The 144,179-nt window shown below is 43.0% G+C and overlaps 4 protein-coding genes across 6 annotated transcripts; 2 read left to right on the top strand and 2 right to left on the bottom strand.

Annotated features, from left to right (window-relative positions):
- The first annotated feature begins 40,268 nt into the window (after positions 1-40,268).
- On the top strand, positions 40,269-62,316 carry LDHB (lactate dehydrogenase B). Of its 2 annotated transcripts, XM_087872984.1 has the most exons (9): positions 40,269-40,345; positions 44,610-44,782; positions 50,370-50,501; positions 53,204-53,321; positions 54,136-54,309; positions 56,628-56,801; positions 58,943-59,060; positions 60,573-60,696; positions 61,949-62,316. In XM_087872984.1, exons 2-9 carry the CDS (start codon positions 44,684-44,686, stop codon positions 62,114-62,116), a joined length of 1,107 nt encoding a protein of 368 aa, XP_087729110.1. In that variant the 5' UTR covers positions 40,269-40,345; positions 44,610-44,683; the 3' UTR covers positions 62,117-62,316. The 2 variants fall into 2 exon arrangements, with proteins under 2 accessions (XP_087729110.1, XP_034298027.1); XM_034442136.3 differs by lacking the exon at positions 44,610-44,782.
- A 7,646-nt stretch (positions 62,317-69,962) lies between these two features.
- Positions 69,963-80,003, bottom strand: LOC148112766 (uncharacterized). The gene is made up of 3 exons (XM_087872982.1): positions 79,920-80,003; positions 72,305-72,438; positions 69,963-71,128 (listed from the first exon to the last, which is right to left on the bottom strand). The coding sequence occupies exons 2-3, from the start codon at positions 72,414-72,416 to the stop codon at positions 70,800-70,802; spliced, it is 441 nt and encodes a 146-aa protein (XP_087729108.1). The 5' UTR covers positions 72,417-72,438; positions 79,920-80,003; the 3' UTR covers positions 69,963-70,799.
- Positions 80,004-84,238: 4,235 nt separating this feature from the next.
- GYS2 (glycogen synthase 2) lies at positions 84,239-126,445 on the top strand. Its single transcript, XM_034442135.3, has 16 exons — positions 84,239-84,705; positions 93,112-93,293; positions 101,814-102,005; positions 103,882-104,067; positions 106,669-106,813; positions 112,466-112,583; positions 114,752-114,872; positions 115,023-115,129; positions 115,666-115,725; positions 117,774-117,852; positions 119,277-119,390; positions 120,261-120,387; positions 121,159-121,254; positions 123,095-123,258; positions 124,513-124,593; positions 125,616-126,445. Exons 1-16 carry the CDS (start codon positions 84,585-84,587, stop codon positions 125,832-125,834), a joined length of 2,112 nt encoding a protein of 703 aa, XP_034298026.2. The 5' UTR covers positions 84,239-84,584; the 3' UTR covers positions 125,835-126,445.
- Positions 126,446-132,136: 5,691 nt separating this feature from the next.
- On the bottom strand, positions 132,137-142,075 carry SPX (spexin hormone). Of its 2 annotated transcripts, XM_034442103.3 has the most exons (6): positions 141,967-142,075; positions 139,257-139,337; positions 138,041-138,098; positions 136,569-136,631; positions 133,959-134,045; positions 132,137-132,400 (listed from the first exon to the last, which is right to left on the bottom strand). In XM_034442103.3, the coding sequence occupies exons 1-6, from the start codon at positions 141,970-141,972 to the stop codon at positions 132,339-132,341; spliced, it is 357 nt and encodes a 118-aa protein (XP_034297994.2). In that variant the 5' UTR covers positions 141,973-142,075; the 3' UTR covers positions 132,137-132,338. The 2 variants fall into 2 exon arrangements, with proteins under 2 accessions (XP_034297994.2, XP_034297996.2); XM_034442105.3 differs by lacking the exon at positions 139,257-139,337 and having other exon boundaries at positions 141,967-142,072.
- Positions 142,076-144,179: the final 2,104 nt, after the last annotated feature.

The following is a 144,179-nucleotide window of genomic DNA, read 5'->3' as shown; positions in this document are numbered from 1 at the left end:
TTGGTTTTAATGTTTGATACTGATTTTTAATTGATATGTTTTAAATTATGGGCCAAATTTCATTAATTAGTTTTAATAATTATTTTAATTTTTGTGTACAAATGTTTTTATTCTGACTGTTCACCGTCCTGAGTCCGAAAGGAGAAGGGCGGAATACAAATTTGATTAATAAATAAATAAATAATTCCCACAACACTGTCAAATAATTTACTAAGACTGTATTACTATTATTCTTCTCTTCCTTACTAGTATCTATCTCTTCCCACTTATGACTATAACCATGTCGCTTGTATCTTTCAATTATATTGTTTTTTGTTTGTTTACTAGTACGATTTGATAGCTTATTAGTAACCTTGACTATCACTAAGTGTTGTATCTTTTTATTCTTGATGAATGTATTTTATTCTCCTTATGTACACGGAGACCATATACACCTAAGACAAATTCCTTGTGTGTCCAATCACACTTGGCCAATAAAGAATTCTCTTCTCTTCTCTTCTCTTCTCTTCTCTTCTCTTCTCTTCTCTTCTCTTCTCTTCTCTTCTCTTCTCTTCTCTTTTTGCCACCAAAAAAGGCACCAGGTCTTATTATTGGGGACGATGTCATCCACTGACTTAACTCACTTGCGCGTGCCTCCCTTTTCACTGTCAGAGGCCTTCAGGAAAGCCTTGCCAGCTTTGCCAGCTGCAGAAGAAATGGGCCAGCAAAGCAGGTGTCGGGGTGTGAGAGGCTTGGCTACAACTATCTGAAGGTAAGTAGTAGAGCAGCTCCACCTCCCCAGCCTCACCCTAGCTTAATTTTTACCTGTGTACCCTGGAGTGGGCAGGTTTTAATTAGGGATTATTTTGGGGTAACCTTGACTATCACTAAGTGTTGTATCTTTTTATTCTTTAGTTTTTTTGCTAAAAAGTGCAAGGTGGAATCAGACCTTAAAACAGCAGCTGCCTAAAACTGAAAGTTATAATTTTACAGAGAGGATTCTGGTTTTACAATTTTAACATGGAGTGTATGGTTTTTAATCATCCCCATCATAATTCAGAAGGAATCCATAACTCCGTTACAGATCTTTTGTTGAATCCTGCTATTTCTTTCCTCACAGAGTAAGAAATGGGATTTTGTATATATCTACTGCCACCAAGTGGCAACCTGTTAAGTCAACTTTTAATTACTGTTGGTATTATAGAAAAGCAAAGATAACTTTGCAAAGTAAAACAGTGTGATTTCGTGGCAAAATTTATGTTCCACTTTGTCCTTCTGTTCTTCTTCAGGTTCTACTCTTTCTCCACCACAGATGCCATCTAAAATTGTTCTTCTTGTCCTTTACCACACAAACCAACTGAGACCCAGATTCTAGTCCCCTTCCACCACAGAAGCCTTCTGAGACACAGGATCTACTCTCCCTCCCACACAGAATCCATCTGAGACCTGAGTTCAAGTTTCCCTCCATCAAGGAAGCCATCTGAGACCCAGGTTCCAATTGTCCTCCACCACAGAAGTCATCTGAGAACCGAGTTCCCCTCCAACACAGAAGCCACCTGAGACCCAGGTTCTATTCTTCCTTCACCACAGATACCATCTAAAATTGTTCTAGTCATCCTTTACCACAGAAACCAACTGAGATCCAGGTTCTAGTCCCCTTCTACCACTGAAGCCTTCTGAGACCCAGATTCTCTTCTCCCTCCATCACAGAAGCCATCCAGAGAACTTTGGACCTGTTCTTTTCTCACAGACCAACCTATTTCACACAGAAGTTATTGGGGGATAAAATTGGAGTAACACAAATTCTTCCTTGAACTCAGTGAAAAAAAGGCAGGATACAAATCAATAATTTTAGGAAAAAGAAGATGGGAGCCCAAACTGTCAAAAGAACTAGAGGATAGAAGCAACACAAATCATTGCCAATGAGAGATGTGTTATCTGCCATAATCACCAATCATATATATATATATATATATATATATAACATGAAGCCGAAGACACCAGCGTGAAAATGACGAGTGGGACCTCATCGAAACGTCACCAAGATATTCTCAATCTTACACAGGAAAAGACCCGAATACACCAAAACTTGCATACCTCTACCTGTGAAAATCTACGAAAACAAATGTGTGTGTGTGTGTGTGTGTGTGTGTTTACCAAGATACCTGGTCTACCCCAACATGTGGGAGGGGGCATTCTGTTCCCTTTTGCCTTTCAGCTCCAATCCAGGAGCTCTCAAGCAGTCGCATTCACAACAAACCATTTTATACCAAATTTATATTTTGCTGATAAAGAAATAAAGGGAGACTAGTATAGATCTATTTCAAGCTTTTTAGCTTTCATCAGCTAGCCATACCCTTACTTGGATTTGAACTTGGGCTTCCTGCATGTTAGGCAGTTGAATTAACCTTCTGAGCCACAAGTTCTCCTCCCTTCATCAGCTTGAGCCAGGGGAAAGATTAAATGTTTACCGAGACACCTGGTCTACCCCAACATGTGGGAGGGGGCATTCTGCTCAAGCTGATTTTATATATATATCAGCAAAATATAAATTATATATATATATATATATATGTGTGTGTGTGTGTGTGTGTGTGTGTGTGTGTGTGTGTGTGTGTAGGTCTTTGGTTATTCGGGTCTTCTCCCACGTAAAATTGGAAGTGTCTTGGCGACGTTTCGACGAAGTCTCATTCGTCATCTTCAGGCTGGTGTTCTCGGCTTCGTGCTCCTGGAAGCACGAAGCCGAGAACACCAGCCTGAAGATGACGAATGAGACTTCGTTGAAACGTCGCCAAGACACTTCCAATTTTACATGGGAGAAGACCCGAATAACCAAAGACCTACATACAAACACCCGCGAAAACCTGAGAAAACATATATATATATATATATATATATATATATATATATATATATATATATATATATATATATATATATATATTCCTTTTAATTCATAGGTATAAATGTGTGATATTTTTGCAATCAGGGTTTTTTCCTATGTTGAAAAGATGTTAAATGGCCATGGTGGGATGAAATCTCTAATCATCGCTTTCAGGCCTGTCAGACATTTTATGTTGTTTCTTCTGAGACTTATGGGAGACTGGGATAGCACTATTTCGGCCTTCTTGGACCTCTTCAGCCAGACACACCCATATTTTATGACTCCTCCCTGACATTCTACTCCCCCTCCCAACCTGAAAAGAACTCTGTCCCAACTGCCAGTTGCCTTATATTAACACGCTCTGATGCTACCCCTTCGCTAAACCAGGCATGGGTGTGGCCAGCGCGTGACTCATCCAGCCTGCAGCCTGGGACATTCTACTCTCACTCCCCCTCAGTTCCAACTGCCAGTTGCCTTATATTAACACGCTCTGATGCTATGGAGTTACACATTTTACATTAAGTTTCAGGCTTTAAGTGTCAATTTATCATGGCCAATCACATAGTTTTGTAGCGAAGCACGGGAGTCCAACTAGTATATCATACAAGATTTGAGATCTTCCTTAAAATGAGTACCATTTATGTCTGGGTCTTCAGGTTATCCTTTTCTGAGGAAATGTCACTCATTTTACCATTCTCTCAAAACTGAGGTGGATGAAAGACTTATAGATGAATACAAATACTTAATGTTCACCACTAGAGGGTGTGATTGTGCAAACATATCTAAGTGCGATCAACTGTATAACAGAAATTTCTCTTTAAGAAAAGTTTTACCTGTTGCTGTTGGTTTTTCCATATTGTGGTTGTTAGTACTACTGAATACTATTTTATACTGGTACAGAGGTAGTCCTCGACTTACAACAGTTCACTTAATAACCATTCGAAGTTACAAAGGCACTGAAAAAAGTGACTTATGACCATTTTTCACACTTATGACCATTACAGCATCCCCATGGTCACGTGATTTATATTTGCATGCTCAACAACTGATTCACATTTATGACGGTTGCAGTGTCCAGGGGTCATCATCTGACCATCTTTTGCAACTTTCCGACAAGCAAAGGCAACGGGGAAACCAGACTCACTTAACAACTGTGTTACTAATTTAACAACTGAAGTGATTCACTTAACAACTGCGGCAAGAAAAGTTGCAAAATGGGGCAAAACTCACTTAACAAATTTCCCACTTAGCAACATCAATTTTGGGCTCAATTGTGGTCCTAAGTTGAGGACTACCTGCATTAACTGTTCATAAGTAACGTTGAACAAGTGAACGTGCAGCAAAGTTTGTTGCATGCAAAGATAGACTCATTTACAAGATGAATGTGCTATTGATGCAAAGCACAGGTAGTCCTCGACTTATAATGGTCCATTTAGTGACTGCTCAAAGTTACAACAACACCGAAAAGGTGACTTATGACCAGGGGAGGGTTCTACTTACCTTTACTACTGGTTTGTAATGGGGCCGCGCGCAAGCGCAGAAGCTTCATGACATCAGGGTCAGTGGGTGGAGCCTCCCACCAGTTTTACTACCGGTTCTATAGAACCGATGCGAACCGGGAACAACTCACCACTGCTTATGACCGTTTTTCACAGTTACGACCTTTGCAGCATCCCTAATATCGCCTTATCAAAATCCAGATGGTTGGGCGACAGCTCGCGTGCCTGGAAAGATAGCTCTCTGTGCCACCTCAGGCACGCGTGCCATAGGTTCACTATCACGGACCTATGGCAACATATCTGAAGTCTCCCAAAATCAAGAAATTGCTTAATCATTTTTAGGTATGCGTATTAAAAATATATTACAAAACCTACAGAGCTAAGAGGCCTAAAGTCTAGTTTAGTACAGCTAAAGTATCATTATTGCATACATAAACAGTATTCTATTATATTTAAAGCAAGGTTCCAGCAATCTAAATCCTGGAGAAATATACTGATTCTCTTCTGATGCCTAAAAGATCTTTTTTTAAAAAAATAACACCTTCTACTTGTCGGAAGATAAAAGACAAACATATATGCCAGGCAGCTATCAAACAGTGAGCCCATTTGAAAATATTAAGGGTGGAATTTTTACATTAAGCTCTAAAAAGAGCCTGAGTGGTGTAGGAGGCTAATGCCTCCTACTAAGGCAGCATTTAACATCCAGCTGCCTGCAATTACTGCGAGTTCAATTCTCACGAGGCTCAAGGTCGACTCAGCCTTCCATCCTTTCTAAGGTGGGTAAAATGAGGACCCAGTTTGTGGGGGCAATAAGCTGACTTTGTATAAAAATATACAAAAGTATGAAGGCTATTGCTTAATGCATTGTAAGCCGCCCTGAGTCTCCGGAGAAGGGCGGCATATATATATATATATATATATATAAAATGCAAATTAAACTGGAAAACTTCTCTTTGAAACTGGAAAAAAAAAATCTACCCTATTTCAAATCTGGGGCGAGTTCCTAAAAACTCCAAGAGATTTTTTTTTTTTAAAGTGTGATGGATCATCCCATCGTTCATCAATGTTTGAAAACGACCTCTTGTAAACGTTCCCATTGTTCCTCCAGATTGTTTTCCACATAAAAGATGGTTTAAGATGATTCATCTGGGATTGTTTGTGGCCCTTTCTTCAGTCCCTCCTTTCCTACAATGGCTTGATTAGAATGGCATATACGTACAAACGAGAGAGTGATCGTCCTAAGAAAACAATGGTCAGTGACCGAAGCAACATAAAATCCCAACTACTATACAGGATTATCTATGTCATGATGAGTTAGACACCTCACTCTTCACCAGGCAGCTTGACTGGATGACACACAAAACGTTGTCACCAGCCCATATCTCTACTGTCCATTTTCGGACTGCTTGCGTAAGTTCTGTTCATGAGGCAACCTCAAAGACACGCATAAACACACACACACACCTTCCCTACCACAATCTCACACATCAGGACGTGTCAAGAATCCATTCAGTCGTTGGAGGCGAGGTAGGGGCTTTTTTTAAACAAATAATTAAATCAAACAAATTGGTCCCAATGTTCATCCAAGCAATAGTAAAACTATATCTTCATGGTTTGCATGCTTCCTGGCTCTAGCCACAAATATATCCAAACAGGGATTTCCAGAAATACAATATAGATTTCACTTTTCTTGCAACTGAGAGTGATGGCCTGGTAGTCAAGCGCATGGGGAATAGAATAGAATAACAGAGTTGGTAGGGACCTTGGAGGTCTTCTAGTCCAACCCCCTGCTTAGGAAGGAAACGCTACACCACCTCACACAAATGGTTATCCAATCTCTTCTTAAAAACTTCCAGTGTTGGAACATTTACAATTTCTGGAGGCAAGTTTGTTCCACTGATTCATTGTTCTAACTGTCAGGAAATTTCTCCTTAGTTCTAAGTTGCTTCTCTCCTTGATTAGTTTCCACCCATTGCTTCTTGCCCTACCCTCAGGTGCTTTGGAGAATAGCTTGACTTTCTCTTCTTTGTGGCAGGCCCTGAGATACTGGAACACTGCTATCATGTCTCCCCTGGTCCTTCTTTTCATTAAACTAGACATATCCAGTTCCTGCAACCGTTCTTCATATGTTTTAGCCTCCAGTCCCCTAATCATCTTTGTTGCTCTTCTCTACACTCTTTCTAGAGTCTCAACATCCATTTTACATTGTGGTGACCAAAACTGGATGCAGTATTCCAAGTGTGGCCTTACTAAGGCATTATAAAGTGGTATTACTACTTCACGTGATCTTGATTCTATCCCTCTGTTTATGCACCCTAGAACTGTGTTGGCTTTTTTGGCAGCTGCTGCACACGGCTGGCTCATATTTAACTGGTTGTCCACTAATACTCCAAGATCCCTCTCACAGTTACTACTATTGAGCGAGGTACCACATATACTGTACCTGTGCATTATGTTTTTCTTGCCTAAATGTAGAACCTTATTTTTTTTCACCATTGAATTTCATTTTGTTAGATAGTGCCCAATGTTCAAGTCTGTCAAGATCCTTCTGTATCTTTTTTTTTTTAACAAAAAAGTTTTTATTTTCTGATCAAACAAGTATACCATATAAACAATCATTCAAACTATCATCAAGAAAAAGAAAAAGAAAATCAATCCTTGGTAAACTCAATCTTCAACCCCTCCTCACCACCCCCCACCCCCGACTTCCCAGAACAGAAAACAGGGCATAGGTTTCACCAAACATTCACTGAAATAAACTAGCTAACTGTAAGATTTAATAACTCCCAATACCCCTTAACTCCCCTTTTACAATTTCATCAACCTCCCTTTTTATAGACTCAAAGTAGCGTATAATCCAATAACTCTAAGAGTTTTAAAGCCATTAACAAATATTAAACATTCAAACCTTAAAAATTCTCTTAATATATCAGTAAAGTATTCAATTCATTTGCAAAAACATTTTTCCCCCTCCTACTTTTCTCAAAGTTCAGATATTTTAAAATCTCATAACAAAAAATAAACCTTAGATATTCAGTAGTTAAATTTCTACATTTTTTAAGGTTCCTAAATTTTCCCCCTTCATTATTCCTCCCTCCAACTTTTAGAATTTTAAAAGATAATCATCAATATAATTAACCATGAATACATAAACTAGAAAACCAAAAAGGATTAATCTTACATTCAACCATTAATGCATCATATTTAAAAATCAATATTTAACTTTATGCTTTTCCCCCCTCAGTAGTTATAACACCTAAAACATAATCATTTTTAACCATGAGTAGAACAACTGCAAAGCCAAAAGAAAAGGTTAATCTTCCATTCTTGCTTTCTTTTTATATTTTTTCCAGTCTTTCTGCATCCCTCCTACTTCTATTTTGAGGAGGTTTTTCATTTTAATTTGAGGTTGATGTAACTGCGAAGATTGTCCCCTTTTTAAGAAAATTTCCTCTGATTTAGAGCCCCCAAATCGCCTCTTCTTGCTTATATAAATCAGTTCATTCCTTCGTCTGTAGGACCAAAGTTTGTCAAGAGTTTGTGAAAAAAAGTTCAGTTGTTTCTTTTTTATTAAATGTGTAAATGCCACTAGCAAATCTCCTTCATCTTCTAAAACTTCGAAAGTCTGATCATTTACTACTTTTTTCCAAACCAAGTCGTAATTTTGAAAGATTCTATCAATTTTTTCAAAAAGAGCAGAGAATAAGCTCGAAAATTCTTGAGAAGATTCTTCCACCTTCTCTGCTGCAATCAGAATATCTCCTGAGTTGTCATCATGCTCCGTACTTGTTTTTGTCTCCTCAGTCATTTCTGTTGTTATCCCTTTAAGAATTGCTATTTGATTACTTATAGCTGCAGTATGATTATTCATGGCTTCTTTTATAAATTCTGTAAATTCTGCATCAAAATCCTTATAGCTCTGTAAATCAGACAACTGTTCCATTTCTGACACCTCCAAATAGCTTCCAGCACTTTCAGGATCTCCTTTCTTAGAAGCCATTTTATTTTTAAAAAAGATTTTCTTTCTTCCCACAACCATAAAATCATAAAGTCAAAGCCATCCTTTTAAGATCCTTCTGTATCTTAAGCAGCGGTGGGATTCAGCCAGTTCGCACCACTTCGGGAGAACCGGTTGTTAACTTTCTGAGCAGTTTGGCAAACTGGTTGTTGGAAGAAATCATTAGGGCACAAAACCGGTTGTTAAATTACTTGTATCCCACCACTGATCTTAAGCCTTATCTTCTGGAGTGTCGGCTATTCCTGCCAGTTTGGTGTTATCTGCAAATTTGATGAGTTGCCCATCTATCCCCTCGTCCAAGTCATTGATGAAGATGTTGAAGAGTACTGGGCCTAAAACAGAGCCTTAGGGTACTCCACTGCATACTTCCCTCCACGTAGATGCAGTTCCAACCAAAAGATGCTTGATTGAAGAAAGATGTACCTTGGTACTCATTGTTTAATGGTTCCAAAACGTTTGAATGCAGTTGCATGCAAAACTGGTCAGAATATATGTTTCAGTGAAGACTTTTGTGAACAGAAGTTGGCTCAGCCTCTGTTTCTCAACCTTGGCAACTTTAGGATGTCTGGATTTCAGCTCCCAGAATTCTCCAGCTAACCATGCTGGCTGGTTCCAAAAGGTGCATTGAGTACCAAAAATGATGAGTGCAAAAAAAAAAATTCCCATAAAGAATAACATAGTGAATCACAGAGCAGCCGACACTGATAAGTTCTCGCTAGTGCATCAAGTACCAAACAAACAATGAGTACCGGGCCAAATTTTCACATTAAAATGCGTTGAGTACCATATTCAAAGCAATTGAAAGCCAAGGCATCACTGTAATAGCATATCTGAGAGAAGACGTTATATGGTGAAAATTGGACATATTTATATTCTATGTTCAGTGTAGTAGACATAGTATAGAACTCTTAGTGCAACAGAATTTTCTGATTGCTTCCTGTATTTATAAGCTAAGATTCCCTCCTTGGTAAGTTTACTCCTTTACCATTAGAAAAGGCACGTTTGAATCAGGGGTGGGCTGCTATGGGTTCACCAGGTTCGGGAGAACCCGTAGCTAATGTTATGGCCGGTTCGGAGAACCTCCAAATCCCACCCCTGACTGGCCCCGCCCACCCCAACCCCCCCAGCCCTCCCCTCCCAGGACTCTCCTTGCGGCCCATTTTGGATGCGAAGTAAGTGCAGGGCCCGTACAGAGGCTCAGGGAGGAGGGAAAATGGGCCTCCGGGAAGTTCCAGAGCCCGGGGGAGGCAGTTTTCACCCTCCCAGAGGCTCGAGGAAAGCCTCCGGTGCCTGGGGAAGGCGAAAACGCCCCCACCTCTGCCGTGGTGCAGGAGGCAATTAGGCCACACCCACCATGGCCACACCCACACAGCAACCGGGCAGAGAACCCGTTGCTGAAATTTTTGAAGCCCACTCCTGGTTTGAATGCAGTTGTTGCATGCAAAACTGGTGAGGATATATGTTTCAATGAAGGCTTTGTCAACAGAAGTTGGCTCAGCCTCTGTTTTTCTCAACCTTGGCAACTTTATGATGTGTGGACTTCAGCTAGCTGAGGAGTTCTTGGGAGTTGAAGTTCACATATCTCAAATCTGTCAAGAGAGTGCAGGGTTTCTCAACCTGGACAATTTTAAGATGTGTAGTCCTCAGCATGTTGGCTAGAGATTTCTGGGAGTTGAAGTCCCAGAAGTAGCCAAGAAACAATTTAGAGAAACACAGGCCTAGACCTTACCACAGATTTAAGATGTACAGTAGTAAATCTTCAGTTATCCTAAAATGAACTGAGCTAATGAGGAATTTCTGTAGCGCGATGGATGAATTAATAGAGGACCAAAAAAAATGTATTAACACTTCTGAATGGCTCTGGATGAACCTATTTAATGATCCTAATCATTCCTGGGACAGTGAATCACAGCAAATGATTAGAAAAAGTGTAGTTTAGGGGACTAATTTAGCTCCCCTAATGTATATAAAAAAATAAACTCTGTAGTTGTAACATTACGGACATGGAAAATATTGATAGAGACAAGTTGGCTCTCCTTGTTTTTTTTCAGTGTCAGAACTCAGGGTCAACTAGTGGAGCTTAAAAGCAGAGAAAATCAGAGGGTTATGCCCAACTCTGAAATTTACTATAACCAGACTTAGTAATATTCACCAATTTAGAGGATTTTAAGAGGATCTAGACAAATGTGTGCAGGATAGAGCTATTAACAGCCATTAGTCTTGATGGTGGAATCGGCCTCAGAATCCCTCCATACTAACTGTAGGTGAGTAACCATGTCCGTATACACCTTCTCAGATACTGTCTGATCCAGAAAGCTGGACTGGGTGAGGTCTTGGCTGACTCCAGTAAAGGCTCATCCTGAAGTTTCCTTCTTATGTCTGATCCTTCTTATGTACTGCATCCAGTTTTGGTCACCACACTATAAAAAAGATGTTGAGACTCTAGAAAAAGTGCAGAGGAGAGCAACCAGGATGATTAGGGGACTGGAGACTAAAACATACGATGAACGGTTGCAGGAACTGGGCATGGCTAGTCTAGTGAAGAGAAGGACCAGGGGAGACATGACAGCAGTCTTCCAATATTTGAGGGGCTGCCACAGAGAGGAGGGGGTCAAGCTATTCTCCAAAGCACCTGAAGGCCAGACAAAGAATAATGGTTGGAAACTGACCAACGAGAGATTCAACCTAGAAATGAGGAGCTTTCTGACAGTGAGAACAATCACACTGCAGTTGGGTACGGCCTGCAAAGGAAAGGTTGAATGGCTTTGTGGAGGGTATATAATTGTCCTGTAAAATACGTTTCTATTATTTCTATTGAACAGGGTCATGGAGGAAGTGTTACTAGAGTTGTTGCAAGCTAGTTTGGCAAGACCAGGCAATCAGTTTCCTAAGTTCCCTGAAACCACAATCGGCAGCCATTTGTCAATCATTCTAGATTTCCTCTGCAGGAAATATATGAGATTTATTTCTACATACTTTGAGTTATGACCAGCAATTCAACTCAAGCATGCCTATAAGCCGCCAAAGCAATCCAATGTTTGCAGAACACTTAAAGAGTCCCCACAATTGAACATTAAAGCTATAAATGGCTTCTTGATGGACAATCTAATGGCACGACAACGAAGTAGGAAAACTCATCTGTCCTCTCTTAAAACAATAACCCCTCTAAGCGAAGACAGTAGCACCAGAAAGCTTGTTTGAGCAACCTGCCAGAGCAGCGGAGCATGTCAAGAACAGCTGCTAGACTCAGGATAATCCTTCTGAAAAGAAGGTTTTTTTTCTCAGATCAAACCAGAAGATCCACTAGGGAAAGAGATGATAAAACACAGCTGCATAATGGATGGACTTAGAATCATAGGGTTCAGTGGTGGGTTTCTACTGGTTCACCCCGGTTCTGGTGAACTGGTAGCGGCGGTTTTTTTTTTTTTTTAATTGCCAGGCCCTATCAATTGTGGAGCCGACCAGTGAGAGGGAGCTGCAACAGAGGAATGAAAGAGCCACATGCGGCTCCAGAGTCGCGGATTGCTGACTCCTGGCCTAGAGGACTCTGCAAACACATATATTTTGTTATTGTTTTGTTTAACATAAAAATCAGAGATGAGAATGTTGGGTAGAATAACTAGACGGGAAAGGAAGTGTATTACTATTGTCCTTTCCTATTCTTTATCCATTGGAAAACTCTCCCAACTCTTAGGAATAAAAGAATGGCATAGGTCAGTGATGGCTAACCTTTTTGCCATCGCGTGCCAGGAAGGGGGTGTGAGGGGGAGGTTCGCGTGTGAGCATGCCCACACCCATAATTCTACGTGCCCCGCCCCATGCATGAGCGCAGAACCCCCCCTCCCCCCCGCTCCTGGCACGCGATGTCCCGGTAGGCCCGTTTTTCTGTCTCACCTGGCTCCAGATCCTCTCTAGGCGTCTGGGGAGGGCAAAAACAGCCTTCCCCACCCCACCCCCAGGCTCTCCGGAGGCAGGAAACAGCCTATTTCCCTACTTCTGGTGGGCCCAGAAGGCCCAAAAATTAGCTGGCCGGCGCATGCATGTGCGCCCTAGCTGAGCTGGCGTGCCAGGCGACATGGCTCCATGTGCCACCTGTGGCACGCATGCCATAGGTTCGCCATCACGGGCATAGGTCATTCTTGCATCTTGAATCCTAATCTAGTTACCTCTGATCATGTGTTACCTTAAAATTGAAAAGAACATTGGATGTAATCTGACATAATTCAATCAAAAGTTGATTGTTGTTTTTACTTCTATCATTTATTTAGTTTTGGCCTCACATACCTCCAAAATACTTAATACCTTATCCTGCCTTGTGGCTCTTTTGTTCAGGTAAAATGTCACTGTGGCAAACCTTAATGACGCATCTTCTAATCTCACAATGACTTGTTGTCATTATAAAGGTGCACTGCATTAGCTGCCTGCATTAAATCTGAAATTCTCACTTGGAGGGGGCCTGTGTGACCTGAATTGGATGGAAAGCTATTAGGATCAATAAAATCTAATGTTGATTATGTTGAAAAGTGAGGTAACATTAAAAAAAATAGAGAGCAAACAGAAGCTTCTCCTGTGAGGAAATTTCTCTGATGAAAAAGTTGGAGGGACTTACTTGCAAAAAAAACAAAACAAAAAACCTAAATTTGGAGAGAAAAGGTAGCCTAATGAATAAGCAGGTGAACGAATCTATCCTGTTCTATTCTGTTTTTATACTATTCTATTCTATTTTGTTTCTATTCTATTCTGTTCTATTCTATTCCTTATTCTATTCTATTCTAATTCTATTCCCTATTCTATTCTTTATTGTATTCTATTCTACTCTACGCTACTCTATTCCTTATTCTATTCTATTCTAATTCTATTCCCTATTCTATTCTTTATTGTATTCTATTCTATTCTACTCTACGCTACTCTATTCCTTATTCTATTCTATTCCTTATTCTATTCTATTCCTTATTCTATTCTACTCTACTCTACTCTACTCTATTCCTTATTCTATTCTATTCTATTCTATTCTATTCTATTCTATTCTATTCTATTCTATTCTATTCTACTCTACTCTACTCTACTCTACTCTACTCTACTCTATTTCTAATTCTATTCCAGTGATGGCTAACCTTTTTGCCATCGCATACCAGGAGCATGGGGGGGGGGGAGTCACTCCTCTCCCCCCCCCATGCTCTCCCCCCCATGAGGAGCCCTCCCCAGACTCCTAGAAAGGCTCTGGAGGCTGGGGAGAGAGAGAAACGGGTCTTCCCCACCACCCCGAGGCCCTCCGGAGGCAGGAAACAGCCTGTTTCCCTACTTCTTGTGGGCCCAGAAGGCCCGAAAATCAGCTGGCCGGCACATGCGCGCCAGAGTTGAGATTGCGTGCCCATTAATATGGCTATACATGCCACCTGCGCCACGCGTGCCATAGGTTTGCCATTACGGTTCTATTCTATTCCTATTAATTCTTTTTCCAATTTATACAGCTGCATATATGTAATCTCCAGAGGTGGGTTCTACTTACCTTTGCTACCGGTTCACAATGGGATTGTGAGCGAGCGCTTATTTCTGCATGCGCAGATCACTTTTGATGACGTCAGGGTCAGTGGGTGGAGCCTCCCACCGGTTTTACTACCGGTTCTATAGAATCTGTCCGAACCGGGAGCAACCCACCACCGGTAATCTCTCAGGAAATAGTCCATGAATGCACTTGGGGTTGACTAAAGGAAGCTTTAGATTTTAGCATTGCAGGTCGTCCTCAAATTATGACCAAAAATTCAGCCCAACATTCCTGTTGCTAAGGGAGACCGTTTTTAGATGAATTTTGCGACCTTTCCACCGTTATTAACTGAATCACTGCAATTGTTAAGTTAGTCACACGGTTGTTAAGTGAATCTGGCTTCCCTATTGACTCTGCTTCTCAGAAGGTCACAAAAGGTGATCACATGACCCTGGGACACTGCAATCATCATTAATATGAGTCAGTTGCCAAACACCTGAATTTTGATCACATGATGATGGGGACGCTGGAAAGGACTTAACTGTGAAAAACAGTCATCAGTCACTTTTTTCAGTGATGTTATAACTTCGAACGGTCACTAAACGAACTGTTGTAGATCGAGGACTATCTGTATTTGCAAGTGTATTTGTAACATTTGAGTGTCCCGGCCTACCCTGAAATAAACACTTTGGATTCTCGGCCTATTGCATCTCTTGGGAAGGTCATCCACTTAGCCATTAATTGACCGAAAAAACTCCCCCCCCCCCATATTTGTTGAATCTGAATTGCCATAATGAGGAATATTAGCGCCAGAGAGAAGCGTCAACCCCAGATACAAATGAGCTGCTGTAGGAAATGTTAAAATGACCAGAATGGTTGCATTAGCTAATGTTTGGATTTTATTTAAGGCAAAATGAATCGGACAGAATGGCACAAAGGATCTTCAGTGCTGAGGTTTTAGTAACCTGTCTACAGCTTCTGCTTAATGGATTTATTCCCAGGGCCCTGAAAGGCAGACAGATAATTAAGCAAAGGGCATTGAAAATCTCTGAAAGCTCAGTGCTATAGCAACCCCGGCTTACATCAGGCTAATTTCAAATAATACCGTCTTAGGGACCGTCTGGTAGAACGATAGATTTAGCTTCCATTATACGAGCGGATCTGACGTTTTGCACCAAAATGCATAACGCACAGAAGGAAGTTATTTTCCTTTTTTTTTTTTTTTTTGGAAGAATAAGTACAGATAGTCCTCGACTTATAAGTTTGTTTAATGTCCAAAGTTAACAACGGCACTGAAAAAAGTGACTTATGGCCCCTTTTCAGACTTACAACCATTGCAGCATTCCCGTGGTCACGTGATCAGAATTCAGACATCTGGCAACCAACTCATATTTATGACGGCTGCAGCAGGGGTGAAATGCAGCAGGTTCTGACAGGTTCTGTAGAACCGGTAGCGGAAATTTTGAGCAGTTTGGAGAACTGGCAAATACCACCTCTGGCTGGCCCCGGTGTGGGGTAGGAATGGAGCTTTTGCAATATCCTTCCCCCAGGAGTGGGGTGGGAATGGAAATTTTGCAGCATCCTTCCCCTGCCACGCCCACCAAGCCACGCCCACCAAGCCACACCACACCCATCAAGCCACGCCTACAGAACCAGTAGTAAAAAAAAAATTGGATTTCACCACTGGGCTGCAGTGTCTTTGGGGGGGATCATCTGATCCCCTTTTGCGGCCTTCTGACAAGCCAAGTCAATGGGGAACCCAGATTCAATTAACAACCGTGTTACTAAGTGAACAACTGCAGGGGTTCACTTAACAACCGTAGCAAGAACGGTCGTAAAATGGGGCAAAACTTTTTGGGCTCAATTGGTTCCATTTCCTGATGACATCACATCTATGTATTTTTCTTGGCAAGTACAGAAGGTAGGCTAAAATAGGAAAACAAAATTATAAATGCTAATACTATTTTTATTGCAAGGATTACAATAAGAGAATCCCGCAAGTTTGATGTGCTTCCCTTTTCCTTCCCATTACCTTTACGACAATTGGGGGGGGGGGGTGTTGTCTTACCGAGGAATCTGTCTCAGATTCCTGTAGGTGGTCCTCAACTTACGACAATTCGGACCAGAATTTCAGCTGCTAAGCAAGACAATAGTTAAGTGAGTTGTGCCTAATTTTGTGATTATTATTATTTTTTGCCAGTTGTTAAGCAAATCATTGCAGTTGTTAAGTGAGTCACGTGGTCATTAAGGGAATCTGGCTTCTCCAGATTCCCTTAATGTTAGTTAAGGGAATCTGGAGAAGCCAGTTCAGTTAGTTGAAAGAGGAGTTAAAGAGCAAGAGCGAGTTTGGAGACCACAGAAAGTTAGCTTATTTTAGTTTATGTTTGTTATGCTATACCCTGTTTTTGCTCTGGGAAGTCCGGGAGGGTGGGTGGCTGGGGGGAGGGGAGTTGGAGGGAGAGGGGGGATGGGGGGTGGGAGAGGGGAAAATTGCTGTAATGATTGTTAAAACTTTTTAAATAAAAAAAAAGGGAATCTGGCTTCTCCTATTGACTTTTGTCAATTGGGAAGGTTGCAAAATAGTGATCACATGATACAGGATGCTGCAACTGTGATAAATGCATGCCAGTTACTAAGCACCTGAATTTTTATCATGTGACTGTGGGGAATGCTGTGAGAGTTGTAAATGTAAGGACAAGTTGTACATCCTGTTTGAAGTTGCCATTGTAACTTCAAACAGTCTTAAAATGACTGGTTTTAAACTGAGGGCCACCTGTAGTAGTTTTTCTTCCTTTTTCTTAAGGTTATTCCATCTCCCTGTTGCAAGAAAGGTACCCACAACCTTCTTCCAGAATAGTATAGACTGGGGATCTCCCTGTGGTCTCCCATCCAACAACCAAACAAAGCTGACAATTCTAACTTTCTAAGCACTGGCTTTAGGTGTTTTAGGAGAAAGTTTGGAATCTGAAACAATCTTTTTTTACTTTAAGATTATCAGCTGGATTTATAGGGAGGCAACAAGAATTGTTTTTTGGGATAAAATGGAAGAGAAATCCTAGTGCTCTGGCTTCCAAATCAAAATGAAAAACAGCAGGAAAACACCGTAAATATAAAATTCATTGTAACTTTCGTTAACAGTTATGGCTTTTTGCAGATCCTTTCATTCCCCCCCCCCCCCCGTATGACTCATATGGGAGTTTTTAAGAATACAGCGCAAAATGATTAACGACAAAAGTGTGGATTTTCCCCGTTGAATCTTTGGTAACTGAAAATCTGCATGATGCATACTCATTTCAGATTTAATTCTGAGTCATCCTTAGAATTTCTCATCAAAGTCGCAAAGAAGCAGAAATCACTCTGGTAAAAGTTTTTTTTTCCCTCCATCACTTCTGTCTCTCTGTCTTTGTCTCCCTCCCTCTCTCTCTTCCTTCCCTTTCTTTTTTCTCATTTTTATTGGCCTGGAACTCCTGTGGAATATAATATCATTAATACCATTAATACATTTAGTGGGGAGAAATGAATGAATGAATGAACGATTATGGCCCCCTTCCAATTCTGAATTATCAAGAACTGTAAAAAGAGATTCCTGAAATGGTTGAACGAGTTGAACAGGTTCAGCCTGGCAGATTTTTTATTTGTTCTGGAGATTATTAACTGCAGATTCCTCTGATCAACAACTGAGGAATATCTGAACGCAGTTGTTGAATGAGATCATCCTCACGAAAGAAGACTTATATTAATATATTATATATTAATATAAGCGACGGGGCGCTCCCATGAGACTCCTCTCCTGCGCGAGCTGCATTGGCTTCCGGTGGACTTCCGGGTGCGCTTCAAGGTGTTGGTGATCACCTTTAAAGCGCTCCATGGCTTAGGGCCAGGGTACTTACGGGACCGCCTTCTGCCACCAATAGCCTCCCACCGGCCGGTTCGCTCAGAGAGGGCCTCCTCAGGGTGCCGTCGGCCAGACAATGTCGGCTGGCGACCCCCAGGGGGAGAGCCTTCTCTGTGGTGGCACCTACCCTATGGAACAATCTACCCCCAGAGATACGAGTGATCTCCGACCTCCGGACTTTTCGTCGGGCCCTAAAAACTTATTTTTTTCAGTTAGCCGGTCTGTCTTGATTTTAGGGTTAGTTTTAAAATTTTAATATTGATTTTAAATTGACAAGTTTTAAATTACGGGCCAAATTTATAAATTATTTTAACTCTATTTTTAACTGTAATGTTTATGTATAGATGTTTTTATTTTGGCTGTTCACCGCCCTGAGTCCGAAAGGAGAAGGGCGGTATAGAAATTTGAATAATAAATAAATAAATTAATTAATTAATGTCTGGGCACAAAAGAAAGCAGCAAAAATATGTTCTGAGATTACAAGTAGACTTACAACAAGGATGGAAGGCTGAGTCAACCTAAGTCAACCTTGAGCCTGGCAAGATTCGAACTTACTTTAATTGCAGACAGCTGATGTTAAATTACAGTGCCTTTGTCTGCAGAGCTATCCAGGCTCCTTGGTAACTAGTTCCTTTTTATGACCGTTGTAGTGTCCCGGGGTCACCTGATCCCTTTTTGCAACCTCTGACAAGCAAAGTCAATGGGGAAACCAGATTCACTTAACAACCAGGTTACTAATTAGTAATGGTAATGATTCACTTAACAACCGTGGCAAGAAAAGTCGTAAAATGGGGCAAAACTCCATTTGCTAAGTAACAAATGTTTCACTTGGCAAAATACATTTTGGGTTCAATTGTGGTCGTAACTCGAGGACTACCTATATTCAAATCAACTCCAGGTCTTCTTATAAAGGGAGCTAAGCTTTAGTAAGCTGTTCTGCCCCAGCTACAGACCCCAAAGAACACAGCACACACAAAGTCCATTCAAACCTTAGTTTACTAAATAAACCAGTTTTTTTACAACAACGGCTGTTAATTAACTGCATTACCAGCCGCCAAGAATTCAAAGAATAATACTGAAAGCTTACTGTGGCTGGCAGAATGCCCAGAAACAATTTGCAGGAAGCTGATAAGATAAGCAAGACACAAAGGTATGTGAACGGAGTTGTTCCCTGCAAATTGCTTCAGTCGGCATTCCTCCTTAAATAGGCTAAGGGAGTGGCCAATTAGCCCCAAGCCTTACTCTCAAGGGGACCTCCTCCTAAGGAGCCACTCCTGCCTTTTGGCAGCTCTGCGCGCCCATGCATCGAGAAGAGGCTCCTCCTCTTCTTCCTCTTCACTTAAAGGAGCTTCTGGAGGTTCTGAAGACCCTGGCTGAATCCTCGCCTCTGGCCCACATCTTCTCCAGCCTCCTCATTGCCCGACTTGAGTGCCAGCTGCACAGGCTGCTGGAGCAGCACACCAGCCTCCTCGCTGTCGGAATCAGCTACTAGCTGCACCGGCCGCTGATGGGCCACAACATAAGCATGGAAAATCAATGCAACATCTCATTGCTTGGTGTCTATGGAGATTCTCAACCTAACAGGTCATGGTTGTCTCAAAGGTGCTTTTTCCAAAAGGCAACTGTACTTTTTTTTTTCTCTTTGAAAACATTATGCTTCTCATCCAAGAAGCTTCTGTTAAGAACTGAAGAAGCTTCTTGGATGAGAAGCGAAAAGTTTTCAAGGAAAAATAAAAAACAAAGGAAGTCCAGTTGTCTTTTGAACAGCACCCTGGGGATCTCATTGCTTGGAAAACTGGGGTGCACCCAAGAATGAAATGGGGAGGGGGTGTCATAATGCACATATAGGCTCCCAATTTTGTGAAAGGTCTAGCAAGAACGCAAAACCTAATTTTGCGAAGTTTCTTCTCTGGTAATATTGGTATTGCTAACTTCAAAACCTTTGCCAGACCAATTCTTGAATACAGCTCGTCCGCCTGGAACCCACAGTGTATTTCGGACATTAACATGATTGAGAGGGTTCAGAGGTATTTCACGAGAAGAGTACTCCACTCCTCTACTCACAACAGAATCCCTTATGCCACCAGGCTTAAAATTTTGGGCTTGGACAATCTGGAATTGCACCGCCTGCAGTCCGATTTAAGCCTAGTACACAAAATTATCTGCTACAAAGTCTTACCTGTCAACGATTTCTTCAGCTTCAACCTCAATAATACACGGGCAAACAATCGATACAAACTCAAGGTAAACCGCTTCAAACTCGATTGCAGAAAATACGATTTCAGCAAGAGTGGTCAACGCCTGGAATGCTCTACCTGATTCCATTGTTACAACCTCAAACTCCTCGGTTTCAAGTTCATGTTGTTTACCGTCGACCTCACTCCCTTAACAGGTCCGTAAAGGGGGTGTGCATAAGCGCATCAGTGTGCTTACCATCCCTGTCTTACTCTCCCCATTTATTTGTATTTACTTCCTTTGTTTACGTTTATGTTCATACCAAGGGTGAAATCCAGCAGGTTCTGGAGAACCGGTAGCGGAAATTTTGAGCAGTTCGGAGAAAGCGGCAAATGCCACTTCTGGCTGGCCCCAGAGTGGGGTAGGAATGGGGATTTTGCAGTATCCTTCCCCTGCCACACCCACCAAGCCATACCACGCCCACCATGCCACACCCACAGACTTGGTAGTAAATTTGGATTTCACCACTGGTTCATACCTACACTTGCTATTTTGTACATGTTTGACAAACCAACAAACAAATGAACGAATGAACAAACAAACAAACAAACAAATAAATAAATATTAGAAAACATGAAGGAAGAATCAAGGACTGCAACAGACATCCACCTGACTTTAGAAGGCTATTACTACCGTAGTTAAATGGAATTGGCTCATTGTACGACTTTTGCTTTTTGGGGAATTCATTTTCTGGTGAGCATGGAGCTATTTTGGATGCCACTGGTGACATTGTGAAGAGGTTATCTTTCCACAGCCAAGAATTCAGATTCATTCCTTCCAGCCGCAAGCTGGCAATGCTGTAAAGATTGTGGCTGAGGCTCCGAAGGCTTGGACGGTCTCCAAATTCAGCATCAGATAGCTTTGTCCTCTAGGAAGGTGTAATGGGAGGGAGGGGAGAAAAACAGGAAGGAGAGAAAGAAAACAAGAGAGAGAGAAGCTAGGGATGTTTTCACCCCCAAATGATTCTAAGGTTACAATTAGTCTTTCAACTTAGAATAGAATAAGAAAGTTGGAAGGGTTCTTGTAGATCATCTAGTCTAACCCCCTGCTCAGGAAGGAGACTTTGGTTGGCTGGGAAGACTGCAAATAACAATCACATGATCCTGAAAAGCTTCGTCTGTCGTAAGTACATGCCAGTTGCCGAGAGCCTGAATTTTGATCATGTGACCGTGGGAATACCGTGACAGTCATAAATATAAGGGAAGGTCATAAGTCACTTTCATTGACGTTGTTAACTTCAAATGGTCACTAAAGGAATAGCTGCAATTCAAGGACCACATACACTAGATTTTGGTTGCCAGCAACGATGATCTATGAAAAAACTACAGAAAACTGCAGCAAAGAACTCCAGAAAAATCTTTGCTGCCGTCTAATTGTTATCCAGATGTTTGCAGCCCAGATCTGATAGCCCAGGTGAAAATACAAAGGCTAGCCATAAATGGCACACATCATTCTGTCTTTTAATTTAATTCAGTTTTCCCTACCCTCAAAGGATGGGGCCTGAGCTGGCTACTTGGTAGTTTCTACTGTTCTGTTTCTAACAAAGTTAAAAAACAACTCGGCTGCAGACCCACCAAATAAGGTTACAGTGATCTTTGTGATCACACTCACACACACAAGCCCAGAGGACGCCCTTTCTTGTCTCTTCTCAGAAAGACACAAGAATTTGCTGACAAGCAACTGTGCTCCATCACTAAGCTCAACACTTCTGAAGTTATTCTTTCACTGATCTGCAGTGCGTAGACACCATCCTCGCGTCCAATGGCAGTGTGCCCTCCGGCCATCTCCCAAGGGTGTCGTCCAATCCAATTCCAAGGATAAATTCCCCACTACAGTATTTATAGCAGTATTTCTGTATCCTGATGACAAGAGCGTCAAGCATGTAAAATGTTTGTGCAACCAACATCCACAGGAGGGCAAGAATGGAACCGGTATCTAAGGGGGCCAGGATAGAGCCTGCTTTTGGGATTGAGAGGTTCTGATGGAACGTGAAATCAAGGTTATGTGCTGTCCACTCATTTGCAATTGTGAGTGTGTGTTGTGGTCCCAATGGCGGCCGTTGCCGAGATGCTTCATTAGAAAACTCCAGATGGTCGAAATACAAAATGGCGGTGAAGCAGCTTCCTCACTTTGCTGCTCAGAAGCATTTAAGCATCTCAATTGCACACTAGCAACTGCTTTCTCAGATAATAATAATAATTTTATTGTCATTGTACGTGTATACACAGTACACCCATACAACAAAATTCACTTAACACCCAAAGACCAGGTCCAACACACATAACAATCCCCAATCCCCACCACAAATTCCCCACCCCTAAACCACCCAACCATCCACACAACAAACCAAGTAATGCTGTCTAACAGCTCACTGATGGTGGCCCTTTAGTTCATTGTTGAGTGCAATTATAACTCTGAGATAAAAACTATTCAGAAAACGTGTGGTCCAAGTTTTAATTGTTCTGTATCTTCTGCCAGAAGGCAACAGTCCAAAAAGATTGTAAGCAGGATGGGAAGAGTCTCTGAGAATGTTATGCAATTTCCTCAAACAGCGAGATTCGAAGATGTCATCCAGGGTTGGTAGCTGGAGCCCGATGATATTCTGGGCAGTTTTTATTATTCTCTGTAGAGTTTTTCTGTCCGCTACAGAGCTGCTCCCATATCATGCAAGAATGCCATATGTCAGGACACTCTCAATGGTGCTGCGACAGTAGGACAGAAGTAGATGCTGAGATAGATTTACCTTCCTGAGTATTCTCAGGAAGTACAGCCTCTTCTGTGCCTTCTTCACAAACATGTTAACATTCATCGTCCATGAGAGGTCCTTCGAGATATAAATGCAGGGGTGAAATCCAGCAGGTTCTGACAGGTTCTGGAGAACCGGTAGCGGAAATTTTGAGCAGTTCGGAGAACCTGCAGCGAAAATTTTGAGTAGTTTGGAGAACCGGCAAATGCCACCTCTGGCTGGCGCCAGAGTGGGGTGCAGGGTGAATAAAAATCAATGATTTTTTTAAAAAAAATCAAAAAAATCAGATTTTTTTATTTTAATCGGATTTTTTTGATTTTTATCGAATTTATTTTAATAAAAAACTTTTGGGGTAAAAATCTATTGTAAGATAGTTTTCTATTTAAGATACATAAATAATTTAGTTTATTCAGCATGAAATGGAGCTTAGTTATGTAGCATGAGGCTGTATATTCTGCAACACCGGGACTATCGGTGAGTCAACAGTGGGTCAAAGGAGTAGCAGAGATGACAGTTGCTCTTTAAAAATTATGATTTAAATCGAGTTGGTTAAAATCAAGCCTTTTTACTAGTGATTTAAATCATGATTTAAATTGTGATTTAAATCAACTCGATTTAAATCAAATCCACCCTGGTGGGGTGGGAATGGGGATTTTGCAATATCCTTCCCGCAGGAGCGGGGAGGGAATGGTGATTTTGCAATATCCTTCCCCAGCCACACCAAGCCCACAGAACCGGTAGTAAAAAAATTTGGATTTCATCACTTATAAATGCCCAGAAATTTAAAACTACCCACCCTCTCCACCTCCTCACCATTTATGTACAATAGTAAATGTACATCTCTCTTCCTCCTGAACTCAATTATAAGTTCTTTAGTTTTTTTGTTGTTAAGTGTAAGATTATTTTCTTTACACCACAATGTCAGCAGATTCGTTGTTCTTATTAATGAATTATTCTGCCCCTGCAGCTTTCTCAAAACATCACAAACAGATGGGTCTTCCTTGCCAGCGGTCCTCAACCTTGGAAGGCGCTTAAACGAAGGGCAATTGTGCTCACGCGCGAAGCTCCACTCATGTGAGCGGAGGGCACATGCGTGCAAAGCTCCATTCACACAAATGGAGATTTCCGCATGAGTGCAATCGCCCTCTGCTCACACGTGTAGAGCTTCACATGCAAGCACAAGTGCCTGCCGCACTTCACACACGAAGTGGAGCTTCACGCACGCGTGCTTGCCCATTTCTCCTATAGCCCGGTTTCGAACAGGCCGCGGCCCGGTAGTGGGCTGCAGCTCAGGGGTAGGGGAATCCTATTCCTTGCAAATAGCAATCTATAGACAAAGAATAAGGGAAAGGTTCCCTTTGCACATATGTGCTAGTCGTTCCCAACTCTAGGGGGCAGTGCTCATCTCCGTTTCAAAGCCAAAGAGCCAGCGCTGTCCGACGACGTCTCCGTGGTCATGTGGCCGGCATCACTCAACGCCAAAGGCGCACGGAACGCTGTTACCTTCCCACCAAAGGTGGTTCCTATTTTTCTACTTGCATTTTTTACGTGCTTTCGAACTGCTATGTTGGCAGAAGTGACAAAGAATATAAACCAATTTTATCTGGTGCTTTATGGCTGAAGAATTCCAGCACACATCTGGACAGACACATCAGGACATGGGGAAGGCTAATGCAGAGCACTGGAACTAAATGCCACCGGCATCATTTCAGAGTACAGATAATCCTCAGCTTACAACCATTTGTTTAGTGACCATTCAAAGTTACAATAGCACTGAAAAAAATGACTTATGACCGGGGTTTTTTGCACTTACGACCATTGCAGTATCCCCATGGTCATGTGATCAAAATTCAGACACTTGGCAACTGATACCGGTTGACGTATCCCTGGGTCTTGCAATCACCTTTTGCAGCCTGACAAGAAAAGTCAATGGGGAATCTCGATTCATTTAACCACTAACTTAAGATCTGCTGTGATTCACTTAACAACTGTGGCAAGAAAGGTCATAAAACGGGGGCAAAACTCACTTCACAACTGTCCTGCTCAGCAACAAACTTTTGGCTCCACTGTGGTCATAAGTCAAGGACAATCTGTAATAAACTTAATAAATGCCATTCCCTCTGTGTGTGTTCCTTTACAAGGAGGAAGTGACTCCCTGGGATCTGATAAATGAGCATTATTTATTGCAATCTATTCCATCTGCGGGAAGGAAATGATTCAGCTAATTTTTAAAAATGACACAAACTTCTCTATAATTAACACAATTCTATGCAAGTTTAACCCGGGATCAACCTTTAGAAACAGAAACCAGAGTTTAGAGTCACCCATCAGACTTTTATAATTTAACCATGATTGGTAAAGATTGGTAAATGGCAGTAGCAGTGGTGGGTTCCTCCCGGTTCGGCTGAGCCGGTAGTGCTGACGATATGACGTCATCGAACCGATTCTCTTTGTTCGGGAGGTGGGCCCTCCCATCCCCCCCCCGCATTATTCTTACCTTTTATTTGGCCCCGCCCCCAATCTATTCGCTGCCTCCCAAGTCCCAGCTGATCGGCTAGAAGGAAAAATACTGTTTAAACTCTTGCCGCGGGGCTTCAAAGGGCCGCCCTACAGCTGATCAGTGTTAAAAGGCAGTGTGGCGGTAGACCGGTGCCTCCAAAAACAAATGAGTAGATTGGTGCCTCCAAAAACAAATGAGTAGACCGGTACCTCCAAAAACAAATGGGTAGACCGGTACAATTCTGCAAGCAGTTAAAAGCCTGGTAGACAAGTACCTCTACTAAATCCTAAATAATTGTCACTTGACCGTCAAGCCACGCCCACAAAATAAGCCACGCCCACAGAACCGGTAGTAAAAAAATTTAGAACCCACCCCTGGGCAGTAGGGCTTAAAACCATGCTTTAGGAAACATTACAGCTGGGCTGAGAAAGCACTTGTCAATACTGAACATTCTGGGATAATGTTCTAGGTCAGTGTTTTTCAACCTAGGGGCATTTTAAGGTGCATGGACTTCAACTCCCAGAATTCCCCAGCCAGCCTGGCTAGGAGAGACATATCTGATCTAATACATATAATAAAATATAATAAACATTTGATCTAATTGACCATTATGTCATGCTTTATCAGATTGATGAATGTTGATAATAGCAAATTGACTCACACAAGTCTCTCCTCTTTTATCATTTTCCCCACTGTACCTGCTGTTCTCACTTTTGCTGACCAACTCGTTCTATTTTGTTGTCATGGTTTGCTTACCTGCCTTAGAAAGCAGCTTGAACACGTCACCTGCTTGGCCTTTAAAGGAACCACACCAAGAGCAAATAATTCTGCCACAGAAGAACTACTAAGATATGAAATACCGAGGCCTAACTGAGCCTTTAAATTTACAAGGATCCTTCCAGATGCCGTATTTCAACACAACCTAAGTCATAAAAATCTGCAGAATCGTGAAACTGGAAAGAACCATAACTTTTATTGAATTTAACCCTCTGTGATCTGCAGAAAAAGTAATTCAACTATTCTCCAAAGCACCTGAGGGTAGGACATTGTCCTATGGGTAGGACAATGGGTGGAAACTAATCAAGGAGAGAAGCAATTTAGAACTAAGGAGAAATTTCCTGACAGTTAGAACAATTAATCAGTGGAACCACTTGCCTCCAGAAGTGGTGAATGCTCCAACACTGGAACTTTTTAAGAAGAGGTTGGATAACCATTTGTCTGAAGTGGTGTAGGGGGGCAGGGGGTTGGACTAGAAGACCTCCAAGGTCCCTTCCAACTCTGTATTTCTATTTCTATTCTCAGGATCACTGGTCTTCAAACTTAGCAACTTTAAGCATGGTTGGCTGGGCAACTCTGGGAGTTGAAGTCCACAAGTCTTAAAAGTTGTCAAGTTTAGAGACTCTTGCTCAAAATGAAGCCTCTTCTTACAAACCTCAAGAGAATGGGAAGCCATAATCTCCTGTAGGAAGTTAGCACCCACCCCTTTCCTAGAAGAATGAAATATTTTAGGAAATATTAAAAAGGCAGAATATTATATTTCCCTGGATGAGAAATGGAGAAACATGTTTTAAAGACAAAGCAGCTCCCACCTTCCTGCCCCCCCCTTTGTCAATGGACCATCATCTGCAACACAATAGGACCCATCTAGCAACAGAAACTAACACAATAGGACCCATCTAGCAGCACCACATGGCACCTGGGAAGATTACATCAGCCAGCAAGACTAGCTAAGACCACCACCACCCCCCGGGAGTCTGACAACCAATCAGGATACTCTTTCGGGGGCCCAGGAAGTTCAAAGCCAGAGAGGGCATAAAACCCAGGGACTCGCTGCATCTCACCCCTTTTCTGTTCAGGAACTCAAACCATGTGATCCTGTCCACCATTAAACCATCTTCCCAAGCAGTCTCCATGTTTCCAGTGTCTTTTTCCCCACTTGAAGCTGAACCCAGAAGGATATTTCTTCTAACACTCCATAAGTTGACTACAGGTAGTCCTCAATTTATGATTGGCCACTTGGTGATCATTCAATTTTGACGCTCCAACAATCAACCCCTTCCCAGTCACATGACTACATTTTAGATGCTCTGAAACTGGACGTTTATAGTCGTTTGCAGTGCCCTGCACTGCAGTCACATGACTATATCTAATGATGGTTTTACCAAAAACCATTTACTGTGTCATGGAATCAAAGATACAGATGTGTAGTGTGTCCGTGTCTCTGATTTTCATTTGGACAGCTCCTACGCAATTCCGTGACAAAGTAAATGCTGGTTTTTGGTAAAACCATTGTAAGACGTGTGTATACACCCACAAACAAACAATTCAATTTAATTATTTAAAATAGTTTAAAAAATATTTTAACTTTTATCATTCACATTTAATTTTGTCCCTCCTTTGGTATCGTTTCTTTAATGATTCCATTCCACTATTTCTTCAACATTAGTGTAACTAACTCAGAGGGACGCAGTGGCTCAGTGTATAAGACCCTGTGCTTGTCAATCAAAAGGTTGACAGTTCAGCGGTTTGAATCCCTAATGCCGCATAACGGGGTGAGCTCCCGTTACTTGTCCCAGCTTCTGCCAATCTAGCAGTTCGAAAGCAGGTAAAAAATGCAAGTAGAAAAATAGGGACCACCTTTGGTGGGAAGGTAACAACGTTCTGTGCGCCTTTGGCATTGAGTCATGCTGGCCACATGACCACGGAGACGTCTTCGGACAGCGCTGGCTCTTCGGCTTTGAAACGGAGATGAGCACCGCCCCCTAGAGTCGGGAACGACTAGCACATATGTGTGAGGGGAACCTTTACCTTTACCTTTAGTGTAACTCTTGTCCTGTGAGGCGAGTTGTCCCATGGCAACATGGCCATGGCGAATTGTCCCATGATGAGTTAGCCACAGCACGTTAGCTCTGGCGAGTTGTTATATATAGATATACAGTATACTGTATATATAATGTTTAAACTTACAACAGTCTTTGTTATCATCCAGAGAAAAGGATAGTCTCTCCCAAGGGGTCTACGACAACTCGTCATAGCCAACTCATCATGGGACAATTCACCATGGCCAAGTTGCCACGGGACAACTCGCCCCATAGGACAAGAGTTATACTAATATTGAAGAAATAGTGGGATAGAATCATTAAAGAAAGGATGCGAAAGGAGGGACAAAATGAAATGTGAATGACAAAATGTTAAGATAATTTTTTAAACTGTTTTAAATAATTGAATTGTTGAATTCTCCTGCAGGGAGTTGTCCCATGGTGAGTTGGCTTAATCCACTCCCAAGATAGTCAGGAGCTCAGGAACATCATGAGATAAATCATGAGGTAAATTGAACAGTATACAGAACGCACAGAAAAAAAAAGGAGGGGAAAAAGGGAACCTTTGTTCTTATGGCAACCAATCACAGCGTAGATTGCCTCAGGCATGAGTCAGCACTCTCTAACTAATCAACTACAACTGTGTGTTCTGGCCTATTGTACACTTTACTATTCCAGCTACTAAATTCAATATCTTGACATACTTCCAGTTTTTGATGAAACTATGCCCCTAGCAAACTACTGGTTTGCTTAATGACCACGTATTTGCTTAACGATTCAGATCTTTATTGTCAGTGCACAACATACCATATTTTTCGGAGTATAAGACGCACCGGACTATAAGACGCGCCTACCTTTTTTGGTGAGGAAAAGAAGAAAAAGAAATCTGCCTCTGAGCAATTTTGCCTCGTTACAGCAAACAGCCTGCTTTAGTTTCATTTTCGTTTTCATCATAGTTTGATTAGCACAAGGGGAAAAAAATCTGCTGCAGCAATTTACCTCTTTGCAGCAAGCAGCAGAGGCCGTGGCAAAACAGCTGAGAGCAAAACAGCTGAGGGTCGGGAGGCTGATCCAATCAACTTGTGCTAATTAGGCTGTGCTGAAGCTGAAAGGAGCTGTTTCTTCTTGCTGTTTGCTGTAAGGAGGTAACTGCTGGGAAGCAGAGGCCAAAGGATGGGGACCAGTGGGTGGGCGGGGCTACATTCGGTGTATAAGACGCACCTAAATTTTCACCCCCTTTTAGGGGGGAAAAAGGTGCGTCTTACACTCCGAAAAATACAGTATGTACAATGAGATTGGTTGAGCTCCCTCAGTGCATCCCCCCACCAACACAATACAACTCACAGTAAAAACAGAAAATCCCCAACTCATTAAATCATATGAACAAAACACCCAGTCATATTGCACCAGTGTGGACATGTTACACATTGCGCCGGCCCTGCAGTCCGTCATACTACATAGTTATGTTATTATTTCGCATTCGGGAGTCTGACAGCCCATGGATAAAAATTGTTCTTCAGCCTGTTTGTGCGGCTGGCTATACTTCTATATCTCCTTCCCGATGGTAGGAGGGTAAAGAAGTGATGACCAAGGTAAGAGTCATCCCTGAGGATTTTCCTCACTCTTCTAAGGTAGCGAGCCCTAGAGATTTAATCAAGTGGTATCTGGGGACAGCCACAATGTTTTGTGCTGTGCTCACCACTCTCTGTAACATTTTTCTATCCGCGGCTGTCAGACCGGCATGCCATACCGTGATACAATAAGTGAGGATGCTTTCTATTGTGGACCAGTAAAAGGAGGTCATCAGTTGTTGTTCCACCCTATTTTTACACAAGACCCTAAGGAAAATCACCACAAAAAGGTTGCAATATCATTTTTTTTGGAAATTTTTTTTATTTTTAAACAAAACTTAAAACATAAAACAATTATCATCCATTACAATTACAGAAGTGTATTGATCGGTTACAAATCTTTTGTGCTTAATCCTCTATCCAACATTTTCTTATTTAACAGTTTATTACATTATTATTCTTATTTACCAATTATTTAACAGTAAATTGTCCTCTATAAGGGGGAAAAAAAACCCCTTTATATGTTTTATTATCTTATCCATTTCATATTTCATTTCCATTCTTTCTTGTCTAACCATTGATAAAATAAATCCCATATCAAATAATATTGTTGATCTTCTTGTTCCTTAATTTCAAATGTCAATTTACTCATTTCAGCACATTCCAAAATTTTCTTGATAACATCGTCATCCATGGGTATCTTCTCACCTTTCCAGTTTCTAGCAAATACAATTCTAGCCGCCGTTAAAACATTCACAATTAAATATCTCATTTCTCTATTGTATATTTCTGGTAAAATCCCCAATAAAAATATCTCTGGTTTAAAATCAATATGTTTCTTTGTCATTTTTTCCAACCATTTGTGGATTTTAGTCCAATATCTTTTAGCTTCTGCACATGTCCACCACATATGGTAATATGAGCCCGGAGTCTGATGACACTTCCAACATTTCTCCAATTTATTCTTGTACATTCTGGCTATTCTCGCCGGGGGGTAAATGCCACCTGTAAAACATCTTATACAGATTTTCCTTATATGCTGTTGACATTGTCATTTTATAATTCTGCAACCATAATTTTTCCCATTTCTCTAAGTCAATCCCATGACCCACATTTTTCCCCCATGCAATCATTGTTTCTTTAACTTGTTCTTCTGCCAATTTTACTTCTAATAAATGACTGTACAATTGTTTAATTACATGGTCATCAGAACCTGTTAAGATTTTATCTAAGTTTGTCAAGTTACTATAAAAACCCTCCTTTTTAGAATCTTCATCATATCTAGTCTGTATTTGCATATATGAAAACCAATCCATTTCAAGCTCTTGTTCTTCTAGTTCTTGCTTGGACTTAAGTTCACTCCTTTCATTTAATAATTCACCATATCTAACAATTCCTTCCTAAATGTTATGGTTGCAATATCATTTTATGACTGTCATGAGTTAAGACCAGGATATCCTATTGTTATATGGATCTTAGATCCAAAAAATTTTTTTCTCCATTGTTTAATATCATGTCTGTAGAAGACTTCCAGAGGATTCTGGAAACTTGCACACTATTTTAAGACATTGAGTCAGTGTAGGGAAAGATACAGGTAGCCTTCCTTTAACTTGTTCAGAGACTGTTTGAAGTTACAACACTGAGCAAGGGATACTTATGGCAGGTCCTGGTAGTTGCAGCCATCAGTGATCCTGCAGTCATGTAATTGCAATTCAGTTGCTTGGCAACAACTTCACAATTATGACATTGCAGCATCCCACACTCACATGATCACCATTTGTGACCTTCACCGTTGTCTTCTGACAAGCAAAGCCAATGGGAAGCCATCAGGATTTTGCAAATGATGACTACAGGACATTGCAACCATGTGATATTCTCCTAACAATGGCATATCGTAAACTGGTGTTCCATGTGATGTTCCATATCATGAGCACATCACTTAGTGATGAAGTTCACGGTCTGCCAGTAAGTGAGGACTGACTACCTGTACTCTTTCCATTTCCCAATCCTGCAAAAACTGCCCTCTTGTGTCACCTTCACAACAGCAATAACAAGGAGCTAAGTATCCCTGCCATATCTAAAGTTGCTGCAAATCCTGGAAAAGAAAATAATTCCTCACCTCCACTTATGACAAAAAGAGAAAAATGCTTATGTATATGCAGATGTGCATACTAACACACATCAATCTACATCTTCACTTTCTATCAATGTGATCAGATACAGAAAAAAAAATCAGAGCAGTTCCAATGAGGTGGAGCTGAAAAGCCGCCATAGCACCATTCCTTTAAAAGCCCTTCTTAAACCTGGAGCTGGGAGATGAGATTAGGTAGCAGATCCTAGAAACTGATAAAACCCTAAAGACTTGCAGCCTTTCAAACAAAATACTATTTTCCTTATGGATTCAAATACACCGCAAAATAAGTTAGAAATGACTTCTTTCAGCTCTCAAACAAAGTCATCACATGAAATCAAAAGTCTAGAGATGCTCTTGAACTTATGAAGATTCCTCATGTGTATAGAAGAGCCATAATTTCTAGACAAAGACTTCTTTAAACTCATCTGGCAAATTAGGGATGATTTAGGAGAATATCACGGTAGAAGATGAGTAACCATTACTGCTGAAGCTTGACTATTCTTTCATTCTTCTTGGCGGTTACCATTTGTTTTCAATTCAAAGAAGGGCTCTTATATCAGGTTGAGCCTTGAAACAACTCATGCTTTAAGTTTAGCCATTATGATGTGATAAGACAGTGGTCATACCTTCTGTGCATCATAAAGCAACTCAAGGACCAGCTGTCAACAGGTTGGCTTAGTGCAAAGGAAAGCAGGAGGAAGAGAGGAGAGAGAAGAAGAGGGAGAGGGCAAAGAGAAAAAAAAACAATAAAAAAGAGGTAAATTAATTAACAGGTAGGATAAAATTAACCTAGGTGGCTTGAAGATCTCTGCTTCATTTGGAGATTACAGAAGGCTATGAGATAAGAGATGTTTTGTTTAGGCTACGAGTTAGGTTTCTGTTGACTTTTCTGGTTGACTTTTCTTTCACTGCCAATATGAACTTAAACAGAGTCCTGTTGGATCAGGTTGTAGGTCTACTTAGTTCACCCTTGTAGACTCTGGGTGATCAACCAGATGCATCTAGAATGGTCACCAGCATGAGTTATAGGGAATAATTCCCATTTTAAGGTCATTTCTCAGAAGCCAAAATTTAAGAGGTGCTGCCTCTGAAACAGGATTGATGTCAGCAGACAATGTTCCTCCACAAACCCTGCTGAGAACCATCCATGTTGGCTGTCTATGGCCACCACGGAATGTACCCACTTTAATGAGGGCAAACCAGGGGTGAAATGCTCCCGGTTTGGACCGGATTGCCCGATCCGGTAGCGATGGCGGCCGGAGAACCAGTAGCAAAAATCTCTGCGCCCCCCCACCATGCTCAACTGAATCGCACGATCATCGGAGGCTTTTAAAAAAAAAAAACTTTTAAAAGCATGTTTTCTACAACCTCTTCCGATGAAAAAAATGCTAAAAAGCCTCTGATGATCGCGCGGCTCAGCTGGGATCCTCAGAGGCTTTTCAAAGCATTTTTTTTCTGCAACCTCTTGGCCGAAGAGGTGGTTAAAAAAAATGCTTTGAAAAGTCTCTGACGATCCCAGCTGAGTTGCCTGATCAGCAGAGAGGCTTTTCAAAGCATTTTTTTCTGCAACCTCTTGGCCGAAGAGGTGGTAAAAAAAATGCTTTGAAAAGTCTGACAATCCCAGCTGAGTTGCCTGATCGCCAGAGGCTTTTCAAAGCATTAGAAAAAATGCTTTGAAAAGTTAAAAAAAAAAAAAAGTTGGCCACGCCCACCATCACATTACCACCTCCCCAAGCCACGCCCACAGAACCGATAGTAACACATTTTACATTTCACCCCTGGGGCAAACTCTACTTCCTTGGGTCATTCTTGACCTTACCCCTACATCTAGTTCCTAAAGAGGCCCTCAAGATCCAAGAGAGAGGGACAAAAGAATCCTTCTCTCTTGTTATCTACACCAAGCATGATGTCATACTCTCTTAACATCTGCCTATCTTCTGGAAATTAATAGCCATTAAAGAACATTTGTAGCTCAGGGTTGAAATGTGAGGTCCTCAGTGCTCTCTGAGCTTAGTTGTTTTCTTGCAGGCATTTCATTACTCAAACTAGGTAACATCTTCAGTGCTAGTCTAACACTGATGGTATTACCTAGTAATGAAACACCTGCAAAAAAATCAACCAAGTTCAAAGAACACAATGGACCTCTCCTTAATAGCTATGTTCAGCATTGCAATTGTTGGGCAATACTGGGTATTGATGGGATGGACTCTCTCTCCTTCCCTGGACATCCTCCATCAAAGAATGTCCATTTCTGCCAGAACTTCTGGAAGCTGTAGCTGAAGCTTCTAATTTAGCAGGGAGACATAGCCATGTATGCCAGCTTTACTACAGATTTATCAGCCTACTACCAGAAATGTTGACATTCCCATCATCCTCACTCTGTATGCTTATCTGGCCTGGTAGTCCAGCACTATCTTCTGAACTGAGGAGGCCCGAGTCTCATCTAGCAAGGTTCTCCTTCTGGTTTTAAGAAAATTATCTTCTCTGGCATGGTGTCAACATTCTTGCACTCTCCTGCTTTTTACAACTTCAGAGGGACTTTAAAATGTTGAACTTCACCACAATTTCATCACAATGAACTAACCAGATTCAAGGTACAGGGAAAACCAGAAGGTTGGATGTATATAGTCCCAGACTTATGACTGTAATTGAGCCAATTATGATTGTTAAGTTGTGAAGGTCGTAAAGCAGATCATCCACACAACCAACCTGGTTTTACAACCTCTTTTGCAGGAAGCGTTAAGCAAATGCCACACTTGTTAAGCCAGCCCATTGTTTGCTATGGGGTGTTTTTGGCTGGAAACTGGAAATAAATACCAGTTTTTGTCAAAAAGATTAGAAACCAGGGTCATGTGACTGCGGGAGGCTGCAAATGTCCATAAATTCAGGCCAGTGGCCAAAACACGTTCATGTGACTGCAGAAGGGATGGCCATTGGAACCAGGTTGAAAGGACCTTGGGGGGAGGGGTGCGTTGTAACTTTGAACGTGTAGAGATGACCAGGCTGAGCTCGAGGGAAGGGTCAGATGCATCATCAGTAATAAGTCCCTTCGCGCCCACAAGACATCTTAAGTCCAGCCCACCGTGAATTCCTTATCTGCCGCCAAACTGCTTTGACTGTTAGTAGTTCAGATTAATGTCAAACACCAGGGAAATCAGGAGATCGAGGCATGAAGTCCTTACATTAAAAGCTTCCAGTGTTGGAGTACCCACGACTTTCGAATCCAAGTTATTGTAAGCTTAAGCTCTCCATAAGAATCCGAACTACTAATGGTCAAAGCAATTTGGCGGTAGATAAGGAATTCATGGTGGGCTGGACTTAGATCTCCTGTGAGCGGGAAGGGACTCATGATAGATGGCGTGTTTGACCCCTCTTTCAAGCTCAGCCTGGTCATTTCCTACAGAATGGTTGCTAAGCGACCAATTGCAAATTGAGGACTACCTACACAGCCTTATATTTCCCCTGGATGAATAAGTAAGTTTCACTTTTGCTCAAGATCAGTGGTTCACAAGATGGGGTTTCCCCTTTGAGTCAGATCACTTCCTGATTTATGTTCTGAATTTCACATTTCTTTATACTGACCCTGAATCCTTCTTTACAGCACACGCAAGAGCTGGATTAAACACCATGCTAAGGATCTAAAGAGCAAGCAGTAGTGTAAGTAAAATTAGATGCACACATAATCTTATCCAGGTAATCTCGGCGTTGATACTACAAGCTCCCGTGCTTCCTTTTAAAAAGGAAGATATGAATATTCACAATATAATCTACAGGCCCCTACAAAGCACCTTTGTTCCTCCTTGGAACATCCACATAATTTATTACCACACAAACTCAAATCACGCCTTTCTTTTTCTTTTTTTTAAAAACAATTTAGTAATATTCTGATCTCTCTCAAGTCATGCAACGGTCCAAAAAATTAAAAATGAGAATGCATAATTTGGAAACTTCCCCGACCGTATCTTGGATGCAGTCCCAACCAGGGATGGGCTTCAAAAATTTTAGCAAGAGGTTCTCTGCCCAGTTGCTGGATGGGTGTGGCCATGGTGGGTGTGGCTTAGTCAGCCTCCTGCACCACGGCAGGGGGGATGATGACATTTTTGCCCTCCCCGGGCTCTGGAGGCTTTCCTTGAGGCTCCAGGAGGTTGAAAATGGCCTCCCCAGGCTCTGGAGACCCCCAGACCCCATTTCCGGCCTTCCTGAACTTCTGGTAGGCCTGTCTTTTGCCCTCCCCGAGACTCCGTGTGTGCCCTGCACTTATCGCATCCAAAACGGGCCGCATGGGGACTCCTGGGAGGGAGGGGGCGGGGGGCAGCCAGGAGTGAGATTTGGGGGTTCTCCTAGTTAGAGGTTCTCCTGAACCCCTGCGAACCCCCAGCACCCACCCCTGGTCCCAACTTCTTTTTAAGAATTATTATCGAGTTTTAATTTTAGATGGATAATAATATGGGGAGGAATCCTATTTTAACCAGTGTAATGTAATTTTGAGAGAGAGTTTGGTGTCGTGGTTTAAGGTGCCAAGCTAGAAAAACAGGGAGGCCTTGATTTCTAGTCCTGTCAGGCACCTAAATAGCTGGGTGACCTTGGGCCAGTCTCTCACTCACTCTCTCTCTCAGCCCTGGGACAAAGAAGCAGGCAAACACTTCTGAAATCTTGCCAAGAAAAATATAGGAATATGTTCCGGCAGTCACCGAGGATCACCACTGACCCAAAGGCACACATATACAAGCTTAACTGTTATTGTGAAACGCTTAATTCTGTTCTGGCCATACCAGCTCATACCTTTGAACCACCAAAGAAATTAGCTTGCCATTTTAGAAAAATATGCAAGCTATTGAGGTTTTTAAGAATTTCCAGCATTGATTTTTTTTTTTTTAAGTTACAAAGAAAGTCTTTCAATTTGGAAAACTTTTTAGAAGTGTAGCTTGGATGGTGCAAAGGAAGGAAGGGCATCTATATTGCAGGGAAAGGTCTCATCAGCCTCAAAGGAGAGGGACAAGGCTTGGCCAGGTAGCAAACATCTCCAGATTCTATGTATTTATTAGATTTTGATCCTGCCTTCGTTACTTTATGAGTAACGCATAATGGCAAACACACCTAATAGCAATAGCGCTTAAGATTTATATACCGCTTCACAGTGCTTTACAGTCTTCTCTAAGCGGTTTACAGTCAGCATATTGTCCCGAACAATCTGGGTCCGCATCTTACCAACCTCAGAAGGATGGAAGGCTGAGTCAACCTTGAGCCTGGTGAGATTCGAATTGCCAAATTGTTCCTTCTCCTATTTTCTCCACAACAACCTTGAGAGGTGGATTGGGCTGAGGCAGTATGACTGGGCCAAAGTCACCTAGCTGGTTTTCATGCCCAAGGCTGGACTAGAACTCACAATCTCCTGGTGATTGGCCCAAAGCCACCCAGTCAGCTTTCATGCCCAAGGCAGGACTAGAACTCACAATCTCCTGGTGATTGGCCCAAAGTTACCCAGCCAACTTCCATGCCTAAAGTGGGACGAGAGGAAGTTTCAAGTGAGACATTTCAAGTTTCAAGTGAGACTAGAACTCACAATCTCCTAGTGCTGTGATGGCAAACCTGTGGCACGCGTAGCCATATCAGTGGGCACGCCAGCTCAGCTCTGGCATGCATGCGCGCGCTGGGCAGCTGATTTTCGGGCCTTCTGGGCCCACCAGAAGTATGGAAACAGGCTGTTTCCTGCCTCCGGAGGGCCTGCGGGGAGTGGGTAAGGCCCGGTTTTCTTTCTCACCTGGTTCCAGATCCTCTCTATGCATCTGGGGAGGGCGAAAACAGCCCCTCAAGAGGCTCTGGAGGCTGGGGATAGCAAAAACGTCACTTCCTGTCCAACCAGGAGTTGGGAATTGGGCCGTTTCAGGCTTCCGAGGGGGTGGGGAAGGCTGTTTTCGCCCTCCCCAGATGCATAGAGAGGAACTGGAGCCAGGTGAGAAAGAAAAATGGGCCTACCAGGCCATCGCATGCCAGGAGCGGGGGGGAAGGGAGGGTTGTGCACACATGTGCAGGGTGGGGCGCATAGAATTATGGGTGTGGGCACGCGTGACCCTGCCCCGCCCCCTCCTGGCACGCGATGGCAAAAAGTTTAGCCATCACTGTCCTAGTGATTGGCCTAAAGCCACCCAGTCAGCTTTCATGCCCAAGGCAGGACTAGAACTCCCAATCTCTTGACCCAAAGTCACCCAGCCAACTTCCATGCCTAAGGTGGGACCAGAACTCAGAGATTCCTAGCATTTGACCCAAAGTCATGCAGCCTGCTGTCATTTCCAAAGCAGGACTAGAACTTACAGTCTCCTAGTGATTGGCCCAAAGTCACCCAGCCAACTTTCATACCTAAGGCAGGACTACAACTCACCATCTCCCAGTTTCTAGGCCAGCACCTTCACCACTGTCCCAAATTGGTTCTCAGCTGCTTCTGCATTTGCAAAAAGCTGGCTTGTTGGCAAAGGCATGACAAGGCTGAGTGCCAGCTACATAAGATAAATATCTTGAGTACCTTGGGCAATACGATGGGAAAAGTAGACTCTGTGGGTACATGTTCCATGTTACAACCTTCTGGAAATCAACCTTGCCTGTTGTAACAAAACCAACCAAGCATCTTACGCAGCCTTAAAGACTTCTTGCCTCTCCAAAGCTGAGACCAAAATGTTAAATCTGTTACGCTGCCCCCTTCGCCAAGCAACTACATTGCTGCAAAATAATGTTTAAACCTCAAAGCCTTCCCCAATCACGGGGGGTGGGGGGGGGAAATCAGACTTTAAAGCAGGGATGTCCAACCTCGGCAATTTTTAAGACGTGTGGACTTTTAACTCCCTGAATTCCCCAGCCAGCCATGTGGAGTTTCCAATTCTGAGAGTTTTAATCCACAGGACTTAAAAGTTTAAATCCAGACGTCTTAAAAGTTGCCACTCTGCTTTAGGACTTCCCTTAACCTGCTTCCCTAAAGGAAACAGGAAACCTCACAATCTCTGTCTCCAAGGTACTTTTTCAAAAATCAGACAGATTATGTTTTTTCCTTCATTGAGGGAGAAGAGGTTTCGCTTCTCATCCAAGAAGCTTCATCAGTTCTGACTTGATGGTAGGATGGAGGGAAGGATCATTCTAGTCCTTACCACCCCGAGAGCGGCTGCTGGCGGGATTATCTGTGCCCAAATGACTGCAAAGAAATATGGTCTTTTCATTCCCCCACCACCATCATCCAGAACTGATGAAGCTTCTTGGATGAGAAGGGAAACGTCTTCTTCCTCAAGGGAAAAAAAACCAGAAACTGAGTCAACCTTGAGCCTGGTGAGATTCGAACTTGCAGTAATTGCAGGCAGCTGGTATTACTTAACAGTTCTTTAGTCTGCTGCGCCACCAAGACTCCTAACATAACTTTTTTTTTTTTAATTTGATTTATATGCCGCCCTTCTCCGGAGACTCAGGGCGGCTTACAATGTGCTCAGCAATAGCCTTCATCCTTTTGTATATTTATACAAAGTCAGCTTATTGCCCCCACAAACTGGGTCCTCAATTTACCTTAGAAAAGGATGGAAGGATGAGTCAACCTTGAGCCTGGCAAGATTCGAACTGACAGTAATTGCAGGCAGCTGGTCTTAATCACAATACTATCAGTCTGCTGAGCCACCAGGCAAATAAAAATAAAATAAAATAAAATAAACATGAACATAACATATAAACACACACGCTTTTTGCCATGCCATCAAAACATTTCTTTTCCAGCAGGCTGGCCTGGCCTAACCTCTCTTTTAAACTGTTAAAACTTTTAAAATTCTTTAATTTTAAATTTGTCTTAAGAATTTGGGGTATTTTAAATTTCCGGGCCAATTATTTAATTGTATTTTAATGGTTTTTTAACATTTGTATTATATGTATTTTATCTGGCTGTTCACCGCCCTGAGTCCTTCGGGAGTAGGGCGGTATACAAATTCAATCAATCAATCAATCAATCAATCAATCAATCAACAGGTCTAAGTATATACATGTTAAAAGGAGTGCGAATAAATGGGAACAGTGGGACAGGGACTCGCGCCCCTTCGGACAGGAGAACCACCGGGAACCAAGGCAGGGAGCGCAGAAAGGCAGCGCAAAGGGGGATCGATCCTCGCTTCTGCCCTGGTTGGTCGGCAGAGCTTAGCAGGCGGCGAGGGCCCGGAGGACCAGAGGTTGCCGTGGGAAGGAGGACGGGCAAAGGATGCCGCGGCCTGCGCGGCAGGAGAGGAAGAGGAGGAGAAAGCGCTTCACCCTTGCGCGGCGTCCTTGAAGGGGATTGCGCCAGGCTCAGGGGCGGGCGAGGCTCGGCTTCCCAATCACAAAAGCGTAACCCGAGGAGAGCAGCGCCGGCGGGAGCCGGATCCGCCCCGTCTCTCTTCTCTCCCCCCACCGCACCCCACCCCACCCCCTCCCGCCGCTTTTCTTCCTGTCCTTGCCGGCCTGACCCGGCACGTTGCCTTCCTCCTCTCTCCTCCGTCTCCTGCAGGCTGCTGCGCCGCGCCGCGCTCTGCCCGCCATCCAGTCCATCAAGCCGGCCCCGAGCAAGCAAGCGAGCCTAAAGAGGTGAGTCCTTCTGCCCCCCCCCGTCACCCCCCCCCACTCCCAAAGCCTCTTTTTAGAGCAGATCTGGGGTTTTATTTTAGAGCAGATCTGGGGTTTGGTTTTATAGCAGATATGGGGTTTTATAGCAGATCTGGATCTGGGGTTTTATGGTAGATCTGGGGTTTTATAGCAGAATCTGGGGTTATAAAGAAAATCTGGGGTTTTATTTTATATCAGATCTGGGATTTTATAGCAGAATCTGGGGTTTTATAGCAGAATCTGGGGTTTTATACCAGGATCTGGAGTTTTATACTAGATCTGGGGTTATAAAGCAGATCTGGGGTTTTATAGCAGATCTGGATCTGGGGTTTTATAATAGATCTGGGGTTTTATAGCAGAATCTGGGATTTTATAGCAGGATGTAGGGTATTATAGCAGAATCCGGGGTTTTATAGCAGAATCTGGGGTTTTATACCAGGATCTGGAGTTTTATACTAGATCTGGGGTTATAAAGCAGATCTGGGGTTTTATAGCAGATCTGGATCTGGGGTTTTATAATAGATCTGGGGTTTTATAGCAGAATCTGGGATTTTATAGCAGGATGTAGGGTATTATAGCAGAATCCGGGGTTTTATAGTAGATCTGGGGTTTTATAGCAGGATGTGGGGTATTATAGCAGAATCTGGGGTTTTATAGTAAATCTGGGGTTTTATAGCAGAATCAGGGATTTTATAGCAGGATGTGGGGTATTATAGCAGAATCTGGGGTTTTATAGTAGATCTGGGGTTTTATAGCAGGATGTGGGGTATTATAGCAGAATCTGGGGTTTTATAGTAGATCTGGGGTTTTATAGCAGATCTGGGGTTTTATTTTATAGTAGATACGGGGTTTTATAGCAGAATCTGGGATTTTATAGTAGGATCTGGGGTTTTATAGCAGATCTGGGGGTTTATAGCAGGATCTGGGGTTTTAAAACAGATCTGGGGTTTTATTTTATAGCAGATCTGGGCATTTTCTCTCCCCACCTCTTAAAATAGAAATATATACATATAAAATAATAGAATATTAAAAGACATATTTGCAATGGTGGCATACATACCTACCTACATGCCTACATGTATGTTCGCCACCATTGCAAATTCAGGTCTTTTCCCACGCTGTGTGCAATGTGGGCTTGGAAAGCCATCCGGGAAAGATGCTGGTGGAGCAGGTTGGAGGATGTTGGGGGGAGAAATTGGGGAGAGGGGCGATTTCATCCCCTTTGGTGCATCGTGTTTTTCTCTTTCCGTCCCCCTCCCCCCCCCCGTTTCAATCAACAAACACACCAGGCCTGCAATTACCTTTATTTTATTTTATTTTTGCATGCATGCAAATAGCAAAAAAGGGAACTCTTAATAAAGGATGCAATAAAGGGAGAAAGGATGGAGGATGGATGGATGGATGGATCTTTCTTTTTCTTTCTTTTTTAAATGCATTTCTAAGCTGCTTCTATTTCCCCGAAGGCCGAACCCTAAAGGGTTAATAGAAGGAGGTCGCTTCCCACTTTCCTTCCCCCCACCCCACCCCCTTTACAAACCCCCGATCTCCCCCCCCCCAATCGTCTTGGATCAAATGCCAGAAGGAGGGTTGTGACTTGTTGCATCATAATCCCCGGGTTGAATGGAGAGGCTTGGAGGGAAGCAGCTGTCAATCAAGCAGTGGGGGGGGAAGCAGAGAGGGACGTGCCTAGGAACACGCGATCTGCGGAGAGGATTTTTTTTTTTTAATTTCCAAGGAAGGGGGGAGGAGTTTGTGAAAAAAAAAAATGCATGCTCACTTTTTCCAGCCCCGCCCTCGTCTCCAGTGCAATTGCAAGGGGGGGGATGAGTAAAAAAATGGAGAGCTCGCCTTCCCCCCCCAAAGAAGGAAGGAATTTTTTTTTCCCATGATGCAGTTGGGTGTTGGATTTTTTTTAAAAAAAAAAATTTCCAAGCTGCAAAGTCATTTGGGTGCCAAGAGGATCACGTGACACACACACACACACCCCCGGAACAAAATTACGCACTTTTTAAAAATATTTGCTCGGCCTGTTGGCGAGAATCTTCCGGTTCACACCCAGGCGGAGTGAGCCACATCCTGCCCAAGGAGATTTTTCAGAATTAAGCTTTTTTTTTTTTTTTTTTTTAAAGGCAGAATTAGGCTTTTCCAAAGGCTGCGAGATGGAGGCGGGTGGGCAGAGTCGCTTGGCGGAGTTTCTGCAGCATTGTGATCCGTGCAAAGAGTCATCTAGCGCAGAGGTCTTCGAACTTGGCCGCTTTAAGACTTGTGGACTTCAATTTTAAGACTTTGTGGACTTCAATTCCCAGAATTCTCCAGCCAGCTGGCTGGAGAATTCTGGGAATTCTGGGAATTGAAGTCCACAAGTCTTAAAGCAGCCAAGTTTGAAGACCTCTGATGTCGCGTGTTAAGCAGGGTTCACTTGCATGTTAATCCTCCACTTTTATGACTGTAATTGAGCCTGGCAAGACTCATACGTAATACATGCAAAGTGGGCCATCATGAGACCGGAATCAATTTTTATGGCCTTTTTTTTTTTTTTTTTTTGCTGTGGTCTTTTTTTTTTTTTTTTTTTTTTTTGCTGTGGTCGTTAAATGACTATTGTGGTCGTAAAACAACAACACAGTCCTTAAACGAATCCTGGAGTTGTTAAGCGAACCCATTTGCTGTGGGGTTGTGTTTGGTTTTTTTTTCCAGGTAACCAGAAATAAATATTGGTTTCTGAGAGGGGGGGAAACGTTGTAAATTTCAGTCGCATATCTGATGCGCTATTGTAAATATGGACTGGATGCCGAAAATGTAGTCACATGCCCAGGAATTGAACCTCATTTCGAAACTGGGTCATAGGTAGGTTTAGCAGGGTCTGTTGTAATTTTGAAGGTCGCTAGCAGCCAGTTATAAGCTGAGAACTACCTGTAGTTTCTGGTTTCTACATGTTGGGAGCCTGAAGCAAGGAATGTAAATATTCTCTCTTTTGTTTCAGTTCAATTAAAACACAAGAGGCCTGGTGGGAGTAGGATGGCTCAGTTACAAGTAGTCCTTGATTTACAACAGTTCGTTTAGTGACTGTTTGAAGTTACAACAGCACTGAAAAAGTGACTTGTTTTTCACACACCCCTTGCAGCATTCCTATGATCAGCTTGGCAGCCGATTCAGATTTATGACGGTTGCGACGTCCTGGGATCATGCGATCCCCTTTTGTGAACTTCTGACAAGCAAAGTCAATGGGGAACCCAGATTCACTTAACAACCATGTTACCAGCTTAACCACTGCCATGATTCTCTTAACAATTGTGGCCCGAAAAGCTGTAAAATAGGGCAAAAGTCACTTTTGTTGTGGTCCTAAGTCGAGGATCATCTAAAGCAGTGATACCTTAATTGGGATAGTTTGAAAATGATAAAAATGCATCTCCTCATCAGGGACTCTGGAAGGTTCCAGGAAGGTGAGTTTGAGTGTGACTGCAAATTCAGCTTGATTACTAGCATCTGTTCATGTGAATCCACAATCTGGGGTCAGTCAGCCCCACCCATCCTTTGGCAACGGGTTTTCCCCGGAAGCGATTCACATTTAACCCTCAGAATCCTTCCGGTTTCTGAGCATTGACCTTAAGTGTGGAACCATAGCTCCAAAGCCACGTGGGCTGGATCCTAGCCAGGAAAAACTAAATTATATTATATTACTCATCCATCCATCATACTTAGCCCCGGCTGATGGCATGTCTCAGAACTGGGCACAATCGGGAATGTAACACTTTTAAAGCTATGTTTGTCAGACGACAAAAGACAATGTCTACAATGAAGATCCAATTAATCTGATTTATTGCTAATCATGCTTATGCATGCTCACGGCATGTGCTTGGCATAAGATAAGAGTCAACAGCATTTGGGGGGTGAGTTAGACATAGTCCGCTTGTGACTACGTAGGGATTCTAGGCTAGTCCCTCTTTTAACTCCGCCCCCAGGGTTTTGCTACTGCTTCTCTATACAAACAGGACAACTTCAAGAGGGGTGCATTTCAACCGAAAGTGAAATCTTGACGTTGCCAAGTTTGAAAAAAAAACACATTTCCAACTTCATCCCCTGTGGCACTCCCAGATCGCCGTCAGACCGACGGAGAGCAAAGAAACCCCCAATCGTTGCTTTCTACTAACTGTGATTAAACTCATGATTGCTTGGCAGTTATGGGGCCTTGACTTCTCCTCCCCCCTCCCCCTTCCTTTTCCCATTCCTGTTTTGTCTGTTGTTGTAGATTGTAAGCCTTTCGAGGCAGGGACCATGTCAGTTGTCTGTTGCGTCGTTGCTGTGAAACAGTAGAAGTTCACTATGGGCGACTTCACATTCTTTCTTGTTTGTTACGCCGTGGGGTCCTCGGATGACGATAGCAGCAATCGATGGCCTCCATCTTGGAGTGCTGAACAAAAGGTAAGTGGGAGACTTACCCACCGCCATCGTTTGCCCCCGTTTCGACAACATCTTTGATCAGTGGGCAAAAGTCAAACTTCACCCAAAACCATTAAACATAGGGCAACGCAGGTCAGTCAGATCACTCCAGTAAGGGCCATCCTATAAACGGTCATTAAACGAGTCACCATGTGACCAGCCTCAGATTTACTGCCCACCATTAGTCATTCACTGGCTATGGGGCAATCATTCACTCTTCAAACCTCATCTAACTCGCAAGGTTGTTGATGGAGCGGGAAAAAATGGAAAGGTGCCATTGAGTTTTTAGAAGAATCTTAATCTGACACAAACAGTAGACCTTGGTCTTTAGAAGGGAGGGGATTGAATACGTGAGGAAGACGAAAGTTTGCTAAATTAGATATTTTTTAAAGGATTTCCTTAAGCATTAACAAGTACCCTTAATATAAAGAAGTGACTGAGATGAAGAAACTATTCAGAGTACTTTATGTTGGCAATGGAGACATATAATAAAAGAATCACTATTTAGGCCCCAAGCTCTTTGATTCAGAAGTTTACAGATTGACTAAAATTGCTCAAAATATTCCTGAATCAGCCATCTGTATAAAGTTCACAATTCATTCTTCTGTTTATTTTATTGAGATAGGATGCCCTGCCACATACCACTAAAGTGGTAATATCCTGTTTCCCTGAAAATAAGACCCAGCTGGAAAATAAGCCCTAGCATGATTTTTCTGGAGGCTCGTAATATAAACCCTACCCCAAAAATAAGCCCCAGTTAAGATTGTCAGCAGACGGAGGCGTTTAGTACTGTATTTCCTCCCAAATAAGGCCTAACCAGAAAATAAGCCATAATGAGTCTTTTGGAGCAAAAATCAGGGTGGATTTGATTTAAATCGAGTTGATTTAAATCACTAGTAAAAAGGCTTGATTTAAATCAACTTGATTTAAATCATAATTTTTAAAGAGCAACTGTCATCTCTGATACTCCTTTGACCCACTGTTGACTCACCGATAGTCCCAGTGTTGCAGAATATACAGCCTCATGCTACATAACTAAGCTCCATTTCATGCTGAATAAACTAAATTATTTATGTATCTTAAATAGAAAACTATCTTACGATAAATTTTTACCCCAAAATATTTTTATTAAAATAAATTCGATAAAAATCCAAAAAAAAATCAAAAAAATCCAATTTAAATCAAAAAAATCTGATTTAAATAAAAAAATCTTATTTTTTTGATTTTTTTTAAAAAAAATCATTGGTTTTTATCCACCCTGGCAAAAATTAATATAAGACCCGGTCTTATTTTGGAGGAAACACGGTAGGAAATAGAAATGAGAGTAATGGAGGCCACCTTCTGCTCCTGAACAAAAAAATGGGATATATATATATATAAGTCTTGACAGATAAGAAAAGGAGTGAGCCTTCGTACCACAGTGGGAAGTTTACTGGGTACCATATTTGCAGAGGAAGGATATATACACAAGGAGGTAATCCTCAATTTATGACCACAGTTGAGGCCAAAATGTCCATTGCTCATCAAGACAGTTAATTGAGTTTTGTCCTCTATTATACGATCTGTCTTACCACAGTTGTTGAGCGACTGAATCATTGCAGTTGTTAAGTTAGTACTGTGGTACTTGTTAAGTGAATATGGCTTCCCCACTGACTTTGCTTGTCAGAAGGTCACAAGAGGTGATCACATGACCCCCGGACTGCAACCGTCATAAATATATACCAGTTGCCAAGCGTCCAAATTTTTGATTGCGTGACCATGAAGAAGCTGCAACCGTTGCAAGGGTGGAAAACGGTCATAAGTCACTTTTTTTTCAGTGCTGCTTTAACTTCGAATGGTCACTAAACAAATGGTTGTAAGTCGAGGACTGCCTGTATTTGGCTTGGCAGATGTCATGTTTCAATTTACCTTCCCCAACTTAGAACCCCCAGAGTTGGAAGGTACCTTACAGATTATCAACTTCAACTCTATGTAGAATTTACTACAGCAGGGGTGTCAAACTCAAGGCCCACCGGCCAAATCTGGCCCGTGGGGTGCTAAGATCTGGCCTGCAGGGCCGCCCTGGAAACAAGGACCTGCATGCGGTGCCTCTGCCAGCAAAAATTGAGTTTCAGTTTCAATTCTCAGCATAGCACTCAAAGCTAAGCACAGCTAAGCCACGCCCAGGCTCCTTACTGTCTCAGCTCCCATTGGCTGGCCTTGTTACCATGTCTCTGCCAGTCATGAATTCTCTAACAATAATTGGAGCTACTGTCCAGCTATGGCAGGGGTGTCAAACTCAAGGCCCATGGGATGCTTAGATATGGCCTGCAGGGCCGCCCTGGAAACAGTGAAGGACTAACCCACAGTGCCTCTGCCAGTGAAAATGGAGCTCGGGAGAGTTGCAGGAGGCCGTTACAGCCGAAAACTGAGCTCAGGAGCCCATTTTTGCTGGCAGAGCGCTCGGGCCACCACAGGCGCCCCCGACACTAGTGATGTCGAGCTGGCCATGCCCACCCCCCCCAAGGTCAAACACAACCCTGATGCAGCCCTCAATGAAATCGAGTTTGATACCCCTGCACTACATGAAGGTTTTTTTTTTTTTTTGCTTTAATTTATATGCCGCCCTTCTCCGGAGACTCAGGGCGGCTTACAATGCGTTAATCAATAGCCTTCGTACTTTTGTATATTTATACAAAGTCAGCTTATTGCTTCCACAATCTGGGTCCTCATTTTACCTACCTTTGAAAGGATGGAAGGCTGAGTCAACCTTGAGCCTGGTGAGATTTGAACTTGCAGTAATTGCAAGCAGCAGATGTTAATAACAGTGCTTTAGTCCACTGTACTATCAGGCTCTTACTAGAAGAAATAACTTAATTTCGGAGTCTCACCAGTGCTGTTGGGATACTCAGCGACACCATGGTGTCTGCAGGCATCAGGTTGCTTAAACCTTGTATGCTGGTCTTCCAAAGTGTTGGTCAGCAATGTAAACATTGGGCAGTGTAAACGTTTTAAGAACTAGGTCCACCTTGAAGACCCTTCTGCCTAGAAAGGCAGATTTTTCATGGTGTTAATAAAGCCCTTCCTTCACAAGATTATTAAGAAGCTAAAACATTGAGGCAGAGGAGAACACCATCTGCCTGAGGCCCTGGGACAAAGATAGAAAAAGCACTGATTCTGTCAGGCACAAGAAATCAGGACTCAAGGTTAGGTCCAAAATAAGTAAAAGTTTTTTCCACCCTACCTCTAAACAAGGATCTGAACTACTAGCGGTCAAGGCAAATTGGCGGTAGACAAGAGTCAACAGAACTCAGGGAGGGCTGGATTTTGATCTCTTGTGGATGCAAAGAGACTCCAAACTGATAACATACTTGACCCCTCCCACAGGCTCAACCTGGTCCTCTCCTACAGATTCCTTTCCCTCTGCTTCCTCTGTCTACCATAGAAGCTTAATTGAAGAAGCAGATCTCTTGGGTCAGGGGTCTCCAACCATGGCAACTTTAACTTGTGGACTTCAACTCCCAGAATTCCTCAGCCAGCAAAGACCCCTGTCTTGGATAATTTGCCTCTTGGAGAGAAGTTGTAGGACAACTCGCCACAGCCAACTCGCCACAGGACAAGAGTTACACCAACATTGAAGAAATGTTGGAATAGAATCATTTTAAAAAAGGGTGGAAAAGGAGGGACCAGATAAAAAGTGAATGGCAAAAATTAAAATATTTTTAAAATTATTTTAAATAATTAAATGGTTGAATCACCTGCGGTGAATTGGCCGTGGGGAGTTGGACATGGGGAGCTGGCCAAGTCAACTTGCCCATGGCACATTGTCTCATTCTGCATGGGGACACCAAATCTTGTACCTTCAGAGGTCCAAGAGCAAGAATTGCAAAGTAGAGAGGACACTGGATGACAGTTCTGTATGATTCTACTATAATTATTATAATATCTTAAGTAAACAGACAGTCCTGGTTGTAAATGGTACCCCAAGCATCCCTTTCTTTGAGGGCCAGATCACTTTGACATTTGGAGAGCATGTCATGGGTGCTCATACAAAATGCTGTTAGGAGGGACCCTCCCATCCATAGTATGGCTGCTTTGTTGGAAATCCACTAAGAGGATCTGCTCTTTTCATTAACTTGATCCAAGCAAGGCTGTTAATCCCCACGTTGTCTCGAAGTTCTTGAGAGGGGACATGGCTGAAAAATTTGTTCTCGCTGCTGTGATTTCATGAAGATTGCCAAGAAATGGTGGAAATGCACAGAAGCCAAAAAATAGTGGGGAGAAAATACATACGTAGTTGGAGAAGATGACGCAACAACATATTGATTTGAAACCCGAAATATTCTTGCTGGGGATTCTACCAGAAACGTATAGTAAAGAGGATGTATATTTGATGATTCATGTAATAACAGCAGCTAGGATTGTATTTGCACAAAACTGGAAAAGCGAAGAGATTCCTACAGATGAGGAAAATATTAGAATGTGCAGGAATGAATAGGTTAACACTTGCAATTAAAGAAAAGGCAGAAACTGAATATTACAACGTATGGGAACTATTTTATCGATGGTTAGAGAATAAAAATGAAAGTCAGAAATGAAAGTAGATTAGTGAAATATAAAAAATATACTAACAATTTAATAAGTTAAGAGGAGAATTGTTATAGTATTAGACATGCAATATATATTTAAAAGTTTAAGAATAGATAAATAATGAATATGGTAGTTACTTTCAATTGTTATTGTATGTTTGTACCCAGACGATATACTGTTTAATGGAAGATGGATTGTTTATATTATAATAAAACCAAAAAATGTTTACAAAAAAAAAAAAGAAGATTGCCAAGGAAGAGAACAACGGCCTACATTATTTTGCCTTGTTTTCTTTTGAGAAGACAAATCTTGGTTCAGGGCCATCTTTCAAGTCAAGCTACATACAGTAAACAAGTCCTTTCTGTGTCGCTTGTAAAGACCTTAGTAGCACTTGGTAATGTTGAGCATGGGGTTGGGGTTGGCGGTTTCAATTGCCAGTTCTATGATTTCCATCAATAAATAGCAAGTAGTGTTGGTGGGTATAATGGTGCAGGTTGTCCTAATCTTCTTGTTGAAGTACGAGTCAAAAATTATACTTGGATGATATTGTTGATGATAATAATAGTGATCATGGGTAAGTGATACTCCATCCTTTCTCAACTTTGTGATCCCCAGATAAATTGAATTATGAATTCTATTACCCTTGACTGGGAGAAAAATGTTGATTAAAGAGTTGGCAACGTTAAGATTTGTGGACTTCAACTCCCAGAATTCCACGCTGACTGCAGAATTCTGGGAGTTGAAGTCCACAAGTCGCCACATTTGAAGACCCATGACTAAAGAGGATAGACTCCATGCTGGTGGTATAGGTATAGATATAGATATAGATATAGATATAGATATAGATATAGATATAGATATACCACCAGCATGGAATCTATCCTCTTTAGTCATCAGTCTTCAAATATATATATATGTGTATATATATATATATGGAATTCCACCTTGGTGGGGCATTGTTGAGGTTGCTTCACATGTCTTTCTCTCTGTTTTTTTCCAGAAAGCCATGGCTTCCCTCAAGGACAAACTGATTACCCCCATTACCCAGCCCAGCACTCAACCAAACAACAAGGTCACTGTTGTAGGAGTCGGTCAAGTGGGGATGGCCTGTGCTGTCAGTGTCCTGGAAAGGGTATGTATATCCATTTCAGATGCTTATGGGTTGGCTGTTCTAACCCAGCCTTTGCAAGTAACGATAAGCCGCTTACTTGCGGGTAAAACAAACCCCTTTTCAAAACAGGGCAGGAACAGTCTTTTATTCACGTGGATAAATGAAAACCAAACGTGATGAGTCCCAGCAAACCTGGTTCTGGCCAAGGAATCCGAATTGCTTGCTGTATACTAGAAAACGAACGGAACCGATCACTCCCAAACCCCTACTATTTATTTCCCAGCCAGGGAGGGGCTGGCTAGTGTCCACGTCTACTTTTCCCTGAGAGCCAGCTTATTGATTTCCGTTGCCCTCCTCTCCTCTCTGTGTATGCGCGCATCTGGAATGGGCCCCATCTGTTCCTCCCCCTCACTCAGCTCAGGCCCCGAAGACAGTGTTGTGGCTCCATTACCTGAGCCTGTGTCATCGGCAGGAGAGGACTCTGAGAGTGAAGGAGAGGAGTTGGCAAGGCCTCCCTCTCCAGGACCCTCCTCTCTGGCAATGCCTTCAGTGTCCGCTGAAGGGCAAGAGATAGGGCCGGGGCCAAGTACGTCCACGCAGCCACAGATGGACAGTGATGAGGGTAATGAGTCTTGGCTGGATCCACGCCAGCGTCGCAGAGATAAGTGCGCGCCCGAGATTAGGCTGAGTCACTGGACCACACCCCACAAGGTATAAAAGGGAGTGTGGTGGCCAGTCAAACCTTGTGACAAACAAAGCTGAAAGCTTCCATGCCATTCTGCATTGCCGGACTTTTGCTATAGACTTTGCTGGATTATCTCTGGACTTGATTGACTCCGTAATTATTGAGCTGTTTCTTTTGCTGTACCAGAAGTGGGGAGAAGTTATCTCTCCTCTTCGTAAGTAATAGACTCTTGGCAGGCAGCCACTAGGTTGTTGCCAAGTTCCATTATCATAAGGAAAAGGATTTTGCCGGCTGATTTGGTCTTTAACTCTTGAACGTCTGTTGGTGTGTGTGCGTGTGGGACGGGGACAGAACAGACAGCTGCCTCTCTACAGAGTGGGGGAGGACGAAAGGCCCCCACTCTGCCTCTGTCTCTGATGCAGTTTCCTTATCAGAGCCTTCCAAAGGCTCCGAAGCCGGCCCAGGCTCTCCATCCACCTCCTCCTCATCTGACTCTGCTGCTAGCTCTGTTGGCAGCTGACGGGCCACAACACTGGCTTCCATGCAGAAGATCCCCAATGGCATGTAGAATTCAATACAGTATTTAAAAAGGCTAAAATCCCAATTAAGTAGTATGTATCCAACTGGTCGCGCAAATTGTTGCATAGGTACTCCACCACGTACGATCACAGTTGGGACCTGAACGTTGGTCGCTAAGTGATATAGTCATTAATTGAGTCATCATCACGCAACCAGATCAGATTTTACAACCGTTTTTACTGCAGTGGCTAAGCAAATCAGGTAGTGGTTGAGTGAATCACACAGGTCATTAAGCGAATCCAGTTTCCTCCATTGATTTTGCTTGTCAGAAACCGGCTGGGAAGATTACAAATTACGACAGGATGCTGCAACCGTTGTAAGTGTGAGATGGTTGCCAAGCCCCCAAATTGTGATCTTGTGACCCCCCCCCCCAGAAGTGTTGCCTTGTTTTTAACTTTGAGGACGGCTGATAAATCTTTTTGTCTTCCCAATTGCGTAATTTCAAATTGCCATTAAACAAATGGTCATAAGTTGAGGGCTACTTGTAGTTGAGAAATTGGTCTAGCAAAGATAGGTGTTTAGCTATAAAAATAAGGTCTTCCTTGCAGTCAGCTGGGAACTTCGTGATACAGCCACGCAGGATTTTTTGGCAATCGAAAAGATGGTTTACTGTTCCCTTCTTCTAGAATTTTTGATTGCCTTGTAGCTTGGAAATTTCCTTGTGGTCTCCTGTTCATTCACAAACTTAAGTCTAGCTCTATTAGCTTCAGAGCCCAGCTCAAAACTAATAAGGTGATGGCAGCTGATAAATTTAGAATAGAGTAGAAAATAGAATAGAATAGAATAGAATAGAATAGAATAGAATAGAATAGAATAGAATAGAATAGAATAGAATAGAAGAATTGGAAGGGACCTTGGAGGTCTTCAACTCCCTGCTTAGGCAGGAAACCCTATTTTATTTCAGACAAATGGTTATCCAACATCTTCTTAAAAATTTCCAGTGTTGGAGCATTCACAACTTCTGGAGGCAAGTTGTTCCCTTATTAATTGTTGTCAGGAAATTTCTCCTTAGTTCTAAGTTGCTTCTCTCCTTGATTAGTTTCCACCCATTGCTTCTTGTCCTGCCCTCAGGTGCTTTGGAGAACAGCTTGACTCCCTCTTCTTTGTGGCAGCCCCTGAGATATTGGAACACTGCAACCATTCGTCATATGTTTTAGCCTCCAGTCCCCTAATCATCTTTGTTTCTCTTCTCTGCACTCTTTCTAGAGTCTCCACATTTACATCGTGGCGACCAAAACTGAATGCAGTATTCCAAGTGTGGCCTTACCAAGGCATTAAATTCATTAATGATGCAGAAATGAGTTTTGAAGGCCACAAGCGATCCATTCCTGACTCAGAAGCTTGTATCCAGGCCCGCTTAAGATAGATTGATCACTTCCATGATGAGTTGAACCTCTGTTTTATTAATAATACACAAAGTGTGCTTAACTCTTGGTACCATCTTTCTTCTTGATGCCAGGGTCTCTGCGATGAACTTGCTCTCGTTGATGTCCTGGAAGATAAACTGAAAGGAGAGATGCTGGATCTACAACATGGAAGCTTATTTCTGAAGACACCTAAGATTGTAGCAGACAAGGGTAAGGTTTCCATTGTGTCTCACATTCCCTTTCCCCCATTAACCATCCCCAAACAAATCTTTGCCCAATAATGGGAAGATCACCACAAAGTCAAGATCAATCCTGTCCTTTTTACTGAGTGGTCTTGGTGGTAATTGGTGAAAAGAATTTCAGGTAAGTGAGCAACCAGGTGATTGCTGAAGAAGAGAAGGAAGGTTCTTGGCCACTTCCATGGGTCTTGAACTCTCTGCTAATTACAGGTTCTTTAAAGGTGCTTTTTCAAGAGGCAATTGGACTTTCTTGTTTTTCTATGAAGGCATTTCACTCAGGGGTGAAATCCAGCAGGTTCTGACAGGTTCTGGAGAACTGGTAGCGGAAATTTTGAATAATTTGGAGAACCGGCAAATACCACCTCTGGCTGGCCTCAGTGCAGTGGGAATGGAGACTTTGCAATTTCCTTCCCCTGGAGTGGGGTGGGAATGGAGATTTTGCAGCATCCTTCGCCTGCCACACCCACAGAACCGGTAGTAAAAAAATTTGAATTTCAACACTGGTTTCGCTTCTCAACCAAGAAGCTTCTTCAGCTCTGACTGCGCCTGTGTTTAACATTCCCCACCACCCAGTCAGAGCTGAAGAAGCTTCTTGAATGAGAAGCGAAACGTCTTCAAAGAAAAAAACAAACAAGAAAGTCCAGTTGCCTCCTGAAAAAGCACCTTTTGGACAAGTAGAAGGAAGGTTCCTGGCCACTGGATTTCTCTGCTCTTTGCAAAAGTTTGGGGGGAAAAGCCAAATGTAATCCATGCAGTAACGTAACCTCTGCTTCTTTTCTCTTCAGATTATTCTGTGACCGCTAATTCAAAGGTGGTGGTTGTAACCGCCGGGGTCCGCCAGCAGGAAGGAGAAAGCCGTCTTGACTTAGTTCAAAGGAACGTAAACGTCTTCAAGTTCATCATCCCTCAAGTGGTGAAATACAGCCCAAATTGCATCATTCTGGTGGTTTCAAACCCAGGTAAATTAGGGCTTAATTTAAATTAGGTCAAAAGCAATTCCATGGAAGGGCTGGGTTGTGGCCTGCCAGCAGAGCTGGCAGCAGATTCAGACAGTGAGGAGGTTGGGGAGGAACATGGGCCAGTCCTAGAGTCTGGGGAAGGCTCTGAGGAGGGCTCTGCGTCGGAAGCAGAGAGGAAGCCAGGGCCGTCTTACAGTTGTCAGCTGCCTTCGGAGTCAGACATCAGTGAGGCAGACAAACAGCTGGAGCCTGTTCCCAGTGTGTGCATGCTCAGAGTTGCCAGACGAAGGGAACAGCTAAAGAACAAGGGTCGACTTGGGAGTAAGGCCACAGATGGACGATGAATGGCCCCTCCCAGGGAATAAAAGCAGAGCAAAAGGGGAGTGGAGTTTGCAGGAGACAATTAATTCGCTTAATTGGTCCGTGACTCCTTGCCAAGTTTTGAAGATATCGGCCTGGCCACTCTCCAAGCCAGATAAGGTCTGTGACTGTAAATTTGCCCTTGAAAGACTTTGCTGGATGTGAATGAGAAGAATTCAACACAGTAATTTAATAAAAAGGGGGTTTTGCTTCATGCTCTTGGGAAGCCTAGGCCAGAACAGGCTGATGCTTGAAACCAGACATTGCTCAGATCTCTATAACTGGTTGTTGTATATGTAGCTATCCACCATAAGATTGGAGCATGTTATAAAGCAAACATGTATTATTTTTAACACCTTAGTGTGGTTTGGATATGGGCAGTGTTCCCTAGTGGTGAAAACACTCATCTCCCACTTGGAAGGTTGAGAGTTCAATCCTAGGTAGCAGCAGATTTTTCTCTCTCTGGTGGAAAGAAAAAATATCTCCTGTGGCATCAGGAAGGGCATCCAGCCAGTAAACACTCAGCTCCTTCCAGTCACCCCGAGGCTATCCCGGGATTACAGGGCCATAAAAATGAGGGTTTTTTTTAATGTGGTTTGGATATGTTTGTACATGCAGATGTCACTATATGCTGCATTAAATGTTTATTGAGGTTTATTCCATATTTACAAATACCCTGGAATCATTTTGTGCAGAACAGAAGACAGATAACTAATAAATAATAGAATAGGAGTTTTGCAGTAGCTTGTATTAGAGATAGCGATGCACATTGCTGTAACTACACAATTGGTCAGATACAAGTAGTCCTTGAATTACAGCCACAATTGGGACCAGAATTTCCATTGCTAAGCAAGGAAGTCGTTAAATGACTCGCATGCAATTTTACTGTCTCTTTTGCCCTGATTGTTAAGCGAATCACTGCTGTTAAGTGAATCATATGGTCATTAAGCACTTTCCCCATTGACTTTGCTTGTTGGAAGATGGCTGGGAAGGCTTCCAACGGTGATCACATGACCCTATGATGCTGCAATCATCATAAATACCAGTGGGCAAGTGTCCAAATTTTGATCATGTGACCATGGGGAATGCTGTGACAGTCGTAAATGTGAGGACCAGTCACAAGTTGTTGTATGTCAGTAACTACTTCTATTTGTGCATTTGTTTTGCACACTTTTTTGAGGTCAAAATTTTGAGTTCACATGTGGCACTAAGTTTAGTTAGTTTAGTTTAGTTTATTTGATTTGTATACCGCCCTACTCCCGAAGGACTCAGGGTGGTGAACACCCACAAGATAAAAACACATAAATACAAAATTTAAAAACAGAATAAAACCGAATTAAACAATTTGGCCGAAGACAGATTTAAAACACCCCAATAAATTAAAAACGAATTAAAATTTGTGTTTTAAAAGAGAAAAGGGAAAAAATTAGGCCAGGCCAGGTTTTAAGAGCGCGGCGGAAGGTGCATAGATCCGGGATCCTCCGTATCTCCAGGCGGAGTTCATTCCAGATAGTAGGTGCCCCCACAGAGAAGGCTCTCCCCCTGGGGGCCGCCAGTCGACATTGTTTGGCCGACGGCACCCGGAGGAGCCTCTCTATGAGAGCGTACCGGCCAGTGGGAGGCTACTGGTGGCAGCAGGTGGTCTCGTAGATAACCAGCCATGGAGCGCTCTAAAGGTGGTAACCAAGACCTTGAAGCGCACACGGAAGACCACCGGGAGCCAGTGCAGCTCGCGCAGGAGAGGTGTTACATGGGAACGCCATGTCGCTCCCATAACCACCCGCGCGGCCGCACTAAGATATAAACCGTGGTGTATAAAAGCAAAGTGGCCAGGATCAAGTAGCATGCAGACCTTGCCAAAGAGCTGATTTTTCAGTTTTTATCCCAAGGCTGCCATCTTAACTAGATGCTTGGAGGATCCATCCTTCAGTCTGTCTTTCTTGTCTTCCCTTTTCCAGTGGATATTCTGACCTACGTGACATGGAAACTTAGTGGCCTGCCGAAGCATCGTGTCATCGGTAGCGGTTGTAACCTTGATTCTGCTCGGTTCCGCTTTTTGATGGCAGAAAAATTGGGCATCCATCCCTCCAGCTGTCACGGTTGGGTCTTGGGAGAACATGGCGATTCCAGTGGTGAGTAGGCCTTACTTTTCCTGGAAGTCTTGCAGTGCAGGCAGTTTGACGCCTTCCATGTGTTCTGCACTACATCTCCCACACTCCCTTGCTCTAGGGATCATTCAGATAAGATGCACCGGGCACATATTACCACATGTGGTGGACATGTGCAAAAAAAAAAAAAATTGGACAAAAATATACATACATGGCTAGAAAAAATATTAAAGCAGCATATAGATTATAAGACAAATATTTTAGTTAGGTATAGTACCAGAAAAGTATGATAAAGGGAATATATATTTAATTGTCAGTGTTCCAAATTATGATCTCCTTCAGCGCTGACATGAATGAATGAAAGAGGGAGAAGCTTTGCTTTAACGCTGAGATGAACTTTTACCTAGTTCCCTGCTCTTCAGTAGATAGCGTTACCTGGGCGACAGAGGGAGGGGGGAAATTCCTGTGAAAAGAAAGTGTTTGGGACGAAGAGATGGATCTGCACGATGGCCAATGAGACATTGGGGTTGAAGAATAGAAAGGGAGGGGTTTGGAAGGAGGTGCCAGTCTTGGCTGCACCCAGAGTTCAGGGATGTCGTTCTCCTATTCTTAAATAATAAAAAAAAAAAGATTCATCAGAGACCTTGCGTTTGAGAATGAAGTTTATTTAAGATAGCAACGAAACCTGACAGACAGCCAAGACTGGCACCTCCTTCCAAACCCCTGACATTTAATATTGCATGTTTTGACAGCAGCAAGAATTGTATTTGCGCAGCACTGGAAAAATGAGGAAATGCATACAGAAGAAGATGTAATTTTAAAAAAAAATTAGAATGTGCAGAAATGGACAGATTGACATTAAATGAAAAAGAAGACACAGAATATTTCCAAACATGGGTTTTGTTTTACAAATGGTTGGACAATAGAAGTAGAAATTAGGAACTAGAAATGTATTATTATGTAAGCAAATTGATTCAGATAATACGCTGTTCACAAAGCCCTTATGTATGTAAAGAGAAAATGTATAAATAGGCTGTTTTATAAAAAAAAGATAGGATGCTCCTGGGAGTTAAAATGTAAAATATCTAGAAAGCATCGAAGTTGGCCTGCCGTTGGTTTTCTTTACGCAGCAAAAACCAATTCCTAATGTGATTAGAATCACTTCTTCCTGAACTTTCGTTCTTATATCTTGTGTCACTAAATCGGGAAAGTAAAAACTTTCTGGCAAAAAAAAAAGCCATAAATTGCAGTCACATGCCCACAGGATACTCCAAATAACCACAAAGGCAGGCCGGTTGCCAAGCAACCAAAATGGGATCGCATGACTTGACAGGTGGGAAGAGGGCCTTGGAATTTCAAAAATGTGTTTTATATAGAGAGTTGGAGAGGATCTTCTGTTATTTGAACAGTCAATAAGCAATTGGACGTAAAATTGAGGATTGCCTGTGTTGTTCAAATGGCATTTTTAAGATGTGTGAATTTAAACTCTCCATGCCAGCTTGGGGAATTCTGGGAGCTGAAATCCACACATCTTAAAAATTGCCATGTTTCAAAAAATAATAATTTCACTGAAACATATAATAGCAATAGCACTTAGACTTACATGCCGCTTCATAGTGCTTTTACAGCTCTCTCTAAGCGGTTTACAGAGTCAGCCTATGGCCCCCACTTAGAGGTGGGTTTCAGCAGGTTCTGACCAGTTCTGGAGAACCGGTAGCGGATATTTTGAGTAGTTCAGAGAACCGGTAGTAAAAATTCTGACTGGCCCCGCCCCCATCCATTCTCTGCCGCCCAAGTCCCAGCTGATTGGGAGGAAATGGGGATTTTGCAGTATCCTTCCCTTGGAGTGTGATGGGAATGGAGATTTTACAGTATCCTTCCCCTGCCACGCCCACCAAGCCACACCCACAGAACCGGTAGTAAAAAAATTTTGAAACCCATCACTGCCCCCAACAATCTGGGTCTTCATTTTACCAACCTCAGAAGGATGGAAAGCTGAATCAATCTTGAGCCTGGTGAGATTTGAATTGCTAAATTGCAGGCATTCAGCAGAAGTAGCCTGCAGTACTGCATGCCACCTCGGTTCTAATAGCTCTAATGGTGTTGTTTGAATGTAGCACCATCACTTATATTACATCGCAATAAATTCTCTTTAACCTTTTCAGTACCGATCTGGAGCGGGGTCAACGTAGCAGGTGTTTCTCTCCAGGACTTGAACCCCCAAATGGGGACTGACCAAGATCCAGAGGAATGGAAGAAAGTCCACAAGCAGGTGGTTGAGAGGTATGGCGCGATGAAGTTATGGAAGCAACAGACAAAACAAAAAACAATATTGCTTTCTTGGACAGAAACTACTGTATATACCTGTGGATAAGTCCATCTGCGGATAAATTGACCCTCAAAATTTTTTAACCAGTATACCTTGAAAAATGTGCTACCCTCACATAAAGCCAATCCTTGAAATTTCTTACGTTTTAATTTTCACAACTAGCTTATGTGTGTGGCGTGTTTTTCGTGGTGTTTTGATTAAAAATTTTGAGGGTCAGCTTATCCGCAGATGGGCTTATCCATCTGGATACACAGGTACTTTTAAAAAGTATGGCCATATATAGTAATGAATAAGCCTACAAGCATATTTTGGCACCTGAAATTCTCAGTTTGAGTGGTCCTTGATGCTCTCAAGAGCAATGATGGTTAACCTTTTTGGTGCTGAGTGCCCGAAGCACACATCCGAATGCACGCACACATGCCTGAACCCCAAAAATGCAATGCGAGCGCTCCCCCGCACATGTGCCATGCACATGCACACGTGTCCTCACACATGGTCCCTGCCCCCCATGCATGTGCTCCGTTTTGGCTTCCAGGTTGGTGCAGGAAGCTTTCCAGGGGTTCCTAGAGCTATGCATCTGATAATGTCAGAGTTTCTTGCAGAAATCACTTTTTTTTTTTTTTAATTTGATTTATATGCCGCCCTTCTCCGGAGACTCAGGGCGGGTTACAATGTGCTCAGCAATAGCCTTCATCCTTTTGTATATTTATATAAAGTCAGTTTATTGCCCCCACAATTGGGTCCTCAATTTACCTACCTTAGAAAGGATGGAAGGCTGAGTCAACCTTGAGCCTTGGCGAGATTCGAACCTGCAGTAATTGCAGGCAGCTGGTCTTAATAACCAGCTTAATAACAGGGTGCCTTAGACCACTGTACTACCAAGGCTCTTCCCGAAAGCACACACAGATAACTGATTCAGCAGGATTCATTAACTTCTTTACATAATAACACATGAGTAAATGTACAATACCAATAGCAGATTCTTCCAATGTGGTAACAGTTACAAGCAAAACACAAGCAGAGTACAGCAGACTAGTTTTAGTTCTTAGTACACAGACTAGACCAGACTTGTTTGTTAAGCCACGCCCAGGCTCCCAACTGGTTTCAGCTCCCATTGGCTGACTTAGTTGCTATGCCTATTCATTGGCTGACCTTGTTGCCATGTCTTCCCAGTGATGAATATTCTGACAGATAATAATTCCCAAATAAAGTATTCAGAGGCTATAATTGGGAATATTTGGGACCATTTCCCAACACATGTTGGGAAAAAGGGGGGAGAAACTTCCAGATAGTTAGTTTCTCCTTTCATGGCTTCCTTGCTTGAATTTTCCGTGCTTGAAAATGACGTCGGCCGTTTGTCTCCTCTTCCGAGGACGATTTCCGATACTTCTCCAGACTTAACAGTTTTAGAATTTTTTGTTTCCCATTGACCAAGCTGAATTCGCTTCCTCTTGTGTGTCCATTAGTGCTTATGAAGTGATCAAACTGAAAGGCTACACCAACTGGGCCATTGGCTTTAGTGTTGCTGATCTTCTAGAAACCATTTTGAAGAACCTTTCTCGAGTCCACCCAGTGTCTACCATGGTCAAGGTAAGGACCGGTGTAAGATGGCAGTATGTTCCGTTCTTTATATATGTCTCTTTCTCTCCTGGTCAGCGGTCTCCAAAGATGGCGACTTTGTGGACTTCAAGTCCCAGAATTCCCCAGCCAGCAGTGCTGGCTGGGGAATTCTGGGAGTTGAAGTCCACAAAGTCACCATCTTTGGAGACCCCTGTTTGAGGTGAAATACACTTTCCTGGAGACAAAGGGATTAGGATGGGGGAAAGAGGTGTCAGCCTTTAAGGTAGACCAGACCGGGAAACCAGGAAAGTCACTACTTTTAATGTAAGGTCATAGTTTGAATGCGTTTCCCACCTTTTTCACTTTTCCTGAAAACTAGGGAGCAGCTTGGCTAAAGCATTTATTTGGGATACCGTTCTGGCCCGTATTTTTTTTTTTTTTCAGGTAACCCTCCATTTACGAACACAATTGAGCCCAAAATTTCCGTTTGCTAAACAAAGATGGTGATCAAATGAATTTTCCTCATTTTACGACCTTTCTTGTTAATAGTTGTTAAGTGAACCGTCGCAGTTAAGTTGGTAGCATGGTTGTTAAGTGAATCTGGCTTTCCCCCATTGACTTTGCTCATCAGGAGGTCGCAAAAAGTGGATCGTATGACCCCTGGGCACTGCAACTGTCATAAATATCACCTTTAAAGCACTCCATGGCATAGGGCCTAGCTATCTTCGAGACCGCCTGCTGCTACCGACGGCCTCCCATCGACCCGTGCGCTCCCACAGAGAGGGCCTCCTCGGGGTGCCATCAGCCAAGCAATGTAGGCTGGTGACCCCCAGGGGGAGGGCCTTCTCTGTGGGGGCACCTACCCTCTGGAATCAGCTGCCCCCAGAGATAAGGAGAATCCAAGACCTCGGTGCCTTCCGCCGTGCCCTTAAAACCCACTTTTTCCAGCAAGCCGGGCTGGCTAAAGAAGAAATTTTTAAATGTTTTAATTGGTTTGTGATTTTTAATTTTTGGGCCAAATTTACATATATATATTAACTGTTTTTTAATATTTGTATTTCATGTTCTTAATTCTGGCTGTACACCGCCCTGAGTCCTCAGGGAGAAGGGCGGTATATAAATTGGAAATAAAATAAATAAATAAAAATATGAGCCATTTGCCAAGCATCCGAGTGGAGTTAAAAGAGGGATCAACCTAGAATCCCTACGTAGTCAATAGTGATTGCACTTCCCGGTAAGGCTGAGGTTGTGGGATTTTCTAATTCTCCGTGTTGGGTTTCAGGGTATGTACGGCATTGAAAACGAAGTGTTCCTGAGCCTGCCTTGTGTGCTGGGATCCGTGGGGTTGACCAGTGTGATCAATCAGAAGCTGAAGGATAACGAGGTGGCTCAACTCCAGAACAGCGCCTCTACGTTGTGGAACGTCCAGAAGGACCTGAAAGACCTGTAGGCACTTAGAGATGCTTTCGTTCTCCGTAAACAAGAAGACAAGCAGTGTTAAGCCAACGACGTTCATGTTAACTCCATAGCCGAGCTTCCAGTAAACATCTTGAAAGGGTACCAGCTTTCCTCCACCACAGCTAAGATCCACATTGTTGTACATGCAGATGTTCCGAACAAATAAAACCAGCTCTTTTGTGTGTGCTCCCATCCTTGTTTCATGCTCATTTTTTTCCCCTTCTGTGTCTCAAGTTCATTTTTTGCTTATTTCAAGCAGTCCCGCCCAAGGCATAAAAGCTGATTGGGTGACTTTGGGCCAATCACCAAGAGACGGTGAATTCTAGCTCCGTCTTAAACATGAAAGCTAATTGGTGGCCTTGGGCCAATCACCAGGAGATTGTGAGTTCTAGCCCCGCGCCTTAAGCATGAAACTAACTAGGTGACCTTGGGCCAATCACCAGGAGATTGTGAGTTCTAGCCCCGCTTTAGGCATGAAAGCTAATTAGGTGACCTTGGGCCAATCACCAGGAGATTGGGAGTTCTAGCCACGCCTTAGGCATGAAAGCTAATTAGGTGACCTTGGGCCAATCACCAGGAGATTGTGAGTTCTAGCCCCGCCTAAGGCATGAAAGTTAATTAAGTGACTTTGGGCCAATCACCAGGAGATTGGGAGTTCTAGCCCCGTGCCTTAAGCGTGAAAGATAACTAGGCGACCTTGGGCCAATCACCAGAAGATTGTGAGTTCTAGCCCCACCTTAGGTATGAAAGCTAACCTTGGGTGACCTTGGGCCAATCACCAGGAGATTGTGAGTTCTAGCCCCACCTTAGGTATGAAAGCTAACTAGGTGACCTTGGGCCAATCACCAGGAGATTGGGAGTTCTAGCCCCATCTTAGGTATGAAAGCTAACTAGGTGACCTTGGGCCAATCACCAGGAGATTGGGAGTTCTAGCCGTGCCTTAAGCATGAAAGCTAATTAGGTGACTTAGGCCAATCACCAGGAGATTGTGAGTTCTAGCCCCGCCTTAGGCATGAAAGCCAACTAGGTGACCTTGGGCCAATCACCAGGAGGTTGTGAATTCTAGCCCCACCTTAAGCATGAAAGCTGATTGGTGACCTTGGGCCAATCACCAGAAGATTTGTTAGTTCTAGTCCCGCCTTAGGCATGAAAGCCACATGCATGAGTGGGCTAGTCAACACTTTCAACCCAGCCCACCTCACAGGGTTGTTGTGGGGAAAATAGTGGATGGAAGGAGATTAGGTATGTTCACTACCTTGAGTTATTTCTAAAAATAATAAAAGTGGGATATGAATAAATAAATTTTCAGCCTTGATATGACTGATTCCCACTTCATTTTTGTTCAGAAGATTAGTAATATCAGAAGATAATTTGCTTTTTATCTTAGATGCATTATATTGACTAGGAATGCTAAGGAAATCTAGAGAGCCTTGTACAACGCAGTAAAATTGTGTGTGATTTGCTTCGTATCAACTGACTATATATCAGTGCACACAGTTGTGATTTCTTACAAGATAAATTATGGCTTAACACAACTGTCTACAATATTTTGAATAAACTTTTCAGTGAGTTAATATGAAATCATACTTTTCAAGGAATCTCTACAATTCAGCAACCTCTCGTTAAATGTAGGTATTAGATCAGGGGTCAGCAACCTTAAACATTCAAAGAGCCACAAAGGTCCTAATCGGGAGCCCCCTGTTCAATTCTGGAGCCGACCAGAAGTCTGGTTCCCCCACCATAGAGTCTTCTAGCACAGTGTCCTTTTTCCTCTACCTGTCCTAACCAAAAGCCCTATCAATTGTGGAGCTGACAGGTGACAGGGAGCCACAGAAGAGGGATGAAAGCCACATGCAGCTCCAGAGCCGCAGGTTGCCGACCCCTGTATTAGACACTTTCCAAATGGTGAGAAGAAAATTGTGAACAAAGATTCAGTTACTGACTGCCACCTATGTGACTCATCATACAAATAATTCCAATTAATTAAGCTTCAAATACTGTATAATTCCATTCGAGGGATGAAACTTAACATTAGTAATCAACAGCATTGGGTCCATTACATCACTGTTTCAGGAACCCTACATTAACTTGGTTGCCTTTCATTTAAAAACTTCCATGATGTGGTTGAGTCATGCTAATTTATTTATTTTGAAGATTAATAATACAGGCAGATAATTTGCTTTTTTGTCTTAAGTGTATTATATTGGCTAGGAAGGCCACAAGGATCTGGGATTCTCAAACCTCATGATGGATCAAGATTTCCGATTGTTTTTAGGACTTGTTACTGAAAATCAGCAGCTTATTCCCATAAAACACTATAATAGAGATGCAGAAAAAATGGTAATATATCTTATCTGGGAATCATAAATTAGTGACTATTTTTCCCCCATTGTGCTGCAAAGTCCTGTAAAGAGAAGTTGTTTTAACGCCAAATTAATTCACAGAAGCAAGAATGAAAGAAAGCAGATTTTTTTTCAATCATCAAACCCAGATGGAGAAATGAAAATGAAAAGGCAGAACTAGAAAATGCTTTTCATAAAGGCTTATTAAGGGAGAAACTGAAAAGAAGGCCCAGTTCGTTTATTTCTGCAATGTCTTGTGTTGCATTGTAATGTGCTTATGCACTGAAATGGATTTTTTTCTGCAAACACCGAAGAATGTGGAATTCTCACAAGATTTTCTTCCATCTTTTTAGGGGGGGCAGAGAGAAATAATACTATATAGAATAATGTCTTGACACAAAGCTCCCTGTATATTAGTTTTGGGACAATGGCATGATCCATGCTGTCTGTCTGTCTGTCTGTCTATCATCTACCTACCTATCTTCTATCTATCTACCTACCTATCTTCTATCTATCTATCTATCTATCTATCTATCTATCTATCTATCTATCTATCTACCTACCTACCTACCTACCTACCTACCTATCTTATCTATCTACAGTTTATCTATTCTATCTATCTATCTATCTATCTATCTATCTATCTATCTATCTATCTATCTATCTATCTATCTATATCATCTATCTATCATCTACCTACCTATCTTCTATCTACTTATCTATCTTATCTATCTACGGTTTATCTGTTCTAACTATCTATCTATCTACCGCTCTCTATCTATCTATCCATCTACCTACCTATCTTCTATCTATCTACCTACCTATCTTTATCTATCTATCTATCTATCCATCCATCCATCCATCCATCCATCCATCCATCCATCCATCTATATCTATCTATCTATCTATCTATCTATCTATCTATCTATCTATCTATCTCTATCTGAGTAATTGTGATGGCTATAGATAATATGTCCACATGTTTTTGGCTGTTATCATCTATTCCCACCTAGGCATTTTTGAACTGGCTCGGTATATCACTTGCTATTGATAGGATGTATATTAGACCTGTGAATTGGATATATCTTTCTCACTTTCATACGTACAATATTTACCTGTTGCACAATTCCTACTCAGAATGAGCAACATTAAGCAAACCCTAGAAAAATGCAGGTAGTCCTCAAAACCATAACTGAGCTGATAATTACAGTCATAAGTCATGGCAATCATTAAGTGGACCACACTAGGACCATTCCCGATTTTAAAAACTTTTTTGCAATGGTTGGTAAGCAAACCCATTGTATCCAGTGGATGATTTTTGCTGGAAACATTTGTTCAATCTACATGTTTGATGGCACAGTGTTTAGAATGCAGTATTGCAGGCAAACTCTGCCCACTACCAGTAGTTCAATCCTGACCAACTCAAGGTTGACTTGGCCTTCCATCCTTCCGAGGTCGGTAAAACGAGGACCCAGATTGTTGGAGGAAATAGACTGATTGTAAACTGCTTAGAGAGGGGTGTAAAGCACTATAAAGGGGTCTATAAGTCTTAAGTGCTATTGCTATGTTTGAGCTTTATCCAGTGACTTCCAAAAATAGCCAAGGTCACAATGAGTAGATAAGGAAGGCACAGTCCTTCCATTGCATTTCTAATTGAGTTTATTGGAAGGAGACCTTGGCATGATGTCACGGGGGCTGAACCTCTCTGGAAAGAGGGTGGGGGTGGGGAGGGAAAGATAGGAAGGAGGGAGGGAGGGAGGAAGACAAGGAATTAAAATGCAGGGAGGGAAAGATAGGAAGGAGGGAGGAGGGAGGGAGGGAGGAAGAAGGGAAGAAAGGAAGGAAAAAAGTGACAAGGCATTAAAAGGCAGGGAGGGAAAGATAGGAAGGAGGGAGGGGGAGGGAGGGAGGGAGAAAGGGAGGAAGGAAGGAAGGAAGGAAGGAAGGAAGGAAGGAAGGAAGGAAGGAAGGAAGGAAAAAAGGGACAAGGAATTAAAAGGCAGGGAGGGAAAGATAGGAAGGGGGAGGGGGGAGGGAGAGGAAGGAAGGAAGGAAGGAAGGAAGGAAGGAAGGAAGGAAGGAAGGAAGGAAGGAAGGAAGGAAAAAAGTGACAAGGCATTAAAAGGCAGGGAGGGAAAGATAGGAAGGAGGGAGGGGGAGGGAGGGAGGGAGAGAGGGAAGAAGGAAGGAAGGAAGGAAGGAAGGAAGGAAGGAAGGAAGGAAGGAAGGAAGGAAAAAAGTGACAAGGAATTAAAAGGCAGGGAGGGAAAGATAGGAAGGAGGGAGGGGGCAGGGAGAGGAAGGAAGGAAGGAAGGAAGGAAGGAAGGGAGGGAGGAAGGAAAAAAGTGACAAGGAATTAAAAGGCAGAGAGGGAAAGATAGGAAGGAGGGAGGGGGAGGGAGGGAGGGAGAGAGGGAAGAAGGAAGGAAGGAAGGAAGGAAGGAAGGAAGGAAGGAAGGAAGGAAAAAAGTGACAAGGAATTAAAAGGCAGGGAGGGAAAGATAGGAAGGGGGGAGGGAGGGAGGGAGAGAGGGAGGGAGGAAGGAAGGAAGGAAAAAAGTGACAAGGAATTAAAAGGCAGGAAGGGAAAGATAGGAAGGAGGGAGGGGGGAGGGAGAGAGGAAGGAAGGAAGGAAGGAAGGAAGGAAAAAAGGGACAAGGAATTAAAAGGCAGGGAGGGAAAGATAGGAAGGAGGGAGGGGGGAGGGAGAGGAAGGAAGGAAGGAAGGAAGGAAGGAAGGAAGGAAGGGAGGAAGGAAAAAAGTGACAAGGAATTAAAAGGCAGAGAGGGAAAGATAGGAAGGAGGGAGGGGGAGGGAGGGAGGGAGAGAGGGAAGAAGGAAGGAAGGAAGGAAGGAAGGAAGGAAGGAAGGAAGGAAGGAAGGAAGGAAAAAAGTGACAAGGAATTAAAAGGCAGGGAGGGAAAGATAGGAAGGGGGGAGGGAGGGAGGGAGGGAGAGAGGGAGGGAGGAAGGAAGGAAGGAAAAAAGTGACAAGGAATTAAAAGGCAGGAAGGGAAAGATAGGAAGGAGGGAGGGGGGAGGGAGAGAGGAAGGAAGGAAGGAAGGAAGGAAGGAAAAAAGGGACAAGGAATTAAAAGGCAGGGAGGGAAAGATAGGAAGGAGGGAGGGGGGAGGGAGAGGAAGGAAGGAAGGAAGGAAGGAAGGAAGGAAGGAAGGGAGGAAGGAAAAAAGTGACAAGGAATTAAAAGGCAGAGAGGGAAAGATAGGAAGGAGGGAGGGGGAGGGAGGGAGGGAGAGAGGGAAGAAGGAAGGAAGGAAGGAAGGAAGGAAGGAAGGAAGGAAGGAAGGAAGGAAGGAAAAAAGTGACAAGGAATTAAAAGGCAGGGAGGGAAAGATAGGAAGGGGGGAGGGAGGGAGGGAGGGAGGGAGAGAGGGAGGGAGGAAGGAAGGAAGGAAAAAAGTGACAAGGAATTAAAAGGCAGGGAGGGAAAGATAGGAAGGAGGGAGGGGGGAGGGAGAGGAAGGAAGGAAGGAAGGAAGGAAGGAAGGAAGGGAGGAAGGAAAAAAGTGACAAGGAATTAAAAGGCAGAGAGGGAAAGATAGGAAGGAGGGAGGGGGAGGGAGGGAGGGAGAGAGGGAAGAAGGAAGGAAGGAAGGAAGGAAGGAAGGAAGGAAGGAAGGAAGGAAGGAAGGAAGGAAAAAAGTGACAAGGAATTAAAAGGCAGGGAGGGAAAGATAGGAAGGGGGGAGGGAGGGAGGGAGAGAGGGAGGGAGGAAGGAAGGAAGGAAGGAAAAAAGTGACAAGGAATTAAAAGGCAGGAAGGGAAAGATAGGAAGGAGGGAGGGGGGAGGGAGAGAGGAAGGAAGGAAGGAAGGAAGGAAGGAAAAAAGGGACAAGGAATTAAAAGGCAGGGAGGGAAAGATAGGAAGGAGGGAGGGGGGAGGGAGAGGAAGGAAGGAAGGAAGGAAGGAAGGAAGGAAGGGAGGAAGGAAAAAAGTGACAAGGAATTAAAAGGCAGAGAGGGAAAGATAGGAAGGAGGGAGGGGGAGGGAGGGAGGGAGAGAGGGAAGAAGGAAGGAAGGAAGGAAGGAAGGAAGGAAGGAAGGAAGGAAGGAAGGAAGGAAAAAAGTGACAAGGAATTAAAAGGCAGGGAGGGAAAGATAGGAAGGGGGGAGGGAGGGAGGGAGGGAGAGAGGGAGGGAGGAAGGAAGGAAGGAAAAAAGTGACAAGGAATTAAAAGGCAGGAAGGGAAAGATAGGAAGGAGGGAGGGGGGAGGGAGAGAGGAAGGAAGGAAGGAAGGAAGGAAGGAAGGAAGGAAGGAAGGAAGGAAGGAAGGAAGGAAAAAAGTGACAAGGAATTAAAAGGCAGGGAGGGAAAGATAGGAAGGGGGGAGGGAGGGAGGGAGGGAGAGAGGGAGGGAGGAAGGAAGGAAGGAAAAAAGTGACAAGGAATTAAAAGGCAGGAAGGGAAAGATAGGAAGGAGGGAGGGGGGAGGGAGAGAGGAAGGAAGGAAGGAAGGAAGGAAGGAAGGAAGGAAGGAAGGAAGGAAGGAAGGAAGGAAGGAAAAAAGTGACAAGGAATTAAAAGGCAGGGAGGGAAAGATAGGAAGGGGGGAGGGAGGGAGGGAGGGAGAGAGGGAGGGAGGAAGGAAGGAAGGAAAAAAGTGACAAGGAATTAAAAGGCAGGAAGGGAAAGATAGGAAGGAGGGAGGGGGGAGGGAGAGAGGAAGGAAAGAAGGAAGGAAGGAAGGAAGGAAGGAAGGAAGGAAGGAAGGAAGGAAGGAAAAAAGTGACAAGGAATTAAAAGGCAGGGAGGGAAAGATAGGAAGGAGGGAGGGGGAGGGAGGGAGGGAGGAAGGAAGGATCTGGTGAACCTCTGGATGCCAGGAGGAAACCCAGGGTGAAGCTAGCCCAAGATGTTGAAAAAAAAAATCATGAAAAACAAATTGCTTTTGCATTGTCTATGGCGATTCTCCGTCATCCAGGCCATGGTTGTTTCAAAGATGCTTTTTCAAGAGGCAACTGGACTTTCTGAGTTTTCCTTTGAAGACCAAGAAGCTTCTTCAGCTCTGACTGGATGGTGGGGGAATAATGCTTTTGCATGATTGCCAAGAAAACAATCCACATGTCTGTTAAACAACAGTGCAGTTCCTCTTCAAGGCAGTCTTTATTTTTAGATGTGCCGCAGCTGTGCCAGAAATAGGTCAGCTTAAGCCTGGCCAAGATGAACAACAATGTGAGATCATCGAGGAGTGGAATTACAATGGGAATAAAGCAATTTTTTTAAAAAAATTGCGTGGAAACGTCCAGGGAAAGACAGAAGGGAAAGAAAGAGAGGCACGCAAGGGATTTATTACCATGCACCATTAATATGCAAATGAGCGCACTTTTCTGTCCTTGTAATGATGCATTTTCAAATGAGGGGTGATGTTATTTAGGCAGCTCCAAAGGTATCGGATAGATAAAGCAGAATTTGCACCCTTTTCCCAAAAGAAACGGATGTAAACAGTCCATGTGTACCATTGAGATAATTAAGTTTATTAAACTGCATGCTTGGGAGTTACATGTTTTATCTCTATTTGAACAAACATACCTGACCGATATGAACACTTAGCAAGCAGTCATGACATTTTAATATATTTTTGAGATAAATGCTTAAAACCGAGATTTACCAACGGGCAAGGTTTTAGATTTAGAAAAAATAAAAACGAAGATGCCTCCAAACTACAGCTTACCTAGTCCTCGACTTACAACTATTTGTTTAGCGACTGTTCTAAGTTACGACGACACTGGGGGGGAAAGAAAAGTGACTTGCGACAGATCCTCGCACTTACAACTGTCGCAGGAGCTCCATTGTCACGGTGAACAAAATTTAGGCACTTGGCAACCTGTATTGTTGTAAGCCGCCCAGAGTCCTCGGAGAGTGGGCGGCATAGAAATATGATTAATAATAAATAATAATAAAATAATAAATATTATTTATTGGCAATGGTTGCAGCATCCTGGGGTTATGGAACTGCCGCTTGTGACTTTCTCAGTCGGATTCCAACAAGCCAAATCCATGGGGGGGAGGGGAGCTGATTTGCTTAGTGACCACACAGTTCACTTAACAAGTGCAGTGAATTGCTTAAGAACTGCGGCAAAAAAAAAAAAGGTCGTATCATCAGTCACAAGCCACCTACGACGGCCTCGCTTAGCAATGGAAATTCTGCTCCTAGTTGTGGCCGTAAGTCGAGGACTACCTGCACTGAATATCCAGTGGCTGGAAACCAGGGTTAAAGGAGTTTGTGACGGAAATTATCTCCCCAAATGCCACTTTTAGAGAGCCACTGTTTGCGATGGCTGGCCTTAAACTGGCTTTTCGAAACTTAACAATTGTCTTCGGAACTGTCCTCACACCCAGCCAATCTCCTCTCCAGGTTGGGCTTGAGCAGAGCGTCCATGATTTTCCCACGGTTTAGAGAAGCCCGTTGTCTGTCTTCAGCCAAGGGGGACCCCTGCCTTTTCCCAAACCGGAGTCCGAAAGAATTGAAGTTAAATTTACTTCTGGTGAACCGGAGCCTACACGAGATCTGGCTTTCTGTCTCGCTCTCTTGGATAAAATAGCAAAGGCTGGTAGGATCGGCCAGGTTGGGCTCTTCGGGGTCTTGGGTCGCGTAGTAGGAATTCCTCTTTTTCTGCCATTCAGCAGGTGGATCTAAGGAAAGGAGATTCAGTTGAAGAAGGCAGGATACAGCAAGATACATCGTGAAACACAGGGACAAATTAACAAGGGCAGCCGTAAATGGATGACATTATTGTGTGCTGAAAGTCTGAAAGGCTCCCATAATTGAATTCTGGCCTAGTGTGGTGGAATGTAGTCTGGATTCCCAGGAGGGAGGGGCTGCATTCCAGAAGGGCAAGAGACAACTCAGTTCAGACAATATATGTGGGAGAAAGTGGGTGAAGACAGCTCCTCCCTAACAGTTCCCAAAGTACCATACTTTTCAGAGTATAAGACACACTTTTTTCCTCCCTAAAAGAGGGTGGAAATGTTGGTGTATCTTATACATCGAATACAGCCATTTTTGGCCTCCCGAAGCCCCACCCCGCACGTCCCATTTTTGCCAAAAACAGGCCCATTTTTCACAAAAACAGGATGAAAAGAGGGTTTGGGAGGCCTGCAGAGTGTTCCTGGGGGCTGGGGAGGGCAAAAACGCAATGCGTGGGGCAGAGGTGGGTTTCAGCAGGTTTTGACCAGTTCTGGAGAACTGGTAGTGAAAATTTTGAGTAGTTCGGAGAACCAGTAGTAAAAATTCTGACTGGCCCCACCCCTATCAATTCTCTGCCTCCCAAGTCCCAGATGATTAGGAGGGAATGGAGATTTTAGAGTATCCTTCCCCTGGAGTGGGGTGGGAATGGAGATTTTACAGTATCCTTCCCTTGCCACACCCACCAAGCTATGCCACACCCACCAAGCCACACCCACAGAACCAGTAGTAAAAAATTTTGAAACCCACCATTGATGTGGGAGGTTTGGGAGGCCAAAAACGGGCCCATTTTTTGTGAAAATGGCTCCGTTTTTCACGAAAACAGGGCACGCAGACGGTTTGGGAGGCCTGCAGAGTGCTCCTGGGGGCTGGGGAGGGCAAAAACTATTTTTTTTTCTTGTTTTCCTCTTTGAAATCTTCGTATGTCTTATACTCCGGCGCGGAGTATACAGTATATACCTTACGGGTGGGTGTTAGCATGCTTTAGTTTGGTAAGATTCTGTCTACGGGTGAGGAACAACACAATCACAACCTGCCATGACTTTGACCCACCAGCAAATACTTGGGAATAATGTGTAATGTCAGTAAATACAAGAGGTCAATGGCACATCTACAACACGTACCTGAGAAGCCAGACTTCAGCATGGAACTGAGGTCCCCATGGACAGGTTTCCCAAGAATTCTGCTTTGTTTGAGAACGGTCGTAAAGGACAGTATGAACAGGAGCTTAATCATGTCTGAATGCCTACGAAAGGTTCTGGAGAAAAGAGAAAACAAACAGCTGAAAATGTCTCCATTATAGAACATAGAATAATCATAGGGCTGGATGGGCCCTCGGAAGGTCTTCTAGTCCAACCCCTGGTTCAAAGAAGGACAACTTATACCATCCTGGTCAAAGGGTTGTCCTGTCTATTTTTTGGAAACCTCCAGGGATGGAGCACTCACAATTCAGAAGGCAAGCTATTCCATTGAGTGACTAGGCTGACTAGGTGGCTCAGGGGCTAAGACACCGAGCTTGTCTATCAGAAAAGTCAGCACTTTGGCGGTTCGAATCCCTAGTACAGGTCTCCTGTGTGAGCAGGGGATTGGACTAGATGACCTCCAAGGTCCCTTCCAACTCTGTTACTGTCTATGGCAGAGGTGGGCAAATATGGCCCGTTTATGACCTGTGGACTTCAACTCCCAGAATTCCTGAGCCAGCTTGGCTGTCTCAGGAATTCTGGGAGTTGAAGTCCACAGGTTGTAAAAGGGCCACGTTTGCCCACTCCTGGTCTATGGAGATTCTCAAATCTCCATAGATCAGGTTCTCCCAAAGGTGCTTTTTATTTTCAAGAGGCAACTGGACTTTCTGGGTTTTCTTTGAAAACGTTTCGCTTCTCCTCCAAGAGGCTTCAGAGCTGAAGATGAGAAGCGAAATTCTAAGCAGCGGGAGGTGAATTAGTCTATATTTTCGCCTCACGTTCACATAGAGAACATGTTATTTCCGCAACTGTCCTGCGTGGTAGACAAAGCTGACAGGAATTAACAGGTTGATTGACTTTGTTTGATGACTGGTTTCACACAGGACACTAAGGGCCCCAAACGCAGGTTAACAAACCCAATTGCTATATTCATTTGACAGGCAGTGTTCCAGCCAATGAAGGCGGACCTCCCGAGCTCCGTTTTTGCTGGCGGACGCACTGCTGGCCAGTCCTCTGCTGTTTCCAGAGTGGCCCTGTGGGCCAAATCTAAGCACCTCGCGGGCCTTGAGTTTGATACCCCTGGCCTAATTCATAAAACGAAAAGACAAAAATGGTTTTGCCTCCCTCTAGAGCAGTGTTTCTCAACCTTGGCCGCTGGACGATGCGTGGACTTCAACTCCCAGAATTCCCCAGCCAGCAGAGCTGGCTGGGGAATTCTGGGAGTTGAAGTCCACGCATCGTCCAGCGGCCAAGGTTGAGAAACACTGCTCTAGACAAAACCATAGACAGATATCTCCTCAACGGATGTGCGTGTGTATCAAAAGAATCAAGATGGTGCAGGGGTGAAATCCAATTTTTTTTCCCCTACCGGTTCTGTGGGCGTGGCTTGGCGGGCATGGCAGGGGAAGGAGATTGCAAAATCTCCATTCCCACCCCACTCCAGGGGAAAGATACTGCAAAATCTCCATTCCCTCCAGTGGTGGGTTTCAAAAATTTTTTACTACCGGTTCTGTGGGTGTGGTTTAGTGGGTGTGGCATGGCTTGGTGGGCGTGGCATGGCTTGGTGGGCATGGCAGGGGAAGGATACTGTAAAATCCCCATTCCCTCCCCATTCCTGGGAAAGGATACTGTAAAATCTCCTTTTCCACCCCACTCCAGGGAAAGGATACTGTAAAATCTCCATTTCCACCCCACTCCAGGGGAAGGTTACTGCAAAATCCCCATTCCCTCCCGATCAGCTGGGACTTGGGAGGCAGAGAATAGATGGGGGCAGGGCCAGTCAGAATTTTTTACTACCGGTTCTTCGAACTACTCAAAATTTCTGCTACCGGTTCTCCAGAATCTGCTGAAACCCACTTCTGATTCCCTCCCCTCCTGGGGGAAGGATATTGCAAAATCTCCATTCCCACCCCACTCCATTCCTCTGGGGCCAGCTGGAGGTGGTATTTGCCGGTTCTCTGAACTACTCAAAATTTCCGCTACCGGTTCTCCAGAACCTGTTAGAACCTGCTGGATTTCATCCCTGAGATGGTGGTGTAGGAAGTTAGCACCCACCCCTCTCCTAGAAAAATGAGATATTTTAGGATATATTAAAAGGGCAAAATATTTTCCCTAAAAGGAAGGTAGAAAATCAGCCCCCGCCCCCCTTGTCAATGGGCCATTAAGGCCTGGGCCAGTCTATTCTACGTAACAAAGATCTCCCTCCTTCAGGCAGAGCCATAGTAGGAATTGCCCTCACCCAAGATCCAATAAAGATAGGATTAGCCCTCTACCCATCTCACCACATGACACCTGGGAAGATTACATCACCCAGCAAGGCTCAACCAAGCTTGGGACTCAGGACAGCCTACAGAGTTGCCCCTGCATGGCTCCATGGGAGTCTGACAACCAATCAGAATACAAGCTCAAATTCAAAACCCAACAGAGGGTATAAAACCCAGGCACTCTCAGCATCTCTGCCCTTTTTTTCTGTTCAGGCACTCAAGCCATGTGATCCTGTTCATCAATAAACCTTCTTTCCAAGCAACTTCCATGAATCCAGTGTCTCTTTCCCCCACTTGGAACTGAACCCAGAAGGATATTTCTTCCAACAGTGGTTCAATCCATGATAATCTGTTCGGCGGTTTCCTGATAGTTAGAACAATTAATCAGTGGAACAGCTTGCCTCCAGAAATTGTGGGAGGGCATAGCTGAGGTTTTTAAGAAGAGATTGGACAACCATTTAAGAAGAGATTGGATTGGACAACCATTTATCTGAAATGGTATGGGGTCTTCTGGTTGAGCAGGAGGTCAGACTAGAAGACCTACAAGGTCCCTTCCAACTCTGTGATTTTGTTATTCTGAAAACTTGTCCCAGTTATTTATGTTATGTTATGTTATGTTATGTTATGTTATGTTATGTTATGTTATGTTATGTTATGTTATGTTATGTTATGTTATGTTACGTTGTTATGTTATGTTATGTTACGTTGTTATGTTATGTTATCTTATCATCTTATCTTATCTTATCTTATCTTATCTTATCTTATCTTATTTTATTTTATTTTATTTTATTTTATTTTTTTACAACATTTATATTGTTGCCTACTCACACATGATGACTCAAGGCGGCTTACAAGCTTTGCAACACAATACATGCAAAACAGGTGGGTTTCATCCAGTGGTGAAATGCTCCCGGTTCGGACCCGATCGCCCGATCCGGTAGTGATGGAGGCTGGTGGTTCGGAGAACCGGTAGCAAAAATCCCTGCCCCCCCCCTACCCCCCATGCCCAGCTGAGCCACGCAATCATCAGAGGCTTTCTTTTTTAATTTTTAAAAGCATTTTTTCTACAACCTCTTTGGCCGAAAAAATGCTTTTAAAAGTAAAAAAAAAAGCCTCTGATGATCGCGCGGCTCAGCTGGGATCATCAGAGGCTTTTTTTTTTAAAAAAAAAGAAAGCCTCTGCCAATCAGGCAACTCAGCTGGGATCGTCAGAGGCTTTTAAAAGCATTTTTTAAACAACCTCTTCAGCCGAAGAGGTTGTAGAAAAAATGGTTTTAAAAGTAAAAAAAAAAAAAGTTGGCCATGCCCACTCAGTCATATTACCCCACACACACCAAGCCACACCCACAGAACTGGTAGTAACAAATTTTACATTTCACCACTGGTTTCAGCAGGTTCTGACCAGTTCTGGAGAACCGGTAGCGGAAATTTTGAGTAGTAAACCAGCAGTAAAAATTCTGACTGGCCCCGCCCCCATCTATTCTCTGCCTCCCAAGTCCCAGCTGATTGGGAGGAAATGGGGATTTTGCAGTAACCTTCCCCTGCCACGCCCACCAAGCTATTCCACACCCACCAAACCACACCCACAGAACTGGTAGTAAAAAATTTTGAAACCCACCACTGGTGCAAAACAACAACTCGGATGGGGCTTCAATTCTATAGTCTTAGTTGTCATCTTGACTCTTTTGACCCACTTCGTAGACTTCACCATGGACTACCCTCAGATGCTTTTTGGGAGGCAACTAGTAAATTTCACAGCAAAACCAGATTTGAATGTGAGCTACAGGTAATCCTTGTGCACAATTACCAAGAGAGCAATAAAACAGTGAACAGCAATTTAAAATTCTTCATGAATTGCTGTTTACTGCTTTATTGCCCTCTTGATAACTGTGTATTATGTTATATAAAAGCGTGTTTAATAGCCACTGCTAATTGTTACAAAATCCTCTTCATTTAATAATGTTCTGGAGAAGATATTTACGGTGTTCAGCTACAACTCAAGCAAAAGCTTCTTTTCCGTGTTTCCAATTGTGTGGGAATCCAGCAGAATTCCTTCCTTTTCAAAAGATGTTCAAGGATCTGACAGATGAGGGATAAACAAGAGCCTGTAGTACAGTGGACTAAAGCACTGTTATTAATATCAGCTGCCTGCAATTACTGCAAGTTCAAATCTCACCAGGCTCAAGGTTGACTCAGCCTTCCATCCTTTCAAAGGTAGGTGAAATGAGGACCAGATTGTGGGGGCAATAAGATGACTTTGTATAAATATACAAAAGTATGAAGGCTATTGCTTAACGCATTGTAAGCCGCCCTGAGTCTCCGGAGAAGGGCGGCATATAAATTAAAGCAAAATAAATTAATAAATTAATAATAATAAAGCAATGAAGCAGATAATATCAGGCGTGAAAGACCTACTTCAATTAATCTGAATTATTATAAAAAGGCTATACACATAAATCTTCTCAAGTCATGGTGAGAAGGAGTTAGAGAAGAGTCAAGGGCACTCTAAGGGTTATTGACTTAGTTCTCTTCTGGCTACATAGGGATTCTAGGCCAGGAGTAGGCAACCTGCGGCTCTGGAGCCGCATGTGACTCTTTCATCCTTCTGCTGCGGTTCCCTGTCGCCAGTCAGCTCCACAATATATTGATAATTGATAGGGCTTTCAGTTAGGATAGGTAGAGAAAAAAGGACGCCGCGCTAGGAGGAGACACTATGGTGAGCAGAACCAGACTTCCGGTTGGCTCTAGAATTGAATAGGGGGCTTCCGGTTAGGACCTCTGTAGCTCTTTGAGTGTTTAAGGTTGCTGACCCCTGTTCTAGACTGAACTCGCTTTTCACTCCACCCCCCAAATTCTGATAACTCTTTTCCTACAGATAGAGGGAAAAGTCTTCTAAAATGGAGTCCCCAATCTCTGGGCTGTGACTCATTACCGGGCCTTAGCCTATTCAGAATTGGGCTGCATGAGTGGCGGGCCGGAGCACGCGCGCAGCTTAACTTGCACAAGCAGCGGGCACTCTTGCGCACGGGCACTGACCCGCTGCTCGTACAAGGGCTGCGAGTGTGTGTGGATTGGCCCACCACTTACGCAGCCCAGTTCCCATTTCCCCCCTGCCGGGCCGCCAAGTCACAAAGGTTGGGGACCGCTGTTCTAAAATATCATCCAGCCCTGGGAGAGAATCCTTGTGGTGTGAGATTTTAAGGACGTGTCCCAGTCCTAGGCTGCATTAACAAAAGATAGAATCAAGATCGTGTGAAGTGTTAGTACCACTTTATAGTGCCTTACAGTGGTGGGTTGCCCCCGATGAGGACCAGTTTGCAAGAACTGGTAGTAAAACTGGCGGGAGGCTCCACCCATCGACCCCAACATCCTCAGGGAGCTTCTGCGCGCGGCCCCGTTGTGAACCGGTAGTAAAGATAAGTACAACCCACCCCTGGTGCCTTGGTAAGATCACACTTGGACTACTGCATTCAGTTTTGGTCGCCACAATGTAAAAAGGATGTGGAGACTCTAGAAAGAGTGCAGAGAAGAGCAGCAAAGATGATGAGGGGACTGGAGGCTAAAACATATGAAGAACGGTTGCAGGAACTGGGTATGTCTAGTTTAATGAAAAGAAGGACTAGGGGTGACATGATAGCAGTGTTCCAACATTTGAGGGGCTACTCCAAAGAGGAGAGAATCAACTCATTCTCCAAAGCAGAAGAAGAGATGGGTGGAAACTAATCAAGGAGAGAACCAACCTAGAAATAAAGAGAAATTTCCTGACAGTTAGAACAAGTGGAATGCCTTGACTTCAGAAGCTGTGGGTGCTCCATCACAAAGAGCTGACACCATTTTATTATTTTATTTTTTTGCATTGATAATCTTGCCAGGAAAGGGACCAACATACATTTCAAATAATGCTCTTGTGCATTATTGCATATCAAACAGCAACTTTGTGGTTAGCATCTGAACTTGAATGTCCCTTTCCCAAAAGCCTATATGGCTGTATGGATATTCCTAAACTCACCATGATCAAAATTAAATATCCACTGGTTTTTTTTCCTTGTGTGTCCAATCACACTTGGCCAATAAAGAATTCTATTCTATTCTATTCTATTCTATTCTATTCTATTCTATTCTATTCTATTCTATTCTATTCTAGACCCCTCAGTGTTGAGAACTAATTCAGATGTTTCTGTGGAATAGAATTTACCGGTATTTGCTTTAATGGACAAGTTTTAGGTCACTAGGAAGGAATCCAAAATGATCTTATTTCTGGAACTATCCTCTTAAAAATAATTTTAAAAACTCAAGAATCTTCTCGTTTTCTGCATATGCCAACCTCTGTTAAACTTCACTGGCATTCAACATGTGCATAATGTGGACATGAATTCCTGAAATAAATTTTTATTGTTAAAAAAAAAAAAGGTTTTTTGTTGCCCTGAGATGGGTATAACTCTTTCAAGTTGTGAGAGAAATCTTAAAATTAACCATTGAGCCATGATCAGAATTGAAGTTGGAAAAAGAAGAAATATGAATCATTTATGAATGCTTAACGTTGAATTAATCTGAGTTTGAATGTAGTCTAGTCTAATAGAATCTATCTCAGTACTTTTTTCAACAATAAAATGACCTGTAATTTATTGCAGAAATACTAAAAATTTCTGATTCCTCCACTCTAAAATATAGTGATATTCTAGAAAGATTCTTCGCTGTATTCATTCCTCTATCATCTTTGACCGAATATTTTTTTTTAGGTCTTCAAAGCCTAATAATCATAAAAATCTATAAAAAGAATTCAGAATAAAGAGTGCAACCTACAAGCAATGAAGTTTCCAGCTTTCAACAATTTTAGTTTAAATAATCGTTTAGTTTAAACAATTTGTCTAGCTCAAGAAGACGAAAGTGCTCGGAAGAATCTAGCAAACTGATGAGATTGTGAAATAAAATTGTAATAAAGCTAAAAAAAAAGAAAACCAGTCAAGAAGAAATGAAAGAGTTGGTTGCAATCAAAAGGTTAAATAAGGTGCAGCAGGACCATTGGAAAAAGGAAAGGAAATAGGACAAGTTCTGATCGAAAGATCTCTTTAAAAAAAAGAGAAATTTGACATTTCTTTGAGAAATATTGAGAAATGTCAATAGTTGATCAATAAAATTGAGCAAATAGTAGATGAAGTTCTAAGATTTGCCAGTGTAAACCCAGCAAATGGAGAAGAAGAAGAAAAAAACATACAGTAATTCAGTCTGGAGAAATTTTTAATGTTATTCCTTCTGAAAGTTAGTATCTCATCACTTCAGGTCAAAGAACTTACCTTGGTGAAGTTCTGGTTTCAAAGTTGTGTGTCTTCCTTGATCTCTGTCCGCTTGCTGTTCCTGAGGCAACCTGAAGCAGACTTTTCCCCTTCTGTGCAGGAGCCCCTGTTTTGCACATCCTTTTGTAGGCTTCCCAAAATTGCGAGGTCCACACACATTCACCCATGATTTAGTCACACAATGTGGCACTTAGGTTTTTGTGCTCCCACAAAACAGACTAGCATCCTATCCGAGTTGAATAATGCCAGCATCGCCATCTACTGATGAATGTCTGCAATGCAAGAACATCTTCGGTAGATTCAATCAGAATAGAACTGGTAAGAGACCTTCAAGGTCTTCTCGTCCAACCCCCTACTCAAGCAGGAGACCCTATACCAGAGAAGGGTTTCAGCAGGTTCTGATCAGTTCTGGAGAACTGGTAGCGGAAATTTTGAGTAGTTCAGAGAACCGGCAAATACCACCTCTGGCTGGCCCCAGAGTGGGGTGGGAATGGAGATTTTGCAAAATCCTTCCCCCAGGACGGGAGGGAATCAGAGGTGGGTTTCAGCAGGTTCTGACCAGTTTTGAAGAACCGGTAGCGGAAATTTTGAGTAGTTCGGAGAACCGGTAGTAAAAATTCTGACTGGCTCCACTGTCATCTATTCTCTGCCTCCCAAGTCCCAGCTAATCAGGAGGAAATGGGGATTTTGCAGTAACCTTCCCCTGCCATGCCCGTCATGCCACGCCCACCAAGCCACACCCACAGAACTGGTGATAAAATTTTTTGAAACCCACCACTGCCCTTTACCCATGGTGGCGAACCTATGGCACGCGCGCCACAGGTGGCATGCAGAGACCTCTTTGTGGGCATGCCAACCGTCACCCCAGCTCAGCTCCACCGCTCATGCACGCAACCCTCCCACCAGCCAGTTGGTCTTCGGGTCTCTGCTGCGCTTGCGTGGAGGGGCAGGGATGGGCACACATGTGGGGATTGCGTGCGCATGTGTGGGGGGTGGGTGTATGCATGGGAATGCACGGGGATGCACATACATCCATGAGAGACGTGCGTGCATGTGCGGGAGATTGTGTTCTGCCCCAGCTCCGGATTTCCGAGGATATTGACACACACCAATGGTCCTTATCAAATTTATTAAGTAGCAAGAATAAACCAAAGTCCGGCAAAGGTTGGCAACCAGCCCAGAAAACAAGATACGATTAGACTTTTCCAAAAATGCTCTGATGATAATTACAAGTTGTTTCCAGCAAGAAACTTACTAAAGGTGTGTGACTTAAATAGTCTAAAGGAGTGGCCAATTATCCTCAAGCCTTACTCTCGAGGAGACCTCCTCCTCCTCCTGAGTAGCCACTCCTGCCTTTTGGCAGCCCTGCGTGCTCGAGCATTGAGGAGAGGCTCCTCCACTTCGCTCTCTCCACTGGAAGGAGCCTCTGGAGGTTCTGAAGGCCCAGGCTGAGTCTCTGCCTCTGGCACCACATCCTCTTCAGCCTCCTCGCAGGCTGCTGGCGCGACACCACACCAGCCTCCTTGTCGTCGGGATCAGCAGCAGGCCGCTGGCGGGCCACAACAGATTGTGAGCATGCACTGGAGATCCGTATGGGCAGGGCGCATGCATGGGGGGCTCTCACATTGCATTTTGGGGGTGCACACACATGTGCATTCACACGCATGCACACGCGCTTTGGGCAGTCAGTGCCAAAAAGGTTAGCCATCACTGCCCTATACCATTTCAGACTAGTGACTGACCCATCTCTTCTTAAAAACCTCGCGATGAAGCACCCACAACTTCTGGAGGCAAGTTGTTCCACTGGTTAATTGTCCTCACTGTTAGGAAGTTTCTCCTTAATTCCAGGTTGCTTCTCTCCTTGCTTGATTTCCATCCCTTGTTTCTTGTCCTGCCCTCTGGTGCTTTGGATAATAGCTTGCCCCCCCTCTTCTTTGTGGTAGCCTCTAAATTTTGGAATACTGCTATCATGTCACCCCTAGTCCTTCTTTCCCTCTAGACTAGCCAAACCCAAATCCTGCAACCATTCTTGATATGGTTTGCTCTTATTTTATTGTGAGATAAAACACACAGATAGGAACAAATGTTAGAAAAGTTAAATGATGAAAATAAAACCAAGTGCAACGAAAAGGAAAGGAAAAAAAAAAAAACCCCAGTGACGTCCAACTTTTTTTTAGTGTTGTAGAATATTAAAAAAATGTTATAACCTCAAACTTTTGCTTTACATCTCTAAATATTTCAAGCCGTTTCTATAATAAAAATGTCATTCCAGCCATCAAAACCTACAATGGAAGTTTTATTTTCTTCAGTTTCGAGCCCAACGTCCAGAAGTCATTTTCAAGTGGAAATAAAACTAGAAAGGATAGAATAGACTAGACTAGACTAGACTAGACTAGACTAGACTAGACTAGACTAGACTAGGATAGGATAGAATAGGATAGGATAGGATAGGATAGGATAGAATAGAATAGAATAGAATAGAATAGAATAGAATAGAATAGAATAGAATAGAATAGAATAGAATAGAATAGAATAGCAGAGTTGGAAGAGACCTTGGAGGTCTTCTAGTCCAACCCCCTGCTTAGGCAGGAAACCCTACACCACTTCAGACAAATGGTTATCCAACCTCTTCTTAAAAACTTCCAGTGTTGGAGCATTCACAATGTCTGCAGGCAAGTTGTTTTACTGATTAATTGTTCCAACTGTCAGGAAATGTCTCCTTAGTTCTAAGTTGCTTCTCTCCTTGGTTAGTTTCCACCCAGTGCTTCTTGTCCTGCCCTCAGGTGCTTTGGAGAATAGCTTGACTCCCTCTTCTTTGGGGCAGCCCCTCAGATATTGGAACACTGCTTCATGTCCCCCCTAGTCCTTCTTTTCATTAAACTAGACATACCCAGTTCCTGCAACCGTTCTTCATATGTTTAGCCTCCAGTCCCCTCATCATCTTTGTTGCTCTTCTCTGCACTCTTTCTAGAGTCTCAACATCTGTTTTACATCGTGGCGACCAAAAAGATTATTCTCTTTCATTAAAACAGACAATTTTATCATCTCTGGTGTCCGTTGCACCAGTTTTACCATCCATCCATTCTTCTGTTGCGTGAATCAATGTATCTTTCTCTCTTTGTGCATATGAGATTCTCGCCATGTTAATGTATATAGTAACCAACTTCCAAACTTTCTTTCAAGCTCTTTATCCATCAGAAATGAAAAGAAAACTTTCAGTTTTATGTGTATTTTATGTGAATTAAGATAAAGATCTGATCCCAATACAGGCAGTCCTTGGTTTATGATCACACCTGAGCTCAAAATTTCTGTTGCTAAGCGAAGCAGTCTCATTTTACAACCTTTCTTGCCATAGTTGTTAAGTGGATCACTGCAATTGTTAAGAATAACAAGGTTGTAAAGTGAATCTAACTCTCCCATTGACTTTGCTTGATGGAAGTTCACAAGATCCCAGTTGCTCACAAGGACACAAGGACATCAGTTGCTAAGCATCTGAATTTTGATCACATGACCACGGGGAGGCTGCAATGGTCGTAAGTGTGAAAAATTGTCACAAGTCATTTTTTTAAAAAAATTCAGTGCTGTTGTAACTTTGGTTACTAAATGAATGATTGTAAATCGAGGACTACCTATATTTCTATGCTTTATCATAAGCCCACCAGGAACAATTAACAGTAGCCTTTTCTCCTGCTTGAGCAGGGGGCTGGACTAGAAGACCTCCAAGTTCCCTTCCAGTTCTATTCTATTCCATTCCATTCTATTCTATTCCATTCTCTGTCCTGTTCCGTTCCGTTCCATTCCATTCTCTATTCTATTCTACTCTACTCTACTCTACTCTACTCTACTCTACTCTACTCTACTCTACTCTACTCTATTCTATTCTATTCTATTCTATTCTACAGTATTATACTCTACTCTACTCTATTCTACTCTATTCTATTTTCTATTTATTCTATTCTATTCTATTCTATTCTATTCTATTCTATTCTACAGTATTATACTCTACTCTACTCTACTCTACTCTACTCTACTCTACTCTACTCTACTCTATTCTATTCTATTCTATTCTATTCTATTCTATTCTATTCTATTCTATTCTATTCTACTCTACCCTACTCTACTCCACTCCACTCCACTCCACTCCATTCCACTCCACTCCATTCCATTCCATTCCATTCTATTCAACACTACTCTACTCTGTTCTCTATTCTCTAGTTGTATTCTTAGCCTACATTTCCCCCTGCAGTCTTCCTTCTCATTCCCCATGTCAGTTTTGCAAGTGAGGAAAAATCACAGACCTACAGCTCCCTCTTTTAACCAGCAGGAGAAAAACACCCAAGCTGAGCAAAATGCAAAGCTACTTCGGTCTCAGTTTGCTGAAAACCCTGCCAAGCTTTCCGACAAGTTTTACTCATTTGATTCTGCTTTTATTTTTTTTTAAATTGCCTGCCTTTCCTTTCTTGCTTTCCTTTTTTTTTTTCTGGACAAATCTCTGGTTTTTTCTCTCTCTCTCTCTCTCCTCTCTCCTCTCTCTCTCTCTCTTTCTCTCTAGGGTAAACAAAGAGCCCCTCCTGCACCAAGTGGGGAAGACCCATCATTTAAAGATACCCGCACAAACGCTGCAAAGATTCTTTGCCTCGGGAGATAGCAAAGACTAGGAGCAAAATGCCTTTAGTCCGGTCCCTTTCGGTCACTTCTCTCAACGGTCTTCCACAATGGGACAGCGAAGATTTACCAATAGAAGACCTTTTGCTCTTTGAAGTCTCCTGGGAAGTCACCAATAAAGGTTAGTGTCCTTTTTTAATATGTGTGTGTGTGTGTGTGTGTGTGTGTGTGTGTGTGTATATTTGTTTTCTGAGGTTTTCGCGGGTCTTTGTATGTAGGTCTTTGGTTATTCGGGTTTTCTCCCACGTAAAATTGCTCCTAGAAGCACGAAGCCGAAAACACCAGCCTGAAGATGACAAATGAGACTTTGTCGAAACGTCGCCAAGACACTTCCAATTTTACGCGGGAGAAAACCCGAATAACCAAAGACACACACACACACACACACACACACACACACACACACACATATATATATATAATTCCCTTCCAAGCTGCTGGAGCAATGGGATTATATCGGTGTAGCAAAATTATGAATGAAAGATTGGGGGTGGGAGGAGGAGGGGGAGGAAGATGGAGTTACTTATGTGAAGGCAGGTTGCTGAGGGAGGCACGGATGTGTACAACCTCTGGTGCCTGCACTGAATCCGCTGCGCCCATTTTATTTATTTATTTGTCGTCCGCCTCGGCTTATTTTGACAAATAAGCCGAGGCAGCAAACATATCCGACACATCCTCCTTCTATTTTGTGCCGCAACAAGAACAACCCTGTGAGGTGGGTTGGGCGGAAGATGACTTCCTTGGAGTCGCCCAACTGGCTTTTATGGCTAAGGCAGAACTAGAATTCACAGTCTCCTGGTGATTGTCCCAAAGTCACAAAGCCAATTTTCATACTTAAGTTAAGAGGGAGTCTCGAATTTCAGTCTCCTGGTGATTTTGGCTCAAAGTCACTCCCGCTGACTTTCGTGCCTAAATCGGGACTCTAGAACTCCCAGTCTCCTGATGATTTTGGCCCCCAAATCACCCAGCTGGCTTTTACGCCTATGGCAGAACTAGAATTCACATTCTCCTGGTGATTGTCCCAAAGTCACACAGCCAATTTTCATACTTAAGAGGGAGTCTAGAATTTCAATCTCCTGGTGATTTGGTTCAAAGTCACCCCCGCTGACTTTCATGCCTGTCGGGACTCTAGAACTCCCTGTCTGGTGGCTTCTAGCGTGGTGCCTCAACCATTATAGCAAAATGGCGTGATCCATTTGTACAATTTAAGAATTTTTAGAACTCCATCAAAGAGAGAAGCAACCTGGAATTAAGGAGAAACTTCCTAACCGTGAGGATAATTAACCAGTGAAACAGCTTGCCTCCAGAAATCATGGGCGCTCCATCACGGGAGGTTTTTAAGAAGAGACTGGACATCTGAGATTGTATAGGTTCTCCTGATTGAGCAGGGGGGTGGACTAGATGACCTCCAAGATCTATTCTATTCTATTCTATTCTATTCTATTCTATTCTATTCTATTCTATTCTATTCTATTCTACTCTACTCTACTCTACTCTACTCTACTCTACTCTACTCTACTCTACTCTATTCCTATTCCTATTCCTATTCCTATTCCTATTCCTATTCCTATTCCTATTCTTTCTATTTCTATTCTTTTCTATTATCTTTGAATAATGAGAAGGTTTTTCTCCCCCCTGAAATTATACTTTTGAAATAGTTATTTCAAAAGCAATAGCCCTGAATCCATTGCAGTTTTGGTGTCAATTATATCATTTTTTGTGTTCCTTTTTTTCCCCCCTGAATAAAACCAAACGATCATACCCACGCTTGGGAATGAAACCTGAAGAATATTTAAATATTTTAGGATTCTACTCCTTTTTTTCCCCTATATTCTAGCTCTTGATTACAGGAAATTGGATGGTGAAAATGATTTGGAGATTTATTTTAGCGTTCTCTGCCTAGTTATTTTTAACGTACTTTACCTCAGCCTCTTAATTATACTTGGCATTTTCCATGATAATACCACAGTTTTTGTTATAATGTCCGTACATCGGCAATCCAATATATTTGTCAATCTTTTCAAGCATGGCAGATATGGCCACAAAAATTAGTGGTTAATCCACTAACTTTTGCGGCCAAAACAATTTTGAATCACTATTTTTAATTGAAGTCTATGGAGATCTTTTCATAAAAATGTGGGCAGCCTCTGCAGATTGGTAAGAGGCACTGACATAGATGTCGGCTGTGAAACACTTCTACTCACATTTTATGTTTGTGTGTATGTGGCAGATTGCAATGTGGACGTAGGATAGGGCATTTTTAAAATCCCTTTTTTTGCCAATTCAACTCATGATTTTGTGATATATATATATAAAAAGTGACTGCTCAGAGCCAGTTTCCACATGTACGGCTTCTCCCCCATCTGATGGTATTTGTTATCCTGCTAAGAATAATGTAGAATCTTTATTTATCTATATGCTGCCTTTATTATTTTTGTGTTAAAAACAAAACACCAAGGCAGCAAACATACCTAATACTCCTTCCTCCTGCTATTTTACTCATAACAGCAACCCTGTGAGGTAGGTTAGGCTGAGAAAGAGTGACTGGCCCACGTTTTTTTCCAGCCAGCTTTAGCGCCTGAGGCAGGACTAGAATTCACAGTCTCCTGCTGATTGGCCCAATGTCATTCAGCTGGCTTTCATACCTAAGGCAGGATTAGAACTCAAAGTCTCCTGGTGATTGTCGAAGTCACCCAGCTGACTTTCATACATGAGACAGGACTAGAACTCACAATCTCCCAGTTTCTAGTATGGTGGCTTAAACATTTGACCAAACTATCTCTCATAATCTTTTCCATTTTCAGAACTATTCTTTCATTTCCTCCGCGGTTCTAAAACAAACTAATAAAGAGCGTTGTTGCATCCCATAATTTAAATGAATTTATTACCACCCTCTCGTTAGCAATTCCTTGCTCACATCAAACCTGGGGAAAATGTTGTCGTATGCCTCCCTTCAGAAATGGTTGGGCAATGTATGTTTGTTCTGCTCATAAACTCAAAGTGCCACAGTTTTATTTTTAATCCATGTATAGTCAGCGTGCTCAGACTGATGGCCTTGACTCAATTTCAGTTTGCTGCAAGAAATCCATCCAAACCTAAACCAGCTGGAGTGATTTTGGTTATCTCCATGGCAGCCTGGTGGGAAGGGGAGAGGAAGGAAGGAAGGAAGGAAGGAAGGAAGGAAGGAAGGAAGGAAGGAAGGAAGGAAGGAAGGAAGGAAGGAAAAGACAGAAAGAAGGGGAGAGAGGAAGGAAGAAAGTAGGTTAGGAGAAGGAAAGAAGGAGGGGAGGGAAGGAAGGAAGGAAGGAAGGAAGAAAAAGACAGAAGGAATGGAAGAGAGGAAGGAAGGAAATAGGTTAGGAGAAGGAAGGAGGGGAGGGAAGGAGGGAAGAGGACGGAGGGAGAAGGAAGTAGGTTAGGAGAAAGAAGGAAATTAGGAGAAGGAAGGAAGGAGGGGAGTGAAGGAGGGAGGAAAGAAGGAAGGAGAAGGACAGAAGGAAGGGGAGGGAGGGAGGGAGGAAGTAGGTTAGGAGAAGGAAGGAAGGAGAGGAGGGAATGAGGGAGGGAGGAAAGAAATTGGGAGAAGGAAGAAAGGGAGGGAAGGAAGGAGGGAGAAAGAAAGGAAATTAGAAGAAGAAAGGAAGGAGGGGAGGGAGGGAGGAAGTAGGTTAGAAGAAGGAAGGAAGGAGGGGAGGGGAGGAGGGAGGGAGGGAGGAAATTAGGAGAAGAAAGAAGGGGAGGGAGGAAGTAGGTTAAGAGAAGGAAGGAAGGAGGAAAGGGAGGGAGGAAATTAGGAGAAGGAAGGAAAGGAGGGAAGGAGGGGAGGGAAGGAGGGAGGGAGGAAGAAAGGAAGGAAATTAGGAGAAGAAAGGAAGGAGGGGAGGGAGGAAGTAGGTTAAGAGAAGGAAGGAAGGAGGGGAGGGAGGAAGGAAGGAAATTAGGAGAAGGAAGAGAGGGAGGGAGGGAAGGAGGGAGGGAGGGAGGAAGGAAGGAGAAGGACAGAAGGAAGAGGATGGAGGAAGGAAGGAAGTAGGTTAGGAGAAGGAAGGAAAGAGGGGAGGGAGGGAGGGAGGAAATTAGGAGAAGGAAGGAAGGAAGGAAGGAAGGAAGGAAGGAAGGAAGGAAGGAAGGAAGTCCACACATCTTCACGTAGCCAGGGTTGAGAAACACTGCCTTAGATGTTTTCTTGTATTTATTGGAAGTCACCCACCCATTGGCAGCCATCTAGAAGAGGAAGCCATGAGAATAGATAACATACTGGCTTGCAAATAAAGACACACAAATTAATGCAGATCAGGTAACCTTGACCAAAATTACCCCAAAGTTCTCCTGCTCTGGATAAGCTCATTCCTTTCCTCAGTCTATTTTGATCTACTTTGTCTTTTTTCCTTGTAGAAGGTGGCTTAGTACCGGACTGAATCGGATGGGTGCCATTTGTTGACATTGCTCCAAACCTGTTGATTTGCCATTAGGAACAAATCTTTTCCTGCTATAAGAACAGAAATGAGTAAATGATGAGTAAATCAGTAACTTCACCTGTCATCTCCCTGTACGGGGCTAAAGATAAAGGGAAACTGAGTCGGGAGATTGCCTTGCAACCCCAGAGATCTAATCTCGGCGGGGCAAATATTAGGCTGGCCTTTGAAATCGGCTGTTGCTGAAAATTTGGGGAGGGAATATTGATTGCCCTCAAAGGAAAACCGCTCCCATCCTTTGCAATCTCACTTTCTTTCTGGGTGAAAAAGTATTGACCGATGGAGAGGCCTTGGCATTGTGAGCTGTTTATATACACACAATCCTCAACTTACAACAATTCACTTAGGGACCGTTCGAAGTTACAATGGCACTGAAAAGAGTGACTCAAGATCAGTGGTGGGATTCAATAATTTAACAACTGGTTCTCTGCCCTAATGACTGGCTGGGTGGACGTGGCCATGGTGGCCGTGGCCAGGGAGTGTGACAGGCAGCACTCGGTCTCCTGCACACCCCTGGGAGCAAAAACGGGCCACGGGGGGGGGGAGGCACGCGGCAACCCCACGTGCCCCGTTTTGGGCCTAGTAGGCCTCCCTGCACTTACCTGGTAGCAAAAACAGGGTGCGTGGGGACTTCTGGAAGGGATGGGGAGGGGAAGGGCGGGGCCAGCCAGCAATTTAACAACCAGTTCAGCCGAAGTGGTGCGAACCCGTTGAATCCCACCACTGCTCGCGATCATCTTTCACACTTAACGACCGTTGCATGGACACATGATTTACATTCGGATGCTTGACAACCGACTCACGTTTATGATGGTTGCAGACGTCCCAGGGTCATGTGTGATTTGCGACCTTCTCACCAGCACAGTCCATGGGGAAACCAAATTCACTTAACGATGGTGTTACTAATTTAACCACGGCAGTGATTCCCTTACCAAATGTGGCAAGAAAATTCGTAAAATGGGGCAAAACTCACTTAACACATGTCTCACTTAGCAACGTAAATTTTGGGCTCCATTGGGGTCGTACGGTGAGGACTACCTGTAGGCTGAACAGGAATCAGACAGGTGACTGCATTAATTACTGAAAGCAACTACATCAGGAGAAATTTTCTGACAGTGAGAACAATCAACCCATGGAACAGAAGTTGCCTTCGGAGGTTGTGGGAGCTTCATCACTTGAGACTTTCAAGAAGAGATCGGACTGCCATTTGTCAGAAATGGTGTAGGGTCTCCTGCTTGAGCGGGGGGGTTGGACTGGATGACCTACTGTTCTGCCCCAGCTACGGACCCCAAAGAACACAGCACACACAAAGTCCGTTCAAACCTTAGTTTACTGAATAAACCAGTCTTTTACAACAACGGTTGTTAATTAATTGCATTACCAGCCGCCAAGAATTCAAAGAATAATAACTGAAAGCTTACTATGGTTGGCAGAATGCCCAGAAGCAATTTGCAGGAAGCTGATAAGCAAGACACGAAGGTATGTGAACTAAGTTGTTCCCTGCAAATTGCTTCAGTCGGCGTTCCTCCTTAAATAGGCTAAGGGAGTGGCCAATTAGCCCCAAGCCTTACTCTCGAAGAGACCTCCTCCTGAGGAGCCACTCCTGCCTTTTGGCAGCTCTGTGCACCCATGCATCGAGAAGAGGCTCCTCCTCTTCACTTATAGGAGCTTCTGGAGGTTCTGAAGGCCAGTACAGTATCAGAGTTCATTTTGGAGAAGAAAAAAAAAGAAAGGAGAGGGGGGAAAAAAGAAGAAAAAGAAAATAAAGGAAAATAAAAAATGAACTCTCAGTATTGGGTTTTGCTAAGTTAATTGTTATAGAAATGGCTAGTAGTTGCTCAATTGGTAAAGTTAAAAGATGAAGCTGTAATTCTATTCGCTACTTTATTGCTCTGAAAAATAGTTGCAAAAATCAGTATTGTGGGGTTGTTGTTTTTTTCATTCCTCTTTTACCTACACGTTTCTTCTCCCTTTCTTTCCTTTCCCCATTTCCCCATCATCTTTATTTTCATGTCTAGATATGTGTATTATAATTGTAACAAGAATTTTTTTTGGGGGGGGGGAAGTCATATATTGGATGATGCAGGAAGGAAAATGGCTAGTTTATCAGTATTTTATAGAGAGAGGGGAGGTAATATTTACAGAACGGAGCCTGAGGAATGGAATAGAATAGAATAGAATAGAATAGAATAGAATAGAATAGAATAGAATAGAATAGAATAGAATAGAATGGAATGGAATGGAATGGAATGGAATGGAATGGAATGGAATGGAATGGAATGGAATAATGGAGTTGGAAGGGACCTTGGAGGTCATCTAGTCCAAACCAGGGGTGAAATCCAGCAGGTTCTGACAGGTTCTGAAGAACCGGTAGCGGAAATTTTGAGTAGTTCAGAGAACTGGCAAATGCCACCTCTGGCTGGCCCCACAGTGGGGTGGGAATGGAGATTTTGCAATATCCTTCCCCTGGAGTGGGGTGGGAATGGAGATTTTGCACTATCCTTCTCCTGCCACACCCACCAAGCCACGCCCACCAAGCCACACCACGCCCACCAAGCCACACCCACAGAACCGGTAGTAAAAAAAATTGGATTTCACCACTGATCCAAATTCTTGTTCAGGCAGGAGACCCTGTACCATTTCTGACAGAAACTTAACACCAGAATTGGGATCAGAATTTCTGTTGCTAAGCAACGTAGTTGAGGAGTCCCTAAAGATCCTGCCATTGTCCTAAGAATCAGATTTACTGCAAATATCTGCAGGTCCAAAACTGGGATTTTACTTGCTCTAAGTACGGTGCTTTTTGCAACTATTCCAAAGCAGTTTTTGCCAAGGGCCTCCCATGAAACCACAGAGCAGGCAGGGATTATAGGAGGTGACAGGGGACCCCCTTGGCGGTTAAGTTGTCTCTCCACACCCAACACAAACTATGCAATAAAAAAACCACCGCTTCTTCTCCAGTGGTGTCCTTTTCCTGGTACGCTGCCAACTTTTCAAATGTCTCAACGGGTACGTGCCTGCCCTGTGAAAAGATATTCATTTTCCCTGGGTTTTGCACACTCTAGTCTAAACAAAGCCAGATTGGGTTTGGAGACTATTTGAGGATGGGAGGGGGGACAAGGAGTTATGGAAAACCCACCTATTATTTTAGCATGTTGTGTAAATGAAGCAATCGCGTGGAACGATATAGAGCAGTGTTTTGGTAACTTTAAGATGTGTGGATTTCAACGCCCAGAATTCCAAAGCAGGAACTGAGTTATTTCTTTTCTTCCAAAAAAATGGCAAAAAAAAAAATCCAAGTTGTTTCATTGAGTTATTCTATATAATTTTATTAAAGCTTTGTATTGTTGGGTTTTTTTCCTAAAGGAAAGAATGGAGGAAGGGGGGGGAAGGGAAGAAGGAAGGAAGGAAGGAAGGAAGGAAGGAAGGAAGGAAGGAAGGAAGGAAGGAAGGAGGGAGGGAGGGAGGGAGGGAGAAGGAAGTAGGTTAGAAGGGAGGGAGGGAGGGAGGAAGGAGGGAGGGAGGCAGAAGGAAGTAGGTTAGGAGAAGGGAGGGAGGAAGGAAGGAGGGAGAAGGAAGTAGGTTAAGAGAAGGGAGGGAAGGAGGGAGGGAGGAAGGGAGGGAAGGAGGGAGGAGGGAGGGGGAAGTAGCTTAGGGGGCGGAAGGAAGAGAGGGAGAAGGAAGTAGTTTAGGAGAAGGGAGGGAGGGAGGGAGGAAGGAGGGAGAAGGAAGTAGGTTAGGAAAAGGGAGGGAGGTTGGAAGGAAGGAGGGAGGAAGGGAGGAAGGGAGGAAGGAGGGAGGGAGAAGGAAGTAGCTTAGGGGGTGGAAGGAAGGGAGGAAGGAAGGAAGGAGGGAGGGAGGGAGGGAGAAGGAAGTAGGTTAGGAGAAGGAGGGAAGAAGGGAAGGAGGGAGGGAGGAAGAAAGGGAGGGAGGGAGGAAGAAAGGGAGGGAGGGAAGAAGGAAGGAAGGAAGGAGAGGGAGATAGGGAGGGAGGAAAGAAGGAAAATATGCCTGTACTTTTAGAATTCATATTTGTCCTGCTTTTGTTTCAGTTGGTGGCATCTGCACGGTGATCCAGACAAAAGCCAAAACCACATTAGAAGAATGGGGGGAAAATTACTTTCTCCTTGGTCCTTATTTTGAGCACAACGTGAAGACCCAAGTGGAGCTCTGTGAGCCTCCCAATGCAGCAGTGAAGAAAGCGATGGATGTGATCAAAGCCAATGGGTATCAGGTAAACAAATTTCCCGCTAGAAAATTGAAACGTTTTTTAAAAATTCTAAAGCTGAGAAGAATGATTCGTAAGGTCCCTAGCCTCTGTCCAAATCAATAAACAAACAAATCGAAATTATTATTATTATTATTATTATTATTATTATTATTATTATTATTATTATTATTATTATTTTGTAAAAGATGGCAAACCAGTCTCTGCTTGAATAGGTCCAAAATAATTCAAATCAATTTGGAATGTTGGCTACTCTTCATTTGTGAGGTCCAAAATTGTTTCTTAAGGTAAATAAATGAACTTTCAGATTCATTTGGCTCAATTATTACTGGCCCAGCGGTTAGGTGATGTCAAGAGTTAACCAAAATAAAGATAATCCTCAAGTTAGGGCTGTAATGGAGTCTGCCCATCGTGGTCGTAACTCGTGGCAGTTGTAAAGTGGGTATTTGGTACGTGACACGACTGACCTGATTTTGTTACCTTTTTTTGGGTGGTATTTATTTATTCAATTTCTATGCCCGTCCAACTCAACCAAGTGACTCTGGGCGGCTTACAAGTCTAAAATTTTTTAAAACGGTGCAAAAGACATTAAAACAATAAAAGCATCCCAAAAATAGAAGGCGTGATGCAAATCACGGAAGTTGTTAAGTGAATGACCATAGTCGTTAAGCGAATCCGCGGTCATTATGTGAATGCTGTGATCGTGAAGCAAACCGATGGTTCGCTGTGGGTGTGGATTTGCCAAAAAACCGGATCTAACCACCAGTTTTTGGCAAAATTGTTGTAAAACATGGCCCTGTGACCTCAGGATGCTGCAAATGGCTGTAAATGTGGCTTCGTTGGTGAGGGCCTGAAATATGGTCACATGACCATGTGGGCGACTATCAATGGGTTGTAAATAACCTTCCCCTTAGGTCTGTGATGGCGAACATATGCCACGCGTGCCACAGGTGGCACACGGAGCCATATCAGTGGGCAAGTGAGGTCAGCTCTGGCGTCCATGTGCGCACCAGCTAGATGATTTTTGGGCCTTCTGGGGCTTCCATGGGGGGTGGGGAAGGCTTGTTTTTCGCTCTCCCCAGGCTCCAGAGCCTTTCTAGAAGCCTAGGAAGAGCGAAAACAGCCTTTCCCACTCCCCTGAGGGCCTCCGGAGGCCGGAAACGGCCCATTTGCCGACTTCCGGTGGGACTGGAAGGCCTGTTTTTCAATCTCCTCAGGCTCCAAAGCCTTTCTAGGACCCTGGGGAGGGCAAAAAACGGCCTTCCCCACCCCCCACCCCGGAGGCAAACGGGCCTTTTCCAGCCTCCAGAGGGCCTCCAGGGGGGTGGGGAAGGCTGTTTTTGCCCTCCCCAGGCTCCTAGAAAGGCTCTGGAGCCTGGGGAGGGCGAAAAACAGGCCTACTGGGCCCACAGTGCCATCGCGTGCCAAAAGCGGGGGGAGCGCAGTGAGGTTGCATGTGCATGTACAGGGGGCGGGGCGCATAGAATTATGGGTGTGGGCACATGTGCGACCCCCCCCCCCGCACTCCTCCCGCTTTTGGCACATGATGGCTAAAAGGTTAGCCATCACTGCCTTAGGTAGATCCAGTGGAACTTTGAACGGTTGCTAAATGATCAGTCATAAGTAGAGGACTACTTGTATTTCTTTGATCTCACCGCAACACCTATCATCCCTTGACTGAGGTTTAAAAAAAGGACAAGCTCAACAAGCTTTAGACGACCACAAAAAACCCAGGGTTGAAGGCTAGACTGGAAAGTTAAAAAAAAATGATAAAAGAAACTGTCAGATGTAAATGCCTTATTCCCTAATCTGTAAATAATGTATATATGGGATATCAGGGGTTAACTTATTCTTTGTTTCTTAATGTATTCATAATTCACCACTCCCATCCTTGACTCCGCCCTTTGTATATATAAGGAGCCACCCTCACCTTTTCCCTTGCTTCTATCTGTAAATATTCAGTGAATATAGAATGCCTGTTAAGATTAAAGAGAGATATATTTAAACCTCTAATCTTTATTATCATTATTGAGTCTGATCCTAAAAATATTGCAACAAACTGGTAGCAGAGGATGGTTAATTGACTCAATAAATAATTAAAAATGTCTAAGAAAGATAGGCCCAACACCAGGGCCTACAGCAAAGAAATAGAAACTGAACAAGAAATAATCAACGAATCCACAAACGCGATTTCGAGAGAATCCGAAGAGTACACCACAGAAGAAGAAGAACTAATAAATGAAAATAATGACCAGGAGGAAATCGAAATAGAAAATAACGAACTCAGGTCAGAAATATTAAAGATATTAAAAAGCCAGAAGAACGATGAAAGTCTCATCGCGAATCTCCAAGAAATGCTGAAAAACAGCGGAGCAGCGAGAGAGAAAAACATCGTCAAAGAGAAACCCAAAGACCAAAAAACTGTGAGTGATATGACTACAGAGAAAGTCGTTATGAAAAAGAAAAGATGTGATGCCGCGCGAAATTTTGAATGGCAGCCATCTTGGTTTCAACAAGCCTCCAAAGGGAGCGAAGCAGAGCCAATCAAAATGCTCAGTTCAAAATTTCTGGCGCGAAAAACGTTATCAGACAACGAAAGTGAAAAGGAAGATTCGAAATCTCCAGAAGAACCCGAATCAGATAGCGAAGACGATTTTACCAAATCCCAAATAAAATCAGCAATGAAGACGCTTTTTGCTGCATTTGGGCCAAAATTAAAAATCTCCAAAGCGCCAACAAAGAAGCAAAAGAACAAGTCGATACCTCAAGACCTACACGCTCCCATCCTGACTTCGAGAGCGACGACGCCCGAGCCCAGAGAGCCATGCCGATTCCGCCCCACGCCGCAGACCGGATCAAATATCAACGCACACAGGAGAAAGAGAAGAACAGCCGCCGCCATCAGAACTCCTAAAACCGAGCCAGAGACCGACTCGTCTGAAGAGGAGCAGAGCGAACGAGCTGAAATGGAAAGAACCTTCCACGACGATGCCAAAGAAGAAATGAGCAACGCGCATGTGCGAAACCACGTAGACGGTCCGGAAAGACTTGAACTGGCCAGAGAACCGCGCAGACTCGTTGCGAGCATCCCTATGCCGTTTTGCAATTTCCTGCACTTGCGAGATCACGGACTACCTCAGGTTGTAAGTAATGGACAAAATAATGTGGGAAACTTACCCAGTGACTTCCCAAAACTTAGAGTTGATGGCATTAATTTGCAAGAGTGGTATCAACAGCTCCAGGTTGTCTTTATGAAAGAAAATTTACTATTCTTTATCACTAGTCCTCCAAGAAGACCTTGGACTTTAAAAATAGATTGTTTACATCATAGAGCATTCTTCTTAATAATATCTAGCGTATCTCCTGCAATGTATCATAGTATCAAACCAAACCTAACTGTCTCAGAAATAATTCAATGCATGTTTAATCTATTCCACAGCGACAGTGTAGCTACCACTACGAGAATGTCTAAGGATTTCTTTTCTTCTAGAGTAAAACCAGGGGTTTCCATAAGTGAGCATTTGATATCTCTAAACAAAATAAGAGCTGAGCTGCATCTGAGGGGGGAAGTGATTTCAGATCAAACAATGAAAAGTGTTATTATCAATTCACTTGATTCATCATGGGATAGTTTTATGTCACACTTAGACACCATCAATCTAGGATATTTATCCATAGAGAGTCTATCTAACAAATTGATAGCTGAAGACAATTCAAGAAAAAATCGTTCTAGCAATCACACAGAACACAAATCTTTTAGGAAGGTAGCTTTCCAAGAAAAATACAATGAAACTTTTAAATGCCACAGTTGTGGGTCCAGGGAACACAATAGAAGAGACTGTCCCAAAATATCAAAGGAGAGACATAGGCCAGAATATAGAAGCAGATACAATTATAGACAGTCTTCCACAGATAGATATAAATATAGAAGCCCACCAAATTACAGAGAGAGTAGAGGGGGTAGAGAAAATTCAAAAGAGAGAAAATCTGGTTCACTGAATGGACTAAATAAACAAGACAGCACTAAAACACAACAAAATGAGAACAATAATTGGCTTATCGATTCTGGGGCAACCAATCACACCACTAATAATAAAAATATTCTATCTTCATTTACAGAAGATAAGTTTGTAATAAAGGTGGCTAATCAAGAAAAGGTTCAAGTATTAGGCAGAGGAAACATAACATTGCCTGGTCTAGGAAAAATAGAGGGGGTATTGTTAATCCCTGAAATACCTCATAACATACTAAGTGTCATAAAACTAAGTAGAGATTCTGATATCAATATAGTTTTCTCAAAGGGGAAAGCAACTTTAGAGAAGGACAAAACAAATGTAGGTACTGTGATGATTAAAGGAGGCCTACCCTATCTAGTAACAAAAGAAAGATGGTTACATAACATTGACTCAAATATGGAGGATTGTATTGAGGCAGATGATGAAAATGTTAGTAACAGTGACAATGATGAATGTGAAATATCTCATGATCACACAAATACACACAAAGAGAAGAGACCAAGAATAGGTAAACCAATTCATGATGAGTGTGCTCACATCTTACATAGGAAGTTAGGACATGCAAGTTTTCCTGTAGTACAAAAAATGACTGAACACGCAGAAGGTGTCAAAATAAAAAATTGTGAAAATTATTTGGAATGCTCAGTATGTAAATCCACTAAATTAAAAACTAGTCCCAGACCAAAAAAATCCAACAGATCGACTAACAAAATTTTTGACTTAGTACATATGGACTTAGTTGGTCCATTAACTCCATCAATCACTTATAGAAAGCGTTACTTCCTAACAATAGTAGATGACTATAGTCGCTATGGTTTTGTTTACACATTAAAACACAAGGATGAAACCTTTCAGAAATTTAAGGAATTCTACAAACGCATAGAAACACAACATAATATCAGAATAAAACAAATTATGACAGATAGGGGATGTGAATTCATGTCTAAAGAATTCTCCCAATGGTTAAAGGATAGAGGAATGCTACATTTCACGTCTAGTCCATTTTCTGCATTCCAAAATGGGGTTGCAGAGAGAAAGAATTCCACACTGCAAACCATGATTAGATGCACATTAGAGGATGCTGGTTTAGGCAAACAATTTTGGTCAGAAGCCTTACATTATTCAAATTACACTCAAAATAGAACCTGGTCCAGTATTGTGAATAAAACACCATATGAGGTGATGTATAATAGGAAACCCAAATTAGCACACATGCACATATTTGGAGTCACTGCAGACGTACATATACCTAAGCAGTTGAGAAGAAAGGGAGAAAACGTATCCAGAAGATTAAGATTTATGGGATATGAAACTGGCACCAAAGGGTACAGATTCATTGATAATAATAACAAATTTATAGTCTCCAGAACAGCTGTGTTCCATGAACAAGCAAATTGGTCTAAATTACATCTTAATGAAATATTTCCAGATAAATACAAAGATACAAAATCTTGTGAGGAAGGAACAATAGAGAATCAAAATATCAACAAAAATACAAAGAAAACCAAAACTTGGACAAATAGTCAGCACAAAATAAAGACAGACACATTAACAAAAAAGGAAGCAAGATATTTGCATGACAACCATAGCAAACCTGAAAGAGCTATTAGAAACAATAGAAATCAAATACCAGGTAAATACAGAGATTATATAATGCATATGGATGGTGAACAAATAACACCTAATACATATGAGGAAGTATTAAAACTCCCTTATGAAGAAAAGGAAAAATGGGAACTAGCTATGAAAAAAGAGATGGAAAGTTTGCAAGGATTAAATGTATTCACACCTGCGACCGCACCTAAAGATAAAACAATCATAGGTACTAGGTGGATTTATAAAATTAAGAATCTAGAAGGAGGCAATACTCTATACAAAGCCAGATTAGTTGCACAAGGTTATGCACAAAAATATCCGGAGGACTATACTGACACATACTCTCCCACAGTGAGAACAGAGAGTGTTAAAACAGCTCTGGTAGTGGCATCTGCACTCAATCTTGATGTATTCCAATATGACATACAGACTGCGTACTTACACGCGAAACTAGATAAGGAAATATATGTAAGGGCACCACACAGTCAATACACTAATAAGAATGAAATCTGGCTATTGAACAAAAGTCTATATGGGTTAAAACAATCTGGCAAAAGATGGTATGATTGTTTGGTAAAAGTACTTAAGACCATGGACTTTAACGCTACCACCGCTGATAACTGTTTCTTTGTAAAAAAAAGTGATGATCACATTGAATTCGTGTTAATTTATGTAGATGATATTTTATATATAGGAAAAAACAAGGAGAGAAGAGAAACCTTTGTAAATAAGCTAAACGAACATTTTTCGTTGAAATCTCTAGGTAAAGTAAACAAATACCTTGGTGTACAAATTAACAAAACTAGAAGGGGATTCAAACTCACTCAGAAAGATAAGATTATTGAACTTCTAAACAAATGCAATTTAAACAATGCTAAACCATGTGACACTCCCATGCAAACTGATTTCCTTAGAAACAATGATGAGTCTTCCCCTGAATTTAAAGATAATACATTCTATAGATCAGTCATAGGTTCACTTCTTTATATATCTAATTGGACCAGACCAGATATTGCATTACCTCTCAATTTATTGTCAAGATATGTTAGTAAACCAACTATGTATCATTGGGAAGCTGTCAAAAGAATTCTAAGATATCTAAAAAGTACATTAGATTTTTGTTTAGTATTAGAACCTAGTAATGACAAAGAGCCAAAACTTACTTGTTACGCAGATGCGGATTGGGCTGGAGATATATCATGCAGAAAGAGCACTTCTGGTTATATTTTTCTATTAAATAACTGTCCAGTTTACTGGTACACTGGTAAACAAGAACTGGTAGCCACTTCAACCACAGAAGCGGAATATGTTTGTTTATCCAAAGCTGCAAATAACCTTGTATGGTTTAATGATTTGATTTCAGATGTCTGGAAAAAACCTGCTTTACCTTTTGTTATGCATGAAGATAATAAAGCAGCCATTGAAATATCCAGATCCGATGCCATTGGACAAAGATCCAGGCATATAGATATAAAGTTTAAACATGTGAGACAATTGTCTCAAGATGGATTTATCAAAGCAGTGCATTGTGATACCTCTGAACAATTAGCTGACATATTAACGAAGCCTTTACCTTCTAAACAGCACAAATATTTAACTTCAAAATTATATGTCTTATATTGTCCTGAATCTGAATGTAATTGGTGTTGTATAGCGAACCGGCATTTAGAGGGGGATTTGTCAGATGTAAATGCCTTATTCCCTAATCTGTAAATAATGTATATATGGGATATCAGGGGTTAACTTATTCTTTGTTTCTTAATGTATTCATAATTCACCACTCCCATCCTTGACTCCGCCCTTTGTATATATAAGGAGCCACCCTCACCTTTTCCCTTGCTTCTATCTGTAAATATTCAGTGAATATAGAATGCCTGTTAAGATTAAAGAGAGATATATTTAAACCTCTAATCTTTATTATCATTATTGAGTCTGATCCTAAAAATATTGCAACAGAAACGAGTGTCAAATGATTTAAAGATAGAACAGAAGAGTTGTAGCTCAGGGTTGAACAGTGGGGTCTTTGGTGCTGTCAGAGCTTGGTTGTTTTCTTGCAGACATTTCATTACCCAACTAGGTAACCTTATCAGCGTTTGGTAGTGTAATGTTTCCAAGAAAACAACCAACCTCAGAGAGCACCAAGGATCCATCCCACAAACTACTTACATACTGTTGCCAAAGGAAACTAGGTAGACATCTCCATGAAGTCATCAGAAGAGAGGGGGGGACAGAGGGAGGGGGAGGGAGAGAGAGGGAGGGAGGGAGGGAAGGAGGGAGAAAGAGAGAGAGGGAGAGAAAGGGAGAGAGAAAGAGGGGGGAGGGAGGGAGGGAGGGAGGGAAGGAGGAAGAGAGAGAAAGAGAGGGGGAGGGAGGGAGGGAGGGAGGGAAGGAGGAAGAGAGAGAAAGAGAGGGAGGGAGAGTGGGAGAGAGAGAAAGAGAGGGACAGGGAGGGAGGGAGGGTGAGAGAGAGAAGGAGGAAGGAAGGAAGGAAGGAAGGGAAAGAGAAAGAAAGAAAGAAAGAAAGAAAGAAAGAAAAAAAGAAAGAAAGAAAGAGAAAGAAAGAAAGAAAGAAAGAAAGAAAGAAAGAAAGAAAGAAAGAAAGAAAGAAAGAGAGAGGGGGAGAGGGAGAGGAAGGAAGGAAGGGAAGAAAAGTTAAGGGAGGAAGAAATCTAATAGACCCCATTTATTCCCATATCTTCTCTGAAAATGCCACACAGAATTAGAAGTGGCTCCCTACAAAGTACTACTTGTTCATTACAAATCTTTATATTGGCCTCAGTAAATTCTTAATTGCCAAGATGAACTCACTGGATTAAAGAACCGATTACGACCCCCGGAACCGTATCGTTGAGCAATGAACGTGGACAGTGACGTCTCATGCTTTGCCCTAACTCTTCCGCCTCCCTTTTAACAGGTCTATTTTGGGAGATGGCTGATTGAAGGAAGCCCCTCTGTGGTGTTGTTCGACATCGCATCAGCAGCTTGGAATCTGGACAAATGGAAAGGGGAATTCTGGGAAGCCAGCCATATTGGAATTCCTTACCATGACCGAGAAGCAAATGATGCCCTCATCTTTGGATCGTTAATTGCCTGGTTTTTGAAGGAGGTGCTGTGTTTTTGGAGATGGACTCCTCATCTATCTTTCTACCTGGAAGGGCCTACTTGTGTAGATCATCACCTCTAGTGCTCTGGCCAAGCGAGCACTCAGCCTGCCATATAGAGTAGAGTAGAGTAGAGTAGAGTAGAGTAGAGTAGAGTAGAGTAGAGTAGAGTAGAGTAGAGTAGAGTAGAGTAGAAAATATGAAATGGAAAATAGAATGGAATGGAATGGAAGGGAAGGGAAGGGAAGGGAAGGGAAGGGAAGGGAAGGGAAGAGAAGAGAAGAGAAGAGAAGAGAAGAGAAGAGAAGAGAAGAGAAGAGAAGAGAAGAGAAGAGAAGAGAAGAGAAGAGAAGAGAAGTTAGAAGGGACCTTGTAGGTTATCTAGTCCAACCCACGCCCCCCCCAAGCAGGAGACCCTACACCATTTCTGACAGATGGCTGTCCAGTCTCTTCTTGAAACCTTCCAATGATGAAGCTCCCACAACCTCCGAAGGCAACTTCTGTTCTATGGGTTGATTGTTCTCACTGCCAGAAAATTTCTCCTTATTTCTAGGTTGAATCTCTCCTTGATCAGTTTCCATCCATTGTTCCTTATCAATGGGGAAATCCCCAAGTAGCCCCTGGAATCCCTCTGGATCCAGAAAAATCTCTCGGGTGGACTTTGACCCCACTTCCTGGGCAGCATCTGTAAAGGAACGTAGAGCTGTCCTTGAGGGAAAGATAGGAAACTGCCATTAGGCAGCAAGTTGGATAATGAATTGTATGAGCCAGAGATAAAAGAAAAGCATGAGGAACAAACAAAATTAAGACAGGGTTATTCTGAGTTCCTTTCTCACACTACCTTCTATCTCTTGACTTGGTGACCTCCTGCTCAAATCTCTCCTTAATTCCTTAATCCTTTTCCGTTCGTAACACTTGTGTAACTGAACTGATAACAGAATTGAAGTATCTTCTTGGATGAGAAGTGAAACTTTTTCAAGGAAAAAAAAACCCAATAAAGTCCAGTTGCCTTTTGGGAAAGCACCCAAAAGGGTGCTTTCTTTCTGGGCATGAACATGCATGCTCACACAAACACACACACACACACACACACACACACACACACACACACACGCAAGACATATTCTTGGATCTCTTGATGGAATGTAGTTAATGAGATCCTAAGCTTTGGCTATCCTTATAATCACGGGTGAAATCTACCTACCTTCCCTACCAGTTGGGAAATGCACACGTGTGCGTCACGTGTGAACTTTGGACCCTCTGCGCATGCGCAAAGCCTTCTGCGGATGTGCAGAGGGTCAAAAACAGGTTACTTCCTGGTTAAAACCAGGAAGTAACGACGTCCGGGTGGCTGGGCGGAGCCCTGCACTGCTGCTGCTACCAGTTCTCCGAACCACATGCTGCTGCCGCTCCCGGTTCGCCCGAACTGGTGCATTTCACCCCTGCTTATAATGCATACATTCTAAATAAATGTTCCTACTTCACTAACCATTGTTCTGGAATCTCAGTTCCCAATCTCTGGGATGCACACTGCGCACCCAGGATCAACTGAATCGTTAAATAAGCACAGAATTCACTCAAACCAGTCTAAGGCCTTTTCTTCCCATCCAGCAGGAGGGTTGGACTAGAAGACCTCCAAGGTCCCTTCCAACTCTATCATTCCATATTCATCCTGCAACAAACAAAGTTGAAAATGAATTACTGTACTTTTAATCCACTGAGCAAATGTACCGTTAAGTTTTTTTTTAACTGACTTGGTTATTGATATTGTAAGCACCCAGCTGTTGCCTCTTTATTCGCTCTTTCAACTTGGAGATTGCTTGAGATGTGAAAGTTAGGAGGTGACACAATACATTTTCCCTTTTTCTCTCTCCTTTGCAGCTTGCCAGTCAGTTTGAAGAGAAGCCCAACGTTATAGCTCACTTCCATGAATGGCAAGCTGGCCCCGGCCTCATCCTGTGCCGGTTCAGGAAGATTCCAATTGCAACCATTTTCACAACTCATGCGACTCTGTTAGGAAGGTACCTGTGTGCAGCGAGCATAGACTTCTACAATCATTTGGACCAGGTGAGTCAATGCGGCTTGTCTTGGTCACTCTTCTCGCCGTTGTGATTCTACAAACTCTTTTTTTTTTTTTTTTTTTTTTTTTGAGGCTGGATGCATGCACAGAAGGCAGGCGCGCATGTGAACTGGGCCGCGTGTGCGCACGAAGCAAGTGTGCATGGTGAACCAGTAGCAGCATAATGTGAAACCCACCACTGATAATGACATGTGGAAATGACTTTGGAAGACAGGAACAGAAGCACGAGAGAGAGAGATGCTGCCTAGGGAAGTGTCAGATAAGACGGGGCATAGCCTGCAGCTGCATAATGGGTGGGGAAAGAAGCTCAGAAGGGACACTACTAAATTCTCAGACTGTAAAGGAGGCAGTGAGAGACTTGCTAGATTGATATCAGCCTTCCCAGGTAAAGCAGACATGAATTAATTCTAATGGTCAGATAAGAGAGGCTTAGCCTGCAGCTGTATAATGGGTGGAGAAAGAGGGACAGAAACAGTGGTGGGATTCAGCTGGTTTGGGCTGGTTCGGGCGAACCGGTAGTTAAATTGTTGACTGGCCCTGCCCCTTCCCGCCCCGCCCCTTCCAGGAGTCCCCACGTACTCCATTTTGGCTCCCAGGTAAGTGCAGGAAGGCCTCCTACGCCCAAAATGGGGCACGGGGGGGTGCCCCCCCACAGCCCATTTTTGCTCCCGGAGGATGCTGACTGTCACACCCCCTGACCACCCCACCATGGCCACACCCACCCAGCTGGTCATTAAGGCAGAGAACCGGTTGTTAAATTATTTGAATCCCACCGCTGGACAGAAAGGATCTTCTCTCTGGGTTCCCAAGCTGTAAATGAGACAGTGCCAGATTTGTACTTTCAAACTTGTAAGATTTTGCTAATGTAGTCTTATAGTAGAATTAGCTTTGAAAGCCGTGGAGTTTAGATCAGTGTCTCAGCGAGGGGGAGTGGGACCCCTCATTCCATTGCATAAGGTCTGTCACAGTTCCATCTTTTATAATGATTTTAGTGCTTCATTGTTATGATTGTCCAGTCATTGGAGTCAGGTAGCTTATACAAGTTTAATAAAATACTTGCGGTTGTTGTTGTTTGGAAGAATATCAACTTTCCACCAAGCTAACGTCCCATTGACCTATTGGACAAAGACTCATCTGTTCCCAAGACCAATGCCAGAAGATTCCATCCATCAACAAGACCATGCCAAAATGGCAATGCTATATTAGTGACATCATTGTAACGCTCTCTACATGGGACTCCCCTTGGGGTGCACCCGGAGGCTCCAACTGGTGCAGAATGCGGCCGCGCGGGGGATTATGGGAGCGACGGGGCGCTCCTATGTGACTCCTCTCCTGCACGAGCTGCATTGGCTTCCGGGTGCGCTTCAAGGTGTTGGTGATCACCTTTAAGGCGCTCCATGGCTTAGGGCCGGGGTACTTACGGGACCGTCTTCTGCTACCAATTGCCTCCCACCGGCCGGTTCACTCCCACAGTGAGGGCCTCCTCAGGGTGCTGTCAGCCAGACAATGTCGGCTGGCGACCCCCAGGGGAAGAGCCTTCTCTGTGGTGGCACCTATCCTCTGGAACAATCTACCCTCAGAGATACGAGTGATCCCAGACCTCCGGACTTTTCATCGGGCCCTTAAAACCTATTTTTTTCAGTTAGCCGGGCTGTCCTGATTTTATGGTGGGTTTTTAAAATTTGATATTGGTTTTGAACTGAAATGTTTTAAATTATGGGCCAAACTTTATTTAATTATTTTAAATCTATTTTAACTTTTGTGTACAAATGTTTTACTTTGGCTGTTCACCGCCCTGAGTCCGAAAGGAGAAGGGCGGTATAGAAATCTGAAAAATAAATAAATAAATCATCATGATATCTGTTGCAGTTTCTTAACGGCGATATTTACATAATGATGTTGCAGATATTTCTTAGTTCCCTCTCCCTGTATCTTAGGGGCGGCCACAAAAAAAAAGGGGAGGGGGTCAACCTATTCTCCAAAGCACCTGAAAGCAGAATAAGAAGCAATGGATGAAAACTAATCAAGGAGAGAAGCAACCTAGAAATAAGGAGGAATTTCCTGACATGAGTCGACCAATGGAACAGCTTTCCTCCAGAAGTTGTGGGAGCTCCATCACTGGAGGTTTTTTAAGAAGAGATTGGACAACCATTTGTCTGAAATGGTAGAGGGTTTCCTGTTTGAGCAGGGGGTTGGACTAGAAGACCTCCAAGATCCCTTCCAACTCTGTTATTTCTATTATTCTGTCCTGACTCCTTCAACCAACTCTAATACTTACAAGTACTGTTTGAAAATTTCCTTCATATGTGATTTTTGATGATGAGCCGCGGTGGCACAGTGGTTAGAGTGCAGTACTGCAGGCTACTTCTGCTGACTGCCGGCTGCCTGCAATTTGGCAGTTCAAATCTCATCAGGCACAAGGTTGGACTCATCCTTCCATCCTTCCGAGGTTCGTGAAATGAGGGCCCAGATTGTTGGGGGCAAGAGGCTGACTCTGTAAACCACTTAGAGAGGGTTGTAAAGCACTGTAAAGCGGTATATAAGTCTAAGTGCTATTGCTCTTACTATTTTCCCCTTCCATTTAACAGTTTGATATAGATAAAGAAGCAGGGGAAAGGCAGATATACCACAGATACTGCATGGAACGGGCCTCAGTGCATTGTGCGCATGTCTTTACCACGGTCTCTCAGATAACAGCCATAGAAGCGGATCACATGTTGAAGAGAGCAACTGGTAAGCAACCCATCTTTCTCACAGCCTATGGTACAGAAAGATACCCTCAAAAGTATTTCATTAATAGTGAGAACAGGGTGAGCCTAACCATGACAGAATAATGTTGAAATCCTATTGTTAATGTGGACTCCTTGGTGCTCTCTGCAGTTTTCTTGCAGATGTTTCATTACCCAGTGCTGATGAAGTTACCTAGTTTGGGTAATGCAAAAAAACAACCAACCTCAGAGAGCACCAACGACCCCATTGTCCTCCTCTCCGCAACCCACACTCCCTTCCAGCACTGATGATATTACCTAGTTTGGTAATGAAAAGTCTGCCAAAAAAACAACCAACCTCAAAGAGCACTAAGGACCCTATTGTCCTCCTCCTCCTCCTCCTCCTCCTCCTCCTCCTCCTCCTCCTCCTCCTCCTCCTCCTCCCCACAACCCCCACTCCCTTCCAGCACTGATGATGTCAGCTAGTTTGGCTAATGAAACATCTAACAGCTAACAAAACAGAGCCTTGGTGGCACAGCAGATTAAAGTGCTGTTAAGTAACACCAGCTGCCTGCAATTACTGCAAGTTTGAATCTCAGCAGGCTCAAGGTTGACTCAGCCTTCCATCCTTCCGAGGTAGGTAAAATGAGGACCCAGATTGTGGGGGCAATAAGCTGACTTTGTATAAAAAAGAACACCGCTTAGAGGGGGCCGAAAGCCCTACTAAGCAAGTATATACAAAAATATGAAGGTTATTGCTTAACGCATTGTAAGCTGCCCTGAGTCTCCGGAAAAGGGCGGCATATAAATCGAACTATCGAACTATATTAAATAAATAAATAAATAAATAAATAAATAAATAAATAAATAAATAAATCTGCAAGAAATCAACCAACCTCAGAGAGACCAAGGACCCCTCATTTCAACCCTTCAGTAAAAATAGACCTTCGGATTTCTGCAGCTTCTTTAGCTTCCTCAAGGATCCTTGACCTTTATCAAGGTCATTATATCAATATATTTATAAAATAAAGCCCTAAAGTTTTAAATGAATCCCATCATGGCACTCTTGCATAAAAGAGCGTCAAGAACAATATGAAATATCGAGGAGTCCCCAAATCACGAGAACTTGGATCCCTCTTGTTGATAAGATGACAGTACTGAGTCACATAAAATAATGTTTACACGTTTGTTGTGGCCCGTCAGCGGCCTGTGCAGATTGTAGCTGATTCCGACAACGAGGAGGCTGGTGTGGTGCTGCGCCAGCAGCCTGGGCAGCTGGTGCTTGAGTCGGACAGTGAGGAGGCTGGAGAAGATGTGGTGCCAGAGGCGGGTATTCAGCCAGGGCCTTCAGAACCTCCAGAAGCTCCTTTAAGTGAAGAGGACAAAGAGGAGGAGCCTCTTCTCAATGCACGGGCGCACAGAGCTGCCAAAAGGCAGGAGTGGCTCCTCAGGAGGAGGTCTCCTCTAGAGTAAGGCTTGCGGCTAATTGGCTACTCCCTTTGCCTATTTAAGGAGGAACGCCGCTTGCAGCAAACTGTAGGGAACAACTTTAGTTCAATCTCCTTCGCGTCTGGATTCTCTGCAAAATTGTTTCTGGGCTTTCTGCCAACTCTAGTAAGACTGTGATTACCTTATCTTAGAATTCTGGTAGGCTGTTAAGACAGTATTAACAGCCTTTGTTTGATAAAGACTAAGTTATTTGAGTAAAATAAGCTTTGTATAGAATTTGTGTGTGCTGCGTTCTTTGGGGTCCATAGCTGGGGCAAAACAACATTCTATATCTACTGGCATCTCAGGAGGCTATATTTATTGGCAGATAATATGAAATGTCACCAAAATGTCCAATAGAACGTATTACCCTTTTTTGGAATAGGGCCTGGTGACGAACCTATGGCATGCGTGCTGGAAGTGGCACACAGAGCCATCTCTCTGGGCACACGAGCCATCGCCTGTTTCTCTTCCGGTTCCGATGCACCGGCCAGCTGGTCTTCACGCGTGGGGGAGCGCTGGAAACTGGAAGATCATCTTCCGGTTTCCGGCATGCATGCGTGCGGCCAACTGGTTTTTGTGTGCGCATGAGTGCCAGAAACCGGAAGACCAGGTGGCCAGTGCACATGTGTGCTTCAGAAACTGGAAGATCATCTTCCCGGTGCACGCATGTGCTCCGGGCGGCTGCTCTTCCGGCACCTGCACGCACGGTCCCGTTTCTGCACTCGGTGCCGAAAAGATTCGCCAATACTGGAATAGGGCATCTATCAAGGGCATCGAGACTTCACATCCAATGGCCAGGTCTTTAAACAATCCACTTTATTCACATTGGAGTTGAGATGCCTTCCCCGAGACCTTTGCTTGCAAAGGACGATTTGAAACTGGCACATGTCGACGTGCAACGTTGTGAAATGTGCCTGTAGCTCCAAAAAAAAAAAAGGGTCAATGATCCTTGAGGAAGTAGATCATTAAACCTGGCATTTGCCCAAGGGCACTGCAGTTTACAATCTGTGGAGAATCTATGCTTGAATAGGAGATAATTGCTTTCCAAATCACTGCTTTGGTCTAGATTAATAATTAAGGTTGATTGTAGAGCTGCCGTCAGGATCTTTGTTCCCGTAATGGTTTGCTTCAAATAATTATATGTCAGTGTACTGATGTCCCACCAACATCCAAATTATCTATTCTGTTCTGTTCTGTTCTGTTCTGTTCCGCTCCATTCCATTCTGTTCTATATTTTCTGTTCTGTTCTGTTCTGTTCTGTTCCGTTCCATATTTTCTGTTCTGTTCTGTCCTGTCCTGTCCTGTCCTGTTCTGTTCCGTTCCATTCCATTCCGTTCCATATTTTCTGTTCTGTTCTGTTCTGTTCCGTTCCGCTCCATTCCATTCCATTCTGTTCTATATTTTCTGTTCTGTTCTGTTTTGTTCCGTTCCATATTTTCTGTTCTGTTCTGTTCTGTCCTGTTCTGTTCTGTTCCGTTCCGTTCCATTCCGTTCCATATTTTCTGTTCTGTTCTGTTCTGTTCTGTTCTGTTCTGTTCTGTTCTGTTCTGTCCTGTCCTGTCCTGTCCTGTTCTGTTCCGCTCCATCCATTCCATTCCGTTCCATATTTTCTGTTCTGTTCTGTTCTGTTCCGTTCCATTCCGTTCCATATTTTCTGTTCTGTTCTGTTCCGTTCCGTTCCGTTCTGTTCCATATTTTCTGTTCTGTTCTGTTCTGTTCTGTACTGTACTGTACTGTACTGTACTGTTCTGTTCTGTTCTGTTCTGTTCTGTTCTACGCTACGCCACGCCACGCCACGCCATACCATGCCATTCAATTCCATTAGTATTCTATTCTATATTGGTAATGGTATTCTATTGATACAATAAAAAATGTACCAATAGAAGAGAATATTCGTAGCTCAGGGTTGAACTGTGGAGTCCTTGCTGCTCTCTGAGCTTGCAGGCATTTCATTAACCAACCACCCAAACACTGAAGATGTTGCCTAGCTTGGTAATGAAATGTCTTTGGTGGTCCCTGAGCTTGGTTGTTTCCTTGCAGACATTTCATTACCAAGCTAGGCAACATCCTCAGTGTTTGGTTGGGTAATGAAATGTCTACAAGGAAACAACCAAGCCAGGGTTCTAATTTTTTTTTACTACCGGTTCTGTGGGCGTGGCTTATTTTGTGGGTGTGGCTTGGAGGTCATGTGACTAGGTGGGCGTGGCTAGCTGGTCAGAGTCATTTCTGGAAGGTCCTCGCACTTACGACCAGTCCTCGCACTTATGACCCGACTCATTTGTTTGCTTTTAACACTGATCAGCTGTAGGACGGCCCTTTGAAGCCCCGCGGCAAGAGTTTAGTTTTTTTTCCCTCTAATCATCAGCTGGGACTCAGGAGGCAGCAATAGATTGGGGGTGGGACCAAATAAAAGGTAAGAATAACGTGGGGTGGGTGGGGGAGTGGGAGGGCGGGGGGGAGAACCGGTTCAGTGATGTCATATCGTCACCGCTACCGGCTCAGCTGAACCGGACCGAACCAGGAGGAACCCACCACTGAACCAAGCTCAGGGACCACCAAGGACTTCACAATCTTTATTGCCTTTGCTTTGATGAGGGCCCACCTACCTGCCCCGGCTCTATGCTGTCCTATTTAGGCATGTTTTTGAGGCTGGGCGCTTGCACACAAGCAAAGTGCATGCACGGAAGTGGCGCATACGAGCAAAACAAGCGTGCGCGCACTCACATTTGCAAACCGGTAGGGAAAGTAAGTGACTACCACCCCTGATTCCAACTCCTGAAGGATCAACTTAATAATCAGCTTCCTTTTTTTAAAAAAAAGTTTTTTCAGTTTTATTTTTTTTATACACATAATATAAAATGTACATTTTCTTATGCATAATTAATCATATATGTATATATTTTCCTTAAAGGAAGCATTAAAATAAGACATTTTAATTACACTCAGAGTGGCTCTTCTACCTTTTCTTTCCCTCTTTTCACAACAAGCCTTCTTCTTCTTCTCCTTTCTTTCCCTTCCCAACCTCCTCTCCCTCTCCTACTTTCTCCTTCCTCCTCTCCTCCCTCCCTACTTCCCCTTCCTTTCCCCCACTCCTCTCTTCTTTCCCCCTTCTGGCCTTCTCTCCTACTCCTGTCCCCTGTCCTTCCTTCCTCTCCTTTTCCCTTTCTTCCTTTCCTCTCACTCCCTCTCCTCTTCCTCCCCTCTCCTTTCTATCTTCTTTGTTATATCATATTCTTCTTGTTTGGTATCCGAGCAATTCTTATATTCTAATCATATATACTTTCTTTCAATTTCTTTTCAAATTTATTCTATCTATCAATATTATCATCATAATTGTACATTTATTCCTATACTCTCTCCCCCCCTTTCTTTACATATCATGTTTTTTTATTTTTCAAACAAAAAAACAACATAAAAGCATCATCCTTTCAAACAATTACAGACAGTGTTTCCTTCAGTTAAAATCTTTTTGTGCTCACAAACTCTTCAAGATATCAATATATGACACATGTTTCTTTTCCACTAAGAAAAAAACAAACAAATTTATACACATTTTATCTTAATTTCATTTCATATATCATATTTCATCTCCATGTTTTATTATCTATCCATTGATAAAATAAATCCCATATCAAATAATATTGTTTATCTTCCTGTTCTCTTATTTCAAATGTCAATTTACTCATTTCAGCACAATCCAACATTTTCTTAATAATTTATTCATCAATAGGTATCTTCTCTCCTTTCCAATTTTTGGCAAATACAATTCTAGCTGCTGTTAAAACATTCACAATTAAATATTGCAATTCTTTATTAAATGTCTCTGGTAAGATCCCTGTTTGGTATCCAAGCAATTCTTATATTCTAATCATATATACTTTCTTTCAATTTCTTTTCAAATTTATTCTAGCAATATTATCATCATAATTGTACATTATTCTTATAATCTTTTTTCTCTCCCCCCCCCTTTTCAATTTTCTCTGGTATCATCTAGATTTCTATTTCTTTTTTATTCTCTCCGTCATTTACCTTTCTGTTATCTCCCTCATTTGTCTGTCATTTTTTATCCATATTTTTTTTCTAACCATTCATAAAATCTTCCCCACATCCTGAAATACATCGTACTTAATCAGTTTCCTATCCTAGCTGTGACTACACCTCTAAACTCGTTGTCTTTCTTTTCCAGATGTTGTCACGCCCAATGGCCTCAACATTAAGAAATTCTCGGCTATGCATGAATTTCAGAATTTGCATGCCACCAATAAAGCCAGGATCCAAGAGTTCGTTCGAGGTCATTTCTACGGGTAGGATCATCTGCCTTTCAAAACGGATACTTGCGTTACTCCAAAATCTAGGAGCAAGCAAGATATGCTATCTTTCCAAACCAAGCAGAGGAAGAAGAAGAAAAAATTCGCATTGTAGTCCTTCACTTACGACCATAATTGGAACCAAAGTTTTCACTGCTAAGCAAGGTGGTTTGTGAATCATTTTACGACCATTTTTCCCATGGTGGTTAAGTGAATCACATGGTCGTAATGTGAATCTGGCTTTTCCCCACTGGCTTTGATTTCTGAAAGCCGGCTGGGAAAGTTGCAGATGGTAACAGCTGCAACAGTTGTGAATACAGTTGTGAATACTGATTGCCAAGTGCCCGAATTTTGATCATGTAACTGTGAGGACTGGTTGTAAGTCATTTTATTTCTTGTGTTGTAACTTTGAACAGTGATTAAATGGACGGTTGTAAGTTGAGGACTACCTGTATTGGTTTGCAGGATGTTCCCCATTTTGTCTTCTGCATCCAAAATATTAGGGTCTTTTACAGTAACAAGCTCTGTGCTATCAATGTCCGATTAGGAGATTCACCAAGCTGTTTTAAAACCCTTCTCCACCGCAAAGAGTTAAGAATTACCGGGTATTTGGTAAAAGCAAAGAACAGAACAAAGTGGTTTAATCATTCTCCTGTTTTGCTAGTCACTTTCCCTTCTTCAAATCCAAAATCCCGAAGACCTGAGTTTGCAGTTCGTGCTAACAAGGTTAAAATGGGTTGGATAATTAATAATATAGCATGTTAGGTAAAGGTTCCCCACGCACATATGTGCTAGTCGTTCCCGACTCTAGGGGGCGGTGCTCATCTCTGTTTCAAAGCCGACGAGCCAGCGCTGTCCGAAGATGTCTTTGTGATCATGTGGCCGGCATAACTAAACGCCAAAGGCACATGGAACACTGTTATCTTCCCACCAAAGGTGGTCCCTATTTTTCTACTTGCATTTTTTACCTGCTTTCGAACTGCTAGGTTGGCAGAAGCTGGGGCAAGTAACGGGAGCTCACTCCGTTACATGTCGCTAGGGATTCGAACCGCCAAACTGCCGACCTTTCTGATCAACAAGCTCAGCGTCTTAGCCACGGAACCACCGTGCCCCTTAACACAGCATGTTAAGAAAACCTAAATTAGGCGTGTTCAACCTTGGCAACTTTAAGATCTGTGGACTGACTTCAACTCCCAGAATTCTGGCTGGGGAATTCTGGGAGTTTTAAGTCCACAAGTCTTAAAGTTGCCAAGGTTGGACACCCCTGACCTGACTGTTGTATTAGCATGTTGCTGAACCCATGCCCTCATGCTGAGGCATAATTTGGGCCTAGCATGCTTTGTGAACACAGAGATTTGTTAACCTGGGTTTAGCACGCTGTGTGAAAACCCCCATCAGTGGCAGCAAAACCGGGATGTGTGTAATGCATCTCTTAATCCTGTCCTGCAAGGGACATGGTGGCTCAGTGGCTAAGACGCTGAGCTTGTCAATCAAAAGGTCGGCAGTTCAGGGGTTCGAATCCCTAGTGCTGCATAATGAGGTGAACTCCCGTTACTTGTCCCAGCTTCTGCCAACCTAGCAGTTTGAAAGCACGTACAAAATGCAAGTAGAAAAATAGGGACCACCTTTGGTGGGAAGGGAACAGCGTTCTGTGCGCCTTTGGCGTTTAGTCATGCCGGCCACATGACCACGGAGACGTCTTCGGACAGCGCTGGCTCTTTGGCTTTGAAACGGAGATGAGCACCGCCCCCCTAGAGTCAGGAACGACTAGCACGTATGTGCGAGGGGAACCTTTACCTTTACCTTTAATCCTGTCCTGCAAATGGTTTCCTTGCCAAAATGGGAGCCGGGGTTTCAAGAGTTACGTTTTTAGCTGAATTTTTAGTAGAATCCTTGAATCAATATCATGCGTGTATTCACAAATCTTCTCTGGAGGATTTTGTTCTTTTGAGGCATTCCTTTGGCTTTGTATCAGTAGCCCCCCCCCCCCCCTAGGGCGATCAGGTGTTTCTTTGCTATTCAGGATACGCACACACAGCCTAAAGCAATGCTCAGCTTCCAATGTTGTTGTTAGGCATCTGCGACCTTTGTTCAACATCGCCCGATGGTGTGTTTGTTTGAACAACCTGTTTGCAGTGTTGTGCCCTTGTTTGCTCTTTTTTCAGCCATCTTGACTTCAACCTTGAAAAGACTTTGTTTTTCTTCATCGCCGGGAGATACGAGTTTTCAAACAAAGGAGCGGACATGTTTTTAGAGGCCTTATCAAGATTGAATTTCCTGCTGAGGGTAAGAAAGAGGACAGGCATCTCAGAAGCTCCACATAATCAGTCATAGGCAGGGGAGGTATTCACTTACTTTCCTTACCGGTTCACAAAGGCAGTAAAAGGGAAGGAAAGTATCTTTACCTCTGCTTTAAAATATGTGCTTCTCTTTTAGGTGCACAGAAGTGATGTCACAGTTGTTGTGTTCTTCATAATGCCGGCAAACACCAACAATTTCAATGTGGAGACATTGAAAGGCCAGGCAGTCCGGAAACAGCTATGGTAAATTTCTTTCTGTTGTCAGGGTTGTCTCAAAGGTGCTTTTTTCCAAGAGGCAACTGGACTTCCTGGTTTGAAGACGTATCACTTCTCATCCAGGAGGCTTCTTCAGCTCTGACTGAATGGTGGGGAATGGACAATGAAATGTCAAGTTTCAAGGTCGTCTCAAATAAATTGCATTTCAAACAAAGTATTTGAAGAAAAACTCCTATTTATTAAGCACGACATTCTAACCCGGCTCCAATCGAAGCCAACACTGACTTCCAGCCCCAAAACCCTCCCTTTCCGTTCCCCACTCCCCTGCACTCATTGGCCATCTTCCAAGTCATTCTACCCCTAATCTACTCCAGCTCAAAAGGAATTTCCACCCTCCCATCTCATCTCCTAGGGGATATTATCTCCAGGGAAAATAAGTAGGTGAAAAGTCAAACGTCCCTTTCCAGACGCCTTCGCTTCTCCTTCTTATGTCAGCACTAGAGTAAATGCAGGTTGAAGTGCTGACAGGGGAATTCTTTACATTCTGTTTTACTCTTTCATAGGGACACCGCACATTCAGTGAAGGAAAAATTTGGTAAGAAACTCTATGAAGCGCTGCTAAGGTGAGAATTCAGCAGAATGATGTACCTGTGCAAACTTTCTTCATTTTTTAATACAGAGAACCAAGGATGTGAGATCTCATTCTGTATGTGTTTTATATACGGAAGATGCTTTGATTTAGTAATGGATATGGCATAGACCTCAGCTGCCTACGTTTAGGTCCAAAGACATATCCAAAGTTGTCATTCACCGTAGATACCACAAACATGTTCTGGAGATCAAGATTATACAATGTTGTGTTTAGTTATTATTTCTTGTTTGCTAGAATTTGTCATTAGCTTTCAAATGTTCCCAGATCAAGACTCTACATCAGAGGTGGGTTTCAGCAGGTTCTGACCAGTTCTGGAGAACCAGTAGCGGAAATTTTGAGTAGTTCGGAGAACCGGTAGTAAAAATTCTGACTGGCCCCACCTCCATCTATTCTTTGCCTCCCAAGTCCCAACTGATCGGGAGGGAATTGGGATTTTGCAGTAATCTTCCCCTGGAGTGGGGTGGGAAGGGAGATTTTACAGTATCTTTCCCTTGCCACACCCACCAAGCCACACCCACCAAGTCATGCCACACCCACCAAGCCACTCCCACAGAACCGGTAGTAAAAAAATTTGAAACCCACCACTGGCCCAAATGCTCTGCCAGTGAAAATGGGCTCCCGAGCTCCGTTTTCGCTAGCAGAGGCACTGTGGGCCGGTCCTTCTCTGTTTCCAGGGCAACCTCACAGGCCAGATCTAAGCACTTCACGGGCCAAATCCGGCCCACGGGCCTTGAGTTTGACCCCCCTGTGCTAGAGAAACATCTTTCATGAAACTCTGCAAAATCACTGTTACAGGTAGTCCTTGACTTACAACAGTTACATTTAGTCACCGTTTGAAGTGACAACGGCACCGGAAAAAGTGACTTGTGACTGCTTTTCACACTTAAGACCGTTGCAGCATCCTGATGGTTCATGTGATCAAAATTCAGAAGACTTAGTAACGGACTCATATTTATGACCATTGCGGTATCCCGGGGTCAGGTGATCCCCTTTTACGACCGTCTGACAAGCAAAGTCAATAGGGAAGCCAGATTCATTTCACAACCGTGGTACTAATTTAACAGCTGCAAGTGATTCACTTAGCAAGAATGGCAAGACTGGTTGTAAAATGGGGCAAAACTCACTTAGCGACAGAAATTTGGGGCTCCATTGTGGTCGTAAGTCAAGGACTAGCTGTAGTTGTAGTTAGCACCGAATATACACCCATTATTAGATAATGGAGCCTGAGTGGTGTAGGAGGCTAATGCCTCCTACCAAGGCAGCATTTAACATCCAGCTGCCTGCAATTACTGCGAGTTCAATTCTCACCAGGCTCAAGGTCAACTCAGCCTTCCATCCTTTCTAAGGTGGGTAAAATGAGGACCCGGTTTGTGGGGGCAATAAACTGACTTTGTATAAAATATACAAAAGTATGAAGGCTATTGCTTAACGCATTGTAAGCCGCCCTGAGTCTCCGGAGAAGGGCGGCATATAAAAATAAATAAAAATAAAATAAAATAAAAAAATAATATTATTAATATACACCCATTAGAAGAGCCGTGGTGGCGCAGTGGTTAGAATGCAGTACTGCAGGCTATTTCTGCTGACTGCCAACAGTGATTCAATCCTGACCGGCTCAAGGTTGATTCAGCCTTTCATCCTTCCGAGGTCAGTAAAATGAGGACCCAGATTGTTGGAGGCAATATGCTGACTCGGTAAACTGCTGAGAGAGGGCTGGAAAACACTGTGAAGTGGTATATAAGTCTCAGTGTTATAAACTATTACTTATTCCCAGGCAGAGAAATCTTAATAAATGTACTAGGGATTACCTCTTGAAAAATGCTTTATGGTTGTTTTGAAATAAATTCCACTGAGCTCCATGGGGTTTGGATTGTCAGAGGCAACCATTGGATTACCTAATATGGCTTCCAAAACTGACATACTGTATATTCTTAATCCCAGAAGTTAATTTCAAAGATTTGCAAGATATCCTTCTTCTTCTTCTTTTTTGCTAAGGAATTAATTTTCTCACATCCACAGAGGAGAAATTCCTGATATGAACAAGTTCATCGATCGTGATGACCTTACTATTATGAAACGAGCCATCTATTCCACCCAGGTGTGTTTTTCCTGCAATGTTTTTCAAAATTGATGACTGTTATTTGACCAAGTATTACTGTCTCGGCTACACTAAACCGAGAAAAGAGAATATTTGTAGCTCAGGGTTGAATTGTGGAGTCCTTGGTGCTCTCTGAACTTGAGTTGTTTTCTTGCAGACATTTCATTAGCAAACTAGGTAACATTATCAGTATTAGAAGGAAGTGGGGTTTGCTCTCTGTTTATATACTAGTGGCTTGCCCTGTAAGTGTTGGTGGGGTGATTCTTGGTGGTTCCTTGATTAGGCTGTTGTTTAATGTTTGATTGTTGATCTGAATTAGTAGTTGTTGTGGCTCCGTTATCTGAGCCTGTGTCATCGGCAGGAGAGGACTCCGAGAGTGAAGGAGAGCAGTTGGCAAGGCCTCCCTCTTCAGGACCCTCCTCTCTGGCAATGCCTTCGGTGTCCGCCAAAGGGCAAGAGATAGGGCCGGGGCCAAGCACGTCCACACAGCCACAGATGGACAGTGATGAGGGTAATGAGTCTTGGCTGGATCCACGCCAGCGTCGCAGAGATAAGCGCGCATAACAGAAGAAAAGGCGTGCCCGAGATTAGGCTGAGTCACTGGACCACACCCCACAGGATATAAAAGGGAGCGTGGTGGCCAGTCAAACCTTGTGACAAACAAAGCTGAAAGCTTCCATGCCATTCTGCATTGCCGGACTTTTGTTATAGACTTTGCTGGATTATCTCTGGACTTGATTGACTCCGTAATTATTGAGCTGTTTCTTTTGATGTATCAGAAGTGGGGAGAAGTTATCTCTCCTCTTTATAAATAATAAACTCTTGGCAGGCAGCCACTAGGTTGTTGCCAAGTTCCGTTATCATAAGGAAAAGGATTTTGCCGGTTGGTTTGGTCTTTAACTCTTGAACGTCTGTTGGTGTGTGTGCGTGTGGTTGGGGACAAAACAGTAGTTCTTTGGTTGGAGTATTGTTTAATGCTTGCTTGTTGGTCTACCATTAATCTTAGTGTTAATCTCTGCTTATACGGGTGGTGATTGCTGGCAAAGAGGTGTTGTGGTCTTTTAGCTTTATGTTAGTCTCTTTTGAATGGCATGTAGCTGTGATTTATCTCTATGTGCCTGTTGATGGCTGATTTGTCTGAGCTCCAGGAGTCCAGGAATTCTCTAGAGTTTTTGGATTTAACTGGATCTAGATATGAAATCAGCTACAGCTGGTTCCCACGATGGAATATGCCTTCTGCACTAAAAACAATTAAGCCACGGAAAAGATTCCCAGCATATTTTCCACCTCTTCCGATGGGCTGACCGGAAGCTTCTACAAAACTCATGTCTGCCTCCAGTTTGAAGGACTTCAACCCAAGCATCATTTTTGCATCTTTAATGCACTTTGGGCCTGTAAAATGTGCTTCTTTCATTTCACTGTAGCGGCAGAGCCTTCCACCAGTGACAACTCACAACATGATCGATGACTCCAGCGATCCCATCCTGAGCACCATCAGACGCATCGGTTTGTTTAATAATCGAACGGATCGAATTAAGGTATTAAGAGGAGCTCCTTATCGCTCCCTGCTTCTTGGATGCCACCTGAATCAGATAAGACAAGACCCAAAGGAGAACAGGATTCCCCTGCCCAGATCAAGAAAGACCCCACAGATCAAACTGGCTCTCTGGTGTAACTCAGGGTTATCTGTGTGAGGGGACGGGAGAAGTGGTAAAAATCAAGATGGCAGCTGCAAGCCCATGTTAGAATTTTTTTTTAATGTGCAATGCAATGTAAAAAAGGGATGGAGCTTCAGTCACTCACTTTGGAGACATATTGGTCTAGTGGTTAAGGAATCAGGTTAGAAAATGGGAGGCTGTGAGTTCTAGTCCCATTTTAGGCATGAAAGTTGGCTGGGTGAGTTGGGCCAATCACCAGGAGACTGTGAGTTCTAGTCCCGCCTTTGGCATGACAGCCAGCTGGGTGACTTTGAGCCAGTTCCTCTCTCTCATAGCCCAACCCACCCTCACAGGGTTGTTGTTGTGGGGAAAATAGGAGGAAGATGCCTTGGATATGTTCACAGCCTTGGGTTGTTTGTCAAAAATGCAAACCCAAGAACCTGTTGTCCCTAACTAAATTTTAATGGAAAAGAAACAATTAAATATCTGGGGAGTTGCTATATTAAATATTGATCTTGGTTTGGCTTGGGGGGGGGGGCGTATCTCAAGCTTCTCCTTCTCTGTTCCGGCCCTGCCACTTTATAGGATTTAGTTTGTGGAATGCTACTAAAGAGGTCAAATCCATACTTCAGTCCACCCCACCTCACCTCATCAAGATAGCTGCTACTCTATTCACAGCTCGACAGTCTCCCAGATCCCTGCTGGGAAAGTAACATGGATTTTCTTAAGCTTCTTCCTTCTTCTCTGCAGGTAATCCTGCATCCCGAATTTCTTTCTTCGACGAGTCCATTATTACCAATGGACTATGAAGAGTTTGTCAGAGGCTGCCATCTTGGGGTCTTTCCATCATATTATGAACCCTGGGGGTATACTCCAGGTGAGGAGGTTGAATCATTTTTGCGTATTGCTTATTAATGATTGCCAGATACAGGAAGTCTTCTTCCCTTCTTCCCTTCCTTCCTTCCTTCCTTCCTTCCTTCCTTCCTTCCTTCCTTCCTTGTTCCTCCTTCCCTCCTTCTTTCCCTCCTTGCTCCTTTCTTTCCCCCCTCCCTGCTTCCTTCCTCCTTCCTTCCTTCCATTCATTTTCTTCTTCCTCCTTCCCTCCTTCTTTCCTTCCTTGCTCTTTCCTTCCCCCTCCCTCCCTTCTTCTTCCTTCCTTCCTTTCTTCTTCCTCCTTCCCACCTTCTTTCCTTCCTTGCTCCTTCCTTTTCCCCCTCCCTGCTTCCCTCCCTCCTTCCTTCCTTCTTCCCTCCCTTTCTCCTTTCTTCCTTCCTCCCTCCCTCCTTTCTTACTTCCTTCCTTTCTTCTTCCTCCTTCCCTCCCTCTCTCCTTTCTTCTTCCTTCCTTCCTTCCTAGCTTCTTCCTCTCTCCTTCCCTGCTTCCCTCTCTCCCTCCTTCCTTTCTTCTTCCTTCCTTCCTTCCTTCTTTCCTTTCTTCCAAATTTTCTTTGCAAATCTGAATTTACACCGCTTTTTCAACACAGTTCCCTTGCAACAAGTCAATATCTTTAGTGGGGCCAATTTGAATTTAAAAAAACAAAAAGCCCAGGCCCACGCTTTCAATGAGGCTCAATAACTCCTGACTTCTGATGAGACATTGCAGATTATTTTGCTGGTCTGAAATTCTGTTCACTTTTCTTTTTTCGCAGCTGAATGCACCGTCATGGGCATCCCCAGTGTTACCACGAACCTGTCGGGATTTGGCTGTTTCATGCAGGAACATGTAGCTGACCCAGCTGCTTATGGTAAGAAGACTCAGGCTACAACCAGATGATGTCATTCAAGAGCAACCAACCAGTGTGTGAGCTACTAGATAAGTATATCAGCATAACAATTGCTGTCCAGCCCGATTTTGATACCAAGGTTAGAAAGAGCTCTTGTGTTGACAATTTAAATTCGGGCATTATTTTAGGTGGGCAAAATGTAGACTTATCATGTCCAAATAATCTAATGAAATGAAAGGATTAGGGCAGTGGTGGAATTCAATTTTTTTTACTACCGGTTCTGTGGGCGTGGCTTGGTGGGTGTGGCTTGGTGGGTGTGGCAGGGGAAGGATACTGCAAAATCTCCATTCCCTCCCCACTCCTTGGGGAAGGATATTGCAAAATCTCCGTTCCCACCCCACTCTGGGCCCAGTCAGAGGCGGTTTTTGCCGGTTCTCCGAACTACTCAAAATTTTCGCTACCAGTTCTGCAGAACCTGCTGAATAGCGCCCTGGATTAGGGGTGATGTGATAGAGATGTGAGAAGATGGTATTAAAAATTAGGGTTGCCTCTTGCCTCTTGCTTATCAACTGTGGAATATCTTGAGGTTAGTGGAAGTCAAAGAGTTTGTGGCTTGTACATTTTTAGGCAATGCAAACCACACAGTAGATTAGAGTCACCGGTGATGCTGTTACTATATTGTAGTTGTACACAGGCAAAGTCTGAAGGTTCATATTTGGGAGGGTAAGAAAGGAGAGGTCTTTCAAAGTCTTTCAGGACTGGATGCTGCCTTCACACACTGGGAGGAAGTCTACATCAAGAGTGTCCAACTTTGACAATGTTAAGGCCTGCGGACGTCTAGCCTAATGAAAAGAAGGACTCAGGTGACATGATAGCAGTGTTCCAGTATTTGAAGGGCTGCCACAAAGAAGAAGGAGTCAGGCTATTCTCCAAAGCACCTGAGGGCAGGACAAGAAGCAATGGATGGAAATTAATCAAGGACCGCCTGCTATCACCAATAGCCTCCCACAGACCAGTACGCTCCCATAGAGAGGGGCTCCTCTCTATGGGAGCGTACCGTCGGGTGCCGTCGGGTGCCGTCGGACAAACAAAGTCGACTGGCGGCCCCCAGGGGGAGAGCCTTCTCTGTGGGGGCACCTACTATCTGGAAAGAGCTCCCCCCGGAGATACGGAGGATCCCGGATCTGCGTACCTTCCGTCGCGCGCTCAAGACTTTCTTATTTCATCAAACTGGTCTTTCCCCTTTTTAAATGGAAATTTTAAATTTGATTTTAAATTATTGGGGTTTTAAATTTGTTCAGCCAAATTATTTAATTTGTTTTATTTTATTTTAAATTTTGTATTTATATGTTTTATTCTATGGCTGTTCACCACCCTGAGTCCTTCGGGAGTAGGGCGGTATATAAATTCAATAAAATAAATAAAAGGAGAGAAGCAACCTAGAACTCAGGAGAAAGTTCCTCATAGCTAGAACAATTGATCAGTGGAATGACTTGCCTCCAGAAATTGTAGCTGCTCCATCACTGGAGGCTTTTATGAAGAGATTGGACAGCCATTTGTCTGAAATGGTATAAGGTCTCCTGCTTGAGCACGGGGTTGGACTAGAAGATCTCTATAGTCCCTTCAAACTCTGTTATTCTATGTTTTATATTCAGTTGGGGGGAAAAAATTAAAAAGAGGAGAAAGAGAAGGAGAATGCAATTTGGCTAAACAAAAGTTGAACGTCTCTATTTTATGACAGAATGAATTCTGGAGAAGTTGTCATCATTATGCATAATAACGGATGGGACCGAGACCTTCGAAGATCCAAAAAGCAGCAATATGCCCTGTTTGTCTAATCAACCCCAATTGTTCCTCTCAGGAATTTACATTGTGGACCGGCGATTCCGTTCTCCGGATGAGTCTTGCAATCAGCTGACCCAGTTCCTGTACGCATTCTGCCAACAGTCACGGCGACAAAGAATTGTCCAGAGGAACCGAACGGAAAGGCTTTCAGATCTGCTGGACTGGAGATATTTAGGGAGAGTAAGTAAGGTTGATGTATTCTTGGTTTAGATCAGGTGTATATCCAACCTTGGCAACTTTTAGACTTGTGGACTTCAACTCCCAGAATTCTTCAACCAGCCATACTGGCTGGGGAATTCTGGGAATTGAAGTCCATAGCTATTAAAGTTGCCAGGTATGGACATCCCTGATTTAGATTATTTTCTGGCAGGCGTGTCTGCAAAATGTAGTCCAATATGTCAAAGTTATAGCCCAATTAAAGCTTCACTTGTTGTTTAGAGCAGGGGTGTCAAACTCAAGACCTGCGGGATGGATCCAGATCGTGGGGTACTTAGATCTGGCCCGCGGGGACATCTTGGAAACAGCAAAGGACTGGCCCACAGTGCCTCTGCTACTGAAAACAGAGCTCGGGAGGGCTGTGCGTGCCCTCCCCGAGCTCCATTTTCGCTGGCAGAAGGCTAGCAAAACAAACTAAAAACAAAACAAAAGGAGAAATTGTTTCCTCTTTTTTATTCGAGCATCCAAGAAGGGACGGGAAAGGAGAAAGGGAAAGAGGAAAGACAAAAAAAAAAGAAGGGAAGATGGGAAGAGAGCAAGGAAGGGGAAAAAAGGAAAGAGCGGAAGGAAGAAGAAAGGAGAATGAAGAGGGAAGAAAAAAGAAGAAAAGGAAGGGAGGGAGGAGGGAGGGAGGGAGGGAGGGAGGGAGGAAGGAAGGAAGGAAGGAAGGAAGGAGGAAGGAAGGAAGGAAGGAAGGAAGGAAGGAAGGAAGGAAGGAAGGAAGGAAGGAAGGAAGGAAGGAAGGAGATTATGATGAGAATGAGGGAGGGTCTGAGGGAAGTCCTGTCTTAGTACTTGGCCACCACAGGTGTCCCCAACATGAGTGATATTGAGCTGGCGATGCCCACCTGGCAATGCCCCACCCACCCACTGCCTCCCACGGTCAAACACAACCCTGATGCGGTCCTCAATGAAATCAAATTTGACATCTCTGGTTTAGAGTGTTGCATTTTTGCAGCTTTAATCACATCTTGAGTTGTGGTTGGTATCTTGACCATTTTTTACCATACCCTGGAGACATCTTTTATTTTGCAAACTGCAAACATTAACATTTAAATAGCTCTTCTGTGTGTGTGTGTGTGTGTGTGTGTGTGTGTGTGTGTGTGTGTGTGAGAGAGAGAGATTAGGAAACCGTTAAACTTTCTCTTGATTTACATTTCAGAGTCCATTGTTATTTGGATTTTTTCAATTTGCAAATTTCTCTGTTTTCTTTTACAGTATTATATGCATGCCAGACACTTAGCTCTGAGTCGGACTTTTCCTGAAAAATTTGAGATGGAACCAAATGCTCCACCCACGGTAATTGTTTTTAAATGAAAGTATTAGCACGCAAATAGTTGGGATTATAAACATACTATCATCTATTTTTGGATAGAGAGGCAGTGTGGCGTAGTAGTTAATGGCACCAGGTGAGAAACCAGGAGACAGTGAGTTCTAGTCCTATTTTAGGTATAAAGTCAGATAGGTAATCTTGGGCCAGGCTCTCTCTTTCAGCTGGAGGAAGGAAGTAATGGCAAACCACTTCCAAAAAAACCTTGGCAGGAACTTGTCCAGTGAGTTGCCAGGTGTCAACACTGACTAAAAGACATCCTTCAAAAAACCTTCATATGAAGGACATTTAATCCTTTCCCTTTGGCTCATTTTCTCGTGCTTAGTGTCTTTTGCTAAATATCCAATTTTTAGATATAGTCATTCAAATATAGTTATAGTTTTATTGCTAACACCATTAACAAGATGTCCAAAGGTAAAAATTATGTTCTTTCCTTCCTTCTTTCTTTCTTTCCTTCCTTCCTTCTTTCATTCATTCATTCATTCTCTCTCCTTTTTTTCTTCTTTCTTTCTTTCTTTCTTTCTTTCTTTCTTTCTTTCTTTCTTTCTTTCTCACTTCCTATTTCACGACTCCTAAAGAGGATTTAGCTTAACCTAAAATGTTCAATTTTGGGTTTTCCCCTCTTTGTTATTTTTACTTGATTCACTTAGTTTCAGCTTGACTGTTAATTATCTAGCAGAGACACTGATCCTCAGTCCGTTGTGGATTCTTGTTAATCTTTCAAGGCAAGATGTAAAGTGTATAAAGAATAAAACATATTTTTATGTAAAACTTCCCAGAAGTGTTTTAAATTTCCCAGGCTACATCACAGGAGTAGATAACTGCTATGTTATAGATTAGACTTCGGCTGTTAGCAATCTTTGGTAGTACCATTAATGGCAAGGGAACTGTGAAGGTGGTTAACCAGAACATCTAGAAAAGTGCATGTAGTCTACTCTCCCTTCCGCATCTGTATATTTATTTCTTCTTCTTTTTTTAACTTCTTTTACAGACGGAGGGTTTTCGTTACCCACGTCCTTCATCTGTGCCTCCCTCACCTTCCGTTTCTCAGCACAACAGCCCTCACCAAAGCGATGAGGAAGTGGACGATGACGAAAGATATGACGAGGAGGAAGAGGCTGAGAGGGACAGGCAGAACATAAAATCCCCCTTCTCCTTCACTGCTATGCCATGGAGGAAGAAGAAGCAGCATGGGGAATACAGGAACTAATCCGTCAAATTCTTTATTCACGGCCTTGAATTGATGCTACAGTGAGAGAGAGACAGAGAGACAAAGAGAGAGAGAGAGAGAGAGGGAGGGAGGGAGAGGCAGAGAGAGAGGGAGAGAGAGAGAGAGAGAGACAGAGACAGAGACAGAGACAGAGAAAGAGAAAGAGACAGACAGAGAGAGACAGACAGACAGACAGAAAGAGAGACAGACTGAGACAGACAGAGAGAAAGAGAGAAAGGGAGGGACAGAGAGAGAGAGAAAGAGAGACAGAGAGAGAGACAGAGAGACAAAGCGACAGAGAGAGACAGAGATAGAGACAGAGAGACAGAGAGAGAGAGAGAGAGAGAGAGAGACAAAGAGAGAAAGAGAGAGGGATGGATGGATGGATGGATGGATGGATGTGTCATCCTCAAGGTCAGATGGCTATACTCGACCAGCAGCAAACATCACGGAATCCTGCGAGAACCAAATATCAGAAATAATTTGAATTCTTCCTTTTTCCTACTGTTAGTAATTCTGGTGGTATTTTTTTTTTTAAAAAAAAATTCCTCTTCCTCTTTGGAATTGGAAGAAATGTAGAAGATGGTATTAAAGATTGGGGTTGCATCTTGCCTGTTGCTTAGCAATTGTTGAATATCTTGAGGTTAGTGGAAGTCAAAGAGTTTGTAGCATCTTTAGGCAAAAAAACCCCACACAGTAGATTAGAGTCACTGGTGATGCTGTTACTATATTGTAGTTGTACACAGGCAAAGTCTGAAGGTTCTTATTTGGAAGGGTAAGAAAGGAGAGGTCTTTCAAAGTTTTTCAGGACTGATGCTATCTTTAGATACTGGGAGGAAGTCTACATCAGGAGTGCCCAACTTTGACAATGTTACGATCTGCGGACTTCTAATCTACTGAAAAGAAGGACTGGGGTGACACGATAGCAGTGTTCCAATATTTGAAGCGCTTGCCACAAAGAAGAGGGAGTCAAGCTATTCTCCAAAGCCCCTGAAGGCCGGACAAGGAACAATGGATGGAAACTAATCAAGGAGAGAACCAACCCAGACCTAAGGGGAAATTTCCTGACTGTGAGAATAATTAATCAGTAAAAAGGCTTGCCTCCAGGAGTTGTGAGTGCTCCATCACTAGAGAGTTTTAAAAAGAAATAGGACAGTCATTTTTTCTCAAATAGAGGGTTGAGCAGGGGGTTGGACTATAAGACCTCCAACTCTGTTATTCTGCTGTTCTGTTGAAATCTTTGCTCAAAAGTTGACCTTAAAATCAGTCAAAACAAAACTCCCATCACCATTTATCCTGTTCCCCAAAAATAAGACCCAACCAGAAAATAAGTCCTAGCATGATTTTTCAGTGTGCTCGTAATATAAGCCCTACCCCCCACAATAAGCCGTAGTTAAGATTGTCAGCCAGATCGATGCATTTAGGACCGTATTTCCCCAAAAATAAGACCTAACCAGAAAATAAGCCCTATTGCATCTTTTGGAGCAAAAATTAATATAAGACCCGGTCTTATTTTCAGGGAAACATGGTAATAGGTGTAATTTAGACAAGGTAAATCTAGTCTTTTTCCCAGAAAAAAAGTGAATTATCTTATCAATCAGTTGTAAGAATATTAAAATAAGAAGGCCTCTAAGTTAATATCTCAGTCTTGAACATTTATTTTTATGGTTTTTACAGTATCTTTCCTCATAATCTCAATAAGAGTTTTAGACATCTGTTTACATCAATATTAAGGTAAACAGTTTGATATATTTGCATCCATAAATGAAAAATGCAATGGGAAATATATGAGAGACAGTCCATTTATTTGAATACTGTGATACTTTACTAAACTGTTGCACATTGAGTAAAAGGAGGACAAACAACTGGCTAAATATAATTCTACAGCAATGATTATTTTAATTACTCAGATATTAAACATACAACCCCAAAAGCTACTTAAGGAGACATTTGCTTTCTTCTAAATTTCATAAGGCCTTCCTTTCCCACGCTTCCCCGTTACTGAACTATTTCTTGAAAATATTTGAAGAATCTACTGTACTTCCCAATGGCTTAGTGCTAGTAAGAGATTTAAGCTAAAAAACATTGAAGTAGAAGACCCTTCTTTTTCTCACACATATTTTATTCCAAAATTCATACAGCCTGTTATAATGAAAAAATCTTGAGTATTTTGTCATATATTAGCCAACCACAGATAACCACTTGTTATCCATAGCAGTGTTCCAATATTTAAGGGGCTGCCACAAAGAAGAGGGAGCCAACTTATTCAATGAGTTACATATCCCGTATTTAGGCAATATTTATCTGAAATCAACTTGAACCTCAAAAAGGACAGCTAGTAAATTTGATAATAATAATAGTGGTAGTGTCAGCGTCCCAGCACTGACATATATAAGGAGAGGAGAAGCTTGAACTTTTGCCTACTTAAGTCCTTTGAAGATTCTGTCTCCTCGGAGATGGGAGTGGGAGACATTCCTGTGATCTGATGGAGAAGGGATGAGGAAAGTGGCTTGGAAGATAGCCAATGAGATGCAGAGAATTGGGGATCGGAAAGGGAGGGATTGGGGGGCAAAGATCAGTACTGACCGCGAAAGAGCCAAGGACATATCACTATGCTCAATAAAGAGAAAATTTCCTCAAAAATCGGCAGTTTGGAAATTCATTTATTTTGAGATAGCATCGAAACCTGACAGGTAGGTGATTTGGGTGCAATTCCAAAACAACCGGAGCATCACTTGAACACCTTTGGCATTGACAACATCCCCATCGGTCAATTGCAAAAGGCAGCTTTATTCAGAACAGCAATGTCTTTTAACACCACCAAACATCCATATCTGCCTATCCCAGATCCTTGGGAAGGACTCAATAGGTGGGCAAAAATGCCTACTCAAGTCTAAACATCTGGCTGACTGTGTGACAAACCATAGTAAGGGTAGTAATAAGCGCCTTAGATACAATTCCTAAACCTCTGGAATACCCTTTAAACACCCTTTGAACATCCTTTGAACATCCTTGACATTGACATTGTTTTCATTGTTCTCATCAGTCATTGACAAGTTCTCATCAGTCAATTACAAAAGGGAGATGGAACAGTTGACATCCTGCAGCGATACATTTAACACCCTCAAACATCCACATCTGTTTATCTCAAATCCTGAACGACTGGGTAGGTGGACAAAAATGCCAAATCCAGTCTGAACATCTGGCTGACTATGGGCAAACTATAATAATTATAATCATTAGTCTCCTCCCCTGAATGTGATTGTGGTGAGCTTCGTGGGATACTGGATCGTAGAGTGACTAGCTGCCGTTTGAAAGCTTATACAGGAGGAAAAGAAGATTTTTCTCCAACTAAAAAAACACTGCTCTTAATTGGATAAATGGCCTAGATATTTGTAGAACACTAATTTTATTTTTATGAAGCAGGGTATTTCAAAATGTAAGCTATAACTTCAGAGGCGGGATTGACATAATTTACCTACTGGTTCTCCCAGCACCAAAAATGTGAGCGCCCCCCCCAACCCCGCATGCACATGGCGTTCCGCGCATGTACTTTTCTCGCACGTGCGTCTTGCACACATGCATGCGGCTTGAAAACGTGGCTAAAGGTCACTGCTACCAATTCGCCCAAACCGGCTGAATACCACCTCTGTATAACTTATATACAATGTTTTGAATCCCTCAAAATTGACTACATATTTCCATCATACGTGTACTATACTATAATGTGCTCCTTTTATATATTTTTACTACTGTTATTCATCTACTCTATTCCAGGGGTCCCCAACACCCCCCGCCCCGTCTGTGACCCACTTTTGGGCCATGAACCATTTGGAACCAAGCCATGGAAGTGGCAGATGAGTGTGCATGCCCGCGCACCCTACTTGCACAAACAGTGGGTAAGCACGTGCGGGCACACTCCATTCGCACCAGTGGTGGGTGTGCAGGCCCGCTACTCGTGCAAATGGAGCTGCACACATGGGCGTGCCAGCCACTTGGGGAACTATGCTCTGTGCCAGGGCTGTCAAAGTCCCAACCCGTGGGCTGGATGGGTCACGAGCTGGCCACGTTCATGCCCAGTTTAGCAAAGGGGGGAAAAGTCCTGATACATCATGTGACACCACCGTGATGACGTGAGTTTGACACTCCTACTCTATGCTATCAGCTATATCAGGGGTGTCAAACTCAAGGCCCAGGAGCCGGAGCCGGCCCGCAGGGTGCTTAGATCTGGCCTGCAGGGCCTCCCTGGAAACAGTGAAGGACCGGCCCACGGTGCCTCTGCCAGTGAAAATGGAGCTCGGGAGGGCTGCGTGCGGCCCTCCCGAGCTCCATTTTCACTGGTAGAGGGTTGCAGGAGGCTAAGTGAAATCAAGTTTGACACCCCTGTGCTGAATGAATCAATAAAATTATATTTTGTCAGTCTGAACTTTTTCAGATCTACAATAAAGCATTTATTATTTGTGTAAACTCACTCAAGGAAATCATTTGGGAAGGGTCAGGTTATTTTAAAAGGTCAGAGATGTCACTTGGAGTTCATTACCTTTAGAAAAAAATTAATTTATTACTAAATTGAAATGCCATCCATCCCCCAATCCCAGGCTTTGCAAATGGTAAAGCTTTAAAGATATAGAACAGGAGTGGGTTCTACTTACCTTTACTACTGGTTTGCAATGGGAGCGTGTGCGTGCGCTTAGTTCGCTTGCATGTGTGCCAAGCTTCTGCACATGCGCAGATCACCTATGATGACATCCGGGGCAGTGGGCGGACTCTCCCACTGGTTTTACTACCAGTTCTTGCGAACCGGTCCGAACCGGGGGCAACCCACCACTGATATAGACGGCATAAATGCCATGGAACTCACTAAAATTCCTCTGGGTAAATGTTTGTATATCACTCATTTCTTCTTTATCAGCAAGATCAATAACTTCTAAATACAGATTTGATCTATCTCAGAAGCCATCTTGTTGTAGGCTCACCAATGTGATATCGCATGATTCCACACAGTGATGGGATTCAGTCGGTTCGGGCCAATTCGGGCGAACCAGGAGTTAAATTCCTGGCTGGCTCCACCCCTTCCCACCCAGCTGCTTCCAGGTGTCCCCAAACACCCCATTTTGGCTCCCAGGTAAGTGCAGGGAGGCCTCCTAGTCTCAAAACAGGCCACCAGGTTTGTTCTGAAACACAAATAAGGACTATCTCATAATTGCTGCTTTAGAAATCAGTACTTAATTAAAATAACACGGATGGTTAAATAGGTCGCCGTTTCATCATGTTTTTTTTTTAACACTCCAGGAAGTTTATTTATTTTATTTATTTTTCTTATACTTATATGCCGCCCTTCTCCCGAAGGACTCGGGGCGGCTCACAGAAATTAAAATGATAAAAACAGTAAAAATAGCTACTAAAATAATCAATTAAAATCTCCCAATTAAAAATCACCAATCAGATCAGCAAATTTGTTGAAAAAGCCATGTCTTCAGGTCACGGCGGAAAGAGCGGAGGTCGGGGGCCGTCCGGAGCCCCATGGGTAACCCATTCCAGAGGGTTGGTGCGCCCACAGAGAACGCCCTGATCCTGGGCGTTAATCCTCTTTTGAATCAAGAGCAACTCAACTATTTTATGAACGCATCTAGAGTTTTCTCGATAACAATATGCCATTGTTTTATTCAGAGATTTTTTTCAACCTCCCAGTCTAGCCAACAGCCCTGAGATTTCCATTTGTATAGCAGCCAGCCTGAATCCTATTTTTTTTAAATGCAGAGAATGTTGGTTAGATGTTGCCTTCAAGTTGTCTTAGGACAATAAATGTCATATTTTCTTTCAATAATTTTTTAAAAAGGCTTTCATTTGTGCATCATCGCCATTATTTCTATTATCTTTTCTAGATATATCTTAAGGATCTCATCTGGTTTATGAATCACTCTCTTCCCCAGAGTATTTTGGAGATTGTAGGTTGGACGCAACACCGCATTTCTCTCATATATATCTTTTGAATAACATTTTAATTTATTTATTGGGAGAAGCCATAAAACCGATATATTATGGATTCAAACATTACGCTAATAGATAAATAGCCAATTGGGGAAATGATCCAGAACTGATTTCCCATAATGAAGTACTTTTTTGGTAATATTTTTTTACAATTATAGTTTTAGAATTATATTTGTAAAAGTAGTACACATTTTTACAATTTCAGAGAGTTATTCACCTAAGGATGCCCTCTTTGATCTTAATACATTTGCAAAAGTCAATGGGAAGTAAAATAAGCAGGTTGAACATCATAATAACAGCACATCAACATCTTTTCTAAGCAGAAAAAAAAATGCCTTTAATTGTTTGGTATTGATACTGCAGAATGATTGACATCGAGAAGATATTGACCAGCGACCAACTCAGGTATTTTAGAGAAGGAAGTTGAGAAGATGAATGGAAAAAAATGGTCTTGTACAGAATGCGTTTTCCTTTTAAATTCACCCCACGTTCCCATTTAAGGTTGAAAATCTTTCACCAATTTAATAGACCATCAGCAAAATATCCGGGTCTCTCGGGAGCCTTTTCTTCATTTTCTAAAGCAAAGAAGAAAGAGTGATTATGAGGAGCACCCTCACAAATCCAAGATTGGTTGCACAATCTTAATGATGGTTACCCCATCATTAACATTATCTGCATGTGACTTCATTGATAAAATAGATTTAAATCTTGCATTCTCTCTCTCTTTTTTTTTTAATATATAATTTTTATTAATATTTTCTATACACCAATACACAAATAAAATATACAATCCTGCCACCATGGTATAATATGATTACATTGTCCATAAGTATAAAGTCATTCCTTTATGCATACATATTTGCCATCATATATATACATCATCATATATCTATTCTATCCCACCTTTTCTGGACCCAATCGCACCATACTTTCCAACTGTTATAAAATTCTGAATCTTTTTTACCATTGATCAATCTAGTTAATCTATCTGATTCCGCACACTCATTAATTTTATATATTATTTTCAAATCTATCGGTAAGTATTGATTTTTCCACTCCTGCGCATACGCTAATCTTGCTGCAGTGATAATGTGAATCAACAAGAACCATATATCTGATTTAACATTCAAAGGTTTTGCCCCCAATAGGAAAATCTCAGGTCTTAATTCCAAATTAATCTGTGTAATTTCCAAAATCCATTGCCGTATTTTTTTCCAATATTTAACCGCCTACGGGCAGGTCCACCATTGGTGAAAATAGGTTCCATTACTGTAATCGCACTTCCAACAGCAGGCAGATGTCCCGGGAAACATTTTAGCTAATCTCGCCGGGGGGAGATGCCACTGGTATAACATTTTATATATGTTTTCTTTATATGAGGAGGCCATGGTTAATTTCATATTTTTCAACCAAATCTGTTCCCATTGCTGGAAGTCAAGGGGATATCCAAAATTTCGCCCCCATGCTATCATACAATCTTGCATTTTCTCCAAGCCCTCAAAGAGAGCTTGTACAGGCAATCCTCAACTTACTGTGAGGCCTGGAAGCCATCTTTTTCATTGGCTCTTCAGGCCTACCACATTTACTACTGTGGGAAACTGGGAGGGCGGATTGTATAGAGCCAGGATGATATATAGTCATAATAACATTCCCTTCTCAGAGAGTCAAGCAGGGGTGGGATTCAGCTGGCTTGGACCGGTTCAGGCGCACAGGATGCTAATTTTACATCTGGTTCGCCGAACCGGTAGTTACAAGGACTGGCTGGCCCCTCCCCTCCCAGGAGTCTCCACATGGCCCATTTTGGATGCCAGGTAAGTGCAGGGCCTGCGCGGAGGCTCTGGGTGGGCGGAGCCTCCCGCCGCCGCTACTACCGGTTCACCCAAAGCGGGGCGAACCGGTAGCAACCCACCACTGGATCTGGCCCTCGAAGAAATCCAGTTTGATACCCCTGAATGAGAAGATCTCTAAGGTCCCTTCCAACTCTGTTATTCTGTTAATTCCTTCACTTAAAAGTATTAAAATTCAAATGATCCTAGTAACCAAACAAAAGACCAATGGGCTTAATAAATGCTCTTCAAAAACTAAAATGAAGCCACCCTTTGTTGCATTTACAGGAACTTTTGAAACTTTCACCTTCGTTTTGCATCTTCTGCAGGGAGGAAAGAAACATCAGTGCGTCTTCAGAAAGGGTTAAAGGGTTCACATTTTGATTGCTGGGTTCTGCAAAGAAAAAAAAATCACAACATATGAATAAGAGAAAAACAGAATAACAGAGTTGGAAGGGGCCTTGGAGGTCTTCTAGTCCAACCCCCTGCTCAGGCAGGAAACCTGTTCTGTCCCCGTCCCACACACGCACCCCCACAGACGGCCCAGAGTTAATAAGCCACACGACAAAGTCTTTGACGATAAAGCTGGCAGCAACCCAGTGGCTAGCTGCCAATTCAGACTTTACTCACACAAAACAAAGATTAGACTGCAAGCATTCTGATAAAGCAGGCAAAGTTTCAGCAATACAAGGATTAGTCCAAATGCAGTCCGACAAGGCAGGCAGAAGTCCAGTAACACAGAGATCATGGATTATTTCTAGTTTTTGCTCGTCACAAACTGAACCGGCCACCACACCCACATTTATACCCTGTGGGGTGTGGTCCAGTGACTCAGCTAATCTCTGGCACGCCTTCCCCTCTGCTGCGCATGCTTCTCCCTGCGCCACTGTTGAGGATCCAGCCAGCACTTCTCTCCTTCGTCGCTGTCCACCTGTGGCTGCGGGGACGTGCTTGGCTCTGGGCCTATCTCTTGGCCTTCGGTGTCCTCCGGAGGCATTGCCAGAGAGGAGGGTCCTAGAGAGGGAGGCCTTGCCAACTCCTCTCCCTCACTGTCAGAGTCTGCATCTGTCGATAGCCCAGGCTCAGGCAATGGAGCCACAACAGAAACCCTTATACCATTTCAGACAAATGGTTGTTCAACTTCTTCTTGAAAAGCCTCCAGTTTTGGAGTATCCACAACTGGATATGGACAGATTCAACCATAGTTTCAACTGAGAAGTTATGACCATACTAGGACCAAGCCATATCAGAAAACACTAGGGAATTTGTCTCAAAGGTGTTTTTTCAAGTTATGAATGTTTTAGGACCTTTAGGACAAGCAAAGTCAACGGGGAAGCCAGACTCGCTTAAAAATCACGTCAATAACGTAACAGTTGCAGTGATTCAGTTAATAACTGTAGCAAGAAAGTAGGCAATTCACAATTGTCTTGCTTATCAACAGCAATTTGGGGCTCATTTATGGTCATAACCCAAGGACTACCTCTCTAAGATTTTAAGGTTAATATTTAAATCATTTCATTCTTATTCTTTGAATCCTAACACTTTGATGAATAGGGAGCACAGCCTTCCCCAAGCTTGGACCCTCCAAGTTTTAACGGTCCTTGGGCCACATCCGGCCTTTTGGCTGTTCCTATCCAGTCCACACCAAGTCAATCAGAAATTAGAAATCAAATGTAAATAAGTGTATGTCATGCATCCAATACAAGTGTAATGCTTTTATTTCGAAAGTGACTATTTTTTAAAAAAATTACATATATACGTGCATCAGAGGTGGTATTCAGCAGGTTCTGACCAGTTCTGGAGAACCGGTAGCAGAAATTTTGAGTAGTTCGGAGAACCAGCAAATACCTCTGACTGGCCCCGCCCACATCTATTCTCTGCCTCCCGAGCCCCAGCTGATCGGGAGGAAATGGGGATTTTGCAGTAACCTTCCCCTGGAGTAGAGAGGGAATGGAGATTTTACAGTATCCTTCTCCCGGAGTGGGGAGGAAATGGAGATTTTTTTAAAAAAAAATTTATATGCCGCCCTTCTCCGGAGACTCAGGGCGGCTTACAATGCGTTAAGCAATAGCCTTCATCCTTTTGTATATTTATACAAAGTCAGCTTATTGCCCCCACAATCTGGGTCCTCATTTCACCTACCTTTGAAAGGATGGAAGGCTGAGTCAACCTTGAGCCTGGTGGGATTTGAACTTGCAGTAATTGCAGGCAGCTGATGTTAATAACAGTGCATTAGTCCACTGTGCTACAGTATCCTTTCCCCGCCACGCCCACCAAGCCATGCCATGCCCACCAAGCCTTGCCCACAGAACTGGTAGTATTTTGAATCCTACCAGTGGTGTACATGTGTGCCCCTATGCTCCTTCATAGCCCTATTGATTCGGCTCTCCACAACAGTTCCAGCTTCTCATGCGGCCCCCTGCAAAAATTAATTGCCCACCCCTGCTTCAGAGTCCTTGGCCTGGTCTGGGAATTCTGGGAGTTGAAGTCCCAATGCAGCTAGAAGAAATAAGGCTGGGGCAGGAATCAGCAACCCGCAGCTCTGGAGCCGCATGTGGCTCTTTCATCCCTCTGCTGCGGCTCCCTGTCACTCAAAATACGTGTCACAACCGCCAATGTGTGATACCCACCAGCACGCGATTTATTGAACTTTTCGACCCCTGGTAGGCCAACCATGGATAAATTCCAAGAAAAGAAAAGCTTCAGAAGAAAACAGAAAGTTTAATTCAACTACATATGCTACTTTCAGGAAATAGTCAGGCATGGGAAGTGTATTGTGACTCCCGGTGTTTTCTTTTCTGTGGGAAACAGGTCCAAATGGCTCTTTTGAGTGTTTAAGATTGCCGACCCCTGGGCTGGGGAATAGCAACTTTACCTTTTGATAAAGGGGTCATTCCCCATTCACAAGCCCTCTTACCTTGCATCAACCGATCATACAATGCCTTTTGCTGGCTCTCCTCTGAGATAAACCGACGGCCTTCTGAAAAGCAAAAAAATGGGAAGGTCATCTATCCAACCCCTTCAATGAATCAGAATAAGCTTCAATGGCTAGAACCATTTCCTATGTTAGAGGAAAATCTGACACGGATTTCAATTTATTGGAACGATGCTTAAGGTATAAATTAAATAATGGATTGGTACAGGGCAGCGGTGAAATCCAAATTTTTTTACTACCGGTTCTGTGGGCGTGGCTTGGTGGGTGTGGCAGGGGAAGGATACTGCAAAATCCCCATTCCCTCCCCACTCCTGCGGGAAGGATATTGCAAAATCTCCATCCCCACCCCACTCTGGGGCCAGCCAGAGGTGGTATTTGCCGGTTCTCCGAACTATTCAAAATTTCCGCTGCTGGTTCTCCGAACTGCTCAAAATTTCCGCTACCGGTTCTCCAGAACCAGTGGTGGGTTGCCCCCGGTTCGGACTGGTTCTATAGAACCGGTAGTAAAACCAGTGGGAGGCTCCGCCCACTGATCTTGACATCATCAGAAGCGATCTGCGCATGCGCAAAAGCACGTCTCGTGCGTGAGCGAAGCAAGTGCGTGCACACGATCCCGTTGCGAACTGGTAGTAAAGGTAAGTAGAACTCACCCCTGTCCAGAACCTGTCAGAACCTGCTGGATTTCACCCCTGGTACAGGGGTTCCTCCACTTACAACCACAATTGAGCCCAAAATTTCTGTTGCTAAGTGACTATGGAGATTCTCGGCCATCCAGGTCATGGTTGTCCCAAGGATCCTTTTTCAAGAGGCAACTGGACTTTCTGGTTTTTCTTTGAAGACGTTTCTCTTCTCATCCAAGAAGCTTCTTCAGTTCTGAAGAAGTGTCTTGGATAAGAAGAGAAATGTCTTCAAACAGAATCCAGAAAGTCTAGTTGCCTTTTGAAAAAGCACCTTTGGGACGTGTTGCTAAGTGAGTTTTGCCCCATTTTACATCCTTTCTTGCCACAGTTGTTAAGTGAATCACTGCCATTCTTAAGTTAGTAACACGGTTATTGAGTGAATCTGGCTCCCCCGTTGACTTTGCTTGTCAGAAAAGTTGATCGCATGACCCTGGGACACCCCAACCATCTTAAATATGAATCCGCTGCCAAGTGGACGACGTTTGATCCCCGGATTATGTGGATGCTGCAATGACCAGAAGCCTGGAAAAACAGTCGTAGGTCAGTTTTTTCAGTGCCGTTGTAACTTTGAACGGTCACTAAATGAACTGATGTAGGTCGAGGATTATACTGTACTTTATGAGCCCAGCCACTGCGCTTTGTAACCTGGGATGAGTGTAGCCGTTGCAAAACACGCTTTTGATTCCTACTGCCAACATTTGACTGTGGTAGAAAGTGCAAGGAAATCCCACTTCTGGCCTCTTTTTCTAGAGGTGAATTGCCACTGGGACTTACGGGAGCCCTTCAAATACAGCATGGCCTGAGGAGTCCAGTTTCTTCTTTGGAAGTGACCCTTTTGGATGAAAACGAGGAAAAAAACACAGCCAGATGATGAACATAACCAACAAACCGTTGATAGTACACAAATTCAGCTTCAAGTTTTAGTTTCCCTATCCTTCCTGATGGTTTTTTTCTGTCGCCCTTTCTCTCTCTGTCTCCCTCTCTCTCCCTCTTTCCCTCTCTCTCTCTCTCCCTCCCTCTTTCCCCCTCTCCTTCTCTCCCTCTTTCCCTCTTTCCCTCTCTCTCCCTCTCCACTCCCTCCCTCTCTCTCCCTCTCTCCCTCTTTCCTCTCTCCCCCCTTTCCCTCTCTCTCCCTCCCTCTTTCTCTCTCCCTCTCTCTCCCTCTGGGTATCTGGAGCTCAGATACCCAGAGTCACCTACAGGGGAAATTTATTTATTTATTTATTTATTTATTTATTTATTTATTTATTTATTTATTTATTTTTAAATAAATAAATAAATAAATGATTAATTAAATGATTAAATGATGAAAGAAAGAAAGAAAGAAAGAAAGAAAGAAAGAAAGAAAGAAAGAAAGAAAGAAAGAAAGAAAGAAAGAAAGAAAGGCCTGTTTGAAAGGAAGACTTCCAGGGAATATCAGGATTGTAGACTGGCCTAGGAAATAAATAAATAAATAAAACTTCCTGGAAGAAGACAATGGCAAACCACTTCCGTATGGTTACCAATATTCATGAATTTACCTGCAGTTGCAGAGGTGGTATTCAGCCGGTTCGGACTGGTTCATCCAAACTGGTAGCGGAAATCGTGTGTGTTCCTGCCTCCCTGCCCCGGCTCTCTGCCATTTGTTTTAGGCATGATTTTTGAGGCCGGGCGCATGCGCAGAAGATGCGCGTGCCAGCAAAGTGCATGCGCGGAATGCCGGGCGCATGTGTGGACAGGGCACACATGTGCATTTGCGAACCGCTAGGGAAAGTTAGTAAATACCACCCCTGTGCAGTTGGATTTGACTAGAGGGAAATGTTGTCTTTTGTTTACAATCTAGTATATTGGGGAGTCCAGTCAATGGTATTTGAACTTGGCCATAATGTTAAGGCATCATTTCATTGTTCTATAAACATCATTTATGTTCTGTTAAGCTGGCCGAACAGGTTGCATAAACTTAAGAGTTTACAAACAGGTGACTAAATAACAGACACAAGTTTCTCCTTACCTGAGGAACGCCCCAGGAAAAAGTGATGAACGATGCCAAAAGGTAGAGGGCCAAAGGACCGTTTGTCCACCTGTGCAGTCGCTAAAAACAACCAAGAAAACATTGTGATGGCCTCCCCGTTATTGAGCATTAAAACAAGCGTTTAGCTTTTCAACATCCATAAGGCATTTTATGGTGTCTGCTTTGCTTCTATGACAGTGATGGCTAACCTTTTTGCCGTCATGTGCCAAAAGCGGGGGGAGTGCGGGGGGATCATGTGCGTGCGTGTCCACACCTATAATTCAATGCCCCCCTGCGCCCTGCGCATGTGCGCATGACCCCCCCCCTGCATTACCCCTGTACTTCCCCCGCTTTTGACATGCGACGGCAAAAAGGTTACTGGTGGGCCCAGTAGGCCCATTTTTCGCCCTCCCCAGGCTCCAGAAGCTTTCTTGGAGCATAGGGAGGGCCAAAACAGCCTCCCCCACCCTCGCCGGAGGCTAGAAACAGCCCGAAAATCAGCTAGCTGGCATGCACATGTGCGCTGGAGCTGAGCTAGGGCAATGCTCGCGTGCCCACAGATATGGCTCTGCGTGCCGCCACCAGTCCTATGAGCTATATCTATCTCCTCAATAAAGACTTTATGGGCCTGAAGAGAGTCTTACTCAGTCTTTCAAGATTGTCCAGATAAGGAAGTAGCTTTCATACATTAGATAGAAGACTGGAACTAAACATTTTTGGCAAATCTGATTGGGCTTTTTGTCCTCTGCTTGTTATATCCAGTGGTGGAATGCTGCTGGTTTAACAAACAGTTTGGTGAGGGTGTGCTTCGTGCAGGCACGCGCGCTTGCGTGCAGCGCTGAAAATGGAGCATTTAGAAGCTCAGCTGCTTACCTTTCAAGTCAGCAACGGTAAGTAGAACAGCGAGGGGGGGGAATCAGCTGTGCCGCGTGACTGAAATGAGCTACAAAGCAGGAAATAAAGGACAGGATAGAACGGGGGCAGGTGGGCGGGGACAACTGATCGTCAGAGCTACTGGTTCGCCTGAACTGGTCCAAACCGGCTGAATACCACCTCTGGTTATATCCAAATGAGTCAGGGAGGAACAGATCTACATTTCTTCCTAATATTGCCTTCTTATGCAGGGCTTAAGGAACGCTTCTGCTCATTTTATTTATGTAATGGTTTCCTAATACAGGTAGTCCCTGACTTATAAACATTTGTTTAGTCACCATTTGAAGTTACAATGGCACTGGAAAAAGTGGCTTATGACCGTTTTTCACACTTATAACCGTTGCAACATCCGTGATCAAAATTCAGGCACTTGGCAACTGACTCATATTTATGACAGTTTCAGTGTCCCGGGATCAAATCACCTTTTGCGACCTTCAGATAAGCAAAGTCAATGGGGAAGCCAGATTCACTCAACAAGCTTGTTGCTAACTTAACAACTGAGGCAAAATTCACTTAACAATTGTCTTGATTAGCAATAGAGATTTTGGGCTCTTTTTTGGTCATAAATCAAGGACTACCTGTACACACACATCTACAGACATCATACAGTTATAACTGGGCTCTTATGGAACAAATACTGAATCAAAAGGAACGCCTAGTTTTAAAAAAATGATTTTTCTACTGAGGGAAAACTTTAAAGAGTGCAAAGTTTAAGAAAGATAGATAGATAGATTGGTAGATTGGTAGATTGGTAGGTAGGTAGGTAGGTAGGTAGGTAGGTAGGTAGGTAGATAGATAGATAGATAGATAGATAGATAGATAGATAGATAGAAAGAAAGATAGATAGAAACATAGAAACATAGAAAGATAGAAGCTGAAATGAAATGACAGCGATTTTTGCTGTTTTAGCCATATGGCTAATCTAGACAATGATTAATTCACACCATAATTTTCACCAAGTTATGCCCTTCATCTTGACTTTCATAGCTTTCATCCTTCTTAAAAATGTACATATTCAAATAGAGATAAAAGATCTCATGTTAAAATCCAGAGATGTCATGTGAAAATCCAGTTTAGATTAGTCCTTGACCAAGATATAGGCAATAATATTTAAAATATAAACGTAACTGTTGCAGAATTCTGAATCGTATTTTCTATGTTGGATTTTGCAAAGATCTCATTAGGCTGCTAATTGTGTTCTCTGGATTTCAGTGACCACGATACCTAAAAGCCACACGGGGAGAAATCTGATGTTCCACAAGTGAATAGAATAGAATAGAGTAGAGTAGAGTAGAGTAGAGTAGAGTAGAGTAGAGTAGAGTAGAGTAGAGTAGAATAGAATAGAATAGAATAGAATAGAATAGAATAGAATAGAATAGAATAGAACAGAACAGAACAGAACAGAACAGAACAGAACAGAATAGAATTCTTTATTGACCAAGTGTGATTGGACACACAAGGAATTTGTCTTGGTGCATATGCTCTCAGTGTACATAAAAAGAAAAAAAATACATTCGTCAAGAATCATAAGGTACAACACTTAATGATAGTCATAGGGTACAAATAAGCAAATCATACTAGGAAACAATCAATATCAATATAAATCGTAAGGATATAAGCAACAAAGTTACAGTCATGCAGTCATAAGTGGAAGGAGATGGGTGATAGGAACGATGAGAAGACTAATAGTAGTGCAGACTTAGTGAATAGTTGATCATACTTGATACATACTTGATCATCTAAGAATCATGAACAAATAACCATTATTCCTACATACCTTCATTTTCTGCTGTCCTGAGGATCTGATCTTTGGGAGGAGAGAGTTTCTAATGGATAGGATGTGATGTGATGAGTTTTTATTAGGCTGGAAACTCTATTTAAGCCTTCTGAGTAGAAACACCCTCCCCATTGGAAGCAAAAATAAAGCATTCAGAAGGGATTTCTTGTCAAGGAGTGGCTGACATCTCCTGGAAAAGAGGGAGGGTGCTGTCTTCCAAGGAAAAGTCATCCAGGATTCTGACATATACGCATTAGCATTCATTAGTAGCAATGACGATATTGCTCTACGGCCAAAATTGTGGAAACCTTTTGGGGAAAGTGTATTTTCTAAAACTAGCTAATAACACCACTTTTTTTTTTTTTTTGGAGTAGTATCATAAAATTATATATCAATGGGAAGATAATTTAATCAAGAATGTAAAGTAATCACTTTTATGAAGGATTTGCTATTAGAATAGCAGTTACAGCATAAAATAGAAAAGTGAAACACGTAGAAAAAATGAGATATACAAAAATTATCAGGTCAGTTAATTCTTTGTTGGGTAACCTTTAGCATGAATTATGGCCTTATGTCTTCCCATGGAGTAACCATCTTTCCAATCAGCCTCTATATTTCCAGTGTCTTTCTTTACTTTACTTTACTTTTATTTGATTTATATACCGCCCTACTCCCGAAGGACTCAGGGAGGTGAACAGCCAACAATAAAATACATATATACAAAATTTAAAAAGCAGAAATAAAATCGAATTAAATAGTTTGGCCCAGACAAATTAAAACCCCAATCAATTTAAAACAAATTTAAACTTTGAGTATTAAAAATATTAAAAATATTAAAATTGTTTAAAAAGAGGGAGAAAGTTAGGCCAGGCCCGCCTGATGGAATAAAAAGGTCTTTAGAGCGCGACGGAAGGTGCGCAGATCCGGACTCCTCCGTATCTCCGGGGGGAGCTCGTTCCAGATAGTAGGTGCCCCCACAGAGAAGGATCTCCCCCTGGGGGCCGTCAGTCGACATTGTTTGGCCGACGGCACCCGGAGGAGCCCCTCTCTATGAGAGCGTATCGGCCGGTGGGAGGCTATTGGTGGTAGTAGGCGGTCCCGCAAGTACCCTGGTCCTGAGCCATGGAGCGCTTTAAAAGTGATAACCAAAACCTTGAAGCGCACCCGGAAGACCACCGGGAGCCAGTGCAGCTCGCGCTGGAGGGGTGTTACATGGGAGCGCCATGTCGCTCCCATTACCACCCGCGCGGCCGCACTCTGCGCCAATTGGAGCCTCCAGGTGCTCCTCAAGGGGAGCCCCATGTAGAGAGTGTTACAATAGTCCAGGCGGGAGGTGACGAGGGCATGAGTGACTGTGCGTAAGGAGTCCCGATCCAGAAAGGGACGCAATTTTATCCCGGGACACATATATTTACCTTCATTTGTGAACCCCAAAAGTTTTAGCTCTTTTGAGGGAGGTACTTTACAAGCCTCCAAAACACAAACCCCAACTTGGTATCTTCACACTGGGCGACATGCATCAAATTTCAGTTCTTGAAATTTGCAGAAGCAGTTGAACTATTTTGATACCCTCAAGAGGAAGATAACCTCAGTGAGATAAGGCAGTTTCTAAATGTTATAATAATGAATGGGGAAGTTGCAGCTGTACGTCTGCATCTTGGGCTGGAGGAGTGGTGAAATGTAAAATTTGTTACTACCGGTTCTGTGGGCGTGGCTTGGTGGGGGAGTAATGTGACTGGGTGGGCGTGGCCAACTTTTTTTTTTTTTTTTTACTTTTAAAAGCATTTTTTCTAATGCTTTGAAAAGCCTCTGCCAATCAGGCAACTCAGCTGGGATCATCAGAGACTTTTCAAAGCATTTTTTTTACCACCTCTTCGGCCAAGAGGTTGCAGAAAAAAATGCTTTGAAAAGCCTCTGATGAAATAGAACCAACAAAATATGAGAAGGAATTGATTAGAATTATGATTATAGTGGGTAGAATTATAATAGCCAGATATTGGAAATTAGATGTGAATTTTAGAATAGAAGAATGGTATTGTGAAATGTGGAAATTAGCTTTAAATGATAAAATGACATGTGATATTAAAATTAGAAATGGTGACTATAAAGAAGATATTTTCTGGAAAATTTGGAAACCATTTGTGGACTATGCGCTGGGAAAATTGGATGCTTCGGTACCTGTACCCCGAGAACGTGGATTTTGGCGATCATGA

Source organism: Pantherophis guttatus, chromosome 7, assembly GCF_059756535.1.
Source record: "Pantherophis guttatus breed Tessera chromosome 7, ASM5975653v1, whole genome shotgun sequence".
Lineage (NCBI taxonomy): Eukaryota > Metazoa > Chordata > Lepidosauria > Squamata > Colubridae > Pantherophis > Pantherophis guttatus.
Note: the sequence above shows the minus strand (reverse complement) of the source record. Positions and strands in the feature narration are given on the sequence as shown.

Coding starts and splice junctions, on each gene's coding strand:
- SPX (XM_034442103.3), bottom strand. Junction 134,046..136,568: donor GTATGATCGGTTGATGCAAG/GTAAGAGGGCTT, acceptor TTTTCTTTGCAG/AACCCAGCAATCAAAATGTG. Junction 132,401..133,958: donor GCAGAAGATGCAAAACGAAG/GTGAAAGTTTCA, acceptor TCTTTGCTTTAG/AAAATGAAGAAAAGGCTCCC.
- LOC148112766 (XM_087872982.1), bottom strand. CDS start 72,416: ATGATTAAGCTCCTGTTCATACTGTCCTTTACGACCGTTCTCAAACAA. Junction 71,129..72,304: donor GCTGAAGTCTGGCTTCTCAG/GTACGTGTTGTA, acceptor TCCTTTCCTTAG/ATCCACCTGCTGAATGGCAG.
- LDHB (XM_087872984.1), top strand. CDS start 44,684: ATGGGCGACTTCACATTCTTTCTTGTTTGTTACGCCGTGGGGTCCTCG. Junction 50,502..53,203: donor CTGTCAGTGTCCTGGAAAGG/GTATGTATATCC, acceptor TCTTGATGCCAG/GGTCTCTGCGATGAACTTGC. Junction 59,061..60,572: donor CACAAGCAGGTGGTTGAGAG/GTATGGCGCGAT, acceptor TGTGTCCATTAG/TGCTTATGAAGTGATCAAAC.
- GYS2 (XM_034442135.3), top strand. CDS start 84,585: ATGCCTTTAGTCCGGTCCCTTTCGGTCACTTCTCTCAACGGTCTTCCA. Junction 114,873..115,022: donor GATTGAATTTCCTGCTGAGG/GTAAGAAAGAGG, acceptor CTTCTCTTTTAG/GTGCACAGAAGTGATGTCAC. Junction 121,255..123,094: donor AGCTGACCCAGCTGCTTATG/GTAAGAAGACTC, acceptor TGTTCCTCTCAG/GAATTTACATTGTGGACCGG.